The sequence below is a fragment of the Jaculus jaculus genome, chromosome 18, assembly GCF_020740685.1.
Source record: "Jaculus jaculus isolate mJacJac1 chromosome 18, mJacJac1.mat.Y.cur, whole genome shotgun sequence".
NCBI classification, from domain to species: domain Eukaryota; kingdom Metazoa; phylum Chordata; class Mammalia; order Rodentia; family Dipodidae; genus Jaculus; species Jaculus jaculus.
Window position 1 is genome coordinate 5,357,432 of NC_059119.1, and position 144,179 is coordinate 5,501,610.

The 144,179-nt window shown below is 42.0% G+C and overlaps 1 protein-coding gene across 3 annotated transcripts; it reads left to right on the top strand.

The window, feature by feature from the left end:
- Positions 1–5,229: 5,229 nt before the first annotated feature.
- Positions 5,230–105,291, top strand: Cabcoco1 (ciliary associated calcium binding coiled-coil 1). Of its 3 annotated transcripts, XM_045137129.1 has the most exons (8): positions 5,230–5,330; positions 12,920–13,023; positions 23,405–23,574; positions 28,788–28,932; positions 33,784–33,856; positions 99,084–99,206; positions 99,622–99,762; positions 105,022–105,291. In XM_045137129.1, exons 1-8 carry the CDS (start codon positions 5,247–5,249, stop codon positions 105,094–105,096), a joined length of 915 nt encoding a protein of 304 aa, XP_044993064.1. In that variant the 5' UTR covers positions 5,230–5,246; the 3' UTR covers positions 105,097–105,291. The 3 variants fall into 3 exon arrangements, with proteins under 3 accessions (XP_044993064.1, XP_044993065.1, XP_004657920.2); XM_004657863.2 differs by lacking the exons at positions 5,230–5,330; positions 12,920–13,023 and adding an exon at positions 18,196–18,249; XM_045137130.1 differs by lacking the exons at positions 99,084–99,206; positions 99,622–99,762; positions 105,022–105,291 and adding an exon at positions 53,260–53,562.
- Positions 105,292–144,179: the final 38,888 nt, after the last annotated feature.

Consider the following 144,179-nt stretch of genomic DNA (forward strand, 5'->3'; position numbering starts at 1 on the left):
ACACCAATATCTGACCAAACACGGGAAGAGATTTATTTCAACCTACAAATCCAAGGGAAAGTGCCATCAATGGTGTGTGAGTGAGCCAGGCATAATTGTAGCAGTTACTTTTGTCAATGCTGTGGCAAATAAAATCCATGAATAAAAACAAAAACCTGACAAAAGCAACCTAAGGAAGAAAAGGCTTGTTTTAGCTCACAATTTACAGGGATATCATTCATCATGGTGGAAAAGGTGTGGGGACAGGAACATGAAGTGACATTGCATTCACAGTCCGGAAGCTGGGGGGAGAAAGGAAGCGGGGCTGGGCTATCAAACGTCAAGGTCCATCCCTCGGGACCCACTTCCTCCAGCGATGTTCCGCTCTCTGAAGATTCTGCAGCCTTCCTCAGAAAGCACCACCATCTAGGGACTAAGGGTGAAACTCACAAGCCCATGCATGTGCAGCTCAGCCCCTGTACTCTGACTTGACTCTTTCCTGAAGCTTTCACAGCAGACAGTCCCCATCCCCAGTATCTCCACTGTCTTAGGGGTCCCCCTGAGGCTTAGATTCGACCTGAAAAGTGTACACATGTCATCTAAGTGCTTCCCCGCAAGAAATATGACCATGCTACGCATTGCCTGGATGCTCAGGCCTTCATTAAATCTTACTGTAAGTCCACATGACCCTGGAACACTTGCATACAAAATAACCACCACATAGACAATGCCGCATGGTGAACCATCAGCTGAAGAGGCACCATGGGCCATAGTGTCTTCTGAGTGTACAGAAAATAAACCTGGAAAAGCACTTCTCTAGGCAACCCTGTGAGAACAGGGCGCTTGCGTCAAGAGGAAGTTTCAAATGAGTTCATGATTTTACGTGCTAAACAAGCGAGGGGTAGGGTCTGGACAACTCATGAGCAGTGCTCAAGCATCTTTCTTATTGACCAAGAGCAACATGCTTAAATACAGCAAATCTCTTGAGCAATCCTGCCATCCTTGCTCAGAACATCCAATATACCCTTTTTCTGGAGAAATCTGACCGAATTCAAATCCTTAACCTCTGCCATTTGCTCCCAATTTTCCAGGTAAATATGATTAAAAGAAGCCAGGAGCAATTGTGCCATACCCTGAGTGCTGCGCTGTCTTTAAATTTCCTCCACCAAACTAACTTGTCTACCACTTTTAAATTCAGCCTCCTGTGAAGTTTTTGAACATGGATAGATCATAGATAAATTATTTCTCAGAATATAATGTGAATGGCCAGTAGTCTAGTTCCCAATAGAGTCCTTATTCCCGTCAGAGTTCTCACAAGCAGTGTTGGTTGTGTGCATTTCTGTGGGAACTATGGTGTTCTGACATCCTACCAGAATTGCCTTTGAGCTCAGCTTACAGTCTCCAAGGGACCAATTCCAAAAGCCTGAGGACCACACGGTCAAGTTAATCACAGAAAACACTCCACTTCTCTGCTTGAGAATGTTTGACTTTAGTTCCTTTTACTATGACTGTGACTCCAAGATGTTATATGAAAATTTTAGGGCAGTAATTACTCATTTTATTTTTTGCTATGATTTCTGAGTTCAGCCTATGGTCATTTGTTTCCATCTACCGGGGAGAACATCCTGGTGGTGGGATCACATAGCAGAGGAAAGCTGCTCCCTTCGTTGATATCCAATGTCCAAAGTGAAAATCAACCATCATGTGCTCATTTCCTGTGCGTGTGTGTGTTAAGACCTTACATAGTTGTCATATCAAATAGCTCAAATTAAAACCTTTGACTAAAATTAAAAGATTAGATTTAAGGATTAGGAAGTGGTTAAGAAATCTTTGAATATGTTCCATAATTGATTAACTATTGAATATGTTCTTTGCTAAAAAAAATAGGTAATATTTAAAAGATATTACTTTGGAATTAAATAGACGATAGATAGATAGATAGATGATAGATAGATAGATAGACAGACAGACAGATGTACTCAAGGCTAGATAAAGTACACTTTCCTATTCCATTCCTAGAATTCTGTATTCTCTCACTACTGCTTAAAGGATAAATTTAAATTGTTCCAGCCTTATCCTCAGAAGGCTACATATAGTAGGAGTCACTAAACAAATTAAGTACCTCCGGAATCATGGTGTTTAAACTCTTAACGTGCCATTAATCTAATTTGTGGCATAATCTCTATTATCCGTATAGAACCTGACAAACGTTTAAAACTGGACCCATGGCATAGGAACCATGAAGAGTAGAGTAGGTACATTCACCTACCCTAAGAAGGCAACCCTCTTTACAACTGGCCACACATTTCTATACCCACCATCAATATTCATCAGTTTAAACTTATGTCTGTTCTATATATTTCTCTGCTATTTAAAAGTTTGCTTTGTATTAAACATTTATCTAGCACTACAACTGGTAATATTCTGGAGATACTCATCTTCACAGGAGTGGAGACAGGAGTTTTTTCATCAGAACAGAGATCTGTCTAATTGATTCAATGATATATCAAATCACCCCATATTTAATAATGTGGACAAGTTAGAGATCACAAAAATTAAAAAAAATATGTAACTATGTACCAGAAAACCTAAATGAGTTCTTTTTCTTAAAATCTTGAAGCAGTGAAAGAAGATGAGAAGGGAAGGCTGTGTGCTTTGGTTAGAAGCCTTTTGTTCCGAAGAGGCCTGAGAAGGAAGACTTAGCAGACCTTCCAGGTCAGAAAGCACGTCTCAGCGAGGCTTGCCTTCCTTGTTGGTGCCTCTCACAGAAGAAGTGGGAGACCAGAGTCAGCTTTAGTGTGTGTAAATTAAAAGTAACCCTCAGGCTGATGGGTTTTCTACACATCCTTATGAGAAAGTTTCCTTGGTGAGGCCGACAGGCACACACAGGGCCCTTGGTCTATTTGGACTGTTTATTTTCTAACCCAACGTGAAGAATGTGACCCTACTTCCTCCTTCCTGTGGCTGCCTTGGTGGGCTTTCTGGGACCTACACAGTGCTGGCCATGCACACAATGAACCAACCAGTGCTTTTGTCTTCACTTAAGATGACTAGTCATGGACTGTGGATGCTCTGGCTTCCCTCATTGAATAAAAGACCCAAAGAGGACATGGATTTCCAGCTCTGAAATCCTCTCCAACCTGTGGAGGAGTCTGTTCTTTCTGCATTTGTTTCCTCTTACTTTAAATAAACTTTACTCTCAAACTCTTTCCTCTTTTCTTCTTCTTCTTTTTTTTTTTTTCTTAATGAGAGAGAGAGAACTGGTGCACCATGGCCTCCAGCCACTACAATCGAATTCCACACCTGTGGGCCATCTTATGTGCATAGTGTCTTTAATTGTAAAGCCATTTCTCCAGCCCCTTTAATTCTATAGTTGGCAGAGAAAATGAACCAATGAAACTAGACTACACTGCTTACTGAGGAAAAAAAAAAAAATCTATCTCCCCCATGCAATTAAGTTGCGCCCTCCAAATTCATAACTATAATGGAAACATTAAATATATTAAATATTGATTGGAATACCTTGATTTCTGAGATAGCCCTCTTGTTACTGGTTCCTTCTTTAATGGAGTGTTCCATTTAGTTCTGGGGACCAACACCAGACAGGGTCAATAAAAGTTTAAAAACTGTCAAAGAAATAACAACAACAACCAAAAAAACTAAAGGCCAGCTAAACAAACCCCATCTTGGAGGAAACTATAGTTATTCTTCAGAGAAACAAGTGTGTTTACACATTAGCAAGCACTAAAGAATGCACCCATTCTAACCTCTCTGGAAGTATCCGACTCCCTCCATTTTCTTTGGAGTAAAGATCAAGAGGAAACAATGAAAAAGACCAAACACCTGAGTGAGTTTGTGAGGTGGTGGTTCATATTAACACTGATGGTACTATAAACTGAGTGTATTTTTATTAATGGGACAAATTGTAATACAGTCCTTTATGTTGTTTGTGTTTGTTTGTTTGTTCGTTTGTTTGTGGTGGAGTCTTGCTCTAGTCCAGGCTGATCCGGAATTGAATAAGTAGTCTCAGGCTGGCCTCAAACTCACAGTGATCCTCCTACCACTGCCTCATGAGTGCTGGGATTAAAGACGTGCACCGCTATGGCCAGCTAACATGGTCCTTTTAAGGTGGTCGGTAAGCACGTTGCTGAATCTATATTCTGTACCGAGTGCTGAACTGGTTCTTGGAGCAGTGGAAGCAGCCAGGCAGAGGCTCTGTCCTGCTTGAAGGGCTGGAGAGAGCGCCTGAGCAGAGGCGGTTGGCAGTGATGCTCCCGCTTGTGAGCTCACCTTCAGGGAAGCCACTGTTACCGGCCAGGCAGAGCCAGCAGGTTGAGTGTCCTCTGAAAGCCGGCGCTGACCTACAGGACAGACATGCTGAAATAGTGATTCTCGCACAGAACGGGCAAAGTGAGGAGACCACACTACAAACACAAGGGCAGTAGTAGGTGCCCGGATTCCCTTAAGCATTTCCGGGTGTATAATGATATAATGATCTGTAAATTCTCCCTGTGGGTTGGAGAGTTGGCTTAGTGGTTAAGGCACTTGGTGGCAAAGCCAAAGGATGGGGATTGGATTCCCCAGGACCCACGTAAAGCCAGATGCACAAGGCGGCACATAGGTCTGAAGTTCATTTGCAGCGGCTGGAGGCCCTGGCATGCCCATTCTCTCTGTCTGCCTCTTCTGTCTCTGTTTCTCTCTGCTTCTCCATCTCTCAAATAAATACATGAAGAAAGTAAATCCTCCCTGTAGTGCTTTGCAGCCAATAGTGTTGTCTCATTTTCTCCATGCACAACACAAACACTTAGATTTTAGTAATTAAGCAGGTAAATGTTCAATGTATTACAGTGCCCAAGCCAAGTGCCTCCCATCAGAGAATCAGTAACAGTCATACACTCCCGAAATATGTCCAGTCCGTCCTTTACAAGTGCTTTATTAGGAAGCTTCAAACCGACTTCCACCCCTGTGCCCGCCCTGATGGCGGTGATGAAGGTGAAAAGCGCAGCGTTTCCAATGACTGACTCCTTGAAGCGGGGCATCATTTCCCTTCCAAACAAGACCCAAATGCCAGGACCAGGCTGTCGAGTTACAGAAGGTGCTAAAGATCCGTTCTCCACCAACTGTACCGCACTAGCCTTGAACGCCTGCCCCTTCGCCAGCCCACCCCGGCGCCTCCCGCGGCCCCGCCCCCACGAGGCCCCGCCCCCACGAGGCCCCGCCCCCGGTTGCCCAGACGACCGAGGCCGCGTCTTTGCGGCGGCGACGACATGGCGACGGGGTCTCTGGGGACGATGTCGGGGCCCACGACGCCCTCGGGGCAGACTCTGTCAGGCAGCACGCCGGACTCGGAGGTACGCCCGCCGCCCGCCGCCCGCCGCCCGCCGCCCGCCGCCCGCCGCCCGCCGCCCGCCGCCCGCCGCCCGCCGCCCGCCGCCCGCGGGGGCCACGTCCCGGCCTGGCGGGCCGCGAGCTGCCGGCGGTGCCACGGCCCCCGAGCGCCCGGGAGCGGCCGAGCGCCCCCCGCGGGTCCGTGCGCGGACACCCCCGACCCGGCGCGGGGACCTCGGTTCTGCGCAGTAACTTACAGCCGAGGAAAGAATAGTGAGCCCTGATCCTCAAACGGGCCAGGCGGTTGTTGCACGAGCTGAGAATTTGCTGGAAAAGCCGTGGACCAAGCCCCCCGCCGCCCTCCCCCGCACCCCGTTCCTTAATAGCGCGAGGCTAGGCCCTGCCCGGTGCGCACTCTGCCTTTCCTCGGAGCCGGAGCGGGGCTCTGACTCGGGATTCCTCGACTGCAGGACAGTCTTCTTAATCCCGGGACCCCAGGTCTGCCACCGCTGATACCCTCCCCGCGCCCCAGCCGCACAGCGCGGGCGCCTGGTCATAGATGGTGCTGAGTAACTTTACGAGGAAACTTAACGGCTGGAGCTCTTAACTGCGGGCACATTGCTAGCTACTTAGTTTTTAAAGTTTATTTCCATGGGACAGGGTCGGCGGGGAGAGGGAGGGATAGGGGAACGTGCCAGGGCCTTTGGTCACTGCCGAGAAAGCCAGAGGCTGGGCCACTCCTTGAGTGGTTGGCGTGGGTACCTTGGGGATTGAACCCTGGCCAGGAAGATGTTGCTGCTGAGGCAGCTTCCCAGCCCCTCCGCTGTTTTCCTTCTCTTTATTAATGTTTAAAGTCTCCACTCTGAGGCCATCATATACTGTTTCCAGGCATTTCTTTTCTTTCGGTTTCTTTTATATAGACTCTAAGGAGTGAATAATGACGTGTTAATTAACATTGCCTTGCTCAGCCTTCTCATTAGTCTCAACACTGTTTGCCTGGAAGATAAGCATTCCCGAGATTTCAGCCATGAGGAAATGCAGGCCAGTAAGGCCACGCCACCCCTCCCAGACACACAGGACTTCCCTCCCCACACTTCCCATGTGCAGACTGCTAAGCCTGCCTTCTCCTATGGGCCTTTGGAAATAAAATTAGCATACATTAGACACACATTTTAACATGATAAACTGGTTTCTAAGCCAGCTACTCCCTTGTGAACTCTTGTGTAAGTAATATAATTTCCGAAGCAGCATAGGAAATTTTCCAATTAAACTTTGTGTTATTTAAATACATACAAAAACTTACACAGGAGTGTACATCCTTCCCTGTAAACACATACAACTTTGTTTGAGCACATTATGCCCTTTCTAAGAAGATTCTGGTTATTTGACGTGCAATGAATTTGCATTTACATTATACATACATGTGTGTACATATATGCACACATGCAAATATACATTAATGATGGGACATGTCATAATATGGGAAAATAATTACTTTTTATAATGAGTGAGTCGTTTTGATGAGCTACTTATGGGTCAGGGGTAGTGGTCATTTTAGGACTACCAGCTATCCCGTTTGTTCCCACCTCTGAGGAGCAGTACTTCAGGATACCAACAAACTGAAGAAATCATGTTGTAACATGGACTCATTGTAACGTGCTCATTGACTAAGGCGAGGTAATGGGCAGCGAGGCGGACCTTCCGTTACTCACCCTCAAGGATGTAGAGTTCTCCTAGAGCACAGGGGAGCAGATCCAAGGGCCTTGTCGTTTGTTAGAATGACGAGCCTCGCCTCCCATCCCTCTGTGCTGACTGGGGATCTAGGCGGCTTAGAAGGAAAACATGGCATGACACCAATGTCATCTCCGCCCAAGGCTGCTGCTCTTTGTTGGCTTTCAAAAGGTCCTTAGATCAGATTCTATCCAGAGTTGATCTTTGAGAGCTACTCACTTAGGGGGTCAGTTCTAGGAAATTCTACACCCAGATTGACTTATCCACTAGTTAGCTGACCCTACACTAGTGAACTATCTCTTTTCTTGCCAAGCCTATCAGAAATAGGACATAAGACATCCATCCCCCAGGCGTTCCCTTGCTTTGGTGGGGGCGACATCTGCCATACAGCAAATGCTTATTCTAGTCACACAGTAGGTGCTCAGTTAATTGTGATAGCTAATGAAAATCGTGGGCAGTCTGTGGTCTCTTTCTGCCAGAAGAGGTCATTACCCACAAAATCAACTTTGAAATGTTCTGGACAGGCTGACAAGAGACAAGGGCCAGAGAAAGAATTCTGGGTAGTGGCATTGCAGAAATCTGCTTACCAATTTCTGAAATCACCATCCTAGTGTCTTTAGCAATATTTGCTAAATTCTTTTTTTCAAAATGTAAAATGCACGACTAAGCATCCAACATTTATCTGTATGAGTATATAAGAACAGATAAAAATGACAAAAAAAAAATCTGTAAATAAAGTTGCCACCCTGGTTTTTTGTTTTTTTTTTTTTTGAGATTGGATTTCCCTTAGGGCCAGAGTTCACCAATCATAGTCTAGCCGGCCAGAGAGCCCCAGAGATCCTCCTTCTCCAACTCCAACTCCAGCTGTTGATAGCGGGCATATACCAGCATGCTAGCACGTTTACATTGGTGCTGGGGTCAAACTCAGGTCCTCACATTGCATTGTAAGACAAGGCACTTTACCAGCTAAGCTGTATTCTCAAGCCCAGAATTTGCTTTTGGCAGCTAAGTTTTGCTGATGGGAAATGAGGCTCCGCTTTTTCTTGCCTCTATAAGTGAGGCACCTGTTGCCAGCCCCACCTTCCGGGTCCTTCTTCACGTCCCTCTCCTTGAGAAGGGCTGCCCCTCTGTACACACAGCTGCGTGTGACTGTGATGGATGACCTAGTCATTAGCGCAGAGTACAGACTCCAGAGCTTGTGTGTATATGTGAACATGGATTTAAGGTATGGGTAAGGTAAATTTTGATCCCCTAGTCTTTTTCATTGCCCAATATGTCCATTCTTATATTGATAGGATATCATTTTTTCCAAACATAATCCTCGTATAATCATTCATGCTAGAAAGTGGAGTTAGACATTATTTAAAATTATATCAACATTCACAGAGGCTGAATATTATCACAGGAATAAGGGCACTCTATGACCACAAGACATCTTTTCATACTTCCCAAATTGTTTATGTTTTAGCTATGAAGGCCACTTACCACAACCCAACTTGTTCTTTTTTTTTAATATTTTTTGTTTATTTGAGAGAGTGTGGGGGGGGGGGAGGGAGGGAGAAAATGGGCGCGTCAGGGCTTCCAGCCACTGCAAACGAACTCCAGACACGTGCGCCCCCTTGTGCATCTGGCTAACGTGGGTCCTGGGGAACCGAGCCTCGAACCGGGGTTCTTAGGCTTCACAGGCAAGCGCTTAACTGCTGTTCTTGTAAGTAGAATTCTTGTCCATTCAAGCAGTTCTCACACCTTTCTGGGCCAGTTGGAGCGTAGGATAGAAACAGTAGCCAGTTTCCTCACGTCATGCATGTGCACGCGACTCCCCGCTTTATATGCTGTCCAATTTCTTCAAGGCTAATGGATGACTCGCAGCAGGGCCACGTAGATGAGAAAGTTTGGTATGGAGGAGAACACATCCTCATGTGGATACCATTGTTATAGTCAGTGTCCATAGCTAATTTGAAACAATCTCTCACACTGTTTTTTCTCTTTCCAAAGACTTGTATTCTGCCTTAAGAACTTAAGATTTGTCTTATAAAGTTCTAGAAGGTTTCCACTGGAATTTGAAAATTTCCTTGTATTTCATTTATAATGTCAGAGGAATTTCATAGTTTCAGGGATTTATTCCAACAAATTTCTTTTATCAATGCTTATCTTTGAAGTTCTGGAAAGTCTTAGAATTTCATCACATAGTTCTCATGTCTTCCTTATCATAGTCTTACTATATTTAGAACCAAGTATGACTTAGACATATTTTTGTCATTTCCATTTTTAATTAGTTTTTCATATAGAGAATAGAAATTGGCTTTTATATATTTATGTTACTCATAACCATTTTACCAAGTTTTTTATTAACTCAATGTTAATACAATGTCTGCTTTCTTAGGTATGCAGTCTTGTAATCTTCAAATTAAAACTTTTATTTCCTCAGTTTTAATATTTAAGCCACATATTTCATTTTCTTACTGATTGATGAGAATGTCTGTTGTCTTGGATCACAGCGACATTGCTAGCTATGATCCCTCTCTAGTTCTTGAATTATTAAGAACAAGCCTCATCTCACCGTTGGACATGGTATATGCTGTTGATTTGGGGGAAGTCTCAGGTTTGCCTCATTTGTCCCATGTATAATTACCTAAAGTTTAGCTGCCAAATTTACAAAGTGCCCGCTCAATATTTATTTATAATAAATATAAAATTTATATCATTTAACATGACATTAAAATGATTTGATAGGTGGTATTGATGCTCTAGCCATTAGTTCTGAAAGCCCATCTTATTTGATCAGGATAAATGCTTATTGTTCATTAACATGATGTTGGAGCCATTTTTTCAAAATTTATTTGAAGTCTTATTTTTGCCTGAATTTGTTGGTGACCTTAGGTTATAGTTTTTCTTATTTTCAAATAAAGTAGTTCAGTTTTGTTTTTCATAGACCATACTGGCTTCTTACAACTGAACAGTCTACAGATTAAAAATTATTGGACTAACTGAATTTATGTGGCTTTGAATTTATGGTGGAACTTCAAGTATAATACCATCTGGGCAAGATGACTTTATAAAAAAAAATACTTCCAGCTTTCCCCTCCCTTCAATAAGTTCTGATCACTTATATTTTCCTAAGAAGTCACTCATTTCTTTCCAATTTTCAAACATGCTACCTCCCGATGTTGTATATATTTATTGTCTTTATTCATTAATCACACTTGCCAAGACTTGTCTGTTTTATTTGTATTTTAGAGAGTCAGTTCTTTTCTTGTTCTTCTTTCATTTATTTTCTTTTAAGAAATAATTGGCTCTTGAGCTTCTCAGCAAGGTGAATGAGACGTCTTTGAGCTCAGAATTTAAGGGGTGCCACGACCTTAGTAATCCAGACAAATTAGATTTTAACACACTATTTTGGTAAAATCAAAATTAATGCAAAAAAACTGTAATGGATCAAATTTTTAAATAAAGACAACATCAGTATTACCATTTTTTCTTTTGCCTCGGGCTGTAATATACTTTAACACAACACTGCCTCTTAGTTCATTTATTTTTAGCTTGTAATAAAAGGTTTTCAGAGTCTGGTATTTGTAGACACGCCTGTGTTCCTCACCACTAGAAAACCTCTCTCTATTAACCAAATGAAAGTTGTCATCTTTTTTTAAGTGGACCTTTTCTATTTTATATATTGATTCACAAGCCATCTCTCCAGCCATCCACATTATTTTTGAGACAAGAGAGAGAGAAAGACAGAGAGAGAATGGGCACACCAGGGCCTCAAGCCACTGCAAATGAATGCCAGACATATGTGCCCCTTGTGCATCTGGCTTATGTGAGTACTGGGGGATCAAACCTGGGTCCTTTTGGCTTTGCAAGGAAGATCCTTAACCACGAAGCCATCTCACCAGCCTTCAATGAACCTTTTTAAAGGAATCTTCTCTATCTAAAGCATTACCACAAGTGAACGCAAACATGTCTGGAAAGTGTATATACCAGAAGAAAACCCTACTAGCACATGTGGGATGTTTGCGCGGCACTACAGGAGAAATAAGTCAAGAAAAGGTTATCTGGACAATAGTGCCAAGTTTGAAGTGCCAGTGCTTGTGGAATAGTAGCCAAGCTGCAGAGGGTGGGAAAGAGAAAGGAGCTGACAGTACAATTTAGATTACAGATATTCCTACATATAGACATGATGCTGCTAAGAAAGTCACAAATACATGCCCATGAGTTTTAGCTAATTTATGCATTTTCTCTTGTACCATTATGTTTTAAAAATCAGAATATATGTGTTGAAAGGTCAGAGACTTTTAACCACATAACATTTTCTCTAGTGGAAAGAAGCATAGAAGAAAAAAAAAAAAAGAATGCTCATTTAATGTAGGCCCAGGAATATAATTTAAAACACAACAATAATAATTATTATTAATAATAACACAGGTAAAACTCTACTGAAAGACATTTATCTTAAGCCTGAAAGTCTTGTTTCACAAATATTAGACATTTTAGCTATAATTATTGTTGTCCAAAAGGTTAATATTTTTATATTTTCTTCCCTGTAGTTCTCATGTGACCTAGTTTTCTCCTGTTCACAGAGTTTTTAAATCAAATAACTTGGTCTAAATGCCTATATACTTCACTTTTCATGTTTATCTTTAATCATTCTTACTAAGTACAGAAATATCCTATGTTCCACCACATTCTCTTTCCCCCCTCCTAAATCTTCTGTCCATTGAATCTTTTCTTTCCAACCAGTCTCTCTCTTTTTAAATTTTTTATTATGTTTATTTTTAATATTTTACATAGGGAGAGAGACAGAGAGAGAAAGAAAGAAAGAAAAAAAGGAAGGAAGGAAGGAAGGGAGGGAGGGAGGGAGGGAGGGAGGGAGGGAGGGAGGGAGGGAGGGAGGGAGGGAAGAAAGAGAATTGGTATACCAGGCATCAGCCACTGTAATAAATGCCAGACACTTGTGCCACCTAGTGGGCATGTGTGATCTTGCACTTGCCTCATCTTTGTACGTATGGCTTCCGTGGGATCTGGAGAGTCAAACATAGATCCTTAGGCTTCTAAGGCAACTGACTTAACTGCTAAGCCATCTCTCCAGCCCTCTTCTATTTTTTAAATTAATTTATTTATTTAGAAAGAGAAAGAGCTAGAGTGCATGTCAGGGTTTTCAGCAGATGCACACACATGCGAGACATGTGCACCCCCTTGTGTACATGTGCAACTCTGCACACTTGCGTCACTGTGCGTTTGGCATACGTGGGACCTCGAGTTTTGAGAGAGTGGGGGGGGGGGAGGGAGGGAGAAAATGGGCGCGCCAGGGCTTCCAGCCACTGCAAACGAACTCCAGACACGTGCGCCCCCTTGTGCATCTGGCTAACGTGGGTCCTGGGGAACCGAGCCTCGAACCGGGGTTCTTAGGCTTCACAGGCAAGCGCTTAACTGCTGTTCTTGTAAGTAGAATTCTTGTCCATTCAAGCAGTTCTCACACCTTTCTGGGCTGGGGGCCCTGGTATGCCCATTCTTTCTCCCCTTTCCCACATCCAAATAAATAAATAAATATATTTTAAAAAAAATGGTAAAGAAGCCAGGTATGGTGGTGCATGCCTTTAATCCCAGCACTCAGGAGGCAGAGGTAGGAAGATCACCATGAGTTCGAGGCCACCCTGAGACTACATAGTGAATTCCAGGTCAGCCTGAGCTACACTGAAACCTTACCTCGAATAAACAAAACAAACAAACAAACAAAAGGTAAGGAAAAATAACCAAGAAGCTATTTTTTCCATGATATTTTCTAATAGAAACTAGACCACAGGATGAATGAATTTGGATATCTTTGGGTTTAACATGCAAAACGTATGATTAAAGTAATGCACTTCACTGTTTGCATTTTTTGTAGAGAAATGCTGAGCTACCGGAGCATAGAAAGATTCTGTCTCCAGATTTTCTCTCAAATGCTCAAATCATGGACTTGCTGGCAGAGGACGTGAATGGGGTTCAGGAGTAAGTACTCAACGTTCACCATGTGGAGAACAACTCTGGCTCGTCATTGCTAAGTGACCGTGATGTGGTTTTCCCATTGTGAGCCGTTCTTTCTGAGTGTGTGTTGTGTTGTTCTTTGAAATATAGTATCCAGGTTTTGTATATAGACCTTAAAGAGCAGATGACTTTTTGCCCTGTTTGGCTATCTTTTTGGTGTGAGAAACATGTCACAATCGAGTTAATATTAACTAATAGAGGATTGTTAAAAGCAACATTTAGTGTATGCTGTCTTCTTCCAATGCTCAAGAACATCAGGGCTGTGCTTTTTCATAACATGACTTGCGAATGTAGTTTATGGCACCGGGGAGATAAATTCATTGCCCTAGAAGCACGAGGACAAGCGCCACTCCCACAGCTGTTGTAAAAGTTCAGGACACGGTGGGGTGCGTCTGTAATCCCCGTACTGTGGAGACAGGGGTAGGAGGATCCCTGGAGCTCACCGGCCAGACAGTCTGGCTTGCATGGTGAGTTCCAGGCCAGTGAGAGACCCTGTCCTAATGAAAAGTAATTGGCACTCCTGAGGAAAGGTATCCAAGATGATCTCTGGCCTCCACATGCACCTGGGTGCAAGTACACCCCTCCATGCACAAACGTACACACATGAAAGCACACATATAAACACACATGCAAAAATATGTATTTTATTGAGGTTTGGAATATGGCTCCGTTTTTAAAGGCCCTTGTTTGCAAACCCTGCCCAAGTTCAATTCCCAAGTTATGCATATAAGCCAGACATAGAATGGTGCCAGCATCTTTTTTCCAGAGGCAACAGGCCTCCACATATATGTGCACATGCATACACGCATACATTATGATTTTTGAAACCCTAAATAATAGTCACCTACCTGTGGTATTTATCAGAAATAACTCACTATATTTTTATTGGATATATGTTCCTTTATAGTACAACCATAATTCAATTTGTAGACAATAATTCTAACATTTCTACATCTCAGTGGCTAGGCCATGTATGGTCATTTATTTAGAACATCAGCCATTTACACATGTTTGCACCTAGCTAAGCTGGTGGTAATGTGTAGAGAATGCAGTTGATGCCACGTGCAGACCGCCAGCAGTGAGACGTCACGCGCTGTCACGGGCAAGTCTCACGCACGCGACGGCACAGAGGGGCTGCTCTCCCGAGAAGGAGCTATGGCAGGCGTGCTGGCTGGAAACGGAGCTGAGAAGAGACGGCTCATCCAAAACAGGCGAAGGGTAACGCCCCTTCCCGAGCTGCCCTTCGCCTTCCATTTGGCATGAGTGACTGGAGAGTGATGACCCAGGAGCGGGTGACTGGGTCCCACTGCCCCTTCTGCATCTTTCCAGTGTTAGTCTGTTTAGTAAAATGCCCATGGATTTTAAGCAAATATCTCATAACACTTTTTCCATTTTGCTGGAATTGAGTGTTTATTATAAATTCTGAATCTTAGTATAAGAATTCATGAAAATGCACTCGTGGTGCTGGTCATATTGAGTGTAATAAAATACATTGTTCGCCATTTCCAGATGATGGTAAATTCAGTGATCACTGCAGTGCAAAACAGTACCTAGTTGATACCAGGTAGAAATAATGCAGCACAGAAGGCCAATATTGAATTCAGTTTACAAATCATTCATGTTAACATAACATTTTGATATTAAACATATGAAATATCTAGTATTCATTAATAGCAAAACTGTTTGTTGTTACCATATAGTATGTTGTGTTGTGGGTATGGATGCTATATTGTGTGAGACTAATTTTTTCAATTATTGGCTGTCTCATGTTGTGAAATATCTAAATTTTGAAGCTATAGTTAATCTTTAGGAGAGAAGGTCAAGGAAAAGTTGAATAAACAAAAGGTGACACAAGAACTACCAACATAGGGCTGGGGTGGCATTGGGCTGGGAGGCAGAGACAGAAGGGAGGATGAGCAAGATGGGCACAGCCTGGTTTACAAAGAGAGTTTCAGGCCAGCCAGGACCACCTCGTGAGACACTGCCTGAAAACTCTCTCTCTCTCTCTCCAGGAGTTAACAGTATAAAAATACAGAAAAACAGCCAAGTTCAATAGCTGCTGACTTTTTAGAATGTAGAAGTTACAAAAAGCAATCTCAAGTTTTAGGACATCGTGATTGGATACATAATAATGGTGTTGTGTTAAAACCTTTCTCCTCGCAATTCTCTTGTTTGCTTTTTTATGGGATTTTTGTAACAGAGATCTTGAAATATTAGCAATCACTTTTGATTTAAAGCAGCATTATTCTAAAGGAAAGTATGTGCTTTGCAAAATGAAAGAAATATATTTTAATTATCCCGTCACCAGGTGACTGAAAGGTGCTGAAATCACACACTATGGAAAGCTATAAGCTTAATTCAATAAATTATAGCAAGCCAGCACATTTCTCTATATTTCACAATTAAGAATTGTTCTCTATGAAAACAGACAATCAATGAAACATTTAAGTATTATTAAGCAAACATTTGAAATGTTCTTTATACATACATCTAGGTGTACTTTTCATCCTAATTGCTATCAATGATGAGTTTCTTTTAATGCAACTTACATATTATTTACAGATATGTTTTGTTTGGGGAGATAAAGTGTCACTCTGAGGCTTAGGCTTGCCTCAAAGTCACAAAGATACCACTACCTCAGCCTTTCAAGTGCTGGGATTTCAAGTGTCGACCACCACACCAGGCCTATTATGTGTGCAAATGTGTGTGGATGTGTTGTGTGTGTGTGTGTGTGTGTGTGTGTGTGTGTGTGTGTGTGCAGATGCACATAGAGGCCAGAGAACAAGCTTGGGTGTTATTCCTTAGGCACCATCCACATTTGGAAGACATAATCTCCCAGTCACTCGCCTGAAATTTGTCAAGTAGACTAGACTGGCTGGTCTGCCCTCCCCAGGGTTAGAGTTAGTTACGAGTGCCCATCACCATCTCTACTGTTTTGCATGTGGATTGTCGTGCAAGCATATTACCAACTGAACTATCCCCCAGCCCTGAGATTTCCTTAAATCACTTTCTCAAGCTTGACCTCTATAAGCTATTGAGCTCTGATAGATTTATTTCTACATGTAGAAATAAATAATTCATTAGATCATTAAAAATAAAATATGCTTCAATTTCATAGCCATTAAAAAAATAATGTGATGGGCTGGAGAGATTGCTTAGTGGTTAAGGCACTTGCTTGCGAAGCCTAAAGACTCAGGTTCAATTCCTCAGTACCCACATAAGCCAGATATACAAGTTGGCCCATGTGTCTAGACTTTGTTTGCAGTGGCTAGAGGTCCTGGCACATCCATTTTTTTTCTCTCTCTCTCAATCTCTCTCTCTCTCTCTGCTTCCTATCTCAAATAAATAATGATAAGTAATGTGATGGTTTTACTGGAATAACTGATAAACAGCGTAAATCGTCACATCCCCACCACCTGTTGCTGTAACAAGCGTCTAGAGCGCCACTGCGGCGCGGGCTCTCGCTGTCCCACACTACAGCTGGGACTTCCGCGCCTTGCTCCATCTCCTCCTTACCAACTTGGGCAGGAAACCATGGAGACCTTGCATTGCAGCTTCCGTAGATCATCTCAAGTGGAATGACGACGGGAAGAAGGGATGTGCTCGTACTCGGGTGGGAAGTCTCCAATGGCACAGGCTAGAGTGGGGAGGAGTGCAGGCGAGGGCAGAGATGTCACCAATGTAGCATTGCCTTCATTCAAACACAAACATCGGAAAATAAAAACAGGAAGCCAAGAGCTTGTGCAGATATCCGGGCCAAGTGTTTACTTAACGAAGGCTCACATGCAGATGGCAGACGGAGAGGAAGCTCAAAGGAAACTGGCTGTGAGAAATGCAAGAAAATGTTCATCAAAAGCCCGTGATTAAAGAGACCATTAGTTCCATAAACCAAGAGATTAAAGCGCTTATAAGATATGTACACAAGCACCCTTGGGATTGAAGCCTGGTGCTAGGGTAAGGAATGAAATTAGCATAGAACTTACCTTGTAACAAGGGAAGACAAACTTAAGAAAACATAACAATCCATTCAGAAGGAGAAAATCAGAAGATACTAGATCACACATTTGACATAACGAATCAGAAAATAAGCTTCATGGAATAAATGCCTGGATTTTAATGCTTTAGTAGAATATGACTTCAAGTATTGAACTAGCTCTGTAACAAATTCATTCAGAGGGCAAAATAATCAAACAGGCTTCACACCTTACCTCAGCCATAGTAGTGGACAGAAATCACTGCAGTGACAAGTCACCAAACGTCAGTGAAGCAAAGGAATGCGATTTAAGTCTGGTGTGGTAGCACACCTTTAATTGCACCCAGTATGTGGGAGGCAGAGGTAGGAGGATCACTGTGAGTTTGAGACCAGCCTGGGGTTACAAAGTGAGTTCCAGGTCAGCGGGGGCTAGAGTGAGACCTTACCTCGAAAAAGAAGAAAAATAAATAAAAATAGAATGTGATTTCAGAATGAACTGAGAGGTGGTATGTTCCTGTTGGGGGACAAAGCATCATCCAGTATGACTGAAGAGTCTACCTCTTAGCACAGATGAGCAATTAAATTAGCCAATTGATGGGTTTCAAATAACATCAACAACAAAACTGCCAATGGGGAACTGTGATAAAAAAAAAAAAAAAACCCTGACAGCATAGGGCTCATTTAAAATTAAAATAAAGCCTCAGACGATAATAATAAACTGAACGACTATTCTAGAACATCTCGGTAAAAATAAGTATGCGCATGAGAAAAAAAGTAACCTAATTTCTTCCTTTCATGAGAATAAAATTGAATTTCACTATGCTTTTCTTAAAAAAGAATGTATCTCAAATGTGAAAGGCTAATATTCCTCATTATACAAAACCTCTTGGAAATTCATTTTTAAGTAACCAATCAAGCACATTAAAAAGGAATTCAGGTTTAAAAAAAGAATCAAAAATGCATAATACTGTATTTTTTTGTAATTTTTGGTGCGCATGGTGTGTGTGTGTGTGCACGCGGAGGTCAGCGACAGCGTGTGGGTGCTGTTCCTTGCTTGCACGTTGTTCAGAGGCAGCATCTCCTGCTCACCACTGTGTCTACCAGGCAAGCTGGTCCGTCTCCACCTCCCTTCTCACTTTCCCTGCCTTGCCATTCCAGAAGCCTGCTCTGCAGCACACAGCCTTGAGCATGCTGGGACGCCGGAGATCCGGTCTCAGGTACTTCCGTTTGCACGGCAAGTGCTTCACCCACTGTGCCACCCCCCAGACCAGAAAGATTCGTTTTTAGTAGATTAAAATTCTGGACAAAATCCAAAATAGATTGGAGTAGGGGAAAATGGGGCCTTTGCATATAGTAGGAAAGGAAGACTTACTTCCTTGGCCACCTTTGGGAAGGATAGGTTTGGGAATCTATTCACATGCCAAATACAACCAGGCAAGTTCAACTTACACACACCTTGCAGATCACTGGATATTGGGGAAGGTCCTAAGTTTAGATCGTTATCTATCATATCTCCTCTCCTTCCTTCCTGTTTTTTGTTTGTTTGTTGTATTTGGTTTTGGTTTTGGTTTGTCAGCATAAGGTGTCACTCTAACCCAGGTTCAGCTGAAATTCATTATATATTCTCAGGGTGTCCTTGAACTCATGGCAGTCTTCTTACCTTGGCCTCCTGAGTGCTAGCATTAAAGATGTGCACCATTGTGCCTGGTTTCCCCACATTCTTAACGAAAGGGGGTCATGGGAACATGGATTCCTGGTACATTTTCAGTATTGTTTACAGTTCTTTCTGACTGGGAATATGTGAAAGCATTCTACTTCCTCTCCAGAACTCATCTGGTTTTCAACTATGTTCACTATATACTTCCCCACCCCAGTCTCCACCTTGTCTATCAACTTACTTAAACTATATTTGGTCATAAAGAAGGTGATTTTTTTGTAATTTTCTGTTTAATACCAGTCGTTTCTATTATATTTGTATTTTCTATTCTATTTGTATTTAGTGGTTCATGTTTAAGAAACGTTGGCCTGTTCAACATCAAAAATAAATGTTTTGGGGCTGGAGAGATGGTTGAGCACTTAAGGTGCTTGTCTGCAAAGGACCCAGGTTCAGTTCCTCAGTACCGTGTAAGCCAGATGTGCATGGTGGCGCATGCATCTAGTTCTTTTTTGTTGTTGTTATTGTTGTTTTTGCAGTGTGTAGAGGCCCAGGCACAGTCACTGTCTCTCTCTCTCTTTCAAATAAATAAAAAATTTTAAAGCAATAAATAAATGTTTTGTTACCTTATTGTATTTTTTGAAAAAATTAATATTTTATTTATTTAAGAGACAGAAATAGGTAGGGAGAGAGAGTGAGTGCCAGGACCTCTAACCACTGCAAACAAATTCCAGACACATGTGCTTACATGGGTACTGGGGAGTCAGCCTGGGTTTTTAGGCTTTACAGGCCAGAACCTTAACAGCTGAACCATCTCTCCAGCCTCATATTATAATTTTTACTAAGGACAAATCTCATTCTACCTGGATTTTGATGTGTCAGGTGGGTAGAGTTTTGTTTTCCATGTGAACAGACAGTTGTCCCAGCACTGTTGGGTCTGCATGTCCCTCCCTGACTTGAAATACTCTCCATCACAGAAGTCACCTCAGTCCCCAGCCCCTGTCCATCCTGAGTGTGTTTCTAGTGTCCCACTTGCTCCAAGGGTGGACAAATTTACTCCTGAAGAGAACCACAAGTCTTTGTGAATGAAGGTGTACTCTTGATGACTTTCTCCAAGGACTACATAATACTCTATATAAAACATCATAAAACAAATGTAACTAAATAATGTACAAGGCAAAATGAAGATGCTTGGCTGAGGAGACCCCTTCTCTTAGGTCTCTTTCACACCAGTGAAGTGGGACAGTTGATAAAATGTATCCTAATGTGTAGTCATAGATGACAGGTAAAATTGCTAATTTTGACTTCAAGATATATATATTTATATACATATGTATACATATATACATATATAAATACATATATAGATTGTGTTCATACAGAAATACATACAAGCACATGCACACTATATATAATGACAGTGACAATATCTGATCCCTGATACCACTCAAAAATAGTATTAAATCATAACTATGCAGTAGAAAGTGATTCTAAGATGGCTGCCAGTAGCAATCAAAGTTATTTACTCATTTTAATATTTGTACTAGAGAAACAAAGGACCTTCATCCATGTGAAAATAATTTAGGAGAGGAGCCGCTATGGAACAATAATTACTATATAAAGATTTCATATGCTGACTGGCTGTAAATGGCATTATGGGGAGGGGTTGAGATGAAATGAATGCTTACAGTCATTAAGACCTTATGTTTGCGTTTGCAACTTACCATGACAGACCTGAACATGAGGTGGACATTGGCACATTAAGCACAAGTCAACATAAGCTTTATTTGTTCTCAAACTTGTGCAAATCCTATTTCGTGTATTGCTCTGCTTGCACTACTTATTGTAGCATGATGACAGGACTCCACTTTTGAAGAGGGCAGGGTCATACTGTGGTAGAAAAGAAGCTGAAAGTTGAACTGACTCACTGAGTTACTGTGAGAGTTAATTGCTGAGGAGCTAAAACTCTGTCAGCAGATTGAAAAAATCCCAAAGAAGGAACTGTCCAGAAAGGGCCCAAAGGGATGGTAAGAAGGAAAGACAGTTTAGGCTAAAACAAAGTAAAATGGAGTTAATTCTTAGGATGGCCTGACTACAGAAAAGATTGATATATAAATTGCCTTCCCCTCAGCTATGGAAACTATAAAATGGAAATAAAATCTCAGCTAGGGGCCAAATCTTCTTTAGAGGGCTACCTCAAGCTTTTTGGCCCCTGAGTAATAAATTCTACTTTCACTCACACTGTATTGGAGTGATCTTTCCAGAGAATTTCTACAACAATTTTGGCAACCTCACCCCAAGAAGCACACATAAGCTGCAAAGAAATACAGCTCTGCCTTTGTCAAAAATCAAGAGCCCTACAGGCCTAAGCCATGACATGTGACCATGACTGCAGGTTCTGATGGTCTATGTTACTGTCCTCGTAACAGGACCCAGAATCACCTGTGAGGGATGATGCTGATTAGGTTAATTAAGGTGGAACTCGCCCCCTAACTGCGGTTGTACCATCCCATGGGTGGGGGTCCTGGACAGTGTACGAAGGGGAGCGCTAGCTGAGCAGCCGCCGTCACCACTCTGCCTCCTCACCACGCTGGAGGTGAGCAGCTGCCGCGAGCTCCTGCCGTCTCGCCTCCCCGCGTGACGGACACGGACGGTCACCCAGAGCTGTGAGCTGAAATAAATTCTTCTGCCCCAACCTGATTTTGTCAGAGTCTGTCCCAGCAAAGGGAAGGCCAGAAGGTAACTAATACAGTCATTACAGATCAACCTCAAGGGCAGGAGGAGAAGTTAGTAGCACACATAGACACTGTTCTCAAGATGGGCTCACACCATAACTCAGTATCATCCCAACAACCAAGCTTGCAGATGTGGGAGCAGCGTGGGCACACTGGGAGCTGACTACATGGCAGGAAGTAAACTGTTTATCAGGAAGTAAAGAGAGCCTACCTATCCTTCACACAGGTAAGGCACACCAGTCTGTGACATGCCCTAGTGTGTATTTCATATGTGTGTGTGTGTGTGTGTGTGTGTGTGTGTGTGTGTATACATACACACACATGCATACATACATACATACATACATACATACATACATATATATAGAGAGAGAGACAGAAAATGGGTGTGCCAGGGCCTCCAGCCATTGCAAAGAAACTGCAAATACATGCTCCACCTGCATCTGGCTTATGTAGGTCTTGGGTCCTTTGGTTTTGTGGGCAAGTTCCTTAACTACTAAGCAATCCCTCCAGCCCTCTTTTTTAAAAAATACTTTTACTTACTTATTTATTTATTTATTTTGAGAGAAAGAGGGAGAGAGAGAGAGATAGAAGGGGCACCAGGGCCTTCAGCCAAGGTGAAAGAACTCCGACACGTGTGCCCCCTTGAGGCACACATACAGCATCACATGTCGCTGTGTGTCTGGCTGTGAGGGACCTGGAGATCCAAGCATGCGTTCTTAGTCTTTGCAGGTAAGCACCGTAACTGCTGAGACATCTCTGCAGCCCTCTAGTGTATTTCTTAAGGCAGCTAGCCAGCGACAAAAATTCACTTTATTCAAAGATAACTAATAACCTAAAAACATGCATCAGAGGCACAGCAAGAAATGATCACATGAGAGGACAGGGTTAGGAAAGAGTAATGACAGATGAAGAAAAGACACCAGGAAGATAGAGCCATGAACAGTCACAAAATATGATCAGATGCTGTATCATAAATTTAACAAACTTATGAGGCAATCACAGCAAGAGCATGAGAGATTTCAAAGCTCAAGGAAGAAAAACAAAAAGTCATAAAACATGTAAAGAAAAAAAAAGTAAGAAAAGAAAGATCACACAGAATTTGAGGAGAAATTTATAGCCATCCAAGGAAAAAATGGCTGCTGAAAACATATGGAGAGGCTGGAAAATAGGAAATAGGAAGCTCTGTGTCGAAAGGAAACTGAATGTGGTTTTACTCACCTGTCGTTGCAGGACTAAAGTTGATGTAGGAGGATCCGAAGTTCCAGGTGGCCATCCTTGGCGACACATTAAGTTGAAGGCCAGCTAACGCTACGTGAGACTTTGTCACAAAAAAAGAGAAAGGGAGGGAGAAGAAGAGAGAGAATGTGGCTGGAGAGATGGCTTAGTGGTTAAGGCATTTGCCTGTGTAGCCTCATTCAATTCCCCAGGACCCACATAAGCTAGATGCACAGGAGGTACATGCGTCTGGAGTGTGTTTGCAGTGGCTGGAGGCCCTGGTGCACCCCTTCTTTCTCTCTTTCTCTGTCTATTTGCCTCTCTCTCTCAAATAAATAACTTAAAATTAATTAAATATACATAACTGGGGTGCTTTAAAGGGGGAAAATAGGACATAACACTCAACAATCAAGTTCCAGAATATTTTCAGGAATAAAGCAAACATACTTGTGCAGAGTTAATTGAATGAGAAGGTGAATTCCAGAGGAAAAGGAAATACCAGGTGTTGAAGACAGAAGAAGTAGAGAAAAGTGCGAAAGATGGGTCTGTAAGATCGAGGAGAAAAGCGGACCATGCTCCTCTCCTTCTTTGCCGCTCCTGCCCTCTTTTAAGTTATTTTGAACTTATGGGTTCTAATATGGTTACATGCTTTTAGATAAAAAGCCTTCTAGAGTTTATATTTAAGAAAAATGTCTGTTTTTAAAGCTTAAAGTAGAAGTTCAGTATTGATATGACTTAATGTCTGTCTTTTTCTGTCTGTTACAGAAAACTGGGCATATTTTTGGATTTCAAAAATCTTAACACTTGTTTAAAGGATGCCATCCTGTTAGATTATTATGCATCTGGATTTTTGTGGGCAAAAGAAATGAACTTTTCTCTCCTTCAGTCTTCGAAGTTTATGACTTTACTTGATATGTTACTTCATAATCTTAGGAGTAAGTACGTTCTTTCGCTCCTTTAAAATGGCAGGAAATTTTTAATATATGTGTGGTGTGGTGTGCTGTTGTGTGGTGTGGTGTGGTGTGGTGTGTGTGTGTGTGTGTGTGTGTGTGTGTATGCCAGAGGTCAATATGTGTGTTATCCTCAGTCACTCTCCATCTCATTTTTATGAGGCAGGGTTTCTGCCTTTTATCAGAGCCCAGCAAGCTTCAAGGAGCCTCCTATCTCTGCCCCCCCTCCCCAGTGCTGGGGTCGCAACAAGTGCCACCATGCCTCAAATTTTATGTGGATGCTGGCAATCAAACTGAATTCCTCATGTCTTCACACATGCTTTTTACCCACTGAGCCATTTCCACAAACAAAGAAGAGAAAACTTGTTCTTCTATCTAGATTAATATTCTCTTTTCTTGCTGGTTTTTTTTTTTTTTTTTTTTTCAAGGCAATGCCTCATTCTAGCCCAGGCTGAGCTAGAACTCACACTGTAGATCAAGCTGGCCTTGAACTTACAATGTTCCTCCTACTTCAGCTTTCTGGGTTCTGGGATTAGAGGCATGAGCCACCATGCCTTGATAAATCAGTATTCTTAATTAAAAGTTCCTGGCTTCATTATGTCTTCAATTAAAAGTATGGGTTTCGTTTCAAATATAGCAAAGATACAAGTCATATTTTTATTGACTTATATATCCTCAACTTATACTTTTTAAAACACATATTCACTTAATCAACTTGCCAAAGACATGCTACTTAGTTTACTCAGCACCATCCATCCTCTAAATACCCAAGGAGGTTTGTGATATTTTATTTTGAAACCTTTCAATATATCTAAAGCCGTCCTGAAATCAAGACTTTTTAATAGATATTTAATCTATCCACATAAGGGGCTATGATGTAGGTATCAAGAGGAAAAATGAAGCAGTTTTTGCCCCCTACTAAGAAGACTGCATATCACTCGAGTAAGAGACAAAAAAGTCCAAATATATAAATTTATTTATATGTACACAGAGACGCAATAGAAAGCACACAGAAAAAGAAAACTTTAATTATCACAATTGCCTGTGGGGCCAGGGATGGTGGTACACACCTGAATCCCAGCCCTTGGAAGGCTGGAGGCGGAGGACTGACCACTCAAGATGGGCCTGGTCTACACAGGGAGAACCTAGCTCAAAAACAAATTACCTGTGGAGAAGAATGTGGGAAACTGAGCCTGTGGGCAGGAGGGGCTGAGGCAAGTCTTGTGACCAGTCTGCTCATAGAGTAATCCTGCCATACTTCATCCATGCAACAGTTAAAATCTAGAAGAGAAGACACGCTTAGCCATCCTAAGCCTTTTGAGCAGGGTGATCCTCATGCAGCAAGAAAACAAGGAAAGAAAGTGTTCATGAGCTGGGCATTCTAAATCTGAGAGACATTTCCACTTTATACATTTGTAATTCCTTGTAACTAGCCCTAGAAGTTCCAAATGCATTTTCTTTTATTATTATTATTATTATTATTATTATTATTATTTATTGAGTGAGAGAAAGAGAGAGAGAGAGAGCAAGTGAGCATGGGTGTGCCAGGGCCTTCAGCTGCTGCAAATGAACTCCAAAAGGATGCACCACCTTGTGTATCTGGCTTACATGGGTTCTGGGGAATTGAATCTCGGTCCTTTTGCTTTGCAGGCAAGTGCCTTAACCACTAAGCAATCTCTCCTATAGGGCCATTATAATACTGTTTCCATTTTGAAATCACATATTCTTATTTTCCAGGTATAGCAGTGACCTCCTGATCACTGGGTCAAAACACCCAACCAGAAGCAGCTGATGGAAGCAGAGGGTCTGTTTTAGCTCACGGTGTCAAGGGCAGGCTTCATCATACAGGGTGGGGAACATATGGCACGCAGGCATCTGGGATATCACATCTTGTCTCTGCTCCAGGAAGTAGTCTGTGCCAGCTGCAATGGCAAATGGGCTGGACTATAAAAAGCCCCAAATCCAGCCCCAGGAGACACACTTCCTCTATCAAGTCTCCACCTCCCAAAGGCTCCACTAGAATAAGTAGGAAGCTTAATCACAAGCACTCAAGACTATGGTGGACATAGTTAAACCACAAAAGTAGGTAAAGAAAACAAGAGGATGTGACCTATCTAGCAAGTATCCTCTGCATTGCATTCCTGTTTTTCCATTAATTATGAATCTGGAATTCTCTTCCCTTGCTTTAGATATTCAAGAACAAGTTTTATTTCTAGCAGCATTGCTACTTATGTGGTTTAATTTCTCATAATCATATCACTGAATGTGATTTTTTTAAAAGAGCAAATATTTCAGTTAGATATGTGGAATGATAACTTCCCTAATTTTCACAGCAATTATCTATAGAAACACATAAGACATAGAAAAAAAATTTTAAAGATTCAGTTATATTTCACTATAAGGAAATAGTTTTATCAATGTATTTCTGTATCTGATAAGTATGATTTTATCTGGAATTACAATCAATTATCTAAGATTTTTCTTTCTCTTCATCTGCAATTAAAACAATTTATTAATAAGACAGTTCTGGCTTTCTACACATTTATGAATTGCTCTTATCTAATACATTGATTTTATTTCTGAACTTCAACTATTTTTTTAAAAGGTTAGTATAGAAAGAGAAATGCACCATGGAGCTGAATTCCACATGGGATTACAGAACAAAGACTTCCTGTCATGTGGAAGTTCATAAAAATGAAAAACAATAGATAAAAATATCTGGTGGGAAGATAGGATCAAATAAGAAATGCTGGTGAATGGAAGAGAAGTATATTCTAGCATAGTCTATGTGGTCCATGTTTTCTAGGGATCCACCCAGTGCCAGGCACAGTGAGTGCAGGATTCAGGAAGTCACTAGTTATTACACCATTTTATGTTTCTAATTTCTATGAGGATAAGGCAATTTAGACCAAACAAGTTGTAGGCTATTGTTTATGTGTAACATATTTCTACCAATTTTAATTCACTATAATTTTATGAGTAATTTTGGTATTTTGGGCATATCAGATGTGCATCGCAGAGAGAGAAAAATGGCTGCATAAGCCAGCTCTTCTGGAAGTGGCTGGGCCAACAAATCAGTGCAGATGCTCAAAGCTTATATTCATCTCCATCCATTCTCCACCCAGCAATTGGTTCTATTACAAGGAGGAGAACATTAACCAATGGTTTCCTGAGAGAGCTGGAACTCTGGTTGGCAGTGTTCCTATGGACGAACACAAACTCAGTCCCCTCAGACTCCCACTCAGGCCCAGACTGATAGCACCCCCACCCCAACAGCCAGCTCAGACCCCCTGCTCCAGCCTCCATGGTTTTGTTTCCAAACATGCCGCCACTGACAACTAAGCGTGTCTCGAGACTTCTGTCGCCTGTGCTCATCCTCCAAGAGGAGAGGAAGAGCCAGTGTGTAAATTGCAAAAAATATTTTGTAGACCACAAGAAAAATAAGCATAATAAATAAAAACAATCAAGGCTGGAGACATTGCTTAGTGGTTAAGACACTTGCCTGCAAAGCCAAAGAAACCCAGAGTTCAATTTCCCAGGATCCGCGTAAACCAGATGCACAAGATGGTGCATGCATTTGGAGTTCATTTGCAGTGCACACCCATTCTCTCTCTCAAGCTTTCTCTCTCCTTCTCCCTTTCTGTCTCTAATAAATATATAAATAAAAACAAAACTTTTTAAAATAACAGCAGAAGTCAATATTTTCCTTATAGACACTGAAACTAAAGTCTAAGATTTTTGAATTTGTCAGCTTCTCTTTCAGTTGGAAAAATGCCAGGGAAGATAGCATGAATGTGTGTGTGCCGTTATTGCTTGTGTTGGGTGTTAAGGGTAGTCTAAAACCACCAAGATGTCCATTGGGGTGGGGGACAGAAGTTTGTCATTCTTTATGCACTTTCGTCCAACTTCCAGATTCATTAGGCAGACATTGGAGACACGGGTCACACCACTACTTGTCTGTCACCGTGGAAAGGAGAATAATATTTGTTTTAAAGTTTTGTGTTAAAAGTTTTCATGGAAAGCCCTGTATGGTGACATGTTTATAATTCTAGAACTCTGGAGAAATGGCATAGTGGCTAAGAGCTTGCCTGTGAAGGACCCCGGTTCAAGGATTGATTCCCCAGAACCCATGTTAGCCAGATGCACAAGGGGGCACATGCATCTGGAGTTCGTTTGCAGTGGCTGGAAGCCTTGGCACACCCATTCTCTGTCTCTCTATATCTGTCTCTTTCTCTGTCACTCTCAAATAAATAAATAAATGCATCATAATTCCAGCACTCGGGAGGCTGAGGCAGGTAGATTGCCATGAGTTACAGACCAGCCTGGTCTACATAGTGAATTCAAGACAGTGCACGCTACAGAGTGAGACCCTACCTCAAAAAAAAAAAAAAAGGATAAAGAAAACAGATAAAGGGGAAAAGATACCTTGATATTTTATATAAAAATTTGCATATCAGATTTCTAGGAAGCCCCTAGCCCAATCTGCCACATAATAATGAGTGGATAAGCCAAGTGTCAATGAGCTTGACTCATTTTTTCCTCTCAGCTGAGCTCAGCACCTCCTTCTGCAGGGCCTGAACATACCATCTCACTCTTCCTCACCAGACACATCAGCCAGCTTTTCTTAATTTTTTAAAAGATATTTTTATTTATTTGCAAGCAGAGAGAAAGAGAGAAGAGAGAAAGGCATAAAGAATGGTCATGCCAGGGCCTCCAGAAGTGGCAATGAACTCCAGATGCGTGCATCACTTTGAGCATCGGGCTTTTTGTGGGTACTGAAGAATCAAACTTGGGTCATTTAGCTTTGCAGGCAAGTGCCTTAACTGCTAAGCCCTCTCTCTAGCCCCTTCTGTAAGTTTTATACATCCTTTCTTCCCTAACTTTCCCTTTAAGATTCACTTTTCTATTTGTAAATAATGTTGAGATAGACTTTTTGGATTTTGTTGTTGTTGTTGGCTTCTTAAAATGGAAGCAGACATTCCTCAGACAACTGGGTGTCAGTGTGATAATTTACAGTGTTGGCTGCCATGAGTTCACACAGAAATTACTAACTTGTTATGAAGAAACAAGAGTTTCACCATCAGTCCTCACAACTGCTGAACAAAGTAAAATTTAGCACATTTAGGGCACCTTGAATTACTTTAATCCCAAAACATCCATTAAAGTAACTCATAAGAATTCCTTGGATTGAATTTCAGACCTCCATATGTCCTTGGAAGATAGCATCAAATGGCTTGGGGAAGTTATGGCTGAAATCGGACCAAACCATGCACAAAAGAAGAAGGACTGGCCTATCTTTGATGTGAAACAAGCCAATGCAATCATTGATTACTTAAAAATAAGGTATGGACTTTTTTTTTAGTCACATTTAATTTTCATTTCATGTCTTCTAGAAAATGTCTTTAAAAATAATTCAGTTGTAACAAAAAGTCAGATGTTTATAGAATTTATGCAATTATTAATGCAGCCAATAAGTAAATAATGCTCAAATCTTCCATCTAATTACTCACAAGACATTGAATATTTTGGCAAAAGATGCTGTCTCAAAGAGGGGTTGTCACTGACCCTTGAGGTTTCATCCAGCATTGTATCACATTATCTAAGAATATCTTTATTCTCTGAGTCTGTAGCAAAAATCATTTTCTAATTTAGTATTATTATTATTATTTTAATTTATTAATTATTTACTAATTAGTTTTGTACTTGGTGAATACAGTTAAGTTGGTACCATTGTTAAGCTCATCCATGTCCTCCCCCCTCCCCCTGGCCCCTCCTTGTTGAGGTATATGGGTCATGCATTGTGGAGTTAGCCCACAGTTATAGGTAGGATAAATGTCTCTGCATATCATGACCCAACGTGTGGCTCTGACATTCTTTCCATCCCCTCTTCTGCAAAATTTCCCTGAGCCACATTGGGGTCATTTTTGATCTGCTTCAGTGCTGAGGTGTTGGGAGTCTCTGTGTCTCTGGATATCTGATTTGGTAGGAGTTGATTATTCTCTGTGTCAATCTCCTTCACCCTTGTGCTGGTACCTGGTTCACCCAGAAAACAGCACCCTTGCTTGTTTTGCCAATTATTCTTAGTTTCAGCTGGGGCTCTTTTGAGGTATGATGGGGTGGTTCTCTCCTTAGGATCTGTGTCTTTCTGAAAAAGAGAAGCAGATTCTCCAACAGAGAGTAAAGTTGCACCAGACAAATTGGATAACCCTTATATTTTATAGGGAATTTAATAGGTGTAGGCCCTCTTGTAGCCCACGATTGGTGGCAGATACTAGAGAGCGGCCTCATGTTTGGATGTGGTTCTGACTTGTTTCCCAGCTCCCGCTATGGGTCCTGTTCCACTGAGCAGATCAGTTAGCCAAATCAAAAGCAGTTGGTTCCCCACCATGGCCGTGCACCACTAATGCACTTGTGTGAGTTTCACGACAGGTTATTTGCTGCTAAGTAGGTTCATCCATGAGTTGCTTGGACAGATATTGGTCATTTTCCCCCAGTCACCCATGTAGCACCTTCTGGCACTAGACGCACTGACTATCTGGGGACTAACTCTCTTCCAGCTTCTAGCCATGTCATTCCATTTTATGTGTCAACCTCATATGGTGTCTTCAGCAGTAGGGTCTTACCACTAACTAATTTTTTAAAAAAATATATTTATTTTCTTGAGAAATAGTGAGAGTCTGTGTGCGAGAGAGAGAGAGCAAATGGGCATGCCAGAGTCTCCTGTCTCTGCAAATGAACTCTAGATGCACACACCACTTTATACATCTGGCTTTACATAGGTACTGGAGAATTGAACCTGTGTAGGCTTTGCAAGCACCTTCCTCTAATTGCTTAGACATATCTCCAGCCTCACAACAAGTAGGTAATTAATAAAATATTCTTCCTAGTAATTATTTAATTAAAGGTATAATAGGTTCTATACTATAGGTGCATGATCTTTCCAACTACTGACATTTATATTTTAAAGAGCAATGGTCATTTCTGTTTAAAAGTTTAAGTGATTTGTATCAGAAATTGAATACATTTTACTGACAGTATAGGCCTTTAATCCCAGCTTCTCAGGAGGCTGAGTTAGAAAGATCACAAGTTTCAAGGCCTGCCTGGACTACAGAGTGAGTTCAAGATCAGCCTGAACAATTTAGTGAGCCTTTATCTCAAACTAAAAACTAAAATGTAGGCTAAGGATATAGCTCAGTGGTAAAGTGCTTGCCTGACATGCATGAGGCTGTAGATTTAATCTCCAGGAAAAGAAGGAAGAGAGGAAGGAGCAAAAGGAAGGAAGAAAGAAGGGAGGGAAGAAAGAAAATTATGCAGCCTAAAATTATTTTGAAACATTGGCAACTTTAACTCATTAAGTCTCTTTCTCTCTCTTTCTTTCTCAACTTAGAAAATGGTGGTGGGTGGGGGAAAGTATTTTAGTTGCAGCGACTCTCCTTTGGTGAGTTTGTAAACCTGTGTTTTCATGGAGTCTGTCACTAAGTGCGCAGCAGAGTCATGCATCTCTCCAAAGAGGTATTTTTAGAATTTTCAGATATTCAAACAAGAGTAGGTAAAATATCTTTCCCTTGCTTAACTGGGAGTTTCTGTACAGGATCTTCATTCCTCTGCTGCTATAAACTCCAGTATTTTCCAACATTCAAAATTAACATTCTGCAATAAAGAGTGCCAAGTGATACCCTAAACATGCTCATGATTTACTTGGCAAGGGTCCTGGTTGTAGTCTGGAAGCTTTATAAATATTAGTGTATTTAATATGATGAAGTTTATATACTGAGCTCTGGCATGGTTTGTTAATGGTGTGTGATACAATTTTTTAAATAATGACATTCAATATGATGCAATAAACATATTTTCTAATGAAATATCTCACTGAAAGACACAGTACTTATCTTATCATTTACAACAAAGTAAGTTCCATATGTGTAGGGAGGAAGGGACTGAAAATGTAGACCTGGGTGTGAAGTTGTGTCACAGGATCTTCTTGTCTATCAGGGCTTCAGAACCCCTGGGCTGGAGAGATGGCTCAGCAGCTAAGGCACTTGCTTGTAAAGCCTAAAGTTCCAGGTTCAATTTCCCAGTACCCACATAAAACCAGTTGCATAATATATATATTTAAAAGCTGGGCATGGTGGTGCGCACCTTTAATCCCAGCAATTGGGATGCAGAGGTAGGAGGACCACCATGAGTTCAAGGCCATCCTGAGACTACAGAGTGAATTCCAGGTCAGTGTGGGCTAAAGTGAGACCATACTCAAAAAAACCCACAATAACAACAACAGAAAAATTAAAATTTTAAAAAGCAGAATGAGAGGAAAAACAACAGGCTGGTTCCGTGTGAGGCATCTCAGATAGCATCCTTGTAGAATTAAACCAGGAGAGTGGGCAGCACTATGCCAAGATGGCACAGTGGGGTCCAGAGTTGGAGGGAGAGAAACAGAGCGGGGGTTAAGGCGAGGAAGTGGGGTAAGAGCAGGCGTAGAAGCCCGGGTCAGCCAGGAAACCCAAGGCGAGCAGCTCCCTCGTCCCACCGGCTCCTGGAGAAGCTGGCGGGTGATGGTGGGCACACAGGGCCTGGTATACCCCAGAGTAAGAGCCTCCTTAGGCTCCTTCCCACAGGTCCACGCACATCCTGCCCTGACCTTTCCTCCAACCTGCTGGGGTTGACCCTGCACCCAAGTCACGGATGCGCTCTTGTGGGTTGAAGTTCACTACCTGCATCCATGGGGCTGGCTAGCTCCTATGGGGAATGATGAAGTTAGGGCTGAATAATTATGGATGGCTGAGTGGAAAATTCAAGAACTGGTTCTTTGTGTGGGAGGGGAAAAGGAGAATGTCATTCTAGTTCCTTTGGAGAATGACAAGCTCTTTCGAACAGAACCTTGAATCTTTGCACCCAAATCAGCTATCACAAGCCTGATAGAACTTGCTGTATGTCACCAGCTCAAAGGAGGGAGGGAGAATTTACCTTCTTTTTGCTTCAATGAAATACCAAACATCAGTGATCCTAATGCATTTTCCTAGCCAGCAAATCAAAGTGATGTCAAAAGCTAAGTTAGTTTTGTGAATGCTGATGAGTAATTCAAGTATGCAAGGTCTGAGGGGGAATAAAAAGAAAGAAAACTATGACTGAGCCCACACACCCGTCCCTTTTTAATGGCACGTGGTGGTGGTAAGCACAAGGGCCAGTGTAACTCACAGGGACCCAGCTGCCTAAGGATTCCTTCATTGATTTCAAATGAATTGAAACTGTGATCCATTACAGCGTTCAGGAGAAGCCATTATTATACATGCTCTGTAGCTACATTTGGCAAATGTTAATTTCTCAGTTATATTAAAATCAATTTTCTTAAATAGCAAAAGGCACCAGAGTGAAAGAGAAACCAGTAAGACATTTTTTTTATTCTTGGGCATTTTGCTGTATTATGAGTCTATTAATTTTCCCAACCAGCAGGAAGAGAATTAGAAAAATTCAAATATTATCACAAACAGGATATTACAAGTCAGTCCTTCAGTAAAAATGCAAAAAAAAAAAAAAAAACCTCAGCGATATGTGGCTGAGATGTTTCACTCACCAAGAATATTTATTTTCAGGCATCCCTGTTCTGTAGCTCTTTGTGGCATATATTCATGTAGCACCTAGTTTTCATATGGGAAGAAAGGAAATATTGAGTCTTAAACTTATTCCACTCTGTGATCTCTGATGGATAATTCTACAGAAAAGTCAGACATCTTCTAAATGGATTTGAGGCCACACCAAATCTTGAAATAGCTTGGCAATACAAGAAGTCATTGATTCTGAAGTAGACTGTGGCCCAGTGCCCTTCAGACCAAAAGAAACTTGAGTGTAGTCTAGAGTGAGGCATAGAAATCACCGGACTCTGAAGGCCAGCTAGGAATGAGGCTTCACTGGGCTAGATGCTGAAAAATGTTCCTGTGCAATCTGTCTCCTTACCCCAGACACACCCCTTCCTCTTAGATAGATGTGCTGGTGCCATTCTAGGTCCTAAATTAAACTGCCAATGTGTCCAAAAGCAAAACTTAAATCTCTCTGGAATAAAGAGGGGAGCACATTTTATTCTGATGTCAAATATCTCTACCTTGGCCCATATGCCTTTTCCTTCAGTAATACTTTGAGGTATTTTCTCAGTTTCCTGAAATAAATTGATGACAGTTGCACATTTATTTTGTATTTCAGCTTATTTCAACACTACAGATTGTACGACTTCATGTTCCACTCCTCGAGGACAGAGGTTGTGATAGGCACAGAGGTAAGTCTTGTATCTGAATGGAACCAGCTCCTGCCATCACTCACCTACCACAGGCTGAGCTGAGTCTGGTTTGAACTGCTCAGAGCAACTTCCTGTCAAGATTATTCAAGTGTTAATAGAACCAACTAGTGGTGTGCAAAAACATAATTATGTCAAGTGAGTTTTGGATTAAGAAAATAAGCTGTCTTTGGGCAGAAGGAGCATTGTTAATCATAGATACTTCAAGAATTTATGGATTACTCCACAGTCACATTGAATGGGTATGTATTTCTTTATGCAAATAAAATCAGCAAAAATGAGATGAATACATCTAGCTACAGCTCTTCCAATTTTGCTTGCATTTTCAGTGTACTCATTTTTTAAATTTATTTATATTTATTAGCATATAAAAAGTAGGTTTCACTATGTTTTATTTCAAACAAATTTTGATATTTCCCTTCTACCCTCCTCTCCCCTTGTGCCCTTCTCCCACTTTTTGCTTTCACACTACATGTTTCCTTTTGCCCCCTCCCACCTACACACACACCCTTTTCATCACCTCTGGTGCCTGTCTCAATATCTCCTATCTCAATCCATTGTCCATACTCGTGGTCTATGTATGAGGGTCTATATATGAGAAAGAACATGAGATTGAGCCTGGGTTACCTCATTTAATATAACCTTTCCCAATCCATTTTAGGGCACAATTCCAATGTTAATTTCTCAATGAAGAAAACCTACCTGAATTGGACACTGTCTGTTCACACTCTGATTTTTAGTTCCACTGGCCTCTTGCCGGATCTTGTCTACCATTACACCAATGGACACATGAACCTTCAGTGTGAAAAAAAAAAAGGTGCTGTACACTTTTCTAATCAGTTCCCAGTGGTTGAAAAGCCAACACAACTCCATAATAATTTCCCCAAGGTTGATTGGTTGCTTTTCTTTGGCATGTGATACCCTATGGCATCATGCAGAACACAGTTGTCCCTCAGTTATTACTAAATAAACAATGAGCTGACAGCCCATAGGACAAGGTTCTCTAGTAAAGGGTCTACCTAGAGACACTTTGAAGCAGTCTTATACATAATCACATGTTTGCAATTGCTCAGAATGGGTCCTAAGTGGTAAGGTATCTTAAGGAGAAAGAAGATTCCAGACAAAGGTCTCCGGTAGGTTCTCATTCCCTCTAAGAGACATGAGTTCCTACACTGTGAGGGACAGGCACAGTCATCAGTGCAACAGTGCAGATGATGTCCACGCCATCCTGCTTCCTCTCCTCACACAGTAGCATCTCAGAAGATGGCACATGCAGTGATCGTGTCCTCCTGAATATTGTTACTACAGAATTTATAATTTGCTTACTTCAAAAACTCATCCGTCTTCACTATTTTCCCTACACTCAAGTAGTTGTCTGAATATAGACCTCTTCATGGTGAGATGAGTTAAATACAGACATCACCTGCCCTGAATTTGCTTCACGTTTCTTCTTAACAGTCTCCTCACACTGTGGTTTAAATTAAGCATCACTTGAGAAGCCTCACCAAGAGTGTTTCCATTTCAGAATTATATCACATAGTGCAATGTTGTAATAATGGTCAGTTTGGAATATAACCAACCCTACTCTGTCTGTCACAAAACTTTGGGGACTGATATTGGTTTGAACAGTGGCATCCGTAGATGTGTGGGCATTAAGAACAGGTTTCAGAAGTACTTTCCCTTTGTTCCCTCAACAAGCACATCTCTCAGTATTGGGAGGATCTACATGAGTGGCGTGTGTGTTCCTGGAAAGATAACATGGATGAAGTTGACAGAGATTGGCTCTGTCAATGTCCATTGCTGTGTTTCCCCAAGCTTATCAGGATGATAGAAGGTCTTTAAGGAAAGAAACCTGAGTCTTCAGAAATGTGATAAAGCATAGAATTTTAACAGAATGGCAAAACAAGCACCATGTTACACAATTTTATGGCATTTGAGAACTTTCTGTTTTAACAACTATATATATGCCTCCCAAGTGCTGGGATTAAAGGCTTGTGCCACCAAGCTGGCTAATTGTTTTTGTTGTTTATTTTTTATATTTTTTTTATTTAGGGAGAAAGGGGGAGAGATAATGGGAGTGCCAGGGCCTCTAGCCACTGCAAATGAACTCCAGACACATGTGACACCTTGTGCATCTGGCTTACATAGGTCCTGTAGAATCAAACCTGGGTCCTTTGGCTTTGCAGGCAAGTATCTTAACCCCTAAGCCATGTGTCCAGCCCAGCAACTGTTGATAGAAGGTGGGAGCAACCTGTTGTACTGTTGTTTGATTATCTGTGTGGATCTTAGTGCTTTAGAGCAATAAAGGGCGGTATGACAACCACATAAACATTGCAGACTTAATTGTCAGATAAGCATTCAAGTCAGATAACAGTGACAGAACTGAGTTTTGTCCCTAATCATAGAGGCTTAGAACAAACCAGAAATGTCCTGCTTTTCTCTTAGCAGCACCCAGTTCATAAATAACCCCCTAAAAACAAATGAAGTAGAATATCCCAATTTTTCAGCTACAAATGAAATAATAGATAAAGACAATAATGAACAATGGCTGAAAACCATCAAAAGAGAGGAAGCAAACATTATTTGTTTTCTAGTAAACTTGAAGAAATCCATCTGTGAATCATCGGTGCTTGACCTGTGAGTTGCTGAGTATTCTAGTCATTGTCCTAACAATAAATATTTGTTGCTGGGTGTGCAGGGTGTAGAGACATGTGGAGTGGTAGCAAAAAGATTAGCAAACCTGGTCACCTGAGATTCCATTGTCTAGAAGTTGTGGAATCTTTAACAAGTAAATTACAAGGAAATAAAATATGTTTAGGGTGAATGTACACATTAAAATGATGTGACTCCAGAGCATTTTCTATTACAGCAACGGTCAGCCGTCCATGGGTGGAAGCTTGTTGGCAGTGTGGTGTGGGAGGACCCACAGGGTCTTAAAGGTGCAGTAGCTAACAATTTGAGTGGCCCCGAGGGACACTGACAGATAAATGGCTAATGAAAGGTGGTATGTACATACTATGGAATTCTATTCCGCAAGATAGAAAAATGAAATGCTCGTGAAAATAGATTTATATTAAGTAAAGTGACCCAAACTCAGAAAGCCCCAAATTGCATGTTCTCTCTGACATACAGATCCTAGATTGTAATAGTGATGAACTGCATGGTCTCTCTGATAGGTGGATCCTAGCTATGGGAAGCAAATATGGGTAAGACTTATAAAGATAAACTGGTATCCAAGAGCAAACATGAAAAGATGAGCAGAAAGGAAGGTGAGGTAAGGGGAGAAGTTCATGCAAACACAGAAGGGAAGAGGATTTGGGAGAGAGAAAATAGGGGACAGATGGATTTGGAAGAGTGAGATGAGAATCAAGATGCTTTTGAAAATGCCAGAAGAAATGACACCTAGATCTCTAAATACCAACTAGAAAATAAATAAATAGTACAAAATGGTGGGGCCTATGGAGAGTCCCCTCAGAAGAGACTGGGAAACTCGAGTTTTCTCTGACTTCTTCTTTCAGGAGGTCTCCCTTCCCCCACCCATGCTCCTGCTGAGCTTCCCCACCAAGACCTCGACCAGCTGCGTCTAAGCTGCCTGTCACCACATCTCTAGAGCTATGTGCTCTACTAACCTCTCTTCTTGACAGCTAGTCTGCCTTGAACATTTTCTTATGGGAACGAAAACAGGCTGATATGCAGCACTTCAAACCACACAACATGATACAAACACAAAACAGTTTACGGGGAAAATTGCATATTTGAATGGTAGCTGGACATTTGATGGTAAAACTGTGTGCCAGTTCTGAGAAGGAGTTTGAACATAACCTGAGTGTCAAAACTTTGCAGGTGAGATTAAGGAATGGGAGCTCAGAGGAGGAGAAGAGAGAATCATGGTGTATTGCCCAGTGGGCTCTGGGTTGTCATTGGCTTCCTCAGGACAGAATGAGGAAGGCAGGAGACTAAGAGAAAGGGGATGTAGGCTCTTCATAATTGACCTTGAAAATGAAGAGTCCACACTTTACCCAGTGTCCTCTGACTGTCTCACTCTACCACCTTTGGATTATTACTGTATATTCTTTATGACAGTGAAATTGAGAATTGAACTAATGTGTGTCTACATTTTCAGTACATGGCATACATGAGTACTTAGTTAAAGTAGCATTTAGCGTGAATTTGGATCATTGGCTGCATGTCTACTTAAATAGGTCAGATTTCTATCACCCATCAAATTTCAAAATAAGTCCTATTTATTAAAGAATCATTTCACCCAGTGGCAATCATAGTTCATACTATCATATGCTCTCATAGTATAAGAACAACTAGAAAAGTAGAGTATGACTTTTTTTAACATCTTAAGTATTTGCAAGTTCAGATAATAAAATCAGAATAAATATGAATCCAAGAGGTAAGCCTGTCATTTAGCAGTGCTTTTTCTACCTGTAGACATCTGTCAATTTTAAAACAGTGGCTAAAACACATAGAAAGTCAGAGTCAAAACCTTGGTACATACTGGGAGCTAACAGAGCAAATTTAAAAGTGAGGAGAAGACATAGTTAATCTCAAAATTTATGCACTGGACTCCAAGGACCACATTTTTGAGAGTCATCCCTTCTGTGGACTGAACATCAGTTTCAGATTATATTCATTTCTGGTGTATTTAACTAACCATGCATAATGCTAACTTCCTGTAAACTAAAACAAAATTATACTACATTTCAGATCATATCAACAATTTTCCCATAGCCAATATCTGTCACACATTAAAAATCACCAGGCACAGAAAATACAAACAGACTGCCAGTATTCCTCTGATGGAGTACTCACATTCAAATAATTGTGCTTTAGAAAAAAGAGCTGCTCTTGAAAAAAAAAAAAAAAAGGATATAAAATTTAAGCAGAGAACAAGAAATTAATAAAGTTAAGTAGAGATTCTGAAATAGACAAAAACATTAATTGATGTAAGAACCAAAGGTATGCATCTAACAACAAATCTGTGATCACCAAAAATGTAAAACTGGTAAACTTGAAAATATGATACAAGAACATCTCTAAAATAAAACATGGAAATGAAAAAGTATGGCAAACACAGACAATGTGAGGGAATACAGATATAACAAAAAAGAGTGCCTCAGAGATGATGGAAATCATTCCAGAGAGAGAAACAATGTTGGAAATAAATTTTACAAAAATTTCCAAAACTGGTATTCAGATTAAAAATAACTGTGGAACTACAGAGATAGCTTAGTGGCCAATTCTCTCTCTCTTAAAAAAAAAAAAAAAGAGAAAGAGAAAAAGAAAGGAAGGAAGGAAGGAAGGAAGGAAGGAAGGAAGGAAGGAAGGAAGGAAGGAAAAAGAAAACAAACAAACCAAAAAAATCAACTGTTAACCCCCAATCTGAATAAATCCCTTACCTACTACTTCATAGTGAATTTACAAAATAAAGGGCAGAGGAAGGAATTTTAAACATCAAGAAAAAGACATTTGCTTCAGAGAAGCAACAAAACATTGACTGACAACTGACTTTGCAACAGAAAGTAAGACAGCAGAAGACAAGAAAGCAACTTTAAATTGTCCTGAGAAAATGATTGTCAACCTAGAATCCCACAATGAACAAAAATGTCCCTCAATAATGGAATTTTTAAAAATGTCTCCTGGACAAAAAAGTAAGCCAATTCCGTGAAAAATTTCTACTGGCATAAATAAATAAATAACAAAATTAAAAGGTGGCCTATCAGGCTGGAGAGATGGCTTAGCAAGAGATGGTTTAGCAGTTAAAGTTAAGTGCTTGCCTGTGAAGCCTAAGGACCCTGGTTGGAGGTTTAATTCCCCAGGACCCACGTTAGCCAGATACACAAGGGAGCGCATGTGTCTGGAGTTCGTTTGCAGTGGCTGAAGGCCCTGGCATGCCCATTTATTCTCTCCCCCCCCCCTGCCTCTTTCTCTCTCTGTCCCTCTCAAATAAATATTTTTTTAAAAAAGTGGCCTATCAATCTAAGTCGACATTTGAAGAGAGAGAGAGAGAGAGAGAGAGAGAGAGAGAGAGAGAGAGAGAGAGACACACAAATGTCCAACAGGTCTTGTATGAATAAATCTCACCCTCATTAACTGTTGGGGAAATGCTAACCAAGTCCACATCACTGTGGTAATAATGTCTGCTCTCAAAAAAGACTACTATTACAAGTACTGGTGAGGATATGGAGAAAAGTGAGTCCTTTCTTACTATTGCAAGAATGTACATTTGTAAGCATGGATATGATGAAAAAGAACATGGAGGCTCTTTGGGAAACTCAAAATGCAACCATCGGTAGTTCCACTCCTGGGAATATATCTAAAGTACGCTAAGTCAGTATGTCCAGACCTCACACCCCATACTCACATAATGAGATTCGCATTGGTTAAACCATGGCAACAACTGTGGTTGATGAATGGATAAAAAGCCATGGTTCATATTCCCCTGTAAAGTCGAAGGATTTTTACTTTGATAAACAATAGGATAGTCACTGCTACAAACAAGAGTGAAATACTCTTACTGAGATAATAGAATATCACATGGCCACAAATAAGAGTGGAATACTGTTACTGTGGTAAACAATAGAACATTACACGGTACAAGAGTGGAATACTGTTACTATGATAAACAATAGAATATTGAAAGGGCACAAACAAGAGTGGAATACAGCTACTGTACTAAACAACAGAATATTACACAGCTACAAAAGAGTGGAATACTGTTACTTGCAAAAACATGGATGGAACTGGAAATCATAAATGAAATAAACCAAGAACTCAAGATAAGTCCCAAGTGATCTCAGGTATGTGTAGAATCTAATAAAAACAGTCGATCTTATAGACACAGAGAGTAGAAATGGCATTTAACAAGGTCTAGGGAGAATAGAAAAGAGAGGGATAGGAAATATTTATCAATGGAATAAGCTATAGTTTGATAGAATCAACTAATTCTGATGTGATATTGTGCAGCAGGGACTTTGTGGTTAACTATAATGTATTGCATATTTCAAAAGCTACAACAAAGGATTTTATTTTATTTTAAATTTATGTTTATTTATTTATTTGAGAGTGACAGACAGAGAGAGAAAGAGGCAGAGAAAGAGAATGAATGGGTGTGCCAGGACCTCCAGTCACTGCAAACAAACTCCAGATGCATGCGCCCCCTTGTGCATCTGGCTAACATGGGTCCTGGGGAATCGAGCCTCAAACCAGGGTCCTTAGGCTTCACAGGCAAGTGCTTAACTGCTAAGCCATCTCTCCAGCCCAAGAAAGGATTTTAGATCATTCTCCATAAAGAAATGATAAATGTTTGGCCTGATTTAAATATTACACCGGTATGTATGGTGCAGAGTATCCCATTATCCCATTAATATTATGTTTTTATGTCAGTGATAAATTTTATTTTTGTTGTTGTTGAGACAGATGGTCTCATTATGTAGCTCAGGATGGTCTGGAGCTCACTATGTAGGCCACAGTGCTTCACACCAATGGTAATTGTCCTGTCTCAGCCTCCACAGTGCTGCAATTATTTGTGTGCACTGTCACACTTGGCTTATAATTTTAAAAATGTTGGAATATTCATTACAAACAGAAACACATTTCACGAAATACTATTAAGGGCTCCTCAGGTATGAAGAAAATATTTTCAAATAGAAGGTGAGAGAAATAGAAGAAAAAATAAGACAAGATAATGATTGATGTACAAGTAGATGATGATAGTTATGTAGAAAAATTGATAGATAATAGATGAAAGAGAGGTGACAGATGATGGCAGATAAATAGATGCATATGCATAGTTAAAAGACAGATGGATAGATGGATGATAGATCAGTGATTGATAGATGACAGATCTAAATAAATGTTATATATTCACATAACATGACAAGTTGTGTCATTTCAAATTAACTAGGACAATTGCATGAATGTAGCTGAAAATAAAGGAATTGAAGTGCTCCAACATTCTGGAGCATTCTGAGAACTACAAAAGTACTATGCATAAGTACTTAGTGAACCAATGGCCTATAATCTAATCCCTAGAGGAAGCAATGGAGCAATGAAAAGCACTAAGCTAATAAAGAGGGAGATGGAAGGATGGAATCCATTCAAAGGGCTAACTTTAAAATATAAACCTAGAAAGGTATTTTAGCATGGAATTCCCCATTTGAGAGTTTTTGTTTGGGTTTGGGTTTTGTTTTGTTTTGTATTTGAGACAATGTCTCAACTGCCCTAAAACGTGAGATCCCTCTGCCCAGGGCTTCTGAATGCTGGGGTTGCAGATAGCACCATTGCCTGTAGCCTATAAATTTTCTGAAAGCTGGGTTTTTTGGCCCCTTGTGGAATAAGAGTTTGGTTTCTTGAGGGTCTCGTTCTGTTGCTCAGGCTGGCCTGGAACTCACGTTACAGCCCAGCTGACTTCAAACTCATCACAATCCTGCCTCAGCTTCTTGTGTACAATGAGTGCAGGTGTGAATAACTATGCTAGCCTCTTTGAAATTTTGATGAAACAAAACAAAAATGTCTTTTAGGTTACTGAAGGAAAACCTTTGCAAGTGAATATATGAAGATCAAAATTATTTAATGTATAAATATTTCCTGTAATGCATATACCTAAAAGGAAAACAAAGTAAGAGAAACACGGTTGAGGAAAGTACATGGTTTATATCAGCTGAAATTTGCCAAATACAAATCAAAAGGAAATAAAATGAAATCGAGGTATACCATAGAATATGAAGTCTAAGGAATGTGGTAGGATCTTGGATATGGGCATATGAAACCTTTAAGAAAGTAGGCTAATATAAATAGTGTCCCCATTATTTACTTTTAAAGAAAGGTAAATGTGACAATATATGGACATGGCAAGAGATAGTAAAAGACCCAGGAGGCTTTATAGTAACATTAACATGGCTTACTCCCAGGTGATAAGGCAGAAGTTGGAGCTGAACAGGAAGTGAAAAGAGGCATTTTATCCTGTCTTGCTTAGATTTACATGTGTCTTTAACAATGTGAATGTTTTAGTGTATTACTTGCACAAGAATGAAATTGTTCCCTCGTTGATTCCCCAACAATTCCAAGGCCCATTTTGTAAATTACATGCAGGTACACCCATGCTACTACTAACACACTGACAGACAGACAGTCAGTCAGAGAGACATTATGTGGAGTTTCACAAGATAAAGGCCCAATAGAAAAGCAATTGGTGGATTCGTAGTCCATAAAACTAAATACAAGTGTGTTGCTTCCATATTTAATTTTCAAACACAAACCAAGTATGGCTGAAAACTCATTTACCCAAATTTTCCCCATAAAATCAAATAGAAGTGAATTATGTATCATGAATTAAGAGCTACATATCACATTTAAAAATACTGACTCATTTTAATTTCATCAGTGACAGTACATTAAATCTTGACCCTTGTGAACCCTCCCAGATTATCTTGTATGTGCATGCATGTGTGTGTGTGTGTGTGTGTGTGTGTGTGTGTGTATCTTTAAACATATGCAAATACACTAACTACCTTTGAAAATTAAAAATCTCATGAGACTGTTTTAATGGTTTTTAAAATTTCTCAACTGTGATAGAATAGCTTTGTAGATAACCCTTTAAGCCAGCATGCTTAATATGTTCTAGAATGTTCCTCTGCAGCATGGGTACTTAGGGGCCTTTCTCGTTTCCTGGAGCATCATTCACACTCAGGCATGTGCGACCATGGTGCTGAGCACAGCTCAGCTAGTACAGCCGTTGGCAAACAGTGGTGGATCTGGATCTGACTATTACACACATTATAGACCTGCAGAGATATTTAAAGGGAATCATAGATATCTGTAAGTACTTAACCTTGCCTGGAGCCATACTTTGGAAACCTTTCAAAACCCAAAATAATGCCACTTAAGATCAGCAAATATAGCAAACCCAGAGCTCGCTAAAACCAGTGAGTGTCAACTCTATATAATTTCATGCTCTGAATGCTACTCTCCAAGCAAAAACAACATAAAGAAAAACATTTTTCCTCCTTTATTTCAAGGCTCATACCAATTATGGGTGATAACAACACTGTACTTAAAAAATTGTTAGCTATTGGGAGAGGGATGGCGGATAGAAACGTGAACTTGGTGCTCCTGCTGTAGCCAGGGAGGTGTGGTGTCCTGCGCGAACATAGCATGGTGCTTAGGTAAGCGTCCCTCTAGGAGGAAGACGCAGCTATCCACGTGGCATGCCTGGCCGGGTTTTAGGGAGAGAGGGATACAGGAAACATCACTATAATGAGGTCTTCATTTTTCTTTTCATTTTACCCCTGAGATACACCTATCAAAATAATCTTAAAATAATCTATCCCAGTGATGCTTTCAGTCCTAAAACAGCTTCTTCCTTTCTTGTTGGATGATCCTATTAGGAAGCCACTGGAAGGGAAAATGACACAGAACGTAATTCTAATTCATGGTTTGACCCACTCACGTGGGGTGCCGCCAAAGAAAATCAATCAGAAGTTGTTGTGTTAAAATCACTTTATCTGGTCTGCCTAGCACGAGTGGTAAACTGACTGGAGAATCTGTCACTTAAAGAAAACGGCTGATGCCTCAGTAAGCAATTTATCAAATCTTACCTTAGTCCTTTCTCTCCTAGCCCACAAAAAATAATCATCCTTCCTTAAATATAAATCTTTGAAGAGAAATTCAAGGAATCTGTCTGTAGTGAAACAATTGATAAATGGTAGGGCATAATTTAAAGATGGCTTCCGTCACAGATCACCCGGCCCCTCCGCTCCCGAGCCCGTCGCACAGATCTGTAGGCCCCTAGCCCGCTGCCATCAATCTGAGCTTTCTGAGGCCCACTCGGATTGAACTGGGTGGGTCTTGCCACCATTGCCATTCTTCTCCCTCTTCCTGGAAGCATAAGGCTTTTCCTATTTCCTCAAATGCTCTTCAAGCTTTTTATTTTTTATTTTTTCTAACCCAAATGGATTTTTCCTTCCAGGTCCATTTGCTCGACATTTCTCTTGAAGCAGAAAGGGAGGGAGGGAGGCAAATTTCACTCACGTTACTTTCTTTTTCTTTACCCATCATGTACTCTGTTAGAAACTGACCTCTAATTATAGATCTGCACACTTCTGTAAGACTGGACTGACTGACTTTTATCCTCTGTTTTTCCCTCAGTGTAGGAATTGTTTACATTCAACTAGTGCCCATAACTTTTCACCAAGTTAACTAACATAGCAGAAGAATTTTGTGTGATTGACCAATTCCAAAACATCATGTTTGCAAAATATTACTTTGTTTTGTAGACTGAAAAACATAACTTCATCATTTAAATTTGAAAAGATCAACCATAAAGTTCCATTACCAAGAAATAAAAAGCTGATATTAGAAGAAAATAGATTAAGTTGCTCATTTTTAATAAGAAGAATTTCCTCTATATGGAATGCCTTGGGAAGTCTCTAAATATAGCCCATAATAAGTCAAGATGCTCAGGTATCAGAAGCTTGTGACATCTTTGCCTATAAAAAGATTTAAATCTCCTATTGCATGGTTGGGCATAGGATCACATGGAAAATTAAACCATCAAACTTTAAGGGCTTGAGGACTGTGAGATGAGCAACAGAGACACTCACTGCAAGCCCGAGTACTTGAGCCCAGATCCCCGGCCCAAAGTGAAAGCCGGCTGCTGTAGCAGAGCTCTGGTGCACCTAGGTTGAGGAAGGAGCTGGAGGCAGGAGACTTTCCCAGAAGCTCATGGACCAGCTAGCCTGGCAAATGAAGTTGTAAATGGGAGACCTTGCATCAAACAAAGCGGACAGTGTGGGCTGACACCCGAAAGTGTTCACCTGCCCTCCACATAAGCCACAACGTGTGCTGGCTTACGTTCACGTACGCTCCCTCAGCGAAAGAGCACAGGCCTGAGTCATCAATGCTTTCTTCATCCCCTTCATTTTATTTATTCGGCTTTCTTTCTTTCTTTCTTTCTTTCTTTCTTTCTTTCTTTCTTTCTTTCTTTTTTTCTTCTTTCTGTCTTTCTGTTTCTTGCTTATTTAACTTTAAAGAATTAGAAAACATTATGAAAATGTCAGCTTCATTTTGAAGATCTGTATTTCATGTCTGTACACTGAGACAGTGTACTTTGCCCTAGAGAAAAAGGCCCTGTTGCAAATAAAATTTAATCATCATCGAGGATGGGCGTGTTATTGTTCATAAGTGGTATAAGTTATACACACAGCATGTCCTTGGTGATCACATAAGACTAAGAAACGAGGACTCCAGCCACAGGAGCTTCCTTTTCAAATGCTCTCTGACCAGTAGATGGCAGGTGCAGAGGGACGGATGTAGCATTTAAGAGTCAACAGGCCTCCGTTCTGTGATGACGCACCCACCGAAGCCATTAATAACTCCAGCTTTGAGCTTCAAGATAAAGCAATCTTTTCAGTCTTTTCTGGGATGTCTGGACATGCCTCAGGTAGGCTGTGTTTGGCTAAGCCACTAACATTTTTAAAGCAACATTTCCAAATGTTTAAAGGAAAGGAACGTGGTTCTTTCTTCCACAGCCAGAAGGCTCCGAAGAAGAAAATATTCAGAGTGGATACAATAACTGTCTTCACATCTCAAGGACTGGACGCACAAGAGAAACACATATGTCTGCACTGCAGAACTTCCAGATGGCAGGCCAAAGACCAGGGGATCGTCAGGGGAGGATCCTGTATGAATAAATGCAATCAATTTATTAGTCACCAAATTATCCAAAAGTGGAGGGGCAAATGGGGAAGAGCAGGGCTCACGCACCCCGCCCTCAGCACAGCCCCGACTCTCAGGAAGAGCACAAATGTGTCTAGAGGTGGAATTGAGAGTAACAAGTGATACCTACATGGAAGATACTTGAAGGTTAGCAGTGACCCTTGCTCAATAAGATTTTATAAAGTTGTTTAAAGCATTGGATAGAAACTGAGCTAGCCACCTGTGAGTATGTGAGCATCCATCCCAGTTTTGTGGGATTTTCCAGACAATTCCAGTTCAAACTGCTTCACCCTCTTCTCCCCATGAGTGACCTTCGCATTAGCAGGACTGAAATTTGTGATAGGGTATCTTTACTCTGGGTAGCATAACTTACCGAATGTCGGAGTGAGTTCCCAGTTGCAGGCTGAGAATCCTGCTGGGCTGTTAGAACTGGGAAGCATAGAAAAATACAGTTTATAGGAAGGAAGTCATTTCCCATGAACATATCACTGGCTGTATCTTGGTGAATGCATAGGAATAAATGTTATCAAATGCAACTCAGCCAGGACTCGGGGGAGGGGGTAATATCCTGGTATTGATTGCTTTCTTTTAAAAGATTCTTGTCACAGTTCTGTATGACAGGGCCACATACCAATGTTTACATAGTGGTCAAATCTGATCACTTAGACCCCCCCCCCACCCAGCCGAGTGATGGCTGAGAATAAGCAAGAATGCCATGCATGCCATCCCATGTAGGGAGGCCCCACCTTATTGGCATGCTGACTGCAGAACATTCGCCTTTCCATGCAAATGACGCAGCTGCATTAGCACCATCCACACAAGGAGCACCACAAAGAGGGGAAACGTCCAAGCACTCCCAAGCAAAACAGCTTCCTGCTCCATCTGGGAGACACTGTAAGGGTAGATGAGATCTGCAGGCTTTGGGTTTGGGAGTTTGAAGTTCCATCTTTTTTCAGGTTCCAGAAGCGCCAGTGAGCATAGCAGAAACACAGGATTAGCTGATGGATGGGACTTTCATAGTCCCAGAGCACAGCTTTGGGATAGCAACCATTCAGATGGGAGGTGCCTTCACTTACACCTTGCCACAGATGTGTGAGCCTGCCATACTCAGTGTCACGTAAATGTGTGGTGCTTCTGGAAATGGGCTTTCTCTCTGTCCTTCCTTCCATCCGCTCTTCCTTTCTTCCCCAAACAGTAAGCCATTTATTATTGTTACTCATGAAAACTGTTCCACCCTTATTCAATGCATGCTAATTGAAAGAATTAGATGGTATTTAAGGATAGAAAATCGGACTTAAATGTCTTTACCTCAAAGCAACCTACCCTGAGTAAGTTTCGTATATTAATAGTTACCGCCTAGAGCAAATCCTGTGGCTCCAGAAAGTCTTGTAAACCATGCTGTATCTTACTGCAGCTTATCTGAACAGAGAAGGGTCACCTTAAAAGGCATGCCACTTTGCCTTCACACACACACACACACACACACACACACACACACACACTCACGCAGGTACACACACATGCGCAACATACACTCACTGATTCCTTGGCACTTCTTCCTCGGGGATGTGAAGCTCAAGTGTCCTTCCCCCCAAAAGCACACTGGACTCCACGTCTGTCTTCTAGTAAATGTACTGGGACAGGGCTGAGTGACTATTCTGAGGGTAGTCAATAAAACACTGTGGCTGTCCTCTCAAATCCTCTCATTTATTTTCCCACTTTTTTTAGTGTGTATTAATCGAACAAAAGAATGGGTTTCATTATGACAAGTTAACATGCGTGAATAGTGTGCTTTGATCATATTCATTCAGAGCCAGGTAATCCTGTTGTCCCCTTTCTTTGCCAAAGAGCTCCCCTTCCACTTTTATGTAAGGGAAGACATGCAGCACTTCTCTTTCCAACTTCTTCGTTATTCTTTCTTGAAGTGATGATCTCCTGATGCACCCATTTTCTTGGAAATGCCATGATTTTCTTCTTCTTTGTGGCTGTGTGGTACCTTTCTGTGTATAAGGCAGCTCTGTTAATGTTGTAATTTTCACTGGATCTGGGGATTACCAACTGCTATGCCATGGAGACCCTTGGGAAATTCTAGAGAGACTTAAGGTGGTGAGGGCTGGAGGCTCAGCCACTGTGGTGTGTATGGGCATAGAAGTGTCCCTGGGCTGAGTCTGGGGAGTTTGGGGTCATTTGTTATCAAGCAATAGTAATTCACACATCACCTTTGCATGAAACATGTGAAATCTCTTGCACACACGCACACACACCAGTTGCCCCCTTCTTCACACATGTACACTTTCTACTTCTCTTGCTGCTCCTGCCCAACTGCTGTGGCCAGGATACTACTCAGAATAGCTGCTGGACTTGATTGCAAGTGGCTCATAGCAAAGCGCTGGACACATCTCGTCTTATGCATTCCTAGAATGTTAAAACAACAATTCCTTCTGATTAGTGCAGAAAAACCACCCATAGGAAAAACCCGTTCCTACCAACTCATACTGCGGTTATAGTGAGAAGCACTGATGTGTCGGAGGCTCATCTTGTATAAGAAGGCTCTCTGCCAGTAGCTAGTGCTTAGAACGTGCACCTTGGCTTCTGGGTTGGCGGGTATCGTGCTCAGCGTCCTTTTGTACAAAGCTGCAGTGCCACAGAAGTTCAGCACGTCCTTTTTCCTCTGCAACAGTACCTGGTTCAAGACCAGATGCATCTGCATGTGTGTCCAGGTCTGGCTGTTGCACACAAATGACACAAGTGTCCATTGTGCCTGCCACAAAGACCTTAACTGAGCCAATGAGTGTTCCTCCAGCACTCTGAAGACACAGCATAGACCGTCAGGAAGATCCTGGACGGCTGCTGTGCTTGCTGCTGGCCTACAACACTGACTGGAAAAGGGCCACCGCTGCTCACCACACAAGCATGTGGGCCTCACGTTCTTTCAGTGAAGCCCAGGGACACAGTGGCAAATCAAGTACTATAGAGGAAAAATATGGAAGAGGGATGTCAGAGAGTTTCTCTGGTCCAGGGATCAATACCCAAGGAAGACTCCACTGAGCCAGTTGTCTTTTGGGTAGAAATCATGGGATGTAACATGGTAACTAGGCCAAAGTACAATGCAACGAGTTCAGCTAGATGAGCATCTGCTGCCTGCTGGTTACCGGCCCGGGATGTAAATGTCCGTTCATGCGTCCTGGACCTCCCCAGGAAGCAGGCACCGCAGCAAAGATCTGAAGCCTTAGGAGACCTCTGCTTGCTTAACTGCTGTCTCCACCCCTGCCGAGGCTTTCATACAATCCCCGTGGGTGCCAAAGAGTCTAGATGAAAGATTGTTTAGACACCCTCTCGTGTTGTGCAGTTCCTAACATTGCTGATTGCCCTCAGAAGTTTCAGCAGAGAAAATACAAAATAAGGCATAGTTTAATTTTATTATCTTCCAAACATACACTCTTAAAAAAGTTAAGTATGGCATAAATAATGATGCAAAAAAGTCATTTTAAATATTCATCACTTTTACAGCCCTTTCAATTTCTTTATGTTTTCTACCCAACAACCCCACGATGTTCTCATTCATACAATAAATACTGCTGCCCTATTATGGGCATATCAGTTTATGTACAGCATGTGGAAACACACCCTGTACATGTATTATGTTATAACCAATGTTGAGAAGTGAGATGTGGAGTCATTTGTTGTTCCTTGTTAAATAATAAATGTTTTTGAAATAATGTGATCATTAAATGTAAATTAGCATAACTGCTATAAATGTAAGTTCTTTTTAAACTTGAAACATTCCTAAGATAAAGTCTTTGGCTTAATTTCTGAATATTTAATTGTTCTATTTGCACAAAACACAGGGAGTCCTCTATTCAATGCCTCTAGCTATCCTGATTTAAAAAAAAAAAAAAACTTGGGCTGTATAAATGGCTTAGCTGTTAAGGCACTTGCTTGCAAAGCCTGAGGACCCAGGGTCAGTTCTCCACTACCCACGTGAGCCAGATGCTCATGGTGGTGCATATGAGTCTGGAGTTTGTTTGCAGAGGCAAGAGGCCCCGGTGTATCCATTCTCTCTGTCTCCCCCCCTTAAATAGATAAAAATAATATATTTTAATTTAAAAAAAACTCACTGAACACAGTTGTTTCACAGATGTATTTCAAAAAGAATAACTAATCCTGCATTGATTATTTGACCTATTTCCTGGGTGTCTTCTATTTGCTTCTCCATACTCATTTCTACCCTTTTCTATCCTCCCTTGTTCTCTAGGAGATCAGCTGTATGGAAACAATCAATGAGCAGTCTTCTTTTCCTTTGGCTTATAGTTGGGACTTGGGGACATGAATGGGGAATATGAGGCAAGAATGTTTTTACAACCAGCTGCCTTCACATTCGGTCACTATCTTTTGGTGATCCTCTACAGAAGGCAAGAGTTACCGTCTTGTCCATGTGGTCTTTCATTGTATAATAGAACCCACCTCTATTCCTGATCTTGTTGGCAAGATACCATGTCACTTCCCCCAAACCAGCCAACACTTCTGCAAACGGACCCTTTACTGACCCCTGTGTTTTAGTATGCTGTTGTCCCATGAAAATTCGACTACAATCATTGATCCCAAGAGTGGTCTCAGAAAACTGACCAGCAAATCTGGCTCCTGAGTTGTGTAGTAAATACATGTATGTGATCTGCAGATAACTTAGCGTGCAGATGTTGTGGAGAAGAAGGCAGAGTGGAAATGAGAATGGCGGAACAGCGCGTTGACAAGAGAGGCTGATGCAGACAGGGCGAGCTGGATGCTGGTGTACGCCTTCACTCCCAGGAGTTCGGACCCGAGATTAGCATGGCTCCATCACCGGGAGGGTAGTCAGTGGGGGCTGAAGGCTGAATGCAATGTTGCCCTAGGCCACTTAGGCTGAGGTGCCACACTCGGCCTGGAATGACGTCAAGGAAGGACTCCAACAGCCCCGATGCAATCATGTATAAATGGTTTTGCTGTAACTCACCATCTCGGCTAGGACTTCCCCATCCAAGACATTACGAATCTCTTGGAGAGAGGGTCCCTACCGTCACTGTCACCTTGAAAGCAATTGTTCTCTATGGAAGATTTCTAAGAAAGTGTTGAGATGCATGGAGCCAGGCTTATGATGTAGACCATGGTGAAGGCAACTGCTGCCATCATCATTCTCCTGACAATTGTGTCATCCTTATCTCCAACTATGCTGTAATACAACTAATGAGTGAAAGATATTGCAACTGAATATTTTAAATTTATTTTTATTTGTTTATTTGACAGAGAAAGAGGGAGAGGAAGAGAGATAGAAGGAGAGGGAGAGGGAGACAGAGAGAGAGAGAATGGGTGTGCCAGGGCCTCCAGCCACTGAAAATGAACTCCAGATGCGTGTGCTTGCTTGTGCATCTGGCTAACCTGGGTCCTGGGGAATTGAACCTGGGTCCTTTGGCTTTGCAGCCAAACTCAACTGCTAAGCCATCCCTCCAGCCCTCAAATGAATATTTTTAAAAAGAAACTTCCAGTAAAATCTATAGCACTCACTAATGTAGTCTGTATGTTTGATACAAAAATGTGAGAAGTATTCCTTCAGGTCAGGCAGAAAGCAAACACAAGCTGATAGATGACCTGGGTCAGCACCCCTCACCTTAGGTATTCCATTATCACTGGCAATTTTCCTAATCTTCTAGAAGCTTCCTTCATCTACAAAATGAGAAGAATAATATCTGTCTGTGATCATCCCAAGGACAGACAGGACAGCAGAACGCTTGAGATAGTGAGTCCATTAACCAAGCAAATTTTTCTGGCTCTGAACATCCCCTCTCATAGAGCCTGTAACCTAGAACTACAGATGATTCTGCAACCCTTAAGGTCAGGCTTCCTGCCTGCTAATCTCATTTACTCTCTGGTGCCTGACATGGACTAGTGCACAGTAGACAAAAAAAAGACAAAAGAGTGAGTGTGTCAGGCTGGAGAGATGGCTTAGCAGTTAAGGCACTTGCCTGCAAAGCCAAAGGACCCAGGTTCAATTCCACAGCACACACATAAGACAGATGCACAAAATGGCACATGTCTGGAGATGGTTTGCAATTCCTGGAGGCCCTGGCATGCGCTCTCTCTCTCTCTCTCTCTCTCTCTCTCTCTCTCTCTCTCTCTCTCCCCCCCCCCCCGCCTCTCTCTCAAATAGATAAAAATATTATAAAAAAGAGTGAGTATGTCACTGTGAGGGTGTAGCGAGAGTGGTCACTTCATGACTAATCTTCCTCCCGTTTCCTCTCCCCTCATCTGCCTTATAATGAAGGACCAGTGCTTTACCTTTTCTCAGCTATAGGCTCTTCTTTGAGACAACAGCTTTCTCATTTGCCCATAGGGCTGCTGTGAACGTCTTCAGCTGGGTGGCTTAGAAACAGCAAAATCACGGAGTTGGAGGGATGGCTTAGTGCTTAAGGTGCTTGCCTGCAAAGCATAACAGCCCGGGTTTGATTCCCCAGTACCCATATAAGCCAGATGCACAGAGCAGCACATGCATCTGGAGTTCATTTGCAGTGGCTAGAGGCCCCGTGTGCCCATTCTCTCTCTCTCTCTTTCTCCCTCTCTCTCTCTCTCTCCTTGCAAATAAATAAATAAAAATTTAAAAAGGAAACACCAAAACCATTTTTTTACAGTTACAGAAGAAGCCAAGCTCTGGAGGCAGCAGCAGCGTCAGTGCCTCACACGTGCTCCCTCTCCCTCCCACTCTCTCTCCCCCTCTCTCTGTCGCTGTATTCTCACTCAGTGGAAGAGGAACACTCCGGCTAACCTCCATGGTAATTGTACATGCTAACTTCATCCAGCGGAGCTCTGCCCTCCTTACCTACTCGCCACCCAAACGTCTCAGCCTGTCACCACATCCTGGAGACTAGCCTGTTCCGTGCAGACTGGGGGAAGTGAAAACATTAAGACCACAGCAGTGTCTTATCCTTGTGGTGGTGCTGAAAGAAATAGACTGCGTAGAAAACTATGTAGAAATATGGAGGTCTCTATACATTTTACTTCTCTTCTTCTTGTTCCATTTATATTTCAAAACGCAAACATCTCATAGGCATTGAAATAAACATTGTTTGTGATGTACCTCGCATGAAGTTCTAATTTAGAAAGTTCATACTCAATTCATTCTTTTTATAAAACTCTTAAATATCAGATTACTGCCCATGGGACTGCAAAATATTTTTATGCCTTTTATGGTGAAAATGTGCTAAAAATTTGGAAGCGATCCCACTTCTGAAAGTAATTGCAATAAATCCAAAATGAATAGATGTGGAAAATATTCAACATGCAACAGTTAAAATTTTGAATAGGCGAGAGATACAGTTCACTTTATCCCCTGTATTTCGACAAATCATAAGAGAAAGCTTGGTTCACTTACCCTGGAGAGGCTCACCTCATCATTTCTAATGGGATACATCAACTCCAGTGTCACCCAAAGATTATTCTGAACAAACGTACATGTTGTTTAACTTTCCCTTGAATAAACAAAAAGCTTAAAATTAGATTATTGCTTAGACACTGAGCCATTAAATTAAAATAGGTCCAGACATTCAAAATTAAGTCCGTTTAAGATAGTCACCTTTCATTAAATCATGGCTACAATATTTGGATTGTTTTTTAGCTTTATGCCCCAGCCATAAAAACTCGGTAAAAATTTCATAGTACATGCACAGTGCTTTTACACAAGTCCTTCTAAGAAATTCACTTTGCATACTACAAGGCACTCCAGTAACCACTGAGTCACTGAAAACAAACAACAACAACAAAAAAAAAAATAGAAAGAAGTTTAAAGTACATCAAAGTCACTATGACCCTGACTTCTCCTTTTCCCTTCTAGTTAAAAAAAAAGTTGTATATATCTAAACAACATTCAATCTCCTTCATGCATTTTTCTCAATTTTTCCTAGGGCTCAGCACTCTATCATTATGGAAAATGCAACAACTTTGAGCTGATTTAAGGGACAGCTTTATTCATAGCCTGATTTGTGTTGAGAAGCTTTTCAAAAAAAAGAAAAGAAAAGAAGGAAATGTTTTTTAGATGAAAGGAAATGTTTGTGGGAATTTAGCTTCACTTGCCATTTAAAAATTATAAAATAAATTAAGGATGGTAGAGGCATGAATTAAACCTTAAGTGAATTTATAAACATTCTACATGCTTTCTACATTTAAATCCCTGTACCTCAATAAAAAGGTAGCACAATTTAAGAACACAATGCATTTATTTTGCTAAAAACAAGGAGACATTTGCCTAATTACTATTTTTTTCATTGAGCTTTGTCTGTGTCTAGTATCAATGGAAACTTTGTTCCATGTAAGAGGTTCCTAATCCAACACAATATAGTGACTTATTGTGACTTAAGACTTGAGATACCAGTGTGTGTGGGGGGGTGGATATCTTTAGCTGTTTGTGTATGCCTGTGTGTTTTTGTTCCCATGTAGACATTGATCTAAAATATAACATTTTTGCAATAGTAGTTACTCTGAGGAGCTCCTGGAGTTAAGTGGAGAAACTCCACCTTTCTGTTTAACACAGTTTATATCTTAAAACAGTTGTAATGCTATTTTTGTTTATTTATTTATTGTTTCTTGAATATATAGTAAATGCAAAAATATTCTCACTTTTCCAGACAGTAGACATATGTTAACAATAAATCATACAACTTGCACATAACCCTATATTTTAAGTGTGAGAAGTACTGATTCAGAAAGCCATAACTGTGGCCCTCCTGTTTCCAGTTCTGATGGCTCATCTTTTGACAGACCTGCTGTAATCATGAAAACATAGATAAATACAGCAGAAGGCTTTGAGGATCTTCCAATAGTGTCGGGATGTAAGAGGCCCAGTGTCACGGTGAAGCCTGGGGTTTGATTGAGCCTCTGGTTAGGTCGTGCTTTCCACCTGTGGCACTTTTGGGGTTTCACGATGCATGAGGCAGGAGGTAGAGGCACAGGCAGAGAGGGCTGTCCCAATGTAGTGGAGAAGCTAGTAGAATGGATGGCACAGTTTCCTAAGAGTATGTATAGTGCAAAATAAAAGCAATGCAGACTGGATTTATACTAAATATAGAAGCTAAGATGTAAGACAATGGCAGTATAAAGACCAAGAGGGGAGATTAAAAAAGAAATAAACTATGTTTATGTGCATGAAGCAGACTGTATTTAAGTTAGAAGTATCTAGCATCATGTCAAAAAATAATCACTAAAAGCATGCAGCTAGTGAGCAAACAGGAAAGGGAAATAAAACATAAATATAGTCAACCAAGAGGATGCTGAAAAAGAGACAAAAGTACATGCTCCTAAACAAAGTGTACCCACAGTAGACAAAGCACACACCCACAAAAAGTACACACACAAATAGACAAAGTACACACCAAAAACAAAGTACACCTACAAACATGCAATAGTAACGTGGTAGCTTTAAGCCCAACTTTAACAATTATCATGTCAATGGAAACCCAAGTCCAGCAGAAATAGTGATCCCGTTAGATGTACCAACCCAGACAGCAGGCAAAGCCTACAAGATTGCCAGGCTTACAGGGCACACATGGCATTAAACACAAGATCACCAACTAGTGAAAGTGAAAACATGGAAAAACATCTGCCTAGTTCACAACATCCAAAAGAAGCAGTGGCATTTATATAAAAGCTAGATGCAGCTGATAATCAGAGCTGTGGCTAGGAAGAAAGGTCATTTCATAATGACAGATGAGTCAATTCAATGAATACCTAAGGGCCTATATATGTATGTACTTCATAGCAGAGAGTCGAAATCCATGAAACCACTATCAAGTGAACTGCAATATCATAATCATAACAGGAGAAATCATCATCTTCTCTCAGTAAATAATACTATAAGAAGATAAAATAAGCAAAGATGCAAACAATTTAGCCAATACTATCAAAGAACTCTACATAATTGACATTTATGGAGCAGCTATGGAAAACACACTCATTCAAAGCACACAAGGATAGTTATAAGGGAATTCACATTTTGGACCTTAATACCAGTCCTGAATTAATTTCACACAATTAAAATCACACAAAAATATTTGCTGATAAAATTAAGTTCAAGGCATAATAAAAAATTTCAAATATACATAAAATAAAACAACACAGTTTCCAACAATTTATGGCTAAAAGAAAAAAAAAGGAATGAAAAAGATACTTTGAAAATAAAGTATCAAAGCTAAGTCAGTAGATGTTAGGAAATACAACTAAACAAATAATCTTAAATCTATGGCCTCAATGTTCAGTTTAAGAAACTAGCAAGTAATAAGGCGGGAGAGATGGCTCAGCACTTAAAGGCACTTACTTGCAAGCGTGACAGCTGAGGTTTAGTTTCCCAGCACCCACATCAAGGCAGATGTACAAAATGTTCCATCTATCTGGAGGTCGCTTGCAATGGCAAGAGGTGCTGGCATGCCCTATTCCCCCATCTCTCTCTCTCTCTCTTTCTCTCTCTCTTTCTCTCTCTCTCTCTCTCACACACACACACACAAATAAATAGTGTAACATTCATAAATGCTTATTTTTGAAAAAAATACATCAACTTTCTGCCAGAACTCTGGAGCTTAAAAATTACTTTTGTTTTTAATAAAATGTTAAATTAACCACCCATACAAGAAAAGTAAGCAACTTGCTTTTTTAATATGTTTTATTTAGCATACTCTTAGAACTAGAGAACTAAATCAAATTTCAGAAGGATTCACTAAGCAACCAACATGTCGTATGGTGTGTTCCACACCACTGAGCTTTACATCTGTTGAAAAAGAGAAAAGGAAGGCAGCATGGTGCCTGATGTCAGAGAACTCTGAGATCTATTTGAATAGATAAAATTAAACATTTAGGGAATTAACGGCCAAGCTTAAATTTACAAAACAAAGGTAGGGTGGCCAGAAAGGGATCAATAGCTGTGAAAGATGACAAAATAAAAATATTGTTGGAAGAGTTGAGAGTTCAAAGCTAGGCAGAATTTACACCGGTTGCCAAAGAGTATTCCAGAGTGGAAATGAGGGACAGGTAAGCAAGAACTTGTTGGCCAGAGGAGTGACACGTTTTAACCCAGCAAAGGGGAGGGGCTGGTGAGACTGAGCAGGACTATGTTGGCCATTCCTGGAAAATCCAGTCCAGTGGCACCTCAGGCAGGAAGGGAAGGCCAAGCTAAGGACCAGGGCTAGTCTGGATGATTCAGCCTTGGTTCAATAAACAGCGCGAAGCCATTTTCCTACTGGACTGTGAGAATATCAGATGTCCTAACGGGAACTTGACTGAGTACCCACTGCACAGGAAAGTTCTTCCCAAAGTGTATTTGGAATGAAACCTTCCTTGTTTGCCATAAAAGCACTCAGTTTTCCATAAAGAAATTATTATTTTTGACGCAAGGCAAAGGTTAGAGTTTGGGTGTGTGTTTGTGTCCATGGTTGTGATTTGTGTAGGTGTCTACATTTCCAGAGTCAGGGTCACAAGTCGGGTTAGGACCACACAGTGTTATGGCAACCAGCAAAGCTGCCCACCAGTCCAGAGCTCAAGTCAGTTCACTCAAAATGCTCGATCAACTACATTTAAACTAAAGTGGTTATGAATGAATTGTGAAAAGCAAACAGAGCTTGTTTGAAGATAAGTATAAAAGTCAGCATGTTTTTCCACCAATTATTACTCTTTCAAGGAGAAGCAAAGGTCAGAGCCTGGTGTACACATGTGTGTGCGGGTCTAAGCATATCTGCCTGTTTTACTTTCCTAAGTTAGGTCAGAAAACAGCTTAGGACCACACTGGGTCAAACCAACTAATCAAATTGTCATTCAGTTCACAGAGTACATAAGTCACTGGAAAAGTTCAAACAACAGTTTAAAATAAAAGATTTACCATCTCCTTATGAAAAGTGACAGTCTCTCTAAGGAGAGCTAACAACTTATCATTCTATCATAGAAATAAGTTTGATTAAACTGATGGGATATATTGCTCACTAAACATGTTCATTTCTAATGTCTATATCTTCTAGGGGCTTGAAATTGATTTCCAATTCATAATGAAAAGTTCAGAAAAACTGCCAAATAAAAACCTCATGAATTACTTTATATCTCATTAATATGCCTCAAGAATCCTTTGCCAATTTTACAGAAAGTCATTAGGTTAAATAAATCACCTTTGGGATACACATACTAATGGAGAAAAATAATCCTGATATATAATTTATTTCTAAATGCCTCAGAGTTTCAGGAAGTATTAATAAGGCCCCAGCTTCCTGTATCATAAACCAAACACTGTTTCATCATTGCTTTTCTAAGTCTTGGAAAAACGAATTATGAAAGTTATAATAGCCTTCTTGGAAAGGTAATGACATAAGGGCATGTTTACGCAACTATTTTTTTTTTAATTTCCAACTTAAATTCAGGAAGGTTAAACTTGTGCACAAAGATATTTCAAAGAGGAGCTATTACATACAATCCTGTTTAGGCAATATTGAGGGCAGGTCCTGATTGCTGAGCGTAGACTCTCTGGGTTATGAATACAATCCTGAGTCACACATGACACACCGGGGAACGTTCAGGACTGCCCCTCCTGCATCAGGTTAATTTTGAAAGAGCCAGAAAATCCTCGTCATGGTATGTGCCCATCCACATGGTGCTTTTCTGGACACTGCTCCTGCTGTTTCTGACGAGTCCCTTCAGTTGAGGAGGTTGCCACCTTAGGGAAGACATTAACCTTTGCATTTTTCTCAAGATCTTTTGGAAGTGAAAAAGTTAGGCTGGAGAGATTGCTCAGTGGTTAAGGTGCTTGCCTGCAAAGTATTAAGGACCTGAGTTCGAGTCCCCAGCACCCATGTAACGCTAAGTTGTAGAAGGTGGCACATGTATCTGGAGTTTGTTTGCAGTGGCTAGAGGTCTTGGTGAACCTATTTTCTCTCTCTCCCTCCCTCCATTCCTCCCCCATTGTAATAAATAAATAAATATAACTATGAAAAATACAAAATGTAAGCCACAAAATTATAGGCTGTTTCTTAGTCTAAAGTTCTTCCTGTTTTGTAGCAGGTGTATTTAATTTCTTCTTATAGAATTTCAGTGGGGGTTAGTGGGCTCCAGAAAAAGTTATCACAATAAAACGTAAGAGAAGACATGAGATATTAAAGTGGAGAGTGAAATATTCTGGGCCAACAGGTACAGTAGGGAAAGGGAGATGGGGATTTGGGGAGAGAAGTAACCAAATCAGTATGTGCATGAAAATGACGGAAAGGACTTGCTATATTGTAAGCTAAAGTTTTGAAAGTTGAAAATAAGTAGGCAGTTTTTTTTTAAACAGGATGTACTAGGAAAATCAAAGTAAGAAAGAAGTAAAGATAGAATGAGAAGAAGCTGGCGAAAAAAGGGAGCAATATTTAAGCAAAGAAAGGAGAAAGGGAGAGTAGAAAGAGCAAAGAAAGGGAAGGAATGCAGTGAGGAAAGCAGAGAGGAAGGAGATGGGGAGGGAAGAAGAAAGGATGGATGAGAAAGGAAGAATGAATAACATGTGCACTAAGACAGGAAGTTTGACTCTGAAGGAAGAACTTTAAAGCATATAAATTTGAATGCCAAAGGAAATTAAAGGGGACATTTGTGACATACAAAAGTGAAAAGAGAATGCAATGAAAGGGGAACTGATCTTATAAAGAGAGAGGGAAATTGTTACATTGAATATTTTTAAATATTTAAAATAGTAAAGAATAAAAATAACACTGCAGATAAACCAACCTGTGGAATGGAGAACAAGCTTCAGAAACCCACAGAGGAATCATGAAGGGAAAATCAGAGACGAGGATCACTGGGGATGACAGAAGACACCAGTCACCAGTGGAGGTCATCAAACGGACATCTGTCTCCTGTCTCCAAAGAAGACAGAGGGATGAATGGAATTCTAACAAGTCACCCAAAGATATAAGGGAAATAATATTTCAGAAATGTAAAGAAGAGAAGATCTAATGGGGAAAAGGAGCAACTTTTCTAAAAGGAGGTAAAGAATGACCACAAAAATAAAGTTAACAAGACCATCATAATAGGAGGAAAAGTCAATGATGTCAAAATAAAAGAGAGACTGATTGAGAGGGGGAAGGGATATAGTGGAATTTCAAAGGGGAAAATGGGAGGGGATTACCATGGTTTATTGTCTATAATTATGGATGTAGTAAAAAAAAATAAAATATTTAAAAATATTTTTTAAAAAGACCAGCTCCAAGACATAACCTAGTAAAGGTGCTGAGCTTCAATGCCAAAGCACCCAAGTGACAAAATGAACCACCAAGAAGGGAAGGAACAGGGAGCAAGTGGGGGGTAGGAACCAAAATGGCCTAAGGTTTCTAATCGTCACCTTGAAATGCAGGAAAGCAGAAGATGAGTATCAAGAGCAATTAAAAGGGAAGAAATTTGGAGCCAGATTTGCATGGCCTGGATTCCAGAAATCTCTCCAATACAGCAAGTTTCTAGAAGCCTACCTCTCACTTATCTTGATATCTGACATATATAATTGATGTGATAATATTCAGTGGGACAGGCTTGATTTCCAATAATAACCAGATATTATGATAGAGTATGGGATCAATACCTGAAGGGAAAGGGGGAAGAAGTGGGACTGGACAGAAATCGGCACAGATAGATGTGCGAACACACAACATAGACAAGGCGTACAAACCCTGTGGTCCGCTGAGCATCTCTTGACTCAAAGGTATCCATCCAAGTATCCATGTAGGGCCCACTGGCCACTCAGGTGCTCCTCATAGGAAGCTGATGACAAGAGCTAGTTGAGGTGGACTGGCTAGATTGTTTTGGTCTATTTGATTGTTCTCTTATAGTAAACAGTCTCTGGTGGCCCTTGATATGTGATCTACATATACAAACTACATTCATGTTTATCTTTTGCCTACAAAGAGGACAGTCCTTTAAATAGCCATAAAAAGTCTTTACATGAAATATTTTAGTTCCACAAAATCAACATCAATAAATTCCTGTATTATAAACAGTACATAAGAAAGTGTCTGACAATGATGAATAGAAATTAAGAATGAAGAACATATGTATAAAGAAACAATACAATAAGAACAGATGGAGTTGTTTTTTGTAATTCTCCGAGGCAATTCTTTCGTAAAAGAATAAGTCTAAAAAATTGGTAGAGAAAAAAATTCTATAGCTATAGAATAGCACGTTTATAAATAATAATGGACAACATATGGCCTTTGAATTATTGCCTTCTATTAGATTATAAACTTCTTAAAGGTAAAGCTATTTATTATTTTGTTGCCACTCCTACAGATTGACACCAGAAAACAGTAAACATTTACTAAAGTGAAACAATTGAGCTGGAGAAAAGGCCTTGTAGTTAAGCACTTGCCTGCAAAGCCAAAGGACGCAGGTTCAATTCCCAAGGACCCAAGTAAGCCAGATGCACAAGATGGTGCATGTGTCTGGTGTTCATTTGCAGTGACTGAAGGCCCTGGTGTGTCCATTCTCTCTCTCAAAGAAAATAAAATATTTAAATTGAACCAGTTATACTTGTGAACCCAAGAAAACATCAAAATTTTAGTATCTAATATAAATACAATTGTAATGTACAAATATTTTTTCCATGTAGTTCTAGTTACAAAGGGGAAGTTTCTTGAATTGCCATTCCATAAATCTCTAGAATAATTTTTACAATAATAAGATTTTTATTGATATTTCCAGACTATCACAAAAGAAAGCTATTTGAATTATTTCAAGTTACTTATGGTACATCTAGAAAGCTCTAGAGTTCAAAGCATGCACAACAAAACCCTTCATGCAAACCACTTCTGCAGGGCAAAGGTAAATAAATAAATAAAACAAATTGGAACTGCCTGCTTGCAGCAGTAATTCAACAGGTAGCAGAAGCTAAATTTAAAAATGTTTTTTCCTTGCTTCTAGAATAAAAGATAAGCAATACATTCCTTCTGATCCTTTTTATACCATTTTTTCATTATTTTCTGTGATGTGCAACATGATGATCAAAAGCATTTTCTGATTTTGCAAATAATCAGAATGACTCAGTAAAAAGAAGTAATTTTGAACCTAACTGGTAACATTTAAAAATACTCATGGGGCTGGGACAATTCACTGTGTGAATTACTTGCTCTGAACCCTAATGTAGGGACACTTTCCCCATCCCCCATTCATCTCTTTATGTAAACTATTTAATATTTATATAATTATGGACTATGTCAGTGGAAAGAAGGCAATGTGTTTTATCAATGCCTGTTAGCATCATTAACATTAAACGTCTGTTTCAGAATTGGGTTGAAATTTTATTTCTATAGCCTCATGGACATCACAGCTCTTAGACCACATGGTCAGAGGACTAAACCCATTTTTAAAACTTTGTTTCATCATATTTTTGAATGCCTCTGAAAATATAGATGACACATCTTTTTGGTGTTTTAAATTTTTATTTCTTGTATCTTTAATTGCTTCTTGCTCCAAACGTTTTCTGGTATGTTATTTTTAAATATTTTTTTTCTTATTTGCTTGTCTTTTAAGTATACAAAGTGGATTCTTACCTGTGTTTATGCATATGCTTGAGTACTTACTGTGCCAAATCTCAGAATCTGGCATTAAAAACATATTTCCTTAGATATCGGAGTCTGGAGACAAGTCTACTAGTATTGCAGTTGGCCTGTCAGGTTTACCAAGTCACATCAAATCACCAGTAATTTCAGATTTCTGGGAAAAGCCTATCAACAAGGGGCTAGTGCCCTAAGCAACCCATCGTGCATCTCCTTGTCAGCTCAGAAGAATGAGCAATCTGTAATATCTCTGTATGTTTTATCACTTTCCAAAAGTAACAAAAAGTTGTATGCTTTTGAGATTACAGAGGAAAGAATTACTAATTTCTTTAATCCACTTACATATTTCACATCATTATTTCAACTAATATGAAAAGGACCTCAAAAGCCTACTTGGAATTGGTGTATTCAGAACATGTGATGCTCTGAGTCTGTCTGCAGAGGCCTGAAGAGCCATGGCCACCCTTCCTGGGCCATCTGGGGAGCAGCGTTTGAATGGTCAGCAGAACAGACAGAAGCATGGGGACTCAGGGTCCCCGATTCGGGACTGCAAGTCCTGCCTCTCTCCATCTCTTACCTCACCCTCTTTTCCTTACTGAATCAGGACCATGGGGGGCACATCTGAGAGATCCCGGGCTAGGATACTAGATAGATCCATAGCCCCGCATGCTATGAGTGACACAGATGCATGATAGATGATGGGCAGAGGACAGATAGAAAGTAGGTAGATGATAGAAAGGTGGACAGATAGTAGATTGTATAATGAATACTTTTTCTAACTGGGTTTCGGAGAAGGAGCAGAAATGCTTCCACACAACTTTGAAGCCCTGATTGCCAAGACTTGTAGTAAGGGTGCATTTCGTCTCTCCATCACTTGCTATTGGTCAGTTGCCACACTGTCTAGAGAACAGTTCAAGATAGTTCCCAAGGAAGAGACAAAAATGGCCACAGGGACACAACAACATATGAGGATCATTGACTATGAGAGAAACGCAGACCAAAACCCTGATGGCCCGTCACCTCCTGTGTACAGGATGGCCATCATTAGGAAGAACAATCAAAGACAGACATCATAAAGGACGTGGCACCTTGCACACGTAGGATGAGATGTGCAGTGGTACCACCGCTGTGGGAAAGACTGGTTCTCGAGAAAGTCGACGCCCCGCTGAAATGTGGGTCTTCATTGCAACCTAAACTCTCAAACACAGTGAGCACAGCAGGGAAACAACAAAAATGCTCACCAGATGACCACCCGAGGGATGTGATGGGTATCTGCCATGGAGAAGTGTTTGGTTTTTATTGTTTCTAATTTATTTACTGTATTTATCTGAGAGAGAGAGAGGAGAAGAAGGAGGAGGAAAGGGAAAAAATGGTAGACAGCAGTGTGCCAGGGCCTCCTGCAAGTGCAAATGAACTCCAGACCCATGTGCCACTCTGGGTATCTGGCTTCATGTGGGCACTGGGGAATCAAACGCAGGCTGTCAGGCCTTGCAAGCAAGTACCCCTAACTACTGAACCATCTCTCCAGCCAACTACATGGTTTTTAAAAAGAAGAATCTCTATAGCACAAATTAACCTTGAAGATATTATGCTATGTGAAATAAATTACGGACAGACAATGGCAGAAGGATGAACCACGCCTGAGTCCAGCCCTGTCAGCACCCTCGGTTCAGAATGGAGTGGCGGCTATCAGAGATAGCGCAGTGGATGGAGGCATGCAGTTGTCATGGAGTTTCAGTAAAGCAGGGTGGGGATGCTGTTGGGAACACAAGAGCACACTCATCTCCTCCATAAAAGCAAAGATGCCAGACAAAACAAAACAGTGCATGAACTGAGCATCTTGCTACAGCTTTCTAAGTAACAGAAAGAAAGAAGAAAGAAAGAAAGAAAGAAAGAAAGAGAGAGAGAGAGAGAGAGAGAGAGAGAGAGAGAGAGAGAAAGAAAGAAAGAAAGAAAGAAAGAAAGAAAGAAAGAAAGAAAGAAAGAAAGAAAGAGAAAGAAAAAAACATGGCAGACACCATTTTCTCCAAGGAACCAATATTAATAATATAATTGATACTGAAAGTGATCACACTGGACTGGGGAAATGGCTTAGCAGTTAAGGAACTTGCCTATGAAGCCCAAGGACCCAGGTTCAATTCACCAGGACCCACATAAGCCAGATGCACAAGGGGGCGCATGTGTCTGGAGTTCACATGCAGTGGCTAGAGGCCCTGGCATGCCCATTCACTGTTTTTCTCTACCTGTCTCTTTCTCTCTGGTAAATAAATAAATAAATACATAAAATATTTTTAAATAATCACACTGGCTCCTGGCATGCCACAATGAGATCACACTATCTCCACCAAGGTAGTTTAGTAAAAATGCACATGTCATGAGGAATCATCAGAAACTCTAAAGACAATTCCAAGAACTAACTCTTCCAGACTCTCAAATGGATGAAGAACAGGAAAATCAAAGCCATACTGAGCAACTTTGTCAAATTGAAAAGGACTCAAGGAATGGTGAGGTACATGCATGCCCTGAGCTGGACCCTGGACTTCAGATAACTTTTTGTATTTATTTTTATTTATTTATTTATTTCAGAGAGAGAGAGAGAGAGAATGTGTGCACCAGGACCTCCAGCAGCTACAAACATGGATCCTGGGCAATCGAACCTGGGTCCTTTGCTTTTGCAGGTAAGTGCCTTAACCACTAAGCAATCTCTCTAGCCTGACCCTGAACTTTAAAATGGCATTGTTGAGCCAGGCATTGAGGCATACAACTTTAATCTCACCATTTTGAAGGCAGAGGTAGGAAGATCTTTGTGAGTTGAAGGCCACCATGAGACTAAATAATGAATTCCGGGTCAGCTTGAGCTAGAGTGAGACCCTTAAAATGGTGTTGTCAGATAACTGGATAACTGGTGGTCTTAATAGCTGCCCTGTGTTCATCACTTTGGAAAAAATAAGGGCAGATGGACACCCAAAGTCAACATGTCAGAGATGCCTGCACACTGCCGTTTTCTGCCTCATGTTTACAAAAGCTCAGTTGTGGATCTATACTACATTTGCAACAACAATGGACTGGATAAAGGAAATGTGGCAAATGATGATGATGGAATGCATTTTTGACAGCCAGGAAGCCAAATAAAATTATGTCAGGTGCAAGAAAGCAGATATGACTGGAGATCATCATATTGCACAAATTTGGTTCAGACTCAGACAAACAGTGCATGTTTTTTCTCAGCTGTAGATCCCAGATTTTATATAAATACATAAAATCATATATGTATATATGATATGAAAGTAAAGGTCAATCAGGTTAAGAGAATAAAAGGGCACCAGTAGGAAGGGGTGAGAAGGGACAGAAGTGAGTTATGGGAGGGAATGTGGTCAAAGTACATTATAAACTTGTGTGAAAATGTTTTTATGTAACCCATCACTGTGTACAATGAATATACACCAATAAAAAAAGGGGGAGAATAAAGGGAGGAAAGGGGGAGGGAAAGGGAAAGAAAATGTCACAAATAAAGCCTTTAGTATCTCACAGTGTTATAAAATTGAGTGGAAATTGCCCCATTAAATTTTTAAAAAGCAATTCATTTATTTATTTGCAAGCAGAGAGAGAGAGAGAGAGACAGAGAGAGAGAGACAGAGAGAGAAAACGGGAGTGCCAGGGCCTCCAGCTGCTGCAAACCAATTCCAGATGCATGCACCACCTTGTGCATCTGGTTTTCCAAAGGTACCGGGGAATCGATTCCAGGTCATTAAATTTTGCAGGCAAGCACCCTCAGCCCTCACCGCTGAGTCAGCTCGCCAGCCCCACCCCCGTTCTTAATATAGATGCTGGAAGTTACATTCATCATTGGATTAGAGCCTTCACCTTCTGTGATTTCTAAGCAACAAAATACCTCATCATATAAAGCCTCTGATCAGCTAGATTCTGGGGTAGAGGGATGGATGGTCAGTTAGAAAGCATTTGCCTGGGCTTAAGCGTGGGCCTCCACAGTTCTGGGCTTAATCCCCATTAGTGAAAAATAAAATAAAATATATTAGATTAAAAGGCATAAGAAAACATTGGTTAAGTATGGTTCTATTACTTAAGCATTTGACTATAAAATGTGCCAATTTTACATGACTGTATTTTAAAGTAATATGATTATGTGCAAGTAGATAAGCAAAGTCATTTTGTATTTTTAAATCTACTTTCTGAATTATTTATTGGCACGAAGAAAGATCTGTAAGTGTGAGCTAAAAGGAAAGATATTTAAATTGAGACAGTCTGTCTGGATTCCCAGGAGAGCCATGAGCTAGCATTTTAATCACTAACAAATTTAATTATTCAGTCCAGGTGGGAACCATCAGAAGTTTAGCCAGCTCCTTGGCTTAAACAAAACACTCTCATTCCTGTGAAATTCTATTCCATCAATTTCTTATACACTGAAATCAGATTCAGAGAGCTGTCACATTTGTACCACAGTTCCATTGTCTCGTTTCAATGTTAAATTCCTAGAAAACCAAAACTACTAGCATGTGACCCGTAAACAGTGTGTCCCACCTCTTTAGCCCCGAAGCCTCAGAGGGTCCCCAGCCCCCTCCCTAGACTTTTCTTCCACGGTTAGGATTGACCCCCATGACATTTTTTGGCAATGCTATAATGAGAGGAATACTTTTCTTACTGGAAATATGTGTGTTTTATAAACAGTTATTGGAACCATGTAATCTGTACTATGGCCACCACTCCTGTTCCTTTTCAAAGTTAATGAAACTGTCTATTCAATATAGCTTTCTTGGATTTGTACAGCTCTGTTAGTCCTCAAAATAATAAGGCCAGGCTCACAAAGGCACATGGCAGCTGCCAAGATCGTAATTACTTTTATATTGATTTAAATCTGGTAAAATATTAAACTATTTTATCTCCCAGAGAATGACTTGGAAATATACTAGTAAAATTGAGTCAGGACAAGGGGCATTTTAAAAATCTACATTTGGGCCAAAGCTTAACATTACCATGACAGCAAATGATTTCTGAGGATAGGAGCACATTCTGGATCATATTTAAATCCTGCTTCTGCACTCACAAAGATTGATTTACCTATTGATGGTCCAGCTAGATAGACCCGTCATTATAAGTGGCATGCACCATTTGATAATGGTATCATTTGCACTTATAAATACAAGAACTCCCAACAACAGATGATAAGCACAGTATGTGCTGTCCTGTCTGTCTTCTGGTTTTTGGCTGCTTAGCTTGGTAATTATAAAGTATTTCTTTTGTTTTCTTAAAATAAATAATACACATTTTGTGCTATAGTTTAGGATAAAATTTACAAAGAATATTTCCCATGAAAGAAAGATGAAATTACTTATGGTAATTTTTAACCAACAACAAAAAGTAATACCACCATGAAATTTATTAAGCCGAGCTTTGAAACGTAGACTTTCCCACTTAGGAAAAGGACTCAGCAACTAGGATGAGGGCAGAATGGGTAGCTGCCTTGCAGCGGGCACCAGAGTCACTCCACAGCGCCCTCCTGTGGAGGCTTCCTTCAAGCTTCCTCTCTGTGCCCACAGAAATGCTTCCCCATGCTAACTGGCAAAGTCATGACATCCAAGATTTACCCAGAGTTTACACAGTTTGGTCATTTTTTTTTAACTCATAACTAGGCACTAAAGTACTGTTAAAATCTATAAAACATTTACATTTCAGAAAATTTGCAGTTCAAAATACAACTTGAGGGATGTCAGGTTTCTATCTGCATTTCGTAATGATTTTACTGAAGTAGATTTTCCCCTTGATTTTTACTTAAATAATTAAATACTGAAACGAGAACTAGAAAATCAAATCATTAGCTAGGATGATAAATTTCTTAGGAAAGAGATTTACGTAATCTTTGCATGTTAGAAGTATAAAGATTGTATATATGTGTGTGTGTGCATACACACACACACACACACACACACACACACACACACACATATATATATATATATATAGAGAGAGAGAGAGAGAGAGAGATGTGTGTGTCAGGTTCTCAGTTTAGCCCAGGCTGACTTGAACTCATTCTGTGGCCCAAGCTGGCCTTGAACTGAGTTCATGGTGATCCTCCTGCCTCCACCTTCTAAGAACTAGGACTAAAGGTGTGTGCCACCACAGCTGAAGGCTATAGTATTTTTAATCACAAAAAGTTGACAATGACAGTTTGCTTCAGAATATATATTTATTTATACCCATCAAAAGAAAGCAAAAGGTGAACTGCTTTTAAACTATTACTTTTTCTCCATTTAAAGAATTAACATTTTACGCAGAAAGAACTAGCAGTCCTCATTATATGTTTATTTCAAAATAATTTTGTTGATCTCTAATCTCTTGATATACATTTCTAAGTAAATTCCAATGTGTATAAAATCCTTAGATCCTATATTTTCTGGAATATTTGTTCTTTTCCTTTCCCAGCACACAGCTTCACAGCATGAGATTTTATTTGCTGATGCTCCTGATGCCTATTGATGATTTGTATTACTTACTCTACTGTTGCTGTGACCAGACGTGTCACAGGAAGCAACTTAAGGATGGGCTACTTTCATTGTGGCCAGGAAGGCTGCAGCAGGAAGTGGGAGAGCAGGCCGCCACACTCTTCAGTCAGGGAGCCAGGGCCAGCAGGAAGTGAGGCTGCCCTCTAAACCCTCATGGCCCACCCACAATGACCTTCTTCCACCAGCAAGGCTGACATTCTACAACCTTTCCAAACAGTGCCTCCACCTGGGAACAAAGTGTTCAAACAATAAACTAGAAGGGAATGTTTCACATTCAACCCATCGCTTTACTTCAAATTCAGCCTGCCCCCCCCCTTCAATGGGAAATTAAACTGCCTACAGGGCCATACAATAAAATTCATAATCAACTGGAAAAATTGTAGAGGGCCTAGGTGGAGGGAGAAAGAACCGAGGGAGATGACATAACTATGATCCAAATACATTTTGTATAGACATAAAAATTGTCAATAAAAAGAACCAATGTACCCCAATTGAAATTTTATTCAAGAAATAAGGATGGAGGGGGTCTAAGGAAAGGAGAGAGAAAGTTGTCTGCACTGTTTTCTGTCAAAGAAAACACAATAGATTTCTGTTTCTTCATATAAATCTCTTTAAATCTGTCTCCTACAAATGGAAATGGGAAAACACTGGTGCTTTCAAAGTTGAAATGTCTGTAATTACAGACTGTTAGGTAGCTGGCAATGTCCGTAACTGGAGATGTAAGCACAGCTCAGTCTGAGCCCATAGGCATGGTCAAAAGATGATGAGTAAGTATATGCAAACCAGAAGTGATACACAAAACCTTTTTTTTGTCTTTTGTTTTTTTCAAGGCAGGGTCTCGATTGAGCCCAGGCTGACCTGGAATTCACTGTGGAGTGTCAGGGTGGCCTCGAACTCACAGCAGTCCTCCTACCTCTGCCTCCCAAGTGCTGGGATTAAAGGGGTGCGCCACCATGTCCTGCCACAAAATCTTAAAATAAAAACAGACTTCGGGTGAGCAGCGGGGGCACAGTGGAGACCAGATTAGGCCAGAATCATAACTGGCATAACCAAGAAACTCAACCTACCTTAAACATCACCTTAAAATTTTTACAGGAAATAAGCATAGTGCTGAGTACCTTTGATCTTTCTGAGGAAAACTTAGAAGAATGAAATTACCTATGACCTGTTATGTATGATGAGGTCTTAGGTACTAAATAGAACAGTGTAAAATCAGGAGGATAAAACTGGAGCCCAGCTACAAAGTGCCCCTTAAAAAGAGCCAAGATGAACCCTAAAATGCAGCTTGCAACATGAGCACACCTTGGCTTAGAACATCCCTTCATGAGATCCATTCTACAGCAGCGAGAACTTGATCAGCTCTCCTCCTGGACTCCACTGGGATCATAGTCAGGGGCGTGAAGTTATCCGAGACGGGGTCATTGTCATCACAAATCTTGAGGCAGAATTTCCCACCAAGAACCATGGGGCAGCTGGTCTCACAGAACTGCACGCTTGTTCCCGTACAGCTTGCTTCCCACCCCACCTTCCTCCAGGCCCTACTGTTCAGGAGAGGCCCGCTCAGAAGATGAAGGCCTCCCCACTTTCTGGAGTGTTGACATCGCGTGCCTGTGGAATTCCTGCTTTGTGTTTATGCCTGAATGACTTTGCCCATCTCTGCTTCTATCATCATGGGATTCATAGCAAACCCTACTCTGAACTTGGGGAAGAGAAGAAAATGATCGAGTCAGAAAGAAGGACAGAAAGGAAGGCTTGAGAGGGACTCAAAGTTCTGACTGACTTCCCTACCATCCCGTCTTTTGAAAGTTCTGAAATGTTATGGTTCAGAAGTCCTACCAAGAGGCCCCTGTGCTGCCAGCAAAACTTAACCATTCACTTGGAGCACACTGAAAAAATTAAAAAAATAAAAATCTTTTAACACTCATTCTCATCCCCAGTAGGCAGAATAGTTGTTAAAAATCTCCACATGTGCTCATAATTGTGATCCACAGCCATGGCCCAAAACCAGCAGTTACTATTGTAACTGAATACAATTTGTAGCATCTCCTTCTCCAAAAAGATGGATATACAGTAGGTAGGGTTTCGTGTTATTCAACTGGGGAACACAAAACAAACCACCATCCATTTCCTGCTGTCCTCTTCGTTGAAGACTGGTCACTGGGTGGATAGTCACATGGAAAAGAAATTCCATTTCCGTAGTAAGTCAACATACTTAGCCAAAGTTGTCTTTTGTCTGACAAGACAGCACAGACTGAAAGTGTGAAGCTTAATAACCTGTCCTTAAAGGAAGAAATCTGCTTGTTTGTTTTGGATGCTTTTATTTAGTTTGTTGTTGTTGTTTGTTTGTTTATTTGTTTGTTTTTATGAGAGAGAGAATGGACACACCAGGGTCTCAGCCACTGCAATTGAACTCTAGATGGGTGTGCCGCCTAGTATGCATGCACGACCTTGCACACTTGCATCCCCTGTGCACCTGGCTTATGTGGGACCTGGAGAGTCAAACATGAGTCCTTAGGCTTTGCAGGCAAGCACCTTAACCACTAGGCAATCTCTCCAGCCATTGTTTAGCTTTTATTTTGTAACAGTCATTTAGGAATGCAAGATACTGTTAAAAATGGAGGCCAGCAGAGCAGTGTGACAGAAGGATCCCATGTCCCACAGCACATAGAGAGCCACGACAGTAGCTTAGTCCCATTTGCTTCTGGATGAAATGCTATTTTGTTAAATCTGCTGCCATTAGGGGTTTTATCTCACTTTCACAGCTGAACACTGTACAAATGCACCAATGTCACAATTTATACTGTTAACAAACACACACTGTGTGCCTTTAATTCTTAAGTATTTAAAGCTGTTTTGATGATAGTATCAGAACCAAGATGTTGGTCATATTTTCTCCTCCCCCAAAGGACATTTTCCTGAGTGTCTCTTAGTGTTATTAAGATAAAGTACATGCCGAGGATTCATGATGCCATGGGTTTCATCCTCAGCACCACAAAAAGGAAGAAAGAGAAGGAAAGTGGCAGAAAGGGAGCTGGAGAGATGGCTCAGCAGTCAAGGCACTTGCATGTGAAGCCTAAGAGCCAAGGTTTGATTCCCCCAGTATCCACGTAAGCCAGATGCACAAGGTGGCAAATGTATCTGGAGTTCATTTTCAGTGGCTAGAGGCCCTGGCATGCCCATTTTCTCTCTCTCTCTCTCTCTCTCTCTCTCTCTTTGTATTTGAGAGAGAGAAAGAAAAAATGAAGGAAGGAAAGAAAGAAAAAGTTTTCTTATAACCCTAAAATAAGTTATTATAATATATGTTATATATAATATATATAATATATATTATCAAAATTATATTGGACAGTAACATGTAGTTATTTGAAACTTGTTATAAATAATATGCAGTAAAAATTGTGAATTCAAATACAAATAATTTTCAGTGTCAGAATCAATCGGGTCTACATGAACAGTAAACATTGGTCTACAAAACAATAATTTTGATATTACATGGCTGTTTAATTGCAAAGGTATGGAAATGTGAACAGTATGGTATGCAGTACACACACATGCATGTATGCATACTAACACAACTCATGACTATTTTACTCAGGATACATGTCTATAATTGCTTTTACTTTCTCAAGTAAGACAGTTGGAATTCAGCAGCATTTGATGGCTATAAATGCAAATGTCCATTGCTAATTATGAATGGGTTTGTTTTCATTTTGTTTCATTTTGCTTTTCCAGTTCATTAAGGTAGACCTAGGATCACCCTTTGCAATAAGGTCTATAAGAAACAAAGCCATACAGAAAATGATAACTATTTTGTGGGTTTTTTTTTTTTTTTGAGGTAGGGTATCACTCTATCCCAGACTGACCTGGTATTCACAGCAATCTTCCTACCTCTGCCTCCCAAGTGCTGGGATTAAAGGTGTGCACCACCATGCCTGGTGATAACTATTTTCTTAAAGATAGTGCACAGCTAGGCAGACTGTAGATGCATAGGAGAGAAGTTAGTTCATTTATAAACGGTGGATATCTTGGATATGACGGTTAAAGTCTTTGCAAATCAACCCTGAGAGGTCAAAACTTATTTTGAAAGTGTCATCTATTTAGAAAAAATATCCTATGGGTCAGTTTGGCTTTCCATCCCATTCACCAAAAGTAATAACATTTGATACTAATTCATCAGAAACAGGAATTCATTTTAAAATTCTATATTTGATACAACCACTCATTGGCATGTAACCAACAGCCATTTAGCTCACAGGTTTTGAACTTGAAACTATAATAAAAGCAGAGCTTTGGATAAAGTAACTTTGCACTGTTACATACAAGACTCTGAGACAAAAGTGATTAGGGACATAGAGTCTAATTAGGAAGATGGAAAATTGAGAAATTACCAAAAACATGGCTATACTATAGCTATCATAATAGACAGGCAAGGACAACTGTAATATTATATGGGAAATGTAATATAGAAATTGGTGACCATTTGGTTATGAAACACTAGGGAGCCAGGATTAACCAAAATTGGCACAGATTTCAGCAAAATTACAAGAGTAATTATATAAAAGAGTAATTCTGTCAGTAACATAATTATCAAAACCACTTCTTAATAACACTAGGAAGGGCTGTAACAATGAGTTTATTGTTAACTACATTAAATTTAATATGATATGGGAATGCCAGCATACAAACAATGTTCTAGAAATAGCTTGAAATATAAGGCATATTAGAAAGGTCATTAACACAAAACACTTGCATGATAAATTATAGCTAGCCATGTTTGTGCTGCTTTCTGCCAGCCAAGAAGATATCCCTGTGCAGAGATGCAGCTTTAACGCCCTCATGCTACGTATCCTCCAGGGTGGGCCCTGGACCAGTGCGAGGAGTGGAAGAGAAACCCACTAGAAGCTTGTGGATGGAAAATTCTTCTAAGCATCAGTTGTGTGAAAAGCTATTCAAGTCTGCCATGAGTTAAATGGCATTTTAAGAACTCTCAAAGATATTTTTGAAGACTTGGAATAAAAACCAAAGTGCAAATGAAATGCAAACATTTTATTCAATAAATTTTGAATATACCATTTTAACTGTAATTTGGACAGATTTTTGGAATGTTTAGTTCAACAAATGAGAAGCCATGTCTTCTGATGTGGAGTTCTGTGCCGGGCACCTTCTTTTGTCATCTGAAATGGGTTGATTAAAGACCCAAGAAAAGAAAATCAACACATCATGAAAAATGGAAACAGAGGGATGTAAATCAAAGAAAATTATTCTCATATCCAGAAGTAAACTACAACTTCCAAAAATTTAGATCACAAGAGAAGTTGCTCTTAGAAATGGAGGCTGACAAAGCCACAAGGTAAAAGGTGTGCAGGTCCCAAGTGGTAAACCAGGAAGAGAGGATGTTCCTACAACAGTGAAAAGCTTCTAGGTTGCTCAATAATCCAATTCACAGAGAAGAGTAAGTCTTCTGACAACCCTGGAAACGAGGTTTATATGCCTTCACTTTAATAGGAAATACTAGTGCTAGTTTAAGTAAAGATGGAACCCAGGGCCTCAGCTGAAACCGTAAAGTAATTGGGGAAATGAGCAAGAGTGCTGCTTTCTTGGTGAACCTGGTACCAGCACAAAGGTGAAGGAGATAGACACAGAGAATACTCAATTCCTACCAAACCAGAGATCCAGAGACATAGAGACTCTGACCAAACCAGAGATCCAAAAACACAGAGGCTCCCAAGACCTCATCACTGAAGTAGACCTAAAACAAACCCAACATGGCTCAGGGAGATTTGCAGAAGAGGTAGCAGAAAGATTGTTAGGGCCACAAGTTGGGACATTATGTACAGAGGCATTGCCTCTTCCCCATTACTGATGGCTGACCCCACAATGCACAACCCACATTCCCCAAGAAGGAGGGTCCCTTTGGAGGGGGAAGGGCAGGGAGGAGGCTAACAATGGTATCAACATGGCTGTATACACACTATGTACATAAATAATAAAAAGAAGGTAGAAATGCCAAAATAAAAAAAATGTGGAATGGATAATGCCTTCATAATGAGGGCATAAACCCAAATTTTAAAATGAGAGTCTTCCACTTAAAAAGAAAGAATATCTTCAATTGTTCTCCACAGCAGACAACTTGAACAGATCCTTTAAAATCTTGTGCATGGGCTGGAGAAATGGCTAGCAGTTAAGGTGTATGTCTACAAAGCCTAACAACCCAGGTTCAGTTCTCCAGGTCCCACATAAGTCAGGTGCACATGGTAGCACATGCTTCTGGAGTTCATTTGCAGTGGTTGGAGGCACTGGCGTACCCGATCTCACCGTCTCCATCTCTATCTCTCCCCCTCCTCTCTGTCTCAAATAAATAAATGAAATAGATAAATAAAAATGTTTTCTTTAAATAAATAAAATCTTGTTCATGTATGACGGAAACTTGTAAAGTTTTATTGTATTTGACGTTGATCCTAAAGTGTTTATGCAATTGCCAGTGATAAGCTATAAGGCTGACTTTCCTAATTATTAGTAGGAAAAAACCAAACAACTTTCAGTAGCTAGGACTCCTTCTATATTTCTGTGGAAAATAATATTATATCATTGTGTGTCTGATGAGTTAATTCAAATAGGAAACCCAAAAAGTAGGACAAGTGTATTTACAGATGTGGGTTCAGTTGCTAATATTTTTTAATTTAATGTGTAATTGTGTCCTATTTATAAGCCTGTATGGTTTTTGTCTTGTTTTGTTTTGTTTCACTCTAGCCCAGGCTGACCTGGAATTCACTCTGTAGTCTAAGGATGGCTTCCAACTCACAGTGAGCCTCCTACTTCTGCCTCCCGAATGCTGGGATTAAAGGCATGCACCACTATGCCCAGCTCAATAAATGTAATCTGTTGCTAATTTTTATTTTATTCTATATTCTCATATTTATGAATTCTGTGCTCTATGCCTCAGATACGTGATTCCCACAAGGGACCATTTGTCAATGGTTTGGTCCCTAGGGTGTTGCTATTAGGAGATGGTGAAACCTTAACACAGATGAGTCTTGAAGGAGTTCCTTTGGCCACTGCAGGCATGCCCTCAGAGGGGACTGTGGGAGACAGTGAAGCCTTTGGAAGGAGGGGTATTGGAGGAGATCTCTTGGCTCTCAAAGGGGACTGTGGGACTCTTTTCTACCCCCCTTTAGTCTTTCCTCCTGGCCCCCAGAGGAGCATCTTTGTTCCACCGCGATGCAACCTATACCTTGCCGCAGGCCTGAAAGTGCTGGGCCAATCAGTCATGGCCCAGAAGCTTCAAAACTGTGCAAATCAAACCTTTTTCTCTTTACAAATTATCTCAATTCAAAGCTAACAATCACACTGCTTACTTTAAACTTTAAACCTGTCTGCACCTTCTGCTGTGGCCCATAATTGTTCCGAGAAACGAGAAACGAAAGAGGGGACCAGGGGGAGGAGATAGCCGTGGTCTGTGTGTTTCAGAAAGGGGGTTAGGGGGAGGGCGCAGAAGGCAGTGAGAGCTGATTTCAGATATGTTACAGGTTGGCTCTGATAGGATTTCTGGAGAACTAGATCTAACAGTGAAGCAAGGGGAGGTGGACCAAGGATGCTCCCAGGGCTAACAGCTGGCTGTGTATCAGCTCTGTAAATGGAATCACGGGGCAAACAGGCTTGAGGGAAGCATGGAAGTGTTCCTTTGCTTCAGACCCATTAAGTGTTTTTCCCTTCTGCCTTGTCTCACCTCTGCTGTTGTGATCCCCCATAGTCCCACAACATTGGACTGTAAACTCGGTAAGGGCAGGAACCAATTGTGTGGGCTCTTGTGAACATAAGATTTCTACCCAACTGAACTTCACCTCTGTTGTATTAACTACATGCCAGGTGGTCTACCATAACTAGACTCAAATCTGTTCCACTGAACTCTAAGTACAAGTAATTACACCACAGAAAATAGCCCAGATCAGGGGTGCAGTAGTGCCAGAGTTAGCATCAGTCCCGTCACCTTATACATGTGGGCCTTACAACAGCAGCATGAAATCGCTCACAGCCCTTACTCCTCGTCTAGATATACGAATAAATATGCTCCTTGGATTACCACAAAGGGAAAATAAAACAACGTATGCAAATTTCTTATTACAGCACCATGCATATACATACATCTTCTCTTAATAAAAAGCAGGATGTCTACATTTATATTTGGTTTTCTTGTCAATACAAACCCTAGAAGTAGTGCACATGTCACATAATCACTTTACTAGAAAATGTGAAGCAAGACATCATATTTTAAGGAACATAAATTATGAAACATATCTTAATTTCAAAATAATATAATAGGGTTTTTTTCCACTCTTATCATCCTGAGAAGTGGGGGTGGGGCTAAAAGACACTGTGAGCAAAAATAGAATGAATTTACCCAATTCTTTGCTGTGCAGTTTAACCTCTGCATTCTTAATCGTTTGCACAGCAGGGGAAAGATGTGCTAACACAATTTATGTGAACAAAGCACCCATGGATTTTAGCTCAAAAATCACACTAGGAAAACCACCAGTTGGAAGGAAAATAGTAAGACCAAATTTATTTTTTTAATTGAGTCCTGAGTTATTAGCATCCCTTTAATTACATTAATCAAGAGGGCTTCCTCCCAGCAAACAATGAGGGGAATGCATTGTTCTAACTTACGCTAAATGTGTTTCTAAAAATTACCGGGTATTATTCAGACATATGGAAAATTAGATGCCTTCATTTATTATTTTATTTTTTGCCTCTATCTTTTCAATGTGGCCATAACAAAGCCAACACACATTTACTTTGTCAAAACTTAAAACATTTACTTTTTCCTCAATTAAAGTGTCAGTGAACCTTGTTGGAAGTAAATTATCTTTTATCGCTATTAAAATTTGACATTCTAACTTTTAATTTTACTTGTTCTAAGTTTTAAATCTTATTTCTTATTTATTTATTTGTTTAAGAGAGGGTCAGATAGAGTTAGAATGGGCACACCAGGGCCTCTAGCCACTGCAAACAAACTCCAGATGCACATGCCACATTGTGCATCTGATTTACATGGGTATTATTGAATCAAACCTGAGTCCTTAGGCCTTGTAGGCAAATGTCTTAACCACTAATCCATCTCTCCAGCCGAGGTTTTGAATTTTTGATATAGATTTCCAAGAAAGTTAGCTTTCCTGCTTAGCTGACTGCCAGTCAGCAGGTCACCTGACGGACTGACAGTCACGACACTAACGGTTACGGAGGACAGGCGTGCCTAAAGGTCCAGTGGGTATCAAGCAGTAAAGAGGGCCAGGCCTTTGCCACCACCACGGGGATCTTTTGCTCTGGAATGTTCTATCTGTATGCTTGTGTGTATGTTACCACCTCTGTCTATCTGTCATCTCTCCCTTTCCAACCCCATGTGCAGGCTAGATCAAATGTCCTCATTTAGCCTTATCTGCCCATGAAACTTTCTCTGAATTTCTGGCTGTCTTTCTTCCTCTCACAATGAACTGGATGTGCCCTATTCTGTTTCTATGGCACCCTACACAACATTTTGAATAATTATCTGGTTGAAACATTCCTCCTGCATCCTTCTCCATAAGGCCCATACTCTCACACTCAGCTGTGACCTCCCTGGGAGTAAGGGCTGGGTGCTGCTCATCTGTGGGTCCCAAACGGCAGAGAGCACCTGCTAGGTAGGTGCCCAGAAGCCCAGAGCAGAGGCAGTGTGCTCACTCATTTATTTCTCCCAGTTTGCGTCTCTTGAGACAAAGCCTCACTGTGTAGCCCAAGCTGGCCTTGGACAATCCTCCTGTCTGGGATTCTAGGCATGTTCCACCACGTGACGATTAATGTACTTTTAAAACTATGATGCTTATTTTAATTAATAAATTGAGAACTTCATCATATGAACATATTACATATTGGTCATATTGCCATAGGGTTATACTTACATGTTCCCTCACCCTGCCCCCATCCCACTGAGGGCCCTTCTCACTGGGGTTGTTGGTGTTCACTGTGGGGTCATAAATGCACCATCAATCTCAGCTAGGGGGAAGGGGATAATGATTCAGGCTACACTGTCCCACCCCATGGCACTCTTTCTGCCCACCTCCTTATCAAGGCTTTTCTGGCCCTTGGAAGACTTGTTGTAAGCCTCCACGGAGTGCTGAGCTCCCAGCCGCCTCCAACTCTCTGCTCTGGTGAGCTTGGCGGCTCCTCAGTGTCTGGCGCCACCTCCCTGGAGGGGGTTGTCAGGCCAGCAGTGAGAGCTCCTCTCATTTTAACCTTCAACATTCTCTGTAATGTTTCCTGGCCCCTGAAGGATATGATAGAGATGATTTGTCATGTGCTAGGCAGTTAGCTTAATCTTCTTGTGTGACCTAAGGACCTTGGACCTCCTGATATTTGCCTTCATCTGGATCCTTGGTTGCCTATCCTATTGAGTGCTTTAGCTTTGGGCCACAATCACCTCTGGGGTTCCTGTTTCCCCAGTAGAGGTTAGGACTTGGGGGGACAGGGAGCAGGCCAGAGAGTATGGTCAGTGCCAAATGGGGCTGACCCCCAATTCCAGCAAGTGAGGTGCAGGGTGTGAGGCAGAGGCAAGAGGTGAGGCTTACCTGGGGCCCTGAGCTGCCTCATGATGCTCCTATTTCTATTTTATTTTTTGAAAATAGTAATGAAAGCTTTAAGGAATTACTGGGACGTTGGCTGAATTTGTGAAGATGTATGAGATTTGTAGAGGTGGGCAAGGGGGATGGGAAAATCCAAAGCAAGTTATTTAGAATAAACCCTAAGTCGAAGTGCACATATTTTAACAGCATTACAGGAAACCTAAAAGAAAATTAGTTCACATTTCTGTTACTGCCACTCATACTCTGAGAATGCAATAAAATAATGAATATTTTACAGTAAGGGCCCTAAATGTGTGTGCATTAATGATTTTGTATTCCCAGCCTTTAAAAGTGATCATTGCCACATCACTGGCCATGTCCAAACAGGCCTGGGAAGCACAGCATCCCCCTGAGAGCAACAACGAGGAGGCTGGAAACCGCTCAGTTAACAAAATATTTCCGAAACAAGATAACTAAATGTGTCTGTGGCTCAAATATGAAATAGAGCTGGTCTTTCAGTAGACCGTAGGCCCACAGTATGCTGGCATTTCAGCCCTTCTCAAGCTAAGAGGCGCTAAAGAGCCAGGGCCTCCGTCTTACAGAAGGAGCCACTGTGAGCCAACTTTGACCATGCTCCACAGTAGGCCCCTTCTAAATATATATACATATACGAACCCAGCAGGCATCACAGAGACTGGAAGTAAATAACATGAGTAATTGAAATAAAATAGGAGAAGCTTTTGGAGAAGAAGGTAAAGTGGTGTTAGTGTCCATTTATGAATGCACACCTTTCTTCTGCAGCCTTATATTTTAAGTAAATCATTTGCTACTCTTTTCTTGGATGAATGTCTACTCTTTTGAAAGGTTAGCAACATTTCAGTGTTATTCCTGTGTATATATAGTCAGTAATGTTTGTCAAGAGCTTTGGGAAGAAAGGACTATATAAATGTCGGTAGTTATGAATATTTGGATTTTTTTATATTTAGCTATCAAATGTGTTTTCCATAATCTATCACCAGAGGTCTATTTGTATCCTGCTACGTATAAACAATTTAAGTAAAAATAACCACTAGCCCACAACAGCATTTCTTCTGAGTTTTAGAATCAAAGAAATATTTATCAGAAATTAGCAGTTACATTCAAATTCCCCAAGAGTCGAACTTATTTTGACATGGTTTCATATTCCCAGCTGGTTGTTGCCACGTTCTCCTCCAGCTCTGGGTCATGCGCGTGATAAGGAGGTGGCAGGCAGTGGCCTTGCCCAAACCCCTCCATGCCCCTCCTTCCCTGCCTTGTTCTTCTCTTTGGCTGATACCTTGACAGGCACATGATTCAATTGTCAGCTAAGTAGAGGGAAGCTAACCCAACAGTCTTGGGCTATAGCCCAACTGTAGCCATCTTGGCATCATGACATGACTGACCATAAGTGTACTTGTATTCTCAGCCTTCTAATCACACCTATGGATCTCCAGGGTGTAAGCCTGTGAGGACAGAGCCCTGCCTGCAGGGAATCTAACACGTAAAACATGCCCAGCCCCACTGACCACAAACACAGCATATATCCCACACAGACCAGAAAAGTGCCTGCCTCCTACAGCACAGGGGGCTCCAGCAGCGTCACAGGACGTCTGGAAGCATGACAGACAGTCACTTCTTTTCTTATTCGGGTATTTAATTGTCAGTCACTTCTTTCTTACTCAATAATTTAATTGTCTTTTCTTTGAAAAATCCAAAATGTTTTTGGTGTTCTTGTTGTTGTTGTTGTTGGTTTGCTTTTTGGAGGTACACTCTCACTTTAGCCCAAGGTGACCAGGAATTCATTGTGTAGTGTCAGAGTGGCCTCAAACTCACAGTGATCCTCCTGCCTCAGCCTCCTGAGTGCTGGGATTAAAAGCATGCACCAACCACACCTGGCCCAAACTGTTTTTTGAAAAGATTTTATTATTATTATTATTATTAATTATTATTATTATTTTAGAGAGAGTGAGAGTGAGAGAGAAACAGAGAGTGAGAAAGAACATTTGCACACCAGGGCCTCAGCTACTGAAATTGAAATCCAGACACTTGCATCACCTAGTGGGCATGTGCAACTTTGCGCTTTCCTCACCTTTGTGAGTCTGGCTAACTTTGGATCTGGAGAGTGGAACCTAGGTCCTTAGGCTTGGCAGGCAAGTGCTGTAACCACTGAGCATCCTCTCCAACCCCCAGAGGGTTTTTAAAAGTAGGGCAGGGCTGGAGAGATGGCTTAGCAGTTAAGACTCTTGCCTGCCAAGCCTGAGAATGCATGTTCGAATCTCCAGGTTCCGCATGGTCAGATGCACAGTGACACTAGCTTGCAGGGTTGCACCTGCACCATAAAGTGGCACATGCATCTAGAGTTTGTTCACAGCCACTGAAAGGCCCTGGCTCCACCATTCCCTCTCTCTCTCTCTCTCTCTCTCTCTCTCCCTCTCTCTCTCTCTCTCTCTCTTCCTCCCTCCCTCCCTCCCTCCCTTCCTCCCTCCCTCCCTCCCTCCCTCCCTTCCTCTTTCATCTGTCACTCAAAAAAGAAATTAGGTAGGGCAGAGAGGTCAGTTGAAGGGATGGAACAGATACATTGTCCTACAATTGATTCTCTAAGACCAGAGTTCTAGCTCGAGTTTACATTTAAGATCTAAGAAAGAGCTGAGGGCCTCCTGTCCCACACCCTACTCATTCAGCATGGCCCCTTGTTTGGCATTGTCCGTAGAACAAGAATGGGCCGATGGGTCCTGGCAGAGAATGCCAGTCCATACACTCTGCCATTCAAGCCTGCAGTATTAGCCCTTCCTGTTTATGACTACTAAATTTCACTCCGGTTTTAATAATAACAACAGTAAATATCATAATAAAATCTTGTTTATATAAGAGGTTCATCTTGTTAAAAACATGCCAAGGCTCATGGAAGTTTATGGGACTCCATTTACACTCTCTGGTGATTTAAAGGTGATCACTTCATGTGATTCATTGCTACCCAGTTGTGAATTTTAATAATATAATGACTCATGATTTTTACATGTCTCAGAGAGCAGGCCTGGGTAAAACCCTTATAGCTGCTTTTACTGGGGTCATCCGAACCTCAGTTCCCAGAATGCTTCTCAAAGGGACAGACTGCATGTGCGCACAGTAGCTGGCATCTATCATGGATGGTGCTACATTGACAGATTGTGAGTTTACTGTGTCAGCCCCCTGAATTAAAGCTTTGTAGTAGACCAACCTGCTATGCAGTTATTTCCTGCCCATATATTACAAATCAGAAAGTCCCACCTCCCTCTCTAAGCATCTGTGTTTCCTCACCTTGCAGCAGAATGCTTCCCCAGAGCAGTGCGACCGAGGGCTACCAGTGCTCCAGAAAAGAAGCACCATTGTCATCAGAACCCATTTAAGGAATAGTCTGTGCTCTCAACTTGTGTGTGTGTGTGTGTGTGTGTGTGTGCGCGCGCGTGCACGCGCGCATGCGTGTGTGCGCATGTGTGTGTAGTTATTTGGTATTTATGTTGAAATAATGGGAAATGAATTTAAATAGAAACACTTCTCATGTCTTATCTCTGCAAACAAAAAAAAGACATAATTTACAATAAATTAGCACAGCAGTTGCTGGTGGAGCTCAGCTTTGCTTTTGCAATTCTCACACCTAAGCTCACGAGATGGCACTTTTTCCAATAAGGTGGTTCTGGGGGTGATTAAATCTGACAGTCGCCACTGAGATGGTACAGCTCAGAGATACAGCAGTACACATGTTAATAAAAAATTCTTGTTCAAATAATAGAGGGTCCTATGGAGCTACAAAAATTCAGTTTGATAAAAGAATAGTTCAGTTATGATGTTATACTTCTGTGTTAAAGATCTAAGCAAAACTCTTCAGTAATAAGTAAATAAATGAGCCAATTAAAACAAAATAAACTAAACAGAAACTGGTAATTTCAGAAGAATACTAACATCTCAGTCATTCATTCTTACATGGCATTGTTCATACAATGAGATTTCTAATGCAAATGGAAGCTAAAGAAATCGAATGAGTTTTCATGACATTTCTCTACTCTATCTGCTCTCCAAAGCACACCCTAAACATCAGATCCTTCAAAGGGGAAACCTTCCCCTTCTCTTGGGGAAATGATGGCAATCAGATAGCATTTCCAATGAGGGTAGCAATCTGAGATATGTGGAGGCTTAATTGCAGATTGCATAATTAGATTAACCCAACCAATGCTACAGCTCTGTCTTGTGATGTACTTTTATTATTAGAAGGTTTTTAGCCCCAGTTTCTGATTTCTAGCAGAAGAATTTTGGAACAGAGAACTCACTGTCCTCTCTTGGTTTGGGTTCCTTGGAGGAAACTGGCACTGCTGGAGTAGATGGGCATGAGTTTTTGAAGCAGTATACCATGGGATGCGATGTTTTTTTAAATATTCTTATCTAAATATAGGTGTGTAATACACAAGAGCTCATTTATAAATACTGAGAAGTTCCCCGGATCCAGGAGATGAACATGCCAAATGAGTCAATCCACTGGCTGTTTTTCAATCCCTCATCCTAGAAACATTCATACAAGTGTGAAAACCAGAACGACCCTTCAAGGGCTTTCCTGGCCTGAATAATTCCCTCCTCAGGCAGTGGGCTGTAGTCATCCTGAAATTCCAAGCTTCTGGCTACTGTCTCTTCATCCAGCATGACTCCTCATAAGTGGGAGGGAGTTTGTCAGTCAGTGACTCGCACTACATGCCTAAGCGAGGCGCCGGCTCGTCAGAGGCCATGCTGAGGGCTGTACACACAGGACACAGGGCATCCTGAAATTCAGCACCTTGCATCGCAAGAGACCGTCCAGCAGGGTAAAGAGTACTATGGTGACACATGAAATCTCCGAGAACCACACAATGAGTTCCCATGTTTAATTTTTCAATTATTATTTACTACTATCCCACTGTCAGCTACCTGTGGGGCAGAAGGAAGGGTAGGAGAACACATTGAGTCCCCATGCACAGAAAGTTTTGTGTAACATTGTTAGAGACATAAACTTGTAGGGTGGAGAGATGGCTTAGCAATTAAGGAACTTATCTGCAAAGCCTAAGAACCTAGGTTCAACTCCCCAGAACCTATGTAAGCCAGATGCACATGGGGGCACATGCATTTGGAGTTGGTGCACAGTGGATAGAGGCTCTGGCATGCCCATTCTAGAGAGAGAAAATTGGTGTGCCAGGGCCTCAGCCACTGCAGTTGAACTCTAGATGCCTGTACCAGCTAGTGGGCATGTGTGACCTTGCGTTTGCCTCATCTTTGTGTCTCTGGCTTACATCGCATCTGAAGAAAGCTCAAACATGGGTTCTTAGATTTTGCAGCAAGTGCCTTAACTGTTAAGCCATCTTTCCAGCCCTCTCTCTCTCTAATATGTAAATAAATAAATATTAATAAAATGCTTTAAACTTTTAAAAAAGTCAAATTTATGATCAAGGAGTGTTAAGTACCCAAGAACACACATGCACGTGAACACACACACACGCACCCTTAACCCCCTCCCTGGACTCCAAACACTGCGCAGGCACCATTCACATGTTGAGCCTCACAAAAACGCACGACCATTGCTGTCCCCATTTTACAGTGCCTACACTACAAAATGACCTTTATCCTGGGACCATGGATGACAGGCACCCTCAGGGTGGCAGGTACACTTCTCTTACCAGGGACAATGGCATCTTTACAGTATAGCACAGGATTGTGCCTTTGTGTGGTAGAAAATATTCCCTGTTTCCCACTCAAAGAAATGAATGTCTCAAACCATGAAAATGGGTGTCTATTGTCCACAAGATAGATAGACATTGTACAACATCCCCACAGGCCAGCAATTGAGACAAACACCTTTGCCAAGGAAGTAGCTTGGTATTTCCATGTAATTCCCTTCATGCAATGCACAGATCCAATGGAGGATGAGAGCCTCGAGGTGGACAGTGAAGCCAGTTCCTCCACAGCAGAACTAATATCTTCCTCTCCCAGGTTTGACTCAAAATTACACCAGCCATGAAATGACCTCCTGCTCCTGTCCTGAGCAATCAGGCCATATTTAATTTTAATCATTAATGTGTAAAAATAACAAAGACCACCCAAATAGTCCACAGTCAATTTTCTGATAAAGTAAATTTGCTTTTTCCCCAATTTGTGATTTAAATGGCCTCCAGAAAGTTTTTTTTTTTGAACTAAGTGTTAATTAAAAATATGGAAATGGATTTCCAGTACGTTCCGGCACAGGGTGCACGAGATTTGCTCACACAGCTACACCGCCCCTCAGCATGTTTAGCTTTCTAGGTTATTGGTTGTTTTCTACATGCCTCTTCCAAGAGAAAGCTGCGATTCCCACGAAAACAGTAATTACAATTACACCAAACAGGATAAACCACTGTTTGGGCAGGGATGTGCAGTTTTAGGCACCAAAAACAAGCCTGTGCTCCTGTTCTGTTTACACAGATGAATTAAGCATGTTCTTAGGTTTCCTTACAAACCCAGTGTGTTTTCATATCCTGTGGGTTGCAAAGGAATTCAGTCCTCCAAGTGAGTTGCACTGCCCTGTGTCTGGAGCACTGGGTTGACCTGCGCCCTGTGCTGTGAGGACCAAGTCCACTCTTGCTTGCAGCGGGCATGCCATCTAATCTTCCTGAGCCTCCACCTCCCCACTACTAACCTGAAGATAAATATTCTAGTTGATCTTGAGAGGAAAATGTAGGGTTCAAACTGCTCCTATAGATTAAGATACATAGGCCTGTCGCTGGAGAGATGGGTCAGTGTTCAAGGCATTTGTCTGCAAAGCCTAAGGACCTGGATTCAATTCCAGATGCACAAGATGACCCATACATCTCTTTGTAGTAGATAGAGGCCCTGATGCACCTATATTTTCTCTCTCTCTCTCTCTCTCTCTCTCTCTCTCTCTCTCTCTCTCTCTTTCTCCCTCCCTCTTTCTCACTCTCTTAAATAAATAAGTAATTTTTTAAAAAAGATATACAGGCTTTGTGGTCAAATACACCTGGGATTGAGTCCTGCCATAATTCACCTTTTCCCACTTATGTGACCTTGGTTGAGTGAGTGATAGCCTCTATAAGCTTTAGGCGTTTTCACTAAAAAAACAAAAGCTGAGTGGCTGAAGAGATGGCTCCACAGCTAGGAGTGCTTCCTAGAGAAGCATGACAATGTGAGGAAGGCTGAGGAAAGCCTTGAGTTCAATCCCCAGGATCCACATAAACAGAGAGATGTGACCACACATCTGTAACCCCAGTCCCATAGGGGAACAAAGACCTCAGGATCTCCAGAACTGGAGAAAAATAATATGACAAGCTTTGAGACCAGTGGGACTCCAGCATGAGCACACAGTGCCTGGCCCTACCTACATGAGGCCTGCATAATAGCAGGAAAAAATGATTAAACCGAAATCGAAGGGAGACAATTGAAAGCAGAAAGGATGCAAGGGAGGGTAGATGTGAGAGGGGAGAGATGGGAGTGCGGTAGGAATTATCTTAGCTTATTGTCCAGACTCATGGAAGCTGTCAACAAAAGTTTAAAAAGAGGAAGGAGAAGGAGGAGGAGGAGGAGAAAAGGAAGAGGAAGAAGAAGAGGAGGAGGAAAGGAGGAAGAGGAGAAGGAAGAGGGCCAGAAAAGCAAGGTATCCAGTGTTCTACTCCAAAAACCACAAGCCAACACAGCCCACTACTGGTGAGCCTGTGAGTTTTAACTGCCAGGGCTAGCTGGTCAGATCCATGGCCTAAGTGTCCTAAGTGGACACACCCTCTTGTGGCACACCCACCATCTTGTAGCTGGCTCATACGCATGACCCCATGATGTCAGGGTCCCTAAGATGAGCAAGACATGGTCTCCAGAATGGCTACAACTGAAGGTTACTGTGGCAAACTATGCAGGAGAAGGAACCTACTATAAGAACAGAAAAGACATGAGGAAACTCTACTGAAGTGAAGCAGCTTTTCTCAAAGATCAGGCGGGGCTGCTGGAAAAAGCCTCCAGCACAGAGGACCTCAAGCACATAGGACTAGGAAAATAACTTCTAGATTTTGCGTTTTCCAAGTCCTTTTCCACTTCCTCCTCCTCCTTCTCCCCTTTCCCATGACCTCCCCCCCATCTCTCTCTCTCTCTCTCTCTCTCTCTCTCTCTCTCTCTGTCTCTGTGAATATTTATGGAGCACCTGCTAGGTCCCAGGCCCTGTGCATATTCAGTAACAGAAAGAATTGTTAAAGCTGCAGCTCCAGTTCTATGAAGCAAGACCCTGGATTTAAAAGCTAAAAATTAAAGGTAAGATAGACATCATGAGACATCCTGGGGTATTCCCAAAGAGTCTTATAGTTGATTTAATGTTGGGAAAAAAAGAGGGGAGAGAAAATAACCACAGTATTTTGAGTCTGGTAACTTAGAAGCTAGAGATGCTTTTGAAAGAGAGAAGATCCAAGGAGGAGGAGGCAGATAGCAGGAGATAAGCAGAAGGGAATGGGCGGGCTCCCACCTGTCTAGACTCCAGTCAGGACTGAAGGTGAGCGCGGCACACTCCTCTCCACCGTGGCAGGAAAACATGACCCGGGAAGGTCAACATAGGCGGGGCTTGGGACTCTTGCCTTAATAGAAAAAAAGCCACTTGAGATTTAGTAACATAGGATGTCACACCTGGAACTGGACCCATGGTGACACAATCCAACTCCTGACTCTGACAAACCCAGAAGCCACTCTCAGACGGGCTCCAGCCAGGTGATGCCAGTTCAGCTCTCTGATACACACTGAGAGAAAAGGAGTCCAGGTTTCCAGAATACTTCAACCTAAAAACACCACCTAAATATTTCAGAGACTCTGTTTTGAAACTAAATTTACAGATTATAGGCAAAATGTCTTCTCTTTTAAAATTTTACTTATTTGAGACAGAGAGACAGAAAGAGAAAGACAGAGAGAGAGAGAGAGAAAGGAGAAAATGGGTGACCCAGAACCTCTGGACACTGCAAAGGAACTCCAGACACATGTGCCACCTAGTGCATCTGGCTTAGTGGGTACTGGGAAATTGAACCTAGGTCTTTTGGCTTTGTACAGAAATGCCTTCACTGCTAAGCCATCTCTTCAGTCCCAAAATGTCTGAAAACACCTATTGTTATATACACCATTGTCCACAAAAATCTGCTGTTTTATTTAATTTATAAGATTTCACATTCTATGAAAAGCTAGAAAACATTAAGGTATATTCACATGTTCTTTTAAAAATATTTTATTTTACTTGTTTATTAGAGAAAGAAAGATGCAGATAGAGAAAGTGGAGGCCTATGTAGAGAGAGGAAGCATGGGCCTCTAGCCATGCAAATAAATTTGACACACGTGCAATACCTTGTGCATCTAGCTTACTTGGGTACTAGGGAATTGAACCTAGGTCCTTAGGCTTCTCAGGCAAATGCCTTCACTAGTAAGCCATACCTCTAGCCTTCACATGTCCTTTACAAAGGAATTAACCACTTGCCTACAAAGCCAAAGGACCTAGATCCAATTCCCCAGAACCCACATAAGTCAGATACACAAGGTGGTGCATGAGACTGGAGTTTGTTTACAGTGGCTAGAGATGCCTATTCTCTCTCTCTCTCCTTCATATATAAATAACAGTTTTAAAAGAAGAAATACACATTCCAGGTATAAAGTAAAAAGTCACTGTATGTAAGCTGAAGGGCTCAGGACCTTGTGAAAGAGCTGTTCGCAAAATGACATGAAGGAAAAAGTAAACCCTGCAATGAATTCCTCCAAAAGTGTTTCCTTCCCTACTGACCAGAGGAGAGTCGCTAATGTGATTAAAGAAGCAGGTAGCAGGGATTAAAAAATAAATAAATAACAAGTGTGGGCCAAGTAGAGCTAAGCAGAGAGGGCCATATTTATAACTGTGACAACATGTCACTAGGAAACCCTAGTAATAATTTATGAGCCAATTGGAGGAGAGAGAAACACACAAACTATGAATAAAATATCTGAAATGTAAATATCATGCCTCCTGCAAATCTTCTCTAGTTAAAATTTAAGGTTGGGGTCGAAAGAGTGAGTGCATTTTCGTGGTCTCGTTTCCTTGATGCTAAGGGTTACTAACTGATTTGCAACTTCCTGTGCTGTTTTTTTTTTTTTCAAATCTATATTTGTCCACACATTCTTAATGTCAGATTACTTAAAATAGATATCTTGAGTGTAAGAGCTCAGTAATAATAACATGACATTGGCTTCTCTAAAAATTTCATAGCACTTTATAAACATTCTAATATGGCCCCAGAAGTTTATATTTCTAAATGAAATTTGTTTCACTGTAATACTAAGGGTTTTTTTTAAATCCATTTTCAACTGAGGACTCCAGGATGAGAGTGGTTCACTCACTGTGCTCTGAAGCTTAATAAATTATGAGTGGATCTTTATCCAAATAGCCCCAACCTCCTCTCATTCAGATTAGTTTAAACTGTCAAAATAACAGAAAGTTCATGAGAAAGAAAAGAAAGACCAGAACCAAGGATTCGGTTTCTTTTAATTGCATTTTTGAGTCTAACCATCATAATTTATTGCCGGCTGTAATTTCTGCAAATTACAGGTACTCGTTCAAAAAAAAACATATTCTTAAACATGAAAGATAGACAATAGCTTCATCTCACATAAGCCATTGTGAAGTACAATGGAAATACAGCAAATATAAAATCGAAAATTTTAATTTACATCTCATAATTCAAAACAGGTTTTCCACAAAGATAATTGCTTAACTCATCTTTATTCTTTTTGACTAATACTGAAAGAGAAGAGAAAGAGAGTAGTTCTTTAATTTTTAGTATCAAAAACAATATGCTACTTTAGATGAAATTAAACAAAAACTTGGATTTGGCTGTAAATGTTTGAAACATTTTATTTATTTTATCCTGTCTTGCAGGTCATTATTATTAGAGTAAACCTAGTAGGAAAAAAATGCCCCAAGTGGCTTCTAAATATACATATATATATATATATATATATATATATATATATATATATATATATATATATATATATATATTTGCAAAGCATTAGGCATTCTCCAGCTGTTGCAAATGGAAGCAGGCTTTGGGACTCCCACACCAAGTAAGCAGTTGGGTAAGGTTAGTCTAAGAATCAAAGGCACAAGGCTTAGTTGGGTTGTTTCAAGTACTTTATCTTTTGGAAAGACATTTAAATAAAAAGCATAAAATTGGGTGGAGGAAGGAGAGAGGGGGGAGCAAGGCCAAGTCTCTAATTTAGAAAGTTGGATGTAAGCATTACCAAGCGTGTGGTTTCTTTCATCTTGACTGTACTCCGCATGTCCTATCTGTGTCCCCAAAGGGAAGTGATTTGAGTCCATCGATACTCAATGTGTTCAGCATTTGAAACTGCCTTAGCACGTCCTTCCAAGTTTGCAGGGCCTGAATAAAGTTAAGCAACATAGATACCATGGACCCCTCTCCTAATGTGTGGCTACTTAACTGGCCTTTCTTAGAGGCAATCCCTGCAATAATAACTGTAATTATAAATAATAATAATATTAATAATACTCTCCTGAGGCTTAATAATACCTTCCCTTTGAAGAACTCCCAGCATTTTCATCCACATTATCTAATTTGTGCTTGAAACAATTCGATGAAGTAGGCAGGTAGCAATTATCACTCACCTTGCACAGATAAATAAACTGAGGCCAGGGGAATTTCTGAGCATGCACAGTCAGGAACAGAGCCAAGGCCAAAGTCTGTACTTCAGGGATCCATCTTTCAGATTATTGAGCCTTCAGAAAATATCTGGGCATCTGAAAGTTGTTTCTATCCCCCAGGAAATGTTTGCACCAGAGCCACATCAAAACACCTTTTCCTTTTAAAATGCTCTTGCACTACAAGAAGGGGTCCTTTTTTGTCACTAGAGAGGAGTTTATTGTCTGAGGTCATTAGAAGGAGGGCTCAGATTTCTTTAAAGTAGCAGTGTTGGTCATAAACCGAAATACTCTTAGAAATCCTAAAGATCTCTCGAAGACTCTGGTATTGGTTTCCTAATTACCCAATTTAAAAAAATATAGTAATTATTTCAAGCCCAAGTGAAATGAGATCAAGTCAAAATACATAAAAATGGGCCCAAGGTGTTAACTGGAGTCTCCTAGCCAGAACGCAAATACGGGGCCTGCCCATTTCAAGTCCTCCTGGAACTGGCGTCTTCATTTCCTGTCCTGACTTGTTGTGTGTGCCACTGGCCCATTGAGGTTGTTAGCATGTGTGGATCTGATGGTCCCAGAGCTCCATTATGTTATAAATGTTCAAACTACCAGTAGGCAGTGGGTAAAAATAGAAGTTGCTATTAGATGTCTATTCATACCCTGCAGAAGCCTGGCAACATTTTGAACCTTTTCAAAATGTAAATACCGCATATTAACCATAGGAGAGAAAATTAATATGCTGTCTCTGCAAATTTATTTCCAAGTCAAAAAACTCAAAGGAAGAAGGAGAGGAGACTCTTGCATCAGAATCAATATTCTACATTTATAGGGTATATTAAGAAGCCTGTAATGGCCCTAACAGAAAAGGAAAAAAATATTTTAAAAATACATTCATTAGCTGCTCTGATAATCTCAGCTTTTGAATTTCTTCTCTTTTCATTTTAAATTTACAGCCTCAGTACGACACTGCCCATAAGTATATTTTGCAGGGGCATTCATATTTTGTCATTTTACATGCAGTATAGTTTGGGCAAAGAGGCACAATTTTTGTTGTTGTTGTTGCTAAAAATTTCTGGAACCAAGCCAGGTGTGGTGGCACACATCTTTAATCCCAGCACTGGGTAGGAAGAAATAGGAGGACAGCCAAGAGTTCTAGGTTATCCTGACACTACATAGTGAATTCCACATCAGCCTGGGCTAGGGTGAGACCCTACCTCAAAAAAAAAAAAAAAAAAACAAGAGATTTCCAGACCCATATAAGTACTTCTTAATTAGACTTGCAAATGACCAATGCTTTCCTTCAAGGAGTAAAAATGGCTAAAACATTACAGGAATGCATGTATGCCTTTCCTTTTAGTTAACAGTGGGGAAAATTGGCAATAAACTTGGCTGTTTATAACTTTGACAGATTTTAATAAATTCTGATTTACATGTGAATACTCTGACAATTCCAAGCAAACCAATTTTTTTGTTTGTTTGCTTGTGGACTCAAAAAAGATTTATCTGACTTTCTACCCAGACAAAATAGTAGAAAATTGTGACCTCAATGGAATCTTTCATATCTTGAACGATTTAACAATAGATTTTAATAACTACATAAGAACCACCTTAAAGATTTTTAGTGGTAAAAATGCTACCCACAAATCCCCTAAAAATTTCTCCCAAGAAACATTACTAAAGAGAAACAGTGAATCAGTGTTGATACTATTAATGGTCTGACTTCAGAAAGCAGATAAAGGATGGAGGCATGCAACGCTGCAGTAAAACTTTATACTATTTTTCAGGCACATTATAACCTGGAGAGAGTTCGATTGCTGTAAGCATGTTTTTAGACCCAGATTGACCCTGTATTTACTTCCAATAGAGGTCACCATTCCTCACATTCATTCCCATGGTAGATGTCCAATTCATGTTGAATATAGAACATTTTAAAAGATTTCTAGTGATTTCACTTGGCTCGTAAGTAAAAACCTTGCATGATTTTTAAAGATGCATAATGTTTGATGATGAAATTTTGTACTTATGAGTACGAAGCTGTGCCAAAAAGCCATTCATTTGATATTCCTTAAATACCGTGGCACAAATCAAGCAGAGCTCAGGTTATAAACCATTGAAAGTAACACTAATACAATGCAATGTGCCTGTATTGAACAATATAGCTAATGTAAAGTATGTTCACATAACAGATAACATCTGGTGAAAATGGAGATTGGTAAGTTATGCAAAACTAATTTCTAGGTATCCACATCTGTAGACGTTATTTATTGTACACTCCCTTAACAGTCCATTATTCTGTTTAGAAATCTACTCTCCTCTTCATTCAAGTTTTTGATGTCCTCACCTTGGTTCAAATGCTCTGCTCATTATCAGAAAAACAAATATACATACAGCATTCACATGGAACAATGTGGTTGTTTTTATTATATCCATTTGTTGAAAGCATTCAAAAATGGCAGGAAAAACACATTTATTACTTTACATCCAAAGTAATATTTAGGGGGTATTTGAAAGTCAAACAAAACCAATCATGTGGCCAAATGAACGTATGTGGGTAATCAGAAACTCCTGATTTTTAATCTTAGCATTAGGCCTGAGGCAAGTCAGTTAAAGTCCTTCCCTCTGTTTCTCCATCTAAATATTATAGGTGTGATTCTCATGTGGAAAATGGGGGGTTGGTAAGTCAGGGTACCAAATAGGAGTGTTTTTATTATTTTTTTAAAGAAACTTTCTTGATTATTTTTCTGGTATTTTTTTTTTCAGATTTAAGAGGTAACAGATTAGACTTTTGAGGGAAAAAATGAGACAATTACAATTCTACAGGAATGTATAAAAATAGTTATAAAACTGGCTTGATTTAATTTGCTTCAACTATTCATAGGCTTGAGGAAATTATAACGTTCTTTCAGAAAATCTAACTTAATAAAGCTGACCATGTCTCTCTGTTTTAAATAGATTTTATTACAGAACCAGCAATGTTGTAAAACATGAGGTTTTGTTAAAAAAAAATACAAAGGCCTAATTGTATTTTTAAAGAAAGTATTGCATCAGACGGTTTCATTTAAGCATGTTTTCTGGCTCTGCATTCCCACCACAATTATTGATTCTCATTTTCCTTGTACCTGTTTTTTAAAGAAAGCTACCCTTTCTAGTAGTTGAAAATTCATTGTGATGCCTCTGAGCACACTATTTCAAACTATGCCCTTAAAACTGTATCTTCTTATTATTAATGATAAGTTTTATTTTTACCTTCATTTGAGCTGGGGCATTCCCCTGCCTTACAGTCAGTCACTCACCAGCACTGCTAAATGTAATTCTTCACAACAGGGAAAAACGTGGCCATGGTCTGGCTCGTTAATAGCATATGAAATAGGAGATGAAAAGAAGTCCTCATTCCAGGCTTGTGCACAGATTAAATCAGCTTAATAGTTATATGAGCTGTCCACATTAAAAAGCAAGAAAAAGGGCTGGAGAGATGGCTTAGCAGTTAAAGTGTTTGCCTGTGAAGCCAAAGGATCTTGGTTCGATTCCCCAGGACCCATGTAAGCCAGATGCACAAGGTGGTGCATGCGTCTGGAGTTTATTTGCAATGGCTGGAGGCCCTGGCATGCCATTCTTTCTCTCTCTCCTTCTTTTCTGACTCTCAGTCTCTCTCTTCCTCTCTCTCTCTCTCTCTCTCTCTCTCTCTCTCTCTCTCTCGTTCTCACTCTCGCCCTCTCTCTCAAATAAATAAAATAAAATAAATTTTAAAATATGTTTAGGGCTGGAGGGATTGTTTAGTGGTTAAGGCAGTTGCCTGCAATGCCAAAGGACCCAGGTTCAGTTCCCCAGGACCCATGTAAGCCAGATGCACAAGGGGGAGCATGCTTCTGGAGTTCGTTTGCAGTGGCTAGAGACCCTGGCACACCCATTCTCTCTCTCTCTTTCTCTCTGCCAAATAAATAGATAAAAATAAAAAAATATATATTAAAATATTTTTTAAAAATCAAGAAAAAAGAAAACCTCAATTTTAGGTTTTTGGGATAAGGGGAACATCACCCTATCAAAGAAATAAAGAAAAGCAAGTTTCTCCATTTGCTCTGAGCAATCACACACACACAAATGATTCAGAGAGTAGAATAAGAAGCACGGTTCACAGAGGTGTGAGGGATGAATCAATAGCCTTCAACATGCATAACTGTTCACCTTCAAGTACATCATCACACGGTGGTGCTGCTACCCAAATGGAGAGGACCCCTATAGAGAGTTTCCACGGGATTCTCAGGGAGGCCCAGCAGTGCAGAGAGAGGCATGGTGATGGCAGGCTCGACACACTTCCTGTCGCTCACCTCAGCCACACCTGCTTGCTCTCCAGTGCCAGGAGTAGATGCAGTGAACCGATCTGTCTCCTCTTCTGCGTCTCCCTCGCTTGTCACCCAGCACTTCCTGTTGCTCCTCTAGAAAGCCCACCCACTAGCTGATTGCCCCATTCCCTTTCCTTGTCTCACTCCCACATGAGGACCTTCTCCATTTTCCTGCGATGTTTCAGGGAACTCTAAACTCTCTCCTACTTTTGGAACTAAGGCATAAAAGAAGATGTAGGAGGATGTGAGCCGTGAATGGTGGGAAAAGGACCAGAAATTCCATGAGAACATGAGGATGCTTACAATTCCCACTTAGGGGGGGAAGCCAGCAATAGCTTACAAATGTGAGGAGGAAAAGCACACTGTGCTGGTATGTTTTCTTAATATTCTGTTTTGAGTAACATATAGTCCACTTAAGATAAACAGTCTGGAATGATGTCACCCAACAGAATAAAAATTAAGTGCTTAGCCATATCAATAGTGTCCACTTGATGACACATCACAGCTCACTGAAAACTGCACGGGCTAAGAAGTCAGTACACAGGCTTCCACTCTGCCCTATCATGAAGCAATGACTTGACCTGAAGCCAATCATTTAACTTCTTCATTTCCAAACCTCCTCACTAGAGATTGGCTCTGCAACAACTGCTGATAAGCTCAAGTTAAAATTGAAAATATAGGGGCTGGAGAGATTTCTCAGTGGTTAAGGAGCTTGCCTGCAAAGCCTAAGACCCTGGTTTGGTTCTCCAGGACCCACATAAAACCAGATGCACAAGGTGGTGCATGCATCTGGAGTTCATTTGTAGTGGCTAGAGGTCCTGGTGTGCCTACTCTCTCTCTCTCTCTCTCTCTCTCTCTCTCTCTCTCTCTCTCTGCCTCTCTCTCGCAAATAAATAAAATATATTTTTAAAAGTTAATAATATAAAGTCAGTTCAAAATGTATACATATTGGTAAAATTAAAACATAACTTAGCTTCCAGTCCACTCAAAAGCCTATCTAAATGCAAAAAAAAAAAAATAGTATTAAGATGATGCGATTTAACATGGTGAAGTTGGAAATGAATGTAGGATTCGTTCATGATTTTTTTTTCCGTGCTGTATGTACATATTGCCAGACTTCTGTCTTCAGACTTGTAAGCTCAAAGCCTGACTTTGTCAGCATACCAGGAGTGACTTCATGTCAGAGCAGCAATAACAAGCCCATGAGAGCTTACTATATAAACTGGAACAATTTATTGATTTACAGTGAGGCATGTAAAGGACATAAAAACCAGAACACTCAAGTGGGCATGCTTTTACAGATAAATTGGGATGGGAAATTAAATTATGGTCAAAACACTGCATGTTAAACATGGAATTAGAACAAGAGGAACTGATTAAAGGATTCAGAGCTCTAATGCAGTTAGTACCCCATCTCCTCTTTCACGCCCCCAAGTGCTGGTTGACCCTGCCAATGCTGGCTTCCATGTCTCCTTCCCTTATCTCAGCATCGTCATCTCCCTCTCTCAGGTTTCCCTGCTCCTGGCAGACAGTTGGTGCATGCTCACAGCAAACTCTCGTCCTCCCGCCCTGACCTGTCCTGCACTAGTGCCACACATTCACCTTGAAAGCCTTCACCACCTCCACCTGCAGGCTGCTGATGCACTTCACTAGCGCCCGCAAGAATGTGTAACATCCTTCTGAGCAGCGGCAGCCACCAGCAGGCTGGTACTGGTTTACTAGTGCAAACCCTTGACCAGGACTAGAGAAGACACACACAGGAGTCTAAATTTGGCAGCCATCCTTCGAGGGGCTTGTGAGCAGGTGGAAGAGACTGAGGCATGGCACAAGACCTGTGCATACAAAATGAAATCTTCAACCACGGGGGACAGAAAGAATGAGATAAGGAAAATATTAAGTGTGAGAAGTAGTGCTAAAATGTACCGGAAAACCAACAGCACATTGGCACGCAGGAGTCAGAGGAGGCGGCATTGTAAGATGTGGCTTTTACCCTCTTTCTAGCCCCTCCTCCACAATGTTCCTTGACCCAGGAGCTGCGGTGCAAGCCTCCACGAGTGCTGAGCCCCCAGCCGCCTCCGACTCTGCTCTGGTGAGCTCGGCGGCTCCTCAGTGTCTGGCGCAGCCTCCCTGGAGGAGGTTGTCAGGCCAGCAGTGAGAGCAGCTCTCATTTTAATCTGCCTCTTCCTCTGTAGGGTGGGAAGGTGTATTCTGAGACACTGCCTCCCCCACAGAGAATGACTGGTGCATTTATGACCCCACAATGAAACCCAATAACCCCACTGAGGTCCTCAGGAGAGTGGGAGTGGGGGAAAGGAACATAAAAATACAACCCGACGAGACTATGACCAGTCTGCAACATGTTCATACCACAAAGTTCTCAATAAAAAATCAATTAGATTATTTTTTTTTTAAGATGTGGAATTTGGAGGACTGAGGAGATGGCTCCATAGGTAGAGAACATATACACTGGTGCCCGAGAGACCTTGCCTCACACAGGGTGGAAGGTGAGAACCAACACTCAAGCTTGTCCTCTGATCTGGGTATATATGTATGCACATGCACATGCCCACACATGTGTGCGCTCCCTCTCTCTCTCTCTCTCTCTCTCTCTCTCTCTCTCTCTCTCTCTCTCTCTCTCACACACACACACACACACACACACACACACACACAATACCAGACCTGGAAATATGCTACTCATATAAAGAAACTGGCTAATTCAGTGAGCTAATTACTCACCTCACGGTCTGCTCTTCCTCTCCAGCAAGTGGTTGAGGTCATCAAGTCTGCTGAGTCTCCTTTCCCATCTCCTCTGGAAGAAGGAATTTCATTGGATATATTTTCGACATTTATAGAGCCAGTGGCAACCTCGGATACTGAAATGGGGGTATGTATTGTCTTGCCTGTCCATTCCCCTGCCTCATCATCATAGAGGGGAAGGAGGGGAAGGACCAGGTGTTCCTGCATCATGCCTTTCACACATATGAGGATTTCCATCAGAGCTGATTCCAACATGAGCCAGCAGATAATGGGGATGCATTTTTAATCTCTTCTAACCCATAATCCCTAGCTGCACCTCCATGCTCCCAAACGTGCTATGATGCCATGACTTGGCCTGTCATAATGACCAAGAGCAGCAATGAAAGCACTTGGTCATCAACCAAAGTGTCCTTCCAGTCTGACATTGTTGCTGGTAGGTCAATGTCTGAGGCTGAGGTTGCCCGTCAATCCGTAAACACTCAAGGACTCACTTGTATGTTGTTTAAGCTCAATATCTGTCTGTTTGTTTCCGGTGCTCTCAGGGTCTGGAGCAAGAACAAGGCCCTTGCGAATCCCAACCAGAAGCCGACACCCCGGACCTGGACCCTTTGGCTGGCTTCACCATTGAAGACGTGAGATCAGTGCTGGCCCGAGTCACAGATGACGTCCTCACAGGCCTTCAGGTGCTCAGCACTGACAGGGTGTTTATCTGGGTTAATTAGCTTCAGCTCCTCTGTCTGTAAACACTTTCCATGGCGTGTTGGCAAGACTTGTGCTTACAACACAAGAGTGGAACACGACATTCTCATATCCTTCAGCCGGGTCTCCTGGATTCAGAAAACTCACACACAAAATAAAAAATTCTCCAGCAGCAGTGAGTGTGGTGTGGTGTGGCGCGGTGCACTATCAACGTGCAAGCTCATTCCACACTGAAGTCCCACTGAAACAACTCAGGAGAGACTTCGAGCTTTGTGCTACCGTAAACGTGACTTATGCAGAATAATGGATGTACATTTCTAAACAATAAACACTGAAGCCCAGGGCATAACTCTTAGCTAAGTATCTCACAAATTTCTTTTTTTTAATAAAGTCACTGAAATCCCTCTCAGGTAGCCCGTTCCCTTTCACGTACAGGAATTGCTAAATTCCTTACAGTTCTGACTGCGGGAAGAGAGGGGTGACAGGCAGAATTTCAGAAGCAGACACCCGCGATTTATCTTCACGCCTACTGCTTCCGCATTCTGTCCAACAGACAAACAACTGTCTCTTCCACAACACAAAGACTTACAGGAATTCATATCATTTCCCAGGCCAAGCAATCAAATAAGCAAATTGCACATTTTGAGCAAATTTGCAATTTCTTAGAAAATGACCATAAATCAGTATGGCACCACTAATGCATCTCAGGGGGAAGGTTTTGTTCTCATCTGAACATGGGACCTTATATAAAAAGACACACTATATTAACAACCAATTTAGAGAGAGCAAGAGATTAGCTTGGCATAAGCTTACCTTGTTACTTGTTTCATCATCCAGTGTTATTGCACTATTTACATGAACATTTAATGACTTGGTGCCAACAGAATCAGCCAAAGCCGTCAGCTTAATAAGGGGTGTTTAGTGTTTACCAGAAGTAGTGGAAGAACACGTTTCACACAAGGCTTTATTGTCCGCAACCCATGAAGGTAATAACTGGTTGCCGTGTGGCAGGGCCGAGTGCAGCTGAATTAAGCTGAGTTAGGAATAACACATCTCCTTTTTAGATTTGATAACATTCCATCTAAATATAGTTTATGTGCAATCATGGTCAAGGCTCCACTGCTATCCCGCGGCTCTGAAATTACCACGAGGAACCCACTAGACAGCACACGAATTGTTCACAGGCCCCACAATTGCAGACATCTTTCCCAGGGCCGTGCCCCACGTAGTGAACTGTATGTTTGTAACTTCTCACTGATTTTGTTTTAGCATTAGTGTCTGCAGCGTTTATACCTGCCATCTGTAACAGGGGGAATAGAGTTGTTATATGTGCATGCTATCATCCCATTAGCCCAGAGCTATGTTGGAAGCTCATTAGCTTGAATCCTTAAATCTCACTAGGTGTAGAGGACTTGGGTCAGAGGAGAGAGATGCTGACCATGATCGCTTCTGTCTTGGGTGAATCTGTGGATATCAGCCTGGGCCAAGTGACCTTTTTCTTTTTTTCAGTGAAATGATTTCTACACAAAATGTCTCAAAACAGCCAAACATTTGGTGTATTTTCTCTCAATAATCCAAGTAAACTCCATGTAAGTGAAGAGAGCATTTTCACTGAGAAGTTAAAAAATGAGGGCTAGAGAGAGGGCTCCGTGGTTAAGGGCTGGCCTGCAAAGCCTCAGGACCCAGGCTCCATTCTCCATGTGAGCAGACACAAGTGACGCAGCGTGCAAGGTCACACACGCGCACGAGGCGGCACACACGTTTGCAGTTTGCTTGCAGTGACTGGAGGCCCTGCAGTGCCCGTTTTCTCTCTCTCTCTCTCTCTCTCTCTCTCTCTCTCTCTCTCTCTCTCTCTCTCTTTCTCTCTTGCTCTTTCTTATAAAAAAAAGTTTAAATGAGGCACAGAGAAATTAAATCATATTTTAGAGTTTCCAGGGTCAACTGATAGCCTGAATAGGAGCTGAGAACTCGTGGAAACCTTATGACCTAATCCTGCACATCACCACCCAACCTTGGTTTTAGTACACTGGTTGGGTGGTACTTTGCGTCTACCCCTGCATCCTGGACAAACTCTAAGTAGGGTAATTTTCCTTCACTTCCTGATGGGTTATTCTCCATCTTTAAAACCCTTTAGTGGTGCTGGCTGGGGGGAGCCTCGTGTCCACGGTCTTTGCACATATGCCACATAGACAAACCCGCTGGGTCAGCAGTCAGTGCAGGGTGTTTCAAGTTTCCTCATACCTCTTCCTTCTTCTCGATTTAAAGATCTGTGTTGTTTTTGTAACTTTTCCAGAAAAATTCAATGGAGAATTCATGTTTTAATACATTTTTGAGAGCTTCTTCCTTAGTATAGTCACAAGGGTGTATTATCTTGCATAATGCAGAACATCCTGAAATGTAGTGCAAATCTTGAAACTTTTTTATGTTAATCCACTTATTTTTTTCCCATTGATTCACTTTGCAGCATTAGAGGTTTATTCAGAATGAAGTTATCTTGGCCTTCAGATGTTAATTAAAATTGTACTAAACAGAGGAAACATTTTAAGCCCACATAGTTTAAGTATTTCAATTTTAAAGATACATTCAAAATAAAATTATCTTGGCCCTGAGTTGTATAATAAAAATTATACCCAATGGATCAAACTTTAATATATTTAAAGAATTACATTTCAAAGAAATAAGAATGCTAACACTAAATTCTTGTGTTACGTATTGGCCATTGCCCTGATGTACCAATAGCATAAGATAATGTGGAAATTTTGAAGGAAGTTGGCCATCTTGTGTCTCTATCTCTATCTCTATCTCTATTTCTATCTCTATCATCAGCTATCTCTAGGTCAACTTTGAATTTTCCAGGTAAGAAAAGTTGAATGAGGTCACCTTCGAGGGGGTGTTCAGTAAAAGGCTATCAAACCCAGAGGTTTCACATGCCTAAAGCAAATAGAAACAGAACCAGTACCAGTGGATAGGGATAGTTAGTCTGCCCATCAGCGTTCTGAGGACCAGTGATCGCCAATGACCAGACATGGAGTCTTTTGATCCAAACTCTGCTTTTGTGCATCAATGAAAGTTCCAGTCACCAATGCCTAGAAGCCTAGAAGATTCCTCTCCTGTCAGCAGAGGGCTCTATCAGGCAACCTTACCTTTATGAACCTCTTCCCCAAGGTGCACATGTGCTGATAGATCCTGTCTCAGTGAAATATGTATGAAGAGTCTTTGGGTGACAGTGAACACCTGAGGGAGATAAGGAGAAGCCAGCAGGTGACATGCTGGCAGTCCTGAGCTGGGAAGCATGATGCTTCTAGTGGGGACGGAAGGACATCTATAAAAAGAGGGAGAGATGTTTATGTGGATCAAGCAGTTCGCCCCAAATCCTTTGAAATATTCCAAAGTTATTTTTTTCAAATCAGTTGAACTCCTAGTTGGCCAAAGTTGTTGTGAACCAGATATCTGTTTTAATCATAGAGGAATAAAACTTATGTAAATATTTCATGCACATCAATAAAATAGGCCATGGCTGAAAGTATCATCATCAAATCATGAGGTGAGAAAGTGAATTTAAGACTGGGGTTGAATATGAACACAGTCCTGTTCTTCTTCATAAATTATCAGATAAATACAAACAGCTTGGGTGGTCAGTGCCTTGCCCACGGCTACATAGCCATTAGGCCAGTGTTCCTCCTTGAAACACCATCGAGGTCATGGGTAAGGGCATTGGTGGAAAATGTGCATTCCTTGTTAACTCAGAGGCCTTTATCCCTTACCTTGCCTCTTCTACCTGTCCCATCCCCTAGAAAGGAAAAAGAGGCCAAAATCTAATCCCAGATGAATGGAGGGGAGAACAGGATAGATAGATAGATAGATAGATAGATAGATAGATAGATAGATAGATAGATAGATAGATAGATAGATAGATTCTGAATCCAAATCAATGTGTGTCAGAAAAAGCAGCTCTTACTATGAAAGTAAAAAGGAAAAAAAAAAAAAGTTATCCAATCAGACAATCTGCAAAGACATTTCAAATGCTCTGTTGTGCCTACCTTCAAATAAATAAATACATAAATATCTGTAATTAAAGCAGTATTGACTTTTTAAAACATTTCTTCCTCTAGAATAATTAATACAAGTTTCTTAAAATACAGTTGCCCTGGAGACCTCAATATGTGTTATACACATAGATATTCTAAACTTTGAATGAATAATACATTCATATAAAACACTCTTCATGGGGGCTGGAGAGATGGCTTAATGGTCAAGGCATTTGCTGGCAAAGCCTAAGGACCCAGGTTCAATTCCCCAGTACCTGCATAAGCCAGATGCACATGGAGGTACATGTGTCTGGAGTTCATTTTCAGTGGCTCTAGAGGCCTTGGTGGGGCCATTCTCTCTCTCTCTCTCTCCTTTCTATCAATTAAATAAATAAAAATAAAAGCTCTTCGTGTACTTTCAGATGTTTCTGAATCACTCAAACAATAACAACAATCTGCCCATTTCACCATTGCTCTGTATGCTATTTTCTTACTCATTGTGATGAAAGGCAGACACTTCCAGGGCTCAGATCATGTGCGAGGGTTACTGGAATTATGCAGGTAGCAATGTTCACAGCACTGCCAGGGGCTAAATGCTATCACAGCTGTAACAATCACTAAAACCTGTCACCAATGGCTTACTTTTTTTCGCCCTCTACCAAAAATATATCACAATATGGCATCATGCCAGGAGTTATAATAACGGCTGAATGCTCTTAATTGTGAGAATTGTTATAATCGTTGGACTATTTGTGTGAGGACTTCAGCACAGAGGCCATCTGGGACCCCACTTAGAACGCACTACACTGAAGACACAGATAGTCACTGCCAAGGGTGGGGCGGGGGAGCAACAACCCTGAAATGACTAAGTCCAAAGCAGTGCTCCCCTCCTCCCAGATAGGGCATCTATTGGTAAATTATGTCTGAAAATACAGATACATTTTCCTATTTTCAAATGCAAGGAGAGGTGAAAAATGGCTGTCCAAACACCACTTCCTGTCTGTAGTAGACATGCTATACATTGGGAATGTGCAGAAAATATGATAAAGTGTTATCACATCACTACAGGCTGAAACACGGCTGCATCTGCAAAACAGGAAGGTGTGTGAGGGATAATGTCTGTCTTTAGGCACTATAGAATGTCAAAACCGCAAAGACAATATGCAGCCAAAGATAGCTCCCACATACCTACTTTATTTATGATTGTCTTCACAGACTGAGATAAACGAAAAGCTGCAAATACAGGAAGACTCCTTCAATGCGCGGATAGAAAAACTGAAAAAGGCCTGAGGACCTGGAGCCAGGAGAGCAAAGCTGAGCTTCACAGACACAAACAGAACACATCGAATAATAGACTCTCCAGAGGTTTGTGCCTCCTCCATTTACCCGACCCCACTTCCATAACCCCACTAATTAGAAAAGCATTATCCCCGGCTTCGACTCTCCTGTCCTGTAAAAGTCTCTGAATTTGTTGCACCAAGTTTAACAAGAATACTTTGTATACAAGAGTTTGGAGATATATATATAATTTTATGATAGTCCTTTGACATTTTGACTAATAAATGCTATTCATCTTCAGTGACAATGAAGCCAGCTTTTTTAAATCACCAGATATAAAGAAAAATAATAACAATTTTACCCATTATTGACCCAAATGGGTTGTCACATTGCTAGAAAGCTCTGAAAAGGTACAGAAGTCACAGCCAAGGATAAAACTTGTTATACAATGGCAATTCACATGCATACATAAGGTTTTTTTTCTTATTTAATTCATTTGGTTTTCTTATTTAAATGTTTCAGTGTGAAACCAATTTTCTGAAATTATATAATGTGGTTTGAAGCATTTTAATTTATTCTGCACAGTGTTTGTTATTTCTAATCTTGTTACCCTCCCAAGAGAATACATGACCTATATAAAAAGAAGCAATGTATAAATGGTTATTAAAGGACCAGCCTATATATAGATTGTAGCAGTCTTAAATACAAATCAAACTCACAAAGCTCCTAAAATTAACCATTATATTGCAGCGGAAGGACTGAAAAAAAAATCTCATGTCTTTAAATACCCTTATGAAAATATAATTTCAAAATGAAAATAGCTGTGTCAACTGATGGTCTCCAGTGAGGAAGATTAATTAATTGCTACCTAAGCCCTCTGGTATGTTGTTAGACCTTACAGTATTTTAGAATGAAGGCAGATCATGCTGGGGAAAGGGGTTGCCTCTAGAATTTTTGAGATACCTGCATTTGGGTGAAAGTGGTTGAATATGGGCCAGGCCTTATCTTCATCTCCATCAATACCAAAGGAAGGTCCAGCCACGTTCATCTGAGACAGAGCAGGAGTCGAGGGCTTTCAGTCATTCTCTACCATGTTAACCAAAAACATATCAGTAATTGTTCAGATAAAAGCATGCTTATTGTCCATGCCCAAGCCCTGGGGCTGTGTTTCCTCCAGAGCTGCAGAGACCACTGGAAAGATTCTGCCGTCTGCCTTGCCTCCATAGTTCTTCCTCCAGGTAGAGCAGGGCAGTGGAGAAACAGGAACTAGGTAACAAAGAAAGTTCCAGAAACTATCAACAATGGTTTTGATTCAATCATTGAAACTGGAGTTGCACTTCCAATAAAAACTGTGTATTTGAACAAAGATGCAAAACACAAGAGTAAAAACAAATCATAAACAGCACCAGGGCCTGGAAGACGGCTCCGCAGCTAAAGGCACTTGCCTAAAAAGCTTGTTGGCTGGGGTTCGATTCCCAGAACTTGCATAAAGCCAGATGCACAATGTGGCACATGTGTAAGCCATTGTAAGAAGCCATGATGTGCCCATACAACCTACATGCTGTCTCTGCCTATCTTTAGTAAATAAATCACATGAGGGTGCCCAAGAACACCACAGCGACAGAACATTGTAAATGCACAGAAAGCTGGGCCTAGCAAATGTGTGAGCCTCTCTCCCAGAATTCTCCACCTCTTTCTCTGCCCTGGCACCTGTAGGTGGGCATGGCCTCTCACCCTTCAGTCATCCCACAGGGACCTCTCCGTCCTTCTCTTGTCCAGTATCTTTCATCTGATAGCAACTAGAATCTCTGTGGCATCCCAAATTTAAGAAATAACAATAATGATAATAATAATAATAATAGAAAACAAACATAATAGCATTAACAAGAATTTTTATTTCATGTTCTTTGCACTTTTAAATTAATAATGAGTTGGCAAAGAACACAGACATTTTGTAAAGCATACAAGGTAAAACGTGCAATGTCACAATGGAGAGAATGAAAACTAAGCGGGCCCCAGGTACATTCTCGTTCCACCCTCGGAAGCCACAGCAGCTTCCGCTGAGTCCTTAGAAACATGTTTTGCCCATTCAAGCAACCAGATAGTCCCAGGAATGGTCTTATTTAAATGCTCTTTGCATTGTGTTCTACATGATTTTCATCAAGTAATATGTGCGGAGATAATTTCCCACACCAGTACATCTAATGAACAGAGAACATCTGACCGCATCAGTTCCATCCCTTTGGGGCGCTCCTACTGAACGATTCCTGCACTTCTTGGACTGAGACTTTTTTTTTATCATTTCTCATATTTTGCTGCCGCCGTGCCGCTCTGCCATCCATGTACAACTGCATCTTCTTCAAGATGCATGGTTGTGACGCTAGCGAGAACGTCCAGAAGAGAAATTTCCAGACTGAATTTCATGTGCGCTTGAATTTCGATAGAGGTGGTCAAAGGTGTCTCACCACTTCGCATTCCACCAGCAGCTTGTTTGCATGCCTCTCTCCCCACTGTGGGGTAAGTGGGGTGCACTGGCCATGTTTCTCTTGGCTATTCTAATAGAAAATAATTTCATATGACTCTTAAAATTTTGGTGTGCATATGTGTGAACTATGCGTGGTGTGGTGTGTGTGTACAGCGCACACGTGGGTATGCAGATGCGCCTGTGTGCAGAGGCCAGAGGAGAACACCGGAGTCTCTCTGGTTCAGCCTTGCTTCCTTGAGATGGGGTCTCCCACCAAACCTGGAGCTGCCAGTTTTTCAGCCACGCTGGCTGACCTGTGAACCCCAGTGATTTTCCTATCTCTGTCCCTACCACAGAACTGGAGTTACAGGCATGCATAGCCATTCTTAGCTATTTTAACTGTGTGCTGGGATCAAACTCAGAAAGTCTCAGGCCCTCAGGTCTGCGTAGCAAGCACTTACTCACTGAAGCTATTTCCCCATACCTCATGCTACTGATTCAATTAGCTTTATTGTCTCACGTGGATTAAATTCCTTCTCACATATTCACTAGTAAATATAAATCCACTATATGTGCATATACATTATATGCACACACATGTAGTCAGCTATCTAACAGCCATGAGAGACAGGTAGCTACCACGAGTCTCAATTTACAGCTTTGGAACCTCAAGCTTGGGGAGTTTGTCTATTTCACCAAATTACAGGATTAATAATTGTAGATCACCAGATCAAACTCAGGCCTATTTTATAGATGATGAAACTGGGCTAAGGGGAAATTTTAAGTAATTTTCCCACTATCATTCATCTAGAAAGTGCTACAATTCAGTTTTCAACCTAGACTTGTATGATTACAAAACCAATTTTTAAAAATTAATTTTATTTATTTATTTTGAGAGAGAAAGGGAGAGGGAGAAAATGGGTGCACCGGGGCCTTCAGCCACTGTGAACCAACTCCAGATGCACTCATCTCCTTGTGGGCATGTGGGACATCACAATCTTGCATCACTATGAGTCTGGCTTACATGAGACCTGGAGATTTAGCAAGAGTTCTTAGGCTTCACAGGCAAGCGCTTTAACCATTAAGCCACCTCTCCAGCCCCCAAACCATTTTTAAACACTTTATTATTTATTTATTTGCATGTATATAGAAACAGAGAGAAAAGAAAGAGAGAGAACAGGTGCACCAGGGCCTCTAGCCAATGTAAATGAACTCCAGAAACATGCACCACTTCCTGCATCTGGCTTTATGTGGGTACTGGGGAATTGCACCCAGGTCATTAGGCTCTGCAGACAAACACTAACTGCTGAACCATCTCTCCAACCCCTTTAAAAACAATGCATCATCATCTATCTCACAGTTAGCATGAATTAAAGTGAAACTAACCTTTCTCCTTATTGGCAGTCAGACAGAAACGCAATCATTGTGATGTCAGCATAGCAAGCAGGTAGAACATGGATGCGGGGCTGGACAGACGACTCAGCATTTAAGGCACTTGCCTGCAAAGTTAACCGACCCGAGCTCCATTCCCAGAACCCATGTAAAGTCAGATGCACAGGTGTCACATGCATCTGGAGTGCACTCACAGCAGCCAGAGATCAGCCATGTCCATTGTGTCTGTGTCTGCACTCCCCCTTGCAAATGAAGATTTTTTAAAAGAAAAAGAAAAAGGAAATTGATGCAGGGGTTGAACGATGACCCAACTCTAACCTATATTTTTTAGAGGGAGCAGGGGTGGGGAAGAGAGAGAGAGACAATTGGGATGCCAGAACCTCAGCCACTGAAATCGAACTCCAGACACTTCTGCCACCTAGTGGGCATGTGCGGCCTTGTGCTTGCCTCATCTTTGCAAGTCTGGCTTACATGGGATCTGGAGAGTCCGTCCTGGGTCCTTAGGCTTCACAGGCAAGCACCTTTACCACTAAGCTATTTCTGCAGCCCTTTGTTGTGTCTGCAGTGAAGCCCTCCTGTGTACCTGGAAGGTGTGAAAGGTCAGGAAAGATGCCCACAGGCACTGACATGCGGGCTTGGATCTGAGATCCAGGAGGGATTCTTGGAGGGGAGGTGAAGGTCGATGCAGTTTGGGCAGAGAAAGAAGCGTAGGCAGTCTCTGAAGCCTGGGGTAAGGCTAATAGTTTGACGGTAGGCAGAGCACATACCGGCCTTTTACCAGTATTTAAGGTGTGTGTGTGTGTGTGTGTGTGTGTGTGTAATCATCGATCTCTGGCACATGTGTTTGTGTGAATGCTTTTGTACATGTATATGTCTCTTTGAGAGAGTATCTCCCATTGAACCTAGAACTCACCAACTCAGCTAGACTGGCTAGTCATTGACCCCCATGGATCTTGTGTCCCTCCCCCCCCCCAGTGGCAGGTTTGCAGGTGTGCACCATCAAGGAGGAGACTGGGTATCCAAACTCAGGTTCTCTGCTTGCTAATGCAAACATTCTGCCCACTGAACCATCTCTCCAGCCCCCAATTTTTATTTTTAGTTTGAACAATGACAAATTGTTGGCAAGCTTTAAATAGAAACTAACGTACATTGTTGTTTCTAAAATGGCCATCCCTCTGGTACCAGGACTTCTCTCCATGTAGATCTGGAGAGGAGGCTATTCTCACAAGAGGTCTCCTATCTGCTGAGGACACTACAGCACCACTTCTGAGCAATCTCTAGGAACGGGAGCAGCAAAGAAAATCAGACTTTTCTAAAGTCCTGGGCTCTCCCCACTGTGCACGGACTTTCCCACAAGGAATCCCTAGGAAGAGCTCAATAAAAATAACACCTGTCCTGAGACAAGCAAAAGCCCATTTGTCACCATCCAACTGACATTCCTTCCATTTTCAAGATGGCATTGGGTGCTTTCTTCCTATCTGCCATGATGTTTCAAAGAGAAAATATACCCACGGGTTATGAATAACCTAATATTCCAGGTCTCTACAGGCATTACTGTCCCTAAATATGATGGTGGGGTCATTTTTCCAAAGCTTGAATATACAGCCCTATTTCTTCCCTCCATTTGGTTGGAACCATTCAGCCATCCTGGTAGATAATAAGTTTGTATGCTCTTTAAACCTATCTCATTATGCCTCCATCCCCCTAGGGGACAAACGTACTCTTTTCTCCAATAATTGTAAGAGAAAAATCCTTCTGAACTTCAGATCTGAGTCTCAAGAAGATATCTCTTTTCTGGACATCAAAGCCTCTTTTCCCCCCTGGACATTAATTTGTTAAATATAATAAGTCAGATCTTATTCATGGAAGACAATACACCTGTGAATTTAAATTTCTGAAGGAAAATGAGACTAGATAAAACTAATCCCATCTTGATGGAATTTATTAATGCCAAAACAAAGAGTGGATGTGGGGAAAAACGTCCATTTGTTTTCAAGACCCCTTCCCTGTTGACAGGCATGCCAACAGTTGAGAAGATTGGTCCATTGCTTTTTGCCAGACTTGCTGGAGAGACTTGTTACTCCATGAAATAGTCCCATGGTCATTTTGTGTTTGTTGCTTCTTCTTATTCTAATATAATATATTCAGGCACCTTCTAGCTACTGGGAAGGCAAGATCCTGCACTTAAAGAAGTTTATAATCTAGAGGCACGTGAGAAGTAAATTGGGTGACAATATAAGATATAACAATAAATGGCATCAATGATATGAAGCCATGGGCAGGTAGGGTAGGGAAATGGAAGGATACTTTGCCGGAGAGTTCTAAGGATGATTTAGAAGGGGTGATTTTTTGAGATGAGATTAAGACTGGGAGCAGACCACAAAGGCCATCTTGCTGGGAAATATTTGTGCCAGGAAGCAAGGACAACAATGAAGTGGCCTTATGTGTTATGCTGTCAAGTAGAACCTCTGGTCACTGAAGCAGCTCTAGGAGAAAAGGTAGTGTCCCTTGGAAAGGACCAGTGTGGATTTGATTTATTTATTTCTTGTGTGTGTGTGTGTGTAGGCTAGTGGATGACTTTGATATCATTCCTTAGAAATCATCTACCTTTTCTGAACGGGGTCTCTCTCTGGCCTGGAAATCACCAAGCAGGCTAGGCTCACTGGCCAGAGGACCCCAAGGATTTGCCTATTTCAACCTCCCCAATGCTAGATTTAGAGGCACATCCATCATGCTTGGCATTTTTTTTAAAACATAGGTTCCAGGGACTGAACTCAGAGCCTCATTTTTATAAGGTGTTCACTTTAACGAATAGCTATCTTACCCTCCTTTATTCAAAAGAACATGCAGGAATATAGCCACAAGAAGCTCAGCAGGCTAATTCCCAAGATGAAATAAGCCCATCTATTTACAAGAATCTTTACTCAAATTTCCCTTGCAGAAGAATTCCAAAATAAATCAGTAATCTATCACTCTGAAGACAGAGCAGCATAAGTCTGTCCTGTGTGAGGGTGGCCCAGTGACCTCCTTCCAGGCGATAAGGTTTGGAAGGGTGGAAGACTCAGGGAGGGCGCCTTCTCTGCAAACAACCCTAGCCATGCCACCTCAGCAGAGTGCCAGGTCCACATCAGTCATCAGGAATCATGCTGCTATCAAGTGAAAATGGTGTTTTGGCTCCATAATCCTCTACCTCAAAATTCACAACTGCAGAAAACTCATTTGCAAAACATCAATAAAGTTCCATCGTGAGAATTTGCTACCATACACCTGACTGTTAGCATACTCCTCCCTCAGCGCTGTCCAGGTCATGATAAACAAAATGGTGCATCCCCTCACCCCCATAGAGAAATGTGCGATGTGATGACCAAGCACTGTGATCACTGGGTGGGGTTCTGGAAAGGACTCCAAAGAGCTCTGAATGAATAATGAACTCTAGTAAAAATGCTTCAATATTCGTTCATTAATTGAATCAAATATATCATACTAATGTAAGGTTAATAATAATATTAATGATTAGTAATAATAGAGGAAGAAGGGAAGAATATATGAGTATAATCTGCTCAATTTGTCTACAAATCTAAAACAGCTCTGAAAAACTAAACAGTATCAATAACAAAATGAATCAATCAAAATAAAATAAATTAGAAAGATGCTCACAGATACATTTTGTCATTAAATAAGCCTCCCTTCTAAATGTCATGAGAAAAAAAAAAAAACAAATATCTTCATAAAGAAGGAGACCATTAAACTTTAAAGAGGTTAATGTGAGTTTCACCATTCCGAGATCTCCCATACTTTTCTCAGGTCTATGGCAGAATTTGAAATTTTCTGGGAAATATGCTGACTTCATTGAAAAGATAGAGTACACTGATTTCTTTAGAACTGAACTTTCTGTCCACAATTCGTAATGAAGTCTATTGGATAATCTTAGGTAAAAGTCTGTTTTCTTCTAACTCATGGGCCCAGTCCCTCAACTCCCCATGAGGTATGTGTCCTGTGGATCCACCTGTGGACTCCCTGCACAAGCTCTTCCTTCAACGTCACTGAAAGCACTGGCACTCCATCCATGCCCCTTGCTGCTTGGCATCATGCTTGCTGACCATCCGATAACCTGCTGCCCCATCATCAGAATATTCTGCATGTTAATCTTCATATTGAGTGTTAATCTCAAAATCAAATGGAAAAACTAGCTCATCACACATTTTTAGTAGGTAGGCACATATTTTCTTGTGTGTACACTGTGTGGGGTGGGGTTATGCACATGCGTGTGTGTGTTTGTGTGCGTGTGTGTGTTCAGTTTCATGTGCCCATACGATTGCATGTGGAGGCCAGAAGACAACCTCACTTCAGGTGTCATTCTTTAAGAGCTATATCCACATTTTTATTGAGACAGAGTTACTCATTAGCCTGGAATTTATGTTCACCAGTCAGGCTAGACTATCTGGTCAGCCAACTCCAAGGGTCTGCCTGTCTCCACCTCCCCAGTGCTGGGATTACAGGCACACACCAGTAGGCCCAGCCTTTTTCCATGGTACTAGAGCTCGACCTCTTGTCCTTGCACTTGTAAAGCAAGCACTTTACTGGCTGAACCATCTGCACAGTCCCTGCCTCAGTAACGCTTGATGTTAATGCATTGTCACCACACTGCCTTCCCCAAACCAAGGCCCGTAGGCCATCAGACAGTAGTAACATAGTACAGATAGAGATTCATTTACCCAAAATGCTTGAGATCAGCAGGGCTTGGGGGATTGGAATATTTACATATGCATGAGAAGTCCAGGAGATGGTACCCAAGCTCAAACCACTTATGCTCCGCATCGACCCCTGAATTCTGATTGACTCATCACATGATGTCAGATCATGTGGCACCTTTCACTCATGACATCATGTCAGTGCTCAAATGATAAAGAAACCACTAGGATACTTCCATAGCCTGTTGCTCTTGGCTATGATTTGACCAAACGTTGTCCACCAACTTTCTCTGAGGTTATGGCAGAAGTGAAAGTGCTCACTCCTTTAAGAGAACAGCCAACACCTTTGACTTTTATCCCTGGTGTCACTGTGGCCACAGGCCCTAGAGGAGCAACGTAAGGGAAGGAAGCTTGATTTATTTAAATTTTTTATTGATTGGAAATAAAGGCAGATGTTGGGGGGGGAGTTGCAGAGAATGAGCATACCAGGACCTCTAACCACTACAAACAAATTTCAGACACACATACCACCTTGTGCTTCTGGCTTACATGGGGCCTGAGGAATCAAACCTGGGTCCTTTGGCTTTTCAGGCAAGCACCTTAACTGCTAAGCAATCTCTCTAGCCTTGATTTTGGCCCACAGTTTGAGCCATGCACCTTCATGGTGGCAGGAACATTTGACAGAGGACAGCTCTTCACATCACAGGGGCAAGGAAGCCGAGAGAACAGCAGGAAAGGGGCAGGTACGACCTTCAAAGGTCCAACCGTCATGGCTTACTGTCACAGGCAGGCTCCGCCTCCTAAGTGCTCCGAAGCCTGTTGAATCAGCACCTCCAGCTGGGATGGGGGTTTAGAACATGAGCATATGGGAGTTTTCTAGACTCACGTGTTGGCTGAGCTCCTCAGCCAGATTCAAAGCTTACCACAGGGCTGCAGAGACAGCTCAGGGATTAAGGCACTCACCTCCAAATACTAATGACCCAGGTTCGATTCTCCAGCACCCACACAAAGCCAGATGCACAGTGATGCATGCAGCTGGAGTTCGTTTGGAGGCCCTACACTGGCTACTCTTTCTCGCTGTTCCACTTCTCTCTGTCTCTTCCTGCTTGCAAAATAAACAAATTAATTACTTAACTTTAAAAACTGATTGCAGTCCAGGGGGCTGCATAGGACTGATGACAGACTGAAGGTAAGAGAATAAGTGTCTTCCTGGGTTCCTGAATGACCGCCTCAAAGACGGACCGCTGAGGTTGTTGGTACATGAAGCTTCCCCATATCTGCGTGTGTTTGTGATTAAAGCTCATGCCGTCTCGGCTGGTAGAGCTTTGTTGGAAGAAGCGTGCCCCTGGGGTGGGCCTTGAGGTTGATTAGCCCGCTTGCCAGCTCCAGCTTGCTCTCTTGGCCTGCTTCCTCTCCGGTCTTGTTCAGGCTGTTTTCCCTGTCAGGATCAAACTTCCCCTTGAAACTGTAAGCTGAAATCATAAGCCTTTTCCTACTAAAAATGGCTTCTGAGAGAGTGTTTTGTCCCAACAATGAGAGAGCAACTTCTCAAATGGAAAGATACCTGGGGATTGTCTCACGAGCAGGAAATGGTCTTAGCCATTGGGGGACTTATCATATCAGAGCCATCTAACCTAGCCCCCCATTAACTCATGGGCCCATCTTTGTAGACTCCTCACAGGGATCAGTGTCTATGACATGTGATACCAACCAGCCAATTCATTAACTAGGGGCCTGCTTATGGTGTTATTGTACAAGGTAATTACTTCTTAGTTTATATATAAGCCCGCAGACTCTCCTAAACTGGCATTTTATAAAATGATTGACACACTCTCACAAGTATGATGAATTATATACCCAGGAATTTCCTACCAGGGGCCAGACCTTATATCCATTCTCCTGTAAGTGAAGTCAGTAATTTTAGAAAGGTCTATGGTTGAATTGGGACTTTGCTAATATAACAAAAATATAAGTAGGGTCCTAAATTATTCACTTGCTAATATTCTTTCCTGTTGGCTAAGGGATTTCTTTAGCTGATGTGTTCTTTAATTCGCTACAAATTATGTACTTAAGTACTAGCTCCAGGAGTCTGAGTAAGGGCTTTGGTTGCTATGGATATTAATTATATCCAGATCAAAAGACCAACACACACTTTGGAAGTACCATTCTCGTTCACATAGTAGGTAGTTGTGTAGGTTAAAATAAAAGGCTCCAACAGAGCACACATAGATGAAAATACAAACCGAAATGAATTTTCTCCCTCTTCAACAGGTTCAATGGCTAGTTTTTAATTTGTTATCATGACCACTGAACCAGACAAAATGTTGCAGACTGCAAATAAGCAAAATCTAACTTTAAAATGGGACAAGGATAAGTAAAAAAAATGTATCATACTATCAAACAGAAAAGGCAAGACAAGGTGGCACATGTCTTTAACGACAGAACTCAGGATGCAGAGGTAGGAGGATGGCTATATGTTCAAGACTAACCTGAGACTACATAGTAGATTCCAGGTCAGCCTGAGCTAGAGCGAGAACCTACCCCTCAAAACAAAACAAGGGCTAGAGAGATGGCTTAGCGGCTAAGTGACTTGCTAGTGAGGCCTAAGGACTCATGTTTGGTTCGCCAGGTCCCATGTAAGCCCCATGCACAGGGCAACCCAAGCACACAAGTCACCCATAGACAGAAGGTAGAGCACGTGTCTGGAGTTTGAGCGCGGTGCATGGAGGCCCTGGCACACGAATTTTCTCTTTCTCCCCCCCTCTCTCTCTGTAGAATGATGATAATGATAATAATAGCAGAAAACAAAACAGGAAGTTCACAGACAGCAAGCTACAGAGGTGTTCTTGAGAAACCCGATTGCCTCAGTGTGAGGCGGTCTCCTAGCCTCCGCCTGTGGCCTGTGGTCCTCTCCTCAAGACCCTGCCCCCTCCGCGCGCGCTCGTCACTTCCCTTGCCCTCTGTCTGCACTGCTGGCTTCTGTTATCCTGCCTTTTGTCCCTATGTTTGTTTGTTTGTTTTTTGTCACCTCAGGAAAGCCATAGAGCCCCACAAGAGGATCAGATGCACAAGTCAAAGGCCATTGTTCTTTTCTGTCATTGTTTAAGAACAAAAGAAATTTTTTCTCAAAGCTCCCCTGAAGAATCAATCTCTCCAAGGTCCCTTTGGCCAGCACCGTGTCCTAAGGCAGAGTCTGGCCAGGGAAGTAGAGTTACGATGAGTTAATTTTAATGAGTCAGAATCCACCAATGAGGCTGAGATTGGCCACAGAGAAGGTGAGCATCCGGCTGATTAACAAAGTTGAGATTCTGTTAGAGAAAGAGACGGGAGGCTGGGAAGATGGCTTAGTGGATATGCGCTTACTTCGCAAGTGTGAGAACTGGAGTTGGTATCTCCACAGCCCATGTGAAAAAGCTAGGTGAGTAAATGAGCATCTATGGTCCCATATGCCTATGGGAAGAGAGAAGAGAAGAGAGACGAAGGAAAACTGCCCAGAAGCTCATTGGCCAGCAAGACTGCTTGCAGCAGAGAATGACAGATCCGCCTCCAACCAGGTGGCAAGCCAATGATGTTTTGTGGTCTCCACAGTGTGTGTTGTGGAGGCACTTGCACACACTCACACACAAACAGACACCTGCCCATACTCACACACAAACAGACACCCGCACACACTCACACACAGACACCTGCACACACTCACACATAAACAGACACCTGCACACACTCAGAAGGCAGAGAGAGAATGGGGGTTTTAGTGGGTAGACAATAGCCATTTTCGCTTTACCAGGTGGTTGTCCCTGTGGGGCATTCTGTACCTTGGGGCATCTTAGCATTCTTTAGCTCCAATTTTAAACACCACCCAGAAATCTGTATACATAAATACATAGATACGTAGATAGACTTTTTCTTCTTTTTAAAATATGGCTGCCTATGATCTCTGTGTGGGGGTTTGGTGCAAAAAAAAATGTTTGTCTCGGAAGAAATAACGGCTTTCCAACATGTCCATGAAAAATAAAAAGTAAAAACTTTGAATGCAGCCCTATTCCTGTCAGGGGCAGGCCTGGTCCTGACTCGTCACGGTGACATTTCTGCTGAAGTGCTGATGGCCCAGTCATCACCATTCCAACCAACTGTGGCACATCAGGGCTAGGCAAGTGTCTTCACTCAAAGTGTCCTCATAGGCCCTTTATTTGTGAGGGCTGTTTTAAATTTTTATTTTTATTTTTATTTATTTATTTGGGAGAGAGAGAGAAAGAGACACACAGAGAGAGAGAATACATACACACAGAGACAGAGAGCAAAAAATAGGCAAGCCATGGCCTTCAGCTATAGCAAATGAACTCCAGACATATGCACCTCTGTGCATCTGGCTTCCATGGGTCCTGGGGAATTGAACCTGGGTCCTTTGGCTTTTCAGACATGTGCCTTAACCACCAAGCCATCTCTCCGCCCCTGGTAGAACTGGTTTAAAATGAGCAGTGAGGCATGTAACTAGGACAATACAGACATGTTCATGAGCCACGCCTACACTGAGGTAAACAAGGCAAAACAAAGAGATAAAAAGTACAGGTTTGGGACACAGTTCAGGATTTAACAAGTAGAAATTGTAGAATTTATCATAAATTGTTGGCACATTACATGAACAAAAAAAAAAAAAAAATGAATGCCACTCTTTGACCATGAGGTGAATGGTCAGTGTTTTTCTGTTTTGCATGCATTCATTTTGGGATGGTTAATTTGATTTCCAACTTGTTTTGAAAGAAGCCTAGAAGGTCAGTAGAGCTCAGTCATACGTGTGTCTGTGAGGGAAATTCCAGATGCAATTGGCATTTGCATAGCCACTGAGGGTGAAAGACTCACCCTGAAAGTGGGTGGTACCATCCAGTAGTCTGGAGGCCCAGTGGAACAAAAGACAGATGGAGCAGGAAGTGGGCCAGGGTAGGCATATGTGGCTGCTCTTGGGTGAACAACTTTGCTATGTTACACCTCTCTGTCATGATGTGCCTCCTCTGGTGCCAGGTGACTATCAACTGAGGCCTCTGAAACCAAGAGCCAAAGTAAACCTTTCTTTAAGTTGTTTAGAGTCTTTGTTGCAATAACAAGTTCACTGTTTGCTTTTCCTCCCGGTGAAAAGAATAACTGCTGCTAGCTAATAGTTTATGGTGCTCTAGCCTTTCGGTTCCAATGTTTAATCTTCAGCATTGGGAGCCACCCAAGGGAGCCTAGGGGATTGATTTTCCACTGTCCTAGAATGCAGCAGGTACCACTTACATGCTGGAGAGAAGGAGCTCCCAGCACTGGGCACTTTTCTGAAGAAGCTTCTAACCTAAGGTAGAGACCACATTGGCTCACGGCTCCCAGCAAATAGACACACTGCTTCTGTGATCTGGGGCTGTCTTCTGGGGCCAGAGTCCAGCAAGGATGGGGTCAAAATCAATGGCATGGTGTCAGGCATATCAAATTGCTGCACAGCCTCCAGTTCACTGATTATAGGTGGATGGGCTCAAAATATATGGGAGGAAGCATGTAATCTTTAAATTCATGAGATAGCCCTAATTTTTAATGGAGAAAACTAATATCTAACTGAGAAAAAGACAACATGTTGGAGGGGAGAGATTGTTCAGTGGTTAAGAACACTTCCTTATGCAAGTATGAAAGCCTAAGGAGGCAGGAGAGAGCAGCTGAGTTGGATCCCCGCAACCCTAAACATCTGTGCATGGCCACACACACCTGTAACCCCGGTCCCTGGAAGGAGCAGAGACCCAAGAATCAGCGGAGCAACGGCACATATATGTGCAATTACCACACACACACACACACACACACATTTAAAAAAAGCAAAGAAAAAAGATATATTGAAGACTATCTCAAGTCCTCTCAAAATTTCAACACCAGTTACATTCACAGTCAAAAATGAGACAAGGGCTGTGATTTAAATGAATCATCATTACCTGGGTACTGCATGTCTCTGGTCAGTGATGCACTCTACACAAACTGGAACTGTCTTCTGTCTTGCACTGGCTCCAAGGTATCGCACACGTGTGGCTCAGAGCTGGTCCTTCATGGATATTTTGTAGAAGAGCAGATGGCAGACAGATAGGCCGGGGCTGGCTGGCTATTCTCACCACTAGCATTTTGCTTTCCTTACCAGTGAAATAAGACAACATGTAGAAATTAGAAATACAATTAACACAAAACTGAAATCATCACGTGCCAATAATAAGATTAAGTGAAAACCCACAAGAAAAGCCATTCTAAAAAATTATGAAAAGATGAAAAATAAATATTAAATATATAATTGCTATACATTAATAACTGTTAGAAATATGATGGGAAAACAATCTTACAGCAGCAACAAAAATCCAAAATATTTGAGACAGAGACAGAACCTCTCTGAAGAAAATTATAAAACTCTTGCAAAGAACATTTTGCTAGACAGAAAGTTTAAATATAGCAAAGATATCAAGTTTTAAATGTGATTCCGTGGAAAATCTCAGGAAGTATTTTTGTATCCACTGATGGTGGTCTGAGGTCAATGTGAACATGGAGCCAGTGGGAGGAAAGATGAAATGAGGGACAAAGTCTTTCAGGGTTAAAAATATTTCAAAACTAAAATTCTTAGAAATATGACCATGTTCAAAAATAGACATTAATTTAACAAATAAGAATAAAGTGTCTCCAGTTGCCTTATACCAAGAATTTGTGTTACGATAAAGTCTCTTTTGGAGGAGGTATCTGTAGACTTTGGAGGCAGCCGACCAGAGCAGGCTTGTTCAGGTCCGCCCAGTCAGCACGCGGCTTCTGCGGTCTAAACAGTCGCTACCGCGAAAGCAAAGGCAGTGAGGTCTCTGGGTAGGAGGTTAGAACAACTTCTTATTCAAGGAAAAAGACTTCCAGGTTATGTATTTACATTTTATATGTCACATTTTATAGGCTATATCTAAAACTACAAAATAGCTATAAGAAAATGAGCATTTCGTTCCTTGTGTGGGAGCTGAAACAAAACTAATGAACTGCCATCACAAAGCGCAGGTAAAAGAAAGAAAAAAAGAAATTTACTATTTCTGTAGACAATTTTAAAACATTTCAAATGTAAAAGAAATTTACCAGAAACATAAAAGAAAGCAAGAAAATGGGAACAATGTGTTCAGCATTGGAATGAATGATTTGTGTCTATGAACCGCCCCTTAAATTAATACAAAAGATGTCAACAATTTGACAGAAAACTGCTAAGCATCTGAACAAATAACTCATAATTACAGAATATAAATTATCGACAAGGGAAGAAAGGTTCAGTTCATCAATTTTCTTTTTTGCATCCAAATGTACTTAAACTTAAATTGGGTGTATTTATATCCAATGAGGTCCTTATCAAGAAAAGGAGAAAGAAAAGGATTTTGTGTGCTGCTCTGTAGGAGCTGCCCAAAATTCACTCAAATATGGGAAGCTCTGTGCACCTCCCATTGAACCCCTCTGCTGAGGAGTGCTTTGAATTTCTGAAGAGATGCCAGCACTCATTTTGGGTAAACTGCAAAATGCCACTCCCTCTTTCTGCCACCTCGTGTTATTCTTTTCCAATGTGGCATGTGTGACTTTCACACCACAGATCATTTCCATGTCATACATATCCAGAAAAGCATAAACTGAGCGGAGGACAGAATGGTCACCGAGCAAAACCACACAGAGGCCTCCCTGTGGTCTTGGCTGAGGCTGAGGCGTCACTCTCCCTCCCCAGCTTCACAGCGAGCGCCTGGGGGCTGACCCCAGCAAAACCAGCGATGTCAACAGCCCCACCCCTCCTGGAGCAGAAGTTATCACAAGCTCGCACTTCCAGCAAGAGCCTCCAATTAATACTTAGGTGGCTTACTGTTTGAAAACTACCGTCAGGACTGGCTGGATAGCTCCACCCAGAGTGCTTTCCTCATGAGCACGAGGACCCCAGCTGGGGCTCTGGTAGTCACATAAATGCCTGGCATGGTGGTATGCACCTGTAATGCCAGCTCCAGGGTGACAGAGACAGGAAGGTCCCCAAGCCTCCCAGTCCACCCTGATTGGTGAGCTCTGAACCAATGAGAAGCTTGGACTCAGAGGCAGGTGGACAGCAGCCTTGTGGATAACCCCACAGTTGTCTTTCGGCCTCCACATGTATACACAAACATATAGGTATGCACATGTATCACACACATATGTATGCCATTAAATAGTTGGGAGTGCTGGCACATGCCTTTAATCTCAGAACTTGGGAAGCAGACATAGGACAGTCGCTATGAGCTCGACACCAGCCTGAGACTTCCCAATGAATTCCAGGTCAGCCTGGGCTAGAGTGAGACCCTACCTGGAAAATCAAACTAATAAATGAAGTGAAATGAAATGAAATGAAATGAAAATCATGGCTCTGAAAGTCCAATAAGACCTCCACTGATGTGTAGGAGTCTGAAAGCTGTATTCTGAATAGCAGCTTAGGTGTCCGTGTGACAGTAACCTTCCTCCTCCATCCTCAGTTCTGTGTTCTTGGATCCTCATTAACATTTGGGGTGACATCTCTTTCGGTTACTCTCTCTCAGTAACCTTGCCTCAGATTATACTCGTCAAAGTTGCCCAGTCTTCAAAACGTCTCTTTGGAAGGCACATGAATTCAGTCCCAAGTTCCTGTGATTGGAGCACTTAATCACACTATAAAGTTAATGGAATCCGATTTGAATGTTGACAACGCGACAACACCATCACACTGAATTCACAGCATTCATAAGGTGAGGGCTTCAAAATGCATCATCCACCTAGTGGAAAATTCACAAGCAGAATGCTCCCCTCTCATTGGTCACAGGCCCATCTTCAGCTGCCAGGAAAGGACCAGAGCTCTCAACAAAACTCTGTAGCCCAGGCAACCGGCCACACAACCAGCAACTTCTCGGCACTTGAAAAATAAAAGTTATTATAGACACTTCTGGGTGCCCCTTAGATTGTTTGGATAGCCCATGGCTCATAACAGTAATGGTGCTTATGGGGATGGGATGGGGGCAAAATCTGCCTGTCAGCTCACAATTTCCCTGCCTTTTAACAGCTCACAACTGGTTTGCTCTCTGAGTGTATTAGACTTAAGCTGACTTCCACAGAGTGTATTTCTCCAGCAGTAGCTGGCCTCTGGGGTAAGAAGAAATAGATACTGTGTTTCTAAGATCCCAACAATCCATTATTTAAGCAGCAGGAAATAAAAAATGGCACTGGTCCCCTAAGAATCCAGGTGTGACTTCCACAGTGACGGGCCTCCACTCGGTGAAGAGATCTGAGTGACTGATCGGAACTTTGCTCCAGTCCAGATGTTCCACCCATGGTGAACTGGAGTTGGGTGGGGTCTGCCCTTACTAAGGCTCTTCCTGTATGGTTTCCTTTGGCAATGTTTTAATGTTGGCTGCTTTTAAGCTTGGATGGGGCAGCGTTGCCTGGAAGAACGTCAGAGCAGGCAGAACTGCTTAGACCAACGACACCTTCTGTTCCTCAGACTTGTCTAGCCATCATTCAGCTAAATGGAAGGTAGATGAAGTTCCTGCCTAATTTTTTTTTTCCTTAAAGACAGTTGTTAGAATCCACTCATTCTTAAAAGCTTAGTTATTTAGAGCAGGTACTGTACACCTCAAAGAAGGACACGGGACACTTGGTGTCTTGTGCGCTTCCAGAGTCTAACAGGCTGAGCCACACACGGAGCCCGCGGTAGTGTTCTGATGCACAGGCGCTTCTCAAATTCCTTTTGTACAGAATCTCATTGCATAATGTATAGAGTCTGAAAATGGATTCGACTACATTTGGAGATCGTTTTGAGTTAAAGTTTTCTTTCTGTTGCTTTTTTTTAAGTGAAAATGAGCAGGTTTTTTTGTTTTTTAACCCTTCTTGCTCTAAGCAGTCACACGTGGGCGGCGTCATCTCCTCAAAGCTGCCTTGCATACAACATTTCTTGTCTTCCCTTTTTTTTTCTGTCAAAAAGCTCAAAATGTAGAAAAACAAAGTTTTAATTTGAAACGGGAATGGTGAGTTAAATTCATTTCTCTCTGATTTTCCCACTCAAACAAGCAAATAGAATGGTAAAACTTTCTGATGTGTGTCTGGAAGAGATTTCAGCAATGAAATAAGCAAACAGCTGAAATCTGACTGAATAAAATGTTCCTAGTCCTTCACTAGATTTTAATTATCTTGAGGACTTGTTACCACAAAGAGAAATAATATTGTATACTAGGCAGACAGGTAAGGTCCAGTGCTCAGAGTCACATTTCCCCTGAGGCCCCGTCAGGGCCAGGAAGAGGTGGTGGCCGAGAGGAATTGTCACAGGCTGCAAAGAAATTACAGGGTGGGGTCTGCAATCTCCGTGGGTCAATGTTTCTGCAAGGCTCTATCGCACCACTTGCTTATATTTACATGTGATTAGAATACTAACAGACTTTAATGGGAAGAGAAAGACAAGGAGAAGTAGAATGAGGAGGTTTGGACTAAAAGCCAAAGTCTGACTCTGCCTAGTCAACGTGGCCTTGAACTCACTTGTTACAGGTGAGAGGAACTGCTCTTTCCCTGGCTGCATCCCGCATCCCACGTCTTAAGCTTCAGTTACTCAGCTGAAGTCTCCCCTGCTCTGAGAAGAGGTAGTCTTGTGTCTTCTACGTTCTCCACTAAAACCCTGGGTGAAGGACACAAGTTGTCCTACGAAGGAGACTTCAAGCCGCCACACAACTGACCTCTTACAGTGACCTGGTGACCTCTGTGTATGGAACCCTGCACAAAGTGAATGATGTAGTATCCATGTGCCTAGAAATTTTGGTCCAGGGCTTGGGAGACTTAGCTCTGTCAGTAAAGTTCGTACTTTGGAAGTATGAGGACCTGAGCTCAATCTGCAGAACTGACATGAAATGGTGGACATGATGGTGTGTGCCTGTAGTCTCAGGGGAGGGGAGGCGGAGACAGGCAGATCCCTGCGACTTGTTATCTACCCAGTCTGGTATAATCAGACAAGGTCTGAGGAAAAGCAGATGGTGTTCCAGATGAATGGCACCCAAGGTTTTACACACACACACACACACACACACACACACACCTGGCTTCAGATAAACCCCAAGACCCACTTCCCAATCCCAATATTCCCCAAAGCCTCTTTTGTAAATGGCTCAACTCTTCTGGCTTCTCCATATTATGATGGCCACTTTCCGTGTCATCCACTCATCTAGCTCTTCCGGCCTTACCTAATAGGCACGTCATCAGAAGGCTGTTCTGCACTTTTTGTTGGTTACCTTCACCTTGGTCCACATGACTCAGTGACCCCTTCTTCTCTTACCTGTGCTCAATGGTCCCTACACCTGAGGACAGGACCTGGATGCCCAGAAAGTTCTGCATGGACCTTCAGGGACAAGGACACATCCCTAGAGTGAACAAAGCAAGGATTTCCCCCAACACTAGGGCCATTTTCTTTGTTGGAGATACAGACTTGGAATAGCTGGACCATTTCTAATTCTGGGAGATGGACTCTGATGAAAAGGTAGTAAGGAAAGAGAACACAGTTCTACATTCGCTGGTTGCACATGGCAACACTCACCATCTTTCATAAACACAGAAAGAGAGCTGGGAAGATGGCTCAGTGGGTAAAATGTTTGCTGGGCAAGCCTGATGACCTGATACCAAGAACCCATGGAAAGCCAGACACTTAGTACCAACAGATACAATCCCAGTGTGACTATAAGAGAAGGGAGGCAGACATAGGAGAATCTCAAAGCCCACTGGCCAGCTTTCTTGGTGAACATATTTGCAAATGACAGGGTCCTACTTTTATTTTATTTTGTTAATTTTTTAATATATTTCTTTTTATTTATTTATTTGAGAGCAACAGGCACAGAGAGAACGACAGATAGAGGGAGAGAGAGAATGGGGGCGCCAGGGCTTCCAGCCTCTGCAAACGAATTCCAGACCCGTGCGCCCCCTTGTGCATCTGGCTAACGTGGGACCTGGGGAACCGAGCCTTGAACCGGGGTCCTTAGGCTTCACAGGCAAGTGCTTAACCACTAAGCCATCTCTCCAGCCCTGTTAATTTTTTTTTTTTTAAATTTTTAAGAAGGTCAAAGGCAAGGACCAATACCAAAGGCTGTCCTCTGACCTCAGTGCACATGCACACCCCATGCATGCACATGAATACATCATACACACACACACACACACACACACATGCGCGCGCGCGCGCGTGCGCACGAAGTGTATCCTGCTTGAGCATCTCCCCTCTCGACCTTAATTCTGCAGGTGGAGAGCTGATAAAGAAAGGTGAATCAAATTCTAATGAATTCCCCACAGTTTTTCAATAATAAAGATGTTAACCAAGCAAGCTTCCTTTATAACTTTTTGCAATACAGAAGGGATGAGAATCCAGGCCTTGTCTTCTCACTGGAGGACATCTAAAACCTAATACGATGTTCGCCACGTGGTTAGTGTTTCCAGATGTCTGTTACCTACATGAATTCAAGGTAAGCATTTGAAGGCTCTGATATGGTCTGAACAGGTAGAGAGTTTATGATTTAGAGAACAAGCCTGCCCAGTGGTATGGCTCGCTAATACCGTTTAAAATGTGTTGATGCTCATAAATCCAAAATAAACGACCTGTAAAATTACTTAAGAAGAAATAATATGCATTTAATCAGGCTTCCAGAGGGAAAGTCTGAAGAAAAAGCAGAAATTTCCAGGAAGAATTATTAAATCCCTTCAGATCCAATCACCGCCTGATCACAGACACCCCATGTGTCCCTGTGCCCACGGGGATGCCACGTTAGGCCATCTTGCTCAGTCCTTCGTATGGAAATACTGAATTACAGCCATCTCCTGTAACCACACGAGAAGGCTTTGCAACAGTCAAAAAAAAAAAAGACAAATCCTCTCGTAGGTCTAACCAGCCACCTCTTCCACATTTCACAGAAAGATCTTTAAAAATCGAGGAAATCACCCACATCCTAAAACCCCCGTTGCAAAGACTTACGTGAGTCTGGCCATAGCCTCATATCAAAAGAGTTCTTCCTCTATAAAATAAAGTTCCAAACTATGCTGGAATGCCAGTCTCTTCCGGGCTTCATAATCCAGTTGAAGTTTCTGGAACGTAGCGGTGTTCTACACCTTCCCTTCCCCCCTAGGTTTCAGCTGCTGTTCTGCTAGTGAGAGTGGCTTTACCTTACCCAGACTTTGACTAAGGTCCTGAGGGCAGTCATAAAATGGATCCTACAAATTCAATTAGCAGAAGTTGGAATTGCTCTCCTCAAGGAAGTTAAATAAGTTGTTAATGAGAAATTTACCTTCGCTGAGGTCACTGGCTGCCCTGTTAGCTCGGAGTCAACACCACTAAGGGAGGAGCTGTTTACTGAAGCAGAGGTGTTCTGCGGGGCTGAATATTGAGAGGGTGGTGATGGTGGGGTTAGCCTCATTGGCCTCTGCCTTCCCCGACCCGCGAATCTTCCAGGGTCTATCCAGAGCTCGGTCAGTCTCTCCTTGGGTCTTCTCATGGGTAAATGGTAATGTAGTGCATATTCCCTGGTGATACCCAAAGTTTCTCTCTTCATTCTTGGGATCTTTTCTGAGCAAGATGGGTATGAACCTAAGAAATACCACTCTGTTGTGACACCAAAAAGAGTGAAAAAGGAACTTGCTTTGTCTGTTAAGGAAGAACAACAAAAAAGTGTCCCCAACATCAATGCCAGGGGCTCAGGAGAGGAAAGTGGTTTTAGACAAGTTCGTATGCAGATCTCAAAATCAACTATCTAAAGGAAGTGGTAATGTCTACCAGATGTGATAATCCAAAAATGCCTTTTAAGAACAAGCTCTAGGCAATGTAGAAAGGGTGGTCAGAGCGATCTCCATTCATTCTTCATTCAAATATATCCTTGCAAACCCTTCACACTGCCCTGAGTGCTTCACATTGGTTCATGCCAAGCTTCTCCAAGCTGCTGGATGGTCCTGCTTCTAGAGGATAAATAGCTAATGACCACATTTCCCACAATCTCTTGCAATCCCACGAAAAGCAAGTTCCTGACAAGCAGGCAGGCACCTCAGGGGAGAAGAAGGTATGGCAGCGAGACAGCGTCCCTCTCCTTCCACTAGCCACGGCAGTGACGGCCAGCTCCAGACCCCAGGACTGGGGCTTCTAAGAGGTACAGCAAGGACATCTCTTTTATTAATCATCCAAGGTGAAGTTCACCATCAGCCAGTTATAGGGAAGACGTCTACATCCACCAGCTTGATCATGGCAGAGGTGGCAGCTGTCTCAGTGGGCCAGGCCTGAGATATGATAAGTAGAAATTCCACCTACAGTCTTTCTCACCAGCCTGTCACGCTCCTCAATTGTTATATGAAAGCCATTCCTGCATAAAAATATAGCCTAACTAGATTCTTTTATCTTCAACAAAATCGTCAGGAATACTCCGCCCTTTCTTCATCTTCTCAGACATACTCGGTTGATAAACTAACTCATACTAAGTAACTAAAAAGGAAATTCTTATGAGAGCTGCTTTAACCAAAGCAAAAAGATTTTAATGGTGACTATCAAACCATAAATGTTGATGAAATCTTTTTTATCTTACACAGGAAAGCAAACTTTTTTTTAACTTTAAGGAAGTTATTGTTACTGGTTCATGATGATAGTAATATTGGTGATATTTAAAAGGAAGAAAGGGGACTGGAGGGATGGCTTAGCAGTTAAAGTGCTTACCTGTGAAGCCTAAGGACCCATGTTTGATTCTGCTGGTCCCACATAACCATACACACAAGGTTGCATATGCCAACAAGGTGGCATATGTGTCTGGAGTTCTGTTGCAGAGGCTGGAGGCTCTGGTACACCAACTCTTTCCCTCTCTCTCTCTCTCTCTCTCTCTCTCTCTCTCTTACCTTGTAAGCATGGGACCTGAGTTCAATTCCCAGAACCCATGCAGAAGGAAAGAAAGAAAGAAAGAAGGAAGGAAGGAAGGAAGGAAGGAAGGAAAGAAAGAAAGAAAGAAAGAAGGAAGGAAGGAAGGAAGGAAAGAAGGAAAGAAAGAAAGAAAGAAAGAAAGAAAGAAAGAAAGAAAGAAAGAAAGAAAGAAGGCAAGAAAGCAAGAAAGCAAGAAAGCAAGAAAGCAAGAAAGCAAGAAAGCAAGAAAGCAAGAAAGCAAGCAAGAAAGAAAGAAAGAAAGAAAGAAAGAAAGAAAGAAAGAAAGAAGGAAGGAAGGAAGGAAAGAAGGAAAGAAAGAAAGAAAGAAAGAAAGAAGGAAAGAAAAGCAAAAGTAGGCATGGTGGTGTTGTTAAACCCACTCTGGGAAGCCAGAGGAGGGCAGGCAGGGCCCCGTGGACTCACCCCCAGGTTGGTCTGGCCTGTGTGGTGAGTAGCAGTTACACAGTCTCATTGCTAGAACAAAATAGCGGACCAGAAGCAGCTCGTGGAAGGAAGTGGTTTATCCCAGCTGACAGTAGTGAGAGGAAGTGTCACCATGACACTGAAAGCACGACAGGAACAGGAAAACATCTTCATCATCTTCATCAGTTCTCACCAGCGGGCGGAGGCAGAGGGCGAGAGCGCGTCAGGCAGGGCTGGCCTGCAACAGCGCGCGGGCCATCCCCCAAACACCCCTCTTCCTGCAGGCCTGGGGTCTAAGTATGAAGCTTAATCACAAGCACACGAGGCTATGGGGGACCATCTACAGTCAAATACCATAGAGAGTTCCAGGCCAATGCAAGAAACTATCTATCTCTAAAACAAAATGACTATCTCTAAGAAAAAAATAAAATAAAAAGGGGATTGAATTCCTAAGGATAACACCCAAGGTTATCTTGTAACCTCCACTTGTATGTGCATCCAATCACATGAAAAATATGCATTTACATGTGCATACACACATGCACACTTCTTAATAATAAAAAAGAGGGGCTGGAATTATGACTCAGTGGTCAAGGCGCTTGCCTGCAAAGCCTAATGACCCATATTCAATTCCCCAAAACCTAGATAAAGCCAGATGCAAAAAGTGACGCATGTGTCTTGAGTTGGTTTGCAATTAGAGGCCTTGGCATGTCCATTTATTCTATCTAATTCTATCTATCTATCTTTCTTTCTTTCTTTCTTTCTTTCTTTCTTTCTTTCTTTCTTTCTTTCTTTCTTTCTATCTACCTATCTATCTACCTACCTACCTACCTATCTGCAAATAAATAAAATATTTTGAAAAATAAATAAAAGAGAGAGGTGACCTAATTTAAAAGCCCAACATGATATATCTCCAGCTTCCCCAGAACCTGGCCCTAAAACCAGGACTTCTCCTCAGGCATGCAGATGTCTCCTACAGAGCTCTTTTAATCCAGGATCGCCTTTCCAAGAGAAAAGCTTCAGCAAGAAGGACAAGGAGGGAGTTACACTTCCCTGAAGTCCGCAGTTCACAGTCAGAGAGAAGCCAGCAAAAGGAGAAGGCAGCTAGATGCAGTTAGGGTGGACATGGCTTGTTTGCACATCCAAAGACTCCCAGAGTAGGTGCTCTGTGGAGCTGTGCTCCCACAGCCCAGTGGTGGAGAAGTGAGGCTCATCCCAGCTTCTGTGAACTCCCCTTTCACAGGAGCTTCAGGAATTACCACTTCTTCCCTTGCTGGCTTCTGAACTTAACTTCATGAGTCTCGTTCACTCAGCAAGCATATTGCTCTTGTTTGCATGAAAGACACTCATGTGTGCAATGTAGTCTCCCACTTCCAGACCCGGCTGAAGGAACAGGACAAAGGCAGGAACTTGAGCCAATCAGGGATCATACTGCTATCCTCATTTTCCATCTGAAGCTACAGGGACAGACTAAGAAAGTTTATGTCACTTCCCTAAGGTTATGGACATCTTGGGGCACTGTGGCCAAATACAGCGTTCTTCTGTGTCATCTAGCGTCTCCAGGGGGAGATCTTAACCAAGCCCACTACTCACGAAGTTAGCCCAGACAGATGCTCAGCTGCTCACTCTGCTGCGCTCCAGACCACATTAAACTAAAAGGCTGTTATTTCAGGTGTGAAAGCCCTCACTGCCTTGCGAGAAAGAAGCTGTCTTCTTCTCTCTTCCCCACAGCCTTTCATACCATTGTGGTGTGATCCCAAGCTATCAATGACAGGGAAAAATGGGTGCTTTGCAGCTGAGAAAAGAGACTATTCAAACTGCTCTTGATTTTGATAAAGGAGAGATCTTTTGATCTTTGAAACGGCCAAAAGGGAAGTTTGATCTTCCTCAAACTCATTTATTTTAGATTCTTGCAAATTTCTTTTCTCTGGATTTACATCCTTAGAAAACTCAATATTCAATGGAACAGTGACTTTCATACATTGAAGTGCAATATTGAATAGTGAAGCCTAATAAATGTCATCCTCGCTATACAGGATATTTTAAAAATCATGAAAGGGCCGACTGAGCCCAATCCGAGCCAGAGTGACAAAGCAGACTCAATGCTTCTTTTGAAAACGAGTCATGGCCAGAAATATTCACTTTGACCAAAAGCATCTCTTTGAATGCCAGAGGTAAATTTACTCACTTTCATTTTCTGCCTGGATTTCAAATCATCCCCACAGACCTGAACAGAGTCCCTTCCAACCAGTACCAGCAGCTGTTCCAGATGTGAACAGGAGGGAGAGCATGGGCCCATTTCCCCAGTGGGTTATTTGCCAATTATGTACATGGTATTCAGGTAAAGACTGGTCCTTTTTAGTCTTTATGAAATGTATATTTTTAGAGGCGAGCAAATTGGTGCTAGTTTCCATTGCAATCAGCATCCCTGGGACCACCTTTTTTTTTTTTTTTTTTTTCTACTTGGAAAAGGGTGTCTTATTGTCAGCAGCCTCCAAATTACCCAAAAAGCAAGATTCGGACATGTTCCCTGTCCTGGGGGGTAGAAGATCTCCAGGAAGGATGGACATGCATACCATACGCAATTGATTAGCCTTTGATGTCAGGGCACCTTTCCAAATCTCACTGAAGAGTGCAACAATCGGCAAGAATTCAAAGGTCTTCACTGGAACTCCTGTCCTTTGGGTAGAGTTGTGGTCCGTTGCCCAGGGAACTCTTGTTTTAACAATTTGTGGGTAATTGCTCAGTTGGAGAACATGTTCCTCTTGTGGCCTTCTCAGCATGAGGGATGTCTAAAAAGATGGATAACTTTATTCTCCATTTTCTTCTTCCCTGGTGAACTTTGTTTCACTTGGGTTTATCATAGCATTCCCAGAAAGTTGCCCTCTCTTGCATTTGAGCTCCTGAGAAAGACTTGACTGCATCAAGCATTGCAGGAAGAACCCACTCTGCGCAAGCACCCTTCAGATAGCTGAAAGCTGGGTTAGAATGCAGAAAGAGGTCCTGTGATCTTGTGAATTTCTGGATGTTCCTGAGACTTGTGAGGGCCCCAACCATGTTTATTTCCTGAGCCCTAAGGAGCTTTCTTCCAGGAGGAAATGTTTCTATTTGAAGGAAATCCCAGGAGTAGCCAGACTCCACAAGGAGACATGATGAGCACCTGGAAGAAGATGGAAAGCAGATGGAAAAGAGGCATGAGAAACAGAAGTGATGCGTCTCACTTCCGGAAGTAGCACAAGAGAAAGTAAACCATCAAACTAGCGATGGTTGCTTAGGTTTGGGAAATGTGCATATGCATGCATGCATGAGAACATGCACATTTCGGTGTACGCACATATGTGCACAGATGTGTATGCACATGTGTGTATACACACACAGTAAAGACCAGAAGATAACTTCCAGTGTGATTTTCAGGGATAGTTTAAATTATTAATTAGTTAATTTATTTGTTTGAGAGAGAAAGAAGCAGAGGAGGTTGGAGAGAATGGGAGCACCAGGGCCTCTAGCCACTGCAAATGAACGACAGATGCATGTGCCACCTTGTGCATCTGGCCTACATGGGTCCTGGGGAATCAAATGTGGGTCCTTTGGTTTTGAAGGCAAGTGCCTTAACCACTAAGCCACCTCTCCAGCCCACCCATGACAGTTTGAATGGATGTCCCTAGTAGATTCAGGAGTTTATTAAAGTTTTAGATCTCTAGTCACCTGGCTGGAGGAGGTGTCACTGTGGGTAGATCCTAGGGCCCATTCCTAAGGTATTTTTGTGGTGGATCTGGAATCCCAGACTAAAGACAATATGGAGTGCTGGACTGCCTGGGCTTCCTGGAGTGCGCTTGCACGTGCTGCTGCAGGTGGTGGTTCTCGCTGAGTGGACCTGTGAAAGGAGCCAGCCTCCTCCGCCATGATGGAACCTCCCTGGGTCTGTGAGCATCCATAAGCCCTTCCCGCCATGACTGTGTCTGCTCTGCAGGTTCATCCAAGCAACGTGAAGCTGAGCATAACATGGCCCTCCTCTGAGACATGGTCTCTCACCAGTTAGGCTGTCTGACTAGCCAGCAAGCTCCAGTAATCCAACTCTTTCTTTGTCCCCATCACTGGAATTACAAATGCATGTACCACCCCCAGCATTTTATTAAGATTCTGGGGATCAAACTTGGGCCCACATGCTTATAAGGCAAAGCATGCTTTTAGCAAGTAAATTATCTCTCCAGCCTCAATTTTAGAAATTTGATTTTATATGGGCTTTTGGGTACCTCAGCAGAAATACTAAATCTGAGCTGGAGACGTGGCTTAGCTGTTAAGGCATTTGCCCACATAGCCAAAGGACCCAGGTTCTATTCCCCAGGACCCACGTAAGACAGATGCACAAGGTGGTGCATGTATCTGGAGTTTGTCTGAAGTGGCTGAAGGCCCTGGTGTGCTCATTCTCTCTATCTGCATCTTTCTCTCTCTCTCATAAATAAAATAGATAATTTTTAAATAGAAATACTTAATCTTAGGCATTGCTTATAGTCCTGTATCACTTTAGTTTTTGTAGGCAGAATAAACAGAGAGGTACTGCTCAGCCCAAGTCGGCTCTGACCTGGATGGACCATTCCACAGAGAAAGCTCTCACATGCCTCATATGCCTAGACCACACTCCACACACCATCACCACACACCCTAAACCACACACCACACATCCCACACCACACACCACACACCACACCCCACATCACACACCCTACACCACACACCACAAACCACCCACACACACCACACACACCACACCACACTCCACACACCACCTACCACCCACCACACATCACATCCTACACACCCCGCACCACACACCACACCACACACCGTACATCACACCACACACACCACACTGCATACCACATCACACAGCACACCACATACCCTACATCACACCACACACACCACACAGCACACCCCATACCACACACCAGAGTCAACTTCTACAGACAGGGCTTGCAGATGATGAAGAGCCTATATAGCACTGAACACCCCAAAAAATGAGTATCCCAAGGAAGAAAGAATTAGAGAAGATGAAACGGCACTAAATATCTGTCATGGGAATTGCCATGGATGTTTGCTTCAGGGGAATAGTCCGTACATGTTGAAGAAACCGAGTTTCTTCACTATGGAAGAGAAATTGTGGGAGGAATGATTCTCACACCCCTGAAGAGACGTTGAGTGTTCAAGGCCATGAGGTTTAGGGAGTGGCCGACAATCTTAGTGAGGCTTGCTGCCCTACCACAGGGAAGACGTCTCTTGCTGCTTTGCTTTGTAAGCAGGTTTCACTCAGCGCACACTGACGTGGAACGCCCTCCGTAGCTCACACTGGCTTTGAACTCAAGGCAGTCCTCACACCCATCTGCCCCTAGGCCCAGCAGAACTCTCAGCATGTATCAGGAGTCCAAGGACACCCTGTGGAAACCATTGACAAAGGGTTCTGGGATCTTGGAGTCTTTTGATCCAAGAGTCATCATTTTCCAATTTTCAATCTTGTGATCTTCACAAATAACTTAACATAAGAAAGTCTCTCTAAAGCTTTACAAAGAAAAGTTGGTGACGTCCATTAAGGAATTCTGTGTAGAACATTCTGACTCAAGGGCACAATTCTGAGCTTAGGAGACAGAATAGCTGGAGAGAGCCCAGTCCTGTCTCCAGGGCTCTGCATTCCCAATAGGCCTTTAGCGAAGGGAGTATGTTCTTCTTCCTGAGAAACAAATAGAGGCATCCTTTTCTTCCCTTCAGGAACATTTCAGAACAAACAAAAACCAATATCTGCATTCTAGACACTCGCAAATCTATTGTTCAGAGGTTTCTTACACCCCAAGGCCTGGAACAGAAGGCAACATGATCCAAGGGCAACATAAAATATGCAGAAGGCAGTTACAACCAAGACGCAACAGAAAACAGACAAAATAGCAGCGGACATCGCAGAACAGACGAGTGCTTTGTGCAGTGTCTAGCACTGGTTCGAACGCCACGGTGGTGACAAGCTTCCCCTTGTCACTCAGTTAGCACACCTTGTCTCCTTGATTTCACCTTGCTGTTTTCTGAGTGTCATTTTATCAGGAGATTGAACCAAGCTGTGAACTTACTTTCTTTTCTCTTCTCTTTTCTTTCTTTTCCCTCCCTCCCTCCCTCCCTCCCTCCCTCCCTTCCTTCTTTCCTTCCTTTCCCATTGCTGTGTAGGTGAAGGTGTGCATTAGCATGGGTGCATATATGCCGTCACATGCATGTGGAATCAGAGAGTAATTGTCGCTTTAGAGACAAGGTCACTCATTAATCGCCATTCTGCTCACCAGGGTGGCTGCTCCATGGACTTCATAGAAACTCCCCCACCTCATCATGGACATGCTGGGATTATGGAAGCCCACCACAGCTTCTGGCTTTTACATGTGTTCTGATGATCTAAACCCAGAAACCCACACATGTGCCCAAAACACATTATCAACTGAGCCATCTTCAGACACCCATCCAACAGAACCATGGGTAAGGTTTACAGGGTCAGAAATAAAAATATTGGAATTGGAAAAGAAACACCACCAGGTAGAAATACAAAAATCAGAGAAACACAGCTTCCAATATGCAGGACCAAGTCTCCTTCGAGCAGGGAACTCCCCACTCCGCCCATCCCCCTTGCAAGATGGACCAACTTCCAACCACAGCAGCAATGGCGTGTCACCAAGAAGAATGGGTCTGTCAGCCTGGCTGTGTGTTGTGCTCATTCATTCCAGAATAAAGTTAAGAGAAATCCTCCAGTGTTGATGTCAACACTAGTCTCGGTAGTAGGAACCTTTAAATATCTAAAGATCCTCTGGAGAAGTGAGAGAATGTTGTGGCCATGAAACAAGTCCAAGGCAAATATATAATTTAATGGAACATCATTCATAAATGGAAGAGTAGGGAATGTGGGGGGGGTCCTCACTGATAACAAACCAAACTTCAGATAGCTATCTCCTTTCACCCCACACTTCCTATCAGTAAAATGCTGTCACAACAAGCAAGCAGAAAAGCATTCCATTTCCATTTCTATTTCAGGGCAAAACACAGCTCTCAAAATGTCAGTTTCATGTAGCTTGCCCTTTCAAAGAACGTGCATAGTTAAGCATCAATGAACTGTAGTGTTGGGAGGATGCTGTTTAATTGAATTTTCAGGTTAACTGGAAGCTAGGCAGGAAACTTTCCTTTTCTCTCTTGATTGTGGTAGGACCCAGTGGAAGAAAAGGAGAAGGAGGATGTCCTAGAGCACTAAGCACATGCAAAAGAAATTGGCACTTTTCCAGCTGTCCAGATGTCCTGAGCTCTTACACAGAGCTCTCTGACAGGATGAGCTGGAACCCAGGCCTCAGCTCAGGCTTCCAGGCTATCTCCTTGTCTATCACCCTAACATATTATTATGACATCACAAAACGAAAGAGCAGAGGAAAACACATTCACAATGAGAAGAGAGAAAAATAACCTTCCAGGCTGGAGAGATGGCTTAGCAGTTAAAGTGTTCTCCAGAATCCACACAAGCCAGAGGCACATGGGGGCGTATGCATCTGGAGTTCATTTGCAGTGAGGCTTTGGCATGCCTGTTCTATCCCTGCCCCCCTCTCATAAATAAATAAAAAATAAAAAAAATACATAGGTAACCTTCCTTAATGCCCATGTGGAAATAAACACTAATCTGGGCCTATTTAGCCCCATGAAGGGTAGGTAGATTTTCCTACACGCTATCCCAGTGTAGAAGATAAAACCTAGAGCCTGGCATGAGATAGGCAAGCCCTCAACCACTGACCAACGTCCTACACAAGATCATCTCCTCATTATAAATATGATTCACAGCAAAGTGAGATTTTACTTTTATGGATAACTTTAGACCTTTATTAAGTTAAAATTTTGTCATGTGGTGATGACTTGACATGCCACTTCTCTGTGCCTTGGCCAGATTCCAGGGATGTCACACCACTGTCACTATTGTGAACATCATCGGAAGCAAGTATTTTCCAGTACAGTTGGCTATGCAATGTATGAGGTTACTGTTCTGTCTTCCGGGAGCAGAAGAGATGAGGCCATTCCAGGGGTGACTCAGAGATCCAAGCCATCCAAACCCTTCTCCTAAAGTCCTTCAAAATTCTAAAGCAAGCAAAAATGAATGTAATTCTAGGTAATAAGCCCTTTGGGACCCCGCATACTGTTCTTTTGTTAACATTGTCATAGGTCAGTCTGTTAGCTACCATGTGAAAGCTTGGTGCATGTTTGAGGCACATGAAGAAACAATGGATAAGGGGTATATGATTTTTAAGCTTCTCTGCTCACAGTTTGCAACCATATAGTCACTGGAATTCATCTCGTGATACTAAGGTTTAATAAGCTCTACTTTGGATTTGGTGACAATGGCAAGAGCCGTGTACGACTCTTTGAAGCTGAGTTGTTACAGCACAGCTCCCAATTAGGATAGTACTTGGGTGGAGATGTATTCTCCCCCATGCAGCGACATGCTCAGGGGACCGTTCCTAGGAAGACATTTTGGCAAAGGCAAGGGCTGAATCCCTATGAATGCAGCTCCTGCCTCCGGCTTCCCTGGCCCATATGTCACCCAGAGGCAGGTGTAGAGAACAACTGGTGGCTTATTGACTGACAAACAACCACCAGAGTGGGCTTTGTTGACCCTTCACAGGGAGCTTCTGGGAAATGGGGGGTTCCAGCCTTCAGTTCACAGGACAACATGTCCACGCATTGGTGACCACAGCACTTCGAGACCAGCGTCCACTGTCCATGGCTTCCTTTGGATCCTCAGGCCTTCACTAGGGTGGAACATTGTTTCCAAAAACAACGGGAACGTGTGACACGCCAGCTCGGAGTGCTAATGTGAGGTCTGAATGCACGGGCTCAGGGGTTTGCCCACATCCTCTGCAGTTCCATGCCTGGCACATCTGCCCTCCCACAGTTCACCCAGGAGACCAGCAAGAACAGGTGCAAAGTGGGGGTGTGGAGAGAAACTGTCTAGAAACCCATTCACCAAGTCCAGAAGAAAAACCCCAAGCGTATTCAGTCCAACTCTGAAGTAGGACCCACCCAGTGAGCCTACTGTGTGATACTGAACTTGGGGAGAAATAAATCAAGCACACACGATTGCTCACTCTACTCATGATTAACTGTCCAAGACAAATTACAAGGATGCAAACCAGATATGAATAACCACAAGGCAATGCAAAGCCATAACGATACGAGAGACACTAATGTCAGTCATAAAGAGGCTGCGCTGTTTTGTTTCCTGCTGAATTCGTCACGAGACTACTCGTCACTGGAGACTGGCAGAGATAAAAGTGAGACAAGTTGTGACCATAAAGGATCTATCAGTTCCTGAACCTGGAAATGCAGAGGGTCATGGCCCAGGCACCTCAGTCTCCCAGAGCCATATGCTGGAGACGCAGTCACTCACAGCGTGTTAGAAGTGTGTATATGTATATCATATATGCATCCAGTATGTAGGAGACAGGGTGTCTGACATATGTCCGTGAAGTGACAGGACACTTTAATGCATGTTCCCTGTGCACATGTGTGCAGAGATCAGAGGAGGAAGCTGGTCGCCCTCTTCTACTGCCCGTCCATGTCGTCTCCTTGAGACGGAGTCACTCGCTGAACCCAGAGCTGCCGCTGGCGGTCAGAGTGGCTGTGCAGTGAGACCCAGGACCTCCATGCTGTCTCTGCTTCCCGCAGGGCAGGGGCAGCAGGCGCCCACGGCCATGCTCAGCTCCGCACGTGGCGCTGGAGACCCCGATCAGGCCCCCGTCTCATCAGTGGAGGCACCGCCCTTGCCCCTGCTACACACATTTTAAGGAGGTTGTGAAGCACAGAGAAAGAAAGCTTCACCCAGATGTAGGGGACCAAAGGCTATCTCTACAGAAAGTGAAATGGAAGCTGAGGTTTTAAAAACTCAGTGGGCAGTGGGCCAGGATGGAGCTACTCCAACGGGCAAGTTGGTTAAAGGAGGTGTCACAACAACGTCCCCAGAACAACAGTGCAGGGTACCAGAGGAGCAGGAGGGCTAGCCTGCGTCAACCCTGCTCACTTATCAGTACAGACAACTCAAGGGCATCACTTTTCTGGTGGTCTTATACAGGTCACTTGAATCCTGCAGGTTACTGTCACAATGCCACTATGAGCTTCAAATGTAAAACTGATGGTGAGTATTTAGTGGACTTAAAATAGTTTTTAACTATATGGCACCTGAAAGAGGAGAGAGACTGCAAACCCGCATGTGATTAGAGAAAGGCGCTGCCTAGCTCTGGGTGGACCTCCTCCTTGAGCTGCTCAGGTCGGGTTTCTGGCCACCAAGGCCTCCTTGGAGTCATGGCAGGGGTAAAGTACATCTTCAGCCCGTGGAGGCAGGGCGCATGAGGGCGTTGCCCTTGTGCTCAGATAGTCACTGAGGAAAGATGTGCACTCCTGCAAAACACTGAAAGTGTTTGAGAATGAGCGAACAATACACTGTATTGAAAGTACCTTTGGGGACTAGAGAGATGGCTCAGCAGTTAGGGTGCTTGTCTTTAAATACTAAAGAGTTTGATTCCCCAGTACCCACAAAAAGCCAGATGTGCAAAGTGGCACATACATCTAGAGTTTGTTTGCAGTGGCTGGAGGTCCTGGCCCATCCATTCTTTCTCTCTCTCTCTCTCTCTCTCCTTGCAAATAAATAAATAAAATTATTTTAAAATAGAAATAGGGCTGGAGAGATTGGCTAAGGTGTTTACCTATAAAGCCTAAGAATGCAGGTTCTAATTTCCAGGTCCCACATCCCAGCTGCAAAGTGATGCAAGCATGCAATGCTGCACATGCAGACACGGGGGCGCACACATCTGGAGTTCATTCACAGTGGCTGAAAGGGCCCTGGCGCGCTCTCGCTCTCTCTCAAATAAAATAATAAAAATAAATAAACGATAAAAATAAAAGTATCCATGAGTGTCGGACATGCTTTACACACTGTACTCCCAGAGCTTGGAGGTAGAGACAGGGAATCCTCTGGGGCTCACTTGCCAATACATCTAGCCAAACTGAAGAGTTCTAGGTTCAATGAGAGACCCTGCCTCAGAGAACGAGATGAAGAGCAACTGAGCAAAACGCCCAGCCTTCACCTCTGTCCTCTGGAACCCTACACACACGTGTGCACAGGCATCTACCAAGCAGGAGCGAAGGAAGGGTGTTTGGTAGGGGACCAGACCACTGGGCTCTGTTATTTATTGAGTTATTTATTTGTGTGGGGAGTGAAGTTGCATCCAGCTCCATGTGAGTGTTGGAGAATTGAACCCTGGTTGGAAGGCTTTGCATGCAAGTACCTTCACCACTAAGCTATCTCTCTAGCCCAACCCTGAGATTTTCAAAGACAAAAAGGGAACGTGTTGGCAAGCTTACACTCTAGGAATAAAGATGTATTCGGAAGACATGAGAGAGGAGAAGGAATGTAGGACACAAAAAGAGAGTGTGGAAGAGTATGAACTAGGAATCTACGAGAAGTGGAGGAAATCGGTGGGGAGAAGTGCATTCTGCATACGTCAGCCTAAGGTATGTTTAAATTGTAACTCAGGCCAGAGAGTCACGAATCATCAGTTTGTCTTGGAGAATTCTGGAATTATAAACAAAAGGATACAAAGCATTGTCCAAGGTAAATATTGACATGGCTAAGAAGGAACCAGAAAAACTTCTAATGAAGCCAAGACACTACATCTGGGAAAGATGTTTCACATTCTTATAATAAACACTCGGGTTCAAGAAGCTTAAGGTCGATGGGTAAGAGTCGTGTCCACTGGGCTGACACATGCACTTTGAGCAAAGGCCTGCTCAAATGCAGACCAGTAAATACTATAAAACATTCATATGAACGTTTTTTTGTTTTTGTTTTTTTTTTTTTTTCGATTTTTCGAGGTAGGGTCTCACTCTGGCTCAGGCTGACCTGGAATTCACTATGTAGTCTCAGGGTGGCCTCGAACTCTCGGAGATCCTCCTACCTCTGCCTCCCGAGTGCTGGGATTAAAGGCGTGCGCCACCACGCCCGGCTCATATGAACTTTTAAGACCATGCTATGTCTAAAATGAAAGCGAGTTTCCCTGCCAGACACACCTACCCGCACTCACACGTGAGAAGATAGGTATGCGCACCCAGAAGCAGCTATCCGGCTGATGCGGTGACAAGCATGGCCGTTTCTTGCGGAAGCCGCTTCAGGCCAGCGGGCCGGGCCCTCAGCCCCGCCTGAGCAGCGACAGCCTGCTTCCTCGCTGAGGCCCTGAGGGGGGCCCCAGGGCGCTCAGGTGGGCCAGCCCGAGACTCCCGGTGACAGAAGCCCCGACTGCTGCCTGGCGGGAGAGGGTGGGGGATCTTGTCGGTGAGGAGCGCCATAGCAACCGGCTCTTCAGAGCATTTTTTTTAAAATATACAAGTTGAATTTCATCTGGAAACATCCCAATTACCCAATTAGACTAAGCTGCAAAGTCTTTTTAGAATAATCTTAGATCACAAGTGAGTGAGGAGCACAAACTCAAACCACGGCATTCTGATTTTTGGAAAACACGAGCTTGTTGGTACTGTATTCCTGTAGGAAGATTTTCTTTTTAATAAGGAGAAGAAATTCAACAAGGCTGTGTTAAACAAGAATCTCCATGCTAATGTCACATCTGACTGTGTCCTGTGGGGAGCTATGAGACCCTGGTTTTTTACTCTTCCCACTTAACAGATGGGAAAATTAAGGAGTTATAAGTAGATTCCTTCCTGGGGGACACAGAAAGAGACCCGATTTCTGTGCATGTCTGTGTGGCTCCAAGGAGCTGGAGAGATGGAACCCCGAGCCCTGTACCCTTCACCTCAGCAGAGCCTCTCCCCTCGCTCCCTTTCCACCTGTGGTGATCAGACCTCGTGTTGTGGTGACCAAATACCTGAGAAAATCAACTTGAAGAGAGGAATTACGGTGTTGGGGGAATAGTTCAGTTGGCAGGATGTTTGCTATGCAAGCACAAGGACTACAAGGACCTGAGTTCTGGTCCCCAGCACCCATATATAAAAGCTGGGTGCAGGAGCTTGTGCCCATAATCCCAGCGCTGAAGGGGCAAAGAGAGGGAAGCTTGCTAGCTAGCGTAACTGAGTCAGCAAGTTCCAGGTTCAATGAGAAACCCTATTTCAAAATTAAGGTGGAGATCAACTGAGAAAGACATGTCCGACATCTAATTCTGACCTCTACTTGCACACACACACACACACACACACACACACACACACACGCCCAGAGGAAAAGAGAGACATCACTTATTTTGCTCATGGTTTGAGAGTCTTCGGTTGGCCCCATGTGTATAGGTAGAGGTATCATGGTGGTAGAAGTGTATGGAGAACCAACAGGCTGTTCATCCCACGAGGGACAGGAAGCAGAGACAGACAGACAAAGATACGGGACAGGACAAAACATACACCAAGGACTTATCCTCCATGGCCAACTTCCTCCAACTAGATGCCACTTCTCACTTAGACAAATAGAACTCGCTTTCCTTTATTATTTCCTGATCTTACACTTGGAGATTTTCCTCTGGTTGGCTTGGCAGACTCCAGTTTTCCATTAATTTGTCTCCTTGTCCCCAGCATCGTACTTTTGGCCTTCGGGTGGGGAGTTGTCACATTCACAGGCTCTGAGAAGCTCCTACCATGAGCTTCCTGTGTCATCATGTTCATAGGCCGTGAGGAGCTCCTACCCTGAGCTTCCCGTGTGAACTTTAAAGGCATCTGAAGCGTCTCTCTGGCCTTCCACCAATGAGTAATGTCCACTGGTGAGTAAGAAACAGCATGGCAGGGAAGCTGAGCACTAGCGTTCATCTCTCTGCTTCTCGACTACAGATGCAATGGGAGCAGCTGCCCCAAGTGCCTGCTGACATGCAGGCTGGACCGTACCCTGAAAGCCAGATGAACCAAAATAAACCTCCCTCCCTCCCTCCTTTCCTCCCTTCCTTCCTTCCTTCCTTCCTTCCTTCCTTCCTTCCTTCCTTCCTTCCTTCTTTCCTTCCTTCCTTCCTTCCTTCTTTAAATACTATTGTGTTTTATCACAAGAATAAAAAAAAAAAAAGGCTGGAGAGATAGCTCAGCGGTTAAGTCGATTGCCTGCAAAGGCAAAGGATCCTAGTTCGATTCTCCAAGCCAGATGCGCAAGGGGGCTCATGCATCTGGAGTTCATTTGCAGTGGCTGGAGGCCCTGACATGCCCATTCTCCCCTTCCCTCTCTCTCTTTCCCTACTTCTCTCTCTCAAATAAATAAGTAAATAAAAATTTTAAAAATTAAAAAAGTAACATACCGTAGGGACGTTAATTTTAGGTCAATGAAGGGACACCTCAGGACATTAATGGAGTGTTGAAAGAGCATGGCATGATTGGAGTGTTGGGTTTGTGCTGGGTTGGAGGATGTAGCAATGACTTCTGTTGTCTTGTACCCGGAGGAGAACCCGGTTCCCACCCCCGGGTGGGGCACTGGAAGGCTGGGTCTGCTGAGACACAGCAGCAAAGACAAGTGGCTCATGCAGAGGACGTTCTTTCTAACGGTTCTAGCATTCCAAGACCCAGGGGTCTGCCCGCAGCGTTGCTTTCTTCCAGGCCTGTCTCCCGGGTTTGACACCACAGCCTGGTCACGGTGTTCTCACCCCATCATTCCTCATTGGCGGGATCTCTGTCTCCTGAGCTCTTTTTCTAGGACCCAAGCTGTGTTGGGTTAGGAATCCCATCTTCAAAGGCCATGTCTCTCAACAGGCACATGGCATGGAGAGTTTGGACTTCAGCCAGTGGAGTTTGTGAAGACATCACTTAGCCCCTAGAAAAGTGAGATTTTGATCCCAGTAGTGGAAGGAGCGCCTGAAGGCTGGCCTATGCAGCAGGAGGAAAAGAGTCCTGCAGCTTCGGGGGGGGGGGGGGGAGATGCTCGAAACTAGACCCCTGTCTCCCTAAGCAATAGGTATTGTGATGATCCAAGTTTAAGATCAGGACATGATCAAGGAAAGTGGGTTCTGTTAATGCTTGATTGGTTGACCAAAATCTTTCATCATCCCAAAAAACAAATGATTGAAGAAAAAGTCACTGAGTGCCCTGTGTGCCTGAGAAGGGACAGCCAGTCCCATCCAGGGAGGACACCTCCAACCAGGCCCTCCTCCTTGGGGCCCCGTCATCATGAACTGAATCAGTTTAAGGAAGT

Bases quoted from the DNA above. Each gene is read 5' to 3' on its own strand.
- Cabcoco1 (XM_045137129.1), top strand. From the start codon at position 5,247: ATGGCGACGGGGTCTCTGGGGACGATGTCGGGGCCCACGACGCCCTCG. The intron at 28,933-33,783 runs GTATGGACTTTT...TTTGTATTTCAG, and splicing joins ATTGATTACTTAAAAATAAG to CTTATTTCAACACTACAGAT. The intron at 33,857-99,083 runs GTAAGTCTTGTA...CTTCCTCTCCAG, and splicing joins AGGTTGTGATAGGCACAGAG to CAAGTGGTTGAGGTCATCAA.